Source organism: Tenrec ecaudatus, chromosome 12 (genome assembly GCF_050624435.1).
Source record: "Tenrec ecaudatus isolate mTenEca1 chromosome 12, mTenEca1.hap1, whole genome shotgun sequence".
Taxonomy (NCBI): Eukaryota; Metazoa; Chordata; class Mammalia; order Afrosoricida; family Tenrecidae; genus Tenrec; species Tenrec ecaudatus.
The window spans coordinates 174,911-287,734 of NC_134541.1; the positions used below are offsets into that span (position 1 = coordinate 174,911).

General features: G+C 59.1%; 8 protein-coding genes and 1 long non-coding RNA gene across 10 annotated transcripts; 6 read left to right on the forward strand and 3 right to left on the reverse strand.

The window, feature by feature from the left end:
- The first annotated feature begins 3,223 nt into the window (after positions 1-3,223).
- STMN3 (stathmin 3) lies at positions 3,224-9,520 on the forward strand. The gene is made up of 5 exons (XM_075527697.1): positions 3,224-3,242; positions 7,101-7,196; positions 7,355-7,530; positions 8,307-8,498; positions 9,180-9,520. Exons 1-5 carry the CDS (start codon positions 3,224-3,226, stop codon positions 9,237-9,239), a joined length of 543 nt encoding a protein of 180 aa, XP_075383812.1. The 3' UTR covers positions 9,240-9,520.
- Positions 9,521-13,825: 4,305 nt separating this feature from the next.
- GMEB2 (glucocorticoid modulatory element binding protein 2) lies at positions 13,826-31,909 on the forward strand. The gene is made up of 10 exons (XM_075528308.1): positions 13,826-14,005; positions 22,824-23,022; positions 23,999-24,096; positions 25,284-25,411; positions 27,793-27,896; positions 28,481-28,638; positions 29,111-29,182; positions 29,292-29,429; positions 29,524-29,646; positions 29,859-31,909. Exons 2-10 carry the CDS (start codon positions 22,892-22,894, stop codon positions 30,473-30,475), a joined length of 1,569 nt encoding a protein of 522 aa, XP_075384423.1. The 5' UTR covers positions 13,826-14,005; positions 22,824-22,891; the 3' UTR covers positions 30,476-31,909.
- A 6,760-nt stretch (positions 31,910-38,669) lies between these two features.
- LOC142423123 (uncharacterized) lies at positions 38,670-44,591 on the reverse strand. Its single transcript, XR_012779102.1, has 2 exons — positions 43,931-44,591; positions 38,670-41,720 (listed from the first exon to the last, which is right to left on the reverse strand). It is a non-coding gene; the product is annotated as an uncharacterized LOC142423123 (long non-coding RNA).
- HELZ2 (helicase with zinc finger 2) lies at positions 44,208-58,853 on the forward strand. 2 transcript variants are annotated; one of them, XM_075528310.1, is made up of 20 exons: positions 44,208-44,359; positions 45,298-46,383; positions 46,594-46,777; positions 46,856-46,963; positions 47,204-47,724; positions 47,801-48,439; positions 49,536-50,319; positions 50,531-50,606; positions 51,216-54,873; positions 54,980-55,089; positions 55,311-55,442; positions 55,594-55,728; positions 55,809-55,956; positions 56,032-56,148; positions 56,227-56,419; positions 56,532-56,666; positions 56,767-56,985; positions 57,248-57,404; positions 57,502-57,669; positions 57,743-58,853. In XM_075528310.1, exons 1-20 carry the CDS (start codon positions 44,310-44,312, stop codon positions 57,868-57,870), a joined length of 8,748 nt encoding a protein of 2,915 aa, XP_075384425.1. In that variant the 5' UTR covers positions 44,208-44,309; the 3' UTR covers positions 57,871-58,853. The 2 variants fall into 2 exon arrangements, with proteins under 2 accessions (XP_075384425.1, XP_075384424.1); XM_075528309.1 differs by having other exon boundaries at positions 44,220-44,359; positions 45,268-46,383.
- Positions 58,854-60,342: 1,489 nt separating this feature from the next.
- Positions 60,343-61,530, reverse strand: FNDC11 (fibronectin type III domain containing 11). Its single transcript, XM_075527673.1, has one exon. The coding sequence runs from the start codon at positions 61,372-61,374 to the stop codon at positions 60,343-60,345; it is 1,032 nt and encodes a 343-aa protein (XP_075383788.1). The 5' UTR covers positions 61,375-61,530.
- Positions 61,531-70,275: 8,745 nt separating this feature from the next.
- On the forward strand, positions 70,276-76,663 carry SRMS (src-related kinase lacking C-terminal regulatory tyrosine and N-terminal myristylation sites). Its single transcript, XM_075527737.1, has 8 exons — positions 70,276-71,110; positions 73,189-73,310; positions 74,217-74,383; positions 74,773-74,914; positions 75,002-75,160; positions 75,830-76,011; positions 76,104-76,260; positions 76,468-76,663. The coding sequence occupies exons 1-8, from the start codon at positions 70,755-70,757 to the stop codon at positions 76,659-76,661; spliced, it is 1,479 nt and encodes a 492-aa protein (XP_075383852.1). The 5' UTR covers positions 70,276-70,754; the 3' UTR covers positions 76,662-76,663.
- A 2,026-nt stretch (positions 76,664-78,689) lies between these two features.
- Positions 78,690-83,851, forward strand: PTK6 (protein tyrosine kinase 6). The gene is made up of 8 exons (XM_075527855.1): positions 78,690-78,910; positions 80,243-80,364; positions 80,535-80,698; positions 81,493-81,646; positions 81,969-82,130; positions 82,477-82,658; positions 83,307-83,460; positions 83,664-83,851. Exons 1-8 carry the CDS (start codon positions 78,690-78,692, stop codon positions 83,849-83,851), a joined length of 1,347 nt encoding a protein of 448 aa, XP_075383970.1.
- A 688-nt stretch (positions 83,852-84,539) lies between these two features.
- PPDPF (pancreatic progenitor cell differentiation and proliferation factor) lies at positions 84,540-85,746 on the reverse strand. Its single transcript, XM_075527701.1, has 4 exons — positions 85,596-85,746; positions 85,320-85,392; positions 85,044-85,121; positions 84,540-84,924 (listed from the first exon to the last, which is right to left on the reverse strand). The coding sequence occupies exons 2-4, from the start codon at positions 85,372-85,374 to the stop codon at positions 84,737-84,739; spliced, it is 321 nt and encodes a 106-aa protein (XP_075383816.1). The 5' UTR covers positions 85,375-85,392; positions 85,596-85,746; the 3' UTR covers positions 84,540-84,736.
- A 9,082-nt stretch (positions 85,747-94,828) lies between these two features.
- Positions 94,829-105,830, forward strand: EEF1A2 (eukaryotic translation elongation factor 1 alpha 2). The gene is made up of 8 exons (XM_075527702.1): positions 94,829-94,934; positions 96,162-96,369; positions 97,715-97,894; positions 98,457-98,753; positions 102,502-102,652; positions 103,931-104,187; positions 104,764-104,998; positions 105,703-105,830. The coding sequence occupies exons 2-8, from the start codon at positions 96,226-96,228 to the stop codon at positions 105,828-105,830; spliced, it is 1,392 nt and encodes a 463-aa protein (XP_075383817.1). The 5' UTR covers positions 94,829-94,934; positions 96,162-96,225.
- Positions 105,831-112,824: the final 6,994 nt, after the last annotated feature.

Consider the following 112,824-nt stretch of genomic DNA (forward strand, 5'->3'; position numbering starts at 1 on the left):
TTGCTATCCTCCCCTTCTCCATGCCAGTCATTTTTCTGGTCAGCTTCTCCACTACTCCGGGAGGCTCCTGCTAGGCGACGATCGGTTTTGTAGGCCTGCTTTGTGCTAGGTGCTTGGGGATACTCATCTCTGGCCACTCCAGCTGTCTCAAACGGCACCAAGAGACAGTACTGCTATGAGGTCACCCGCCACCGGCAGAGGTCATGGAGTCGGAGCTCTGGGGGGCCTGTGCTGGGTCCTGGGGTCTTCCTCAGATTCCCGCCTTTGTGCCACCTGTGTCCACTCCATGCCACCCTCCGGGAAGGGATTACAGGTGTGAGTCTCAGCGGGAGGAGGAGAAGATCCTGGCTCTCCAACATGCCTGAGTGCTCACCAGGCTCTGCGTTGGCCACTTCTGAGACAAGGGCCTGTTCTATCTGAGCTTTGCACAGAGCCAGCAGCCAGCGTATGGTGGAGTTCTCCACATCACAGCTGCTGAAAGCATCTCTGTTCTCCCAGAAAGGGGAGGCCAGGACCCCAGAGGCTCAGGACCTCCTGAGTTGGTATCAGAGGCCCTGAAGAGATGCTGAGTGGCTCAGTCACATGAAGAGGCCCTCTGGCCCCCATTGCATCTTGGGATCATAAGCTGATCTGCAGGGCATCTGTGAATTGTAGCACATGGTGACTGTTTTACTGTCCTAAGCCTGAGACGAGGGCCCCAATGGTGTTGAGCTGTTAGCTACAAGGCTAGCCATTCAAAACCACTCGCCGCTCCTCAGAAGAAAGATGAGGCTTTCTACTCCCATCCGAGCCTGTGTGAATGGGGACCAATCCAATGACTGGGTTTTAGGTTTTGAAATCTGAACGGTGAGGGCAGACTGCAGGGTCCCCTAGAACTTCCGGCTGAGCCTCGGGCCTGGTCAGCCTTGTGGGTCTGCATGGTGGACAGAGCCCCAGCAGCATGAAATGGGGTATCTGTGATGATTAGCAAGCTAGAAGGAAAGGATCTCCCTGGTCCAGAGTCTGTAGAAGCCCCACCCTTACTCCCTGGGATACCACGGTGTTGGGTGTTAATGTGCTATGCGGTCCTGGGAAGCCATCCCTGGAGGTGCTGGACCCTCTGGCAGTAGTGTGGAGGGAAGAGGGGAGGAGACTAACACAGGGCCCAGCACTCCCTCAGGGGCAGGCAGTGTAGCGCAGGCTGTATACAGAGGCGAACTGTCCCTTGAATGCACTGATGAGAGCCAGGCAGGATGTCTGCCTGCTCAGGGCTGGCTGCTAGGTCAGCTCTCACTGCAATCGGCCTAGCCCTAGCGAAGCTTCTCCACCTTCAGCCTTCACCCCTGCCAGCCCACAGGCTGCCTCCAGAGGCTGGGTTTTCATGGCACCAGCCCAGGTGAGTGTGGCTGGGCTGAGGGAGGGGTAATTCACTGCTTGGATTCTGGATGTGAAGCACAACTCCTCAGCCAGGAGAGGAGACAGGACCATAAAGGTCAACTTGCTGCTCATTCTCTGACATTGTCACTCTGCTGCTACGGGTATCCATTCATTTACAGGCTCACACCCTGTGGGGGTCCCAGCCCTGCTGGGAGGTTGTGAAAAGGAACACTTGTGGAACTAGAACTACATGGAGCATGGGGACCCCAAGGTGCTAGACGTTCCTGGAGGAAAGAGCTCCCCCCCCCCCCCCAGCGCCAGCCTCTCAGGAGATGGGGCTGAGGTTCAATGGAGCTGAGCCAGGGCTGGGGGGCTGCCAGGCCACTAGGCCCTCATGAGGGCAGGATCACAGGAAGTGCTCACCAGAGGTGTGTGGAGAAATGACTAAGTGGCCCGCAGAGGTGACCTGGGTGGCATCAGAGTTGGTTTCAGAAGGCCTGACTTACAAAGGGCCAGATGGTGGGAAAGACCTTTGACATCATGGCTTTGGTGGGAGACTACAGGATGGCATTCCAAGCCATTCTACCCGCCCCCCCCCCCTCAGTGTCCTTACCTCGGGCTAAGTACCATGCCAGGGCTGCCCAGTACAGCTGCTTTACAAGACTCAGAGATGGCACATGCAAATCACCATGAGTAAGAGACAGACTGTCCCTTCAACTTGCTGATACCTGCCCCCCCGCCCCCCCACACACACAAGAAGATTCTGGAGGGGCAGGGAATCATGCCTCTGGATGTGCATCTGCAGGACGTGGAGTGTGCATGGTCCCCATCCTGCCACCGTGGGAACAGAGCTGCTTCCTGCTTGCCAGGAGTGCTGCTCCTCCTTTTGTCCATGGGCTCAGTTGCTATAGGGACTGGGGTACAGGGTGACCCCCAATGCTTGTGAGTCTCTGGCCTTGAAGCAGCCCCCGTGTGCACTTGCACCGCAGCTCCAGTTCTCACTGGATATCCTGGGAGGAGCCTGCTTCCAAGCTCATTCTTGGCCTTTGTGGAACAGAACCAGTCCCCCCCCACGGGTGGCTGGAGGCTGAGGCCTGGCTGGCTCCTGGGCCCCTCTGTCTCTGTGCCGCCCCTTCCTCTCCTGGAGAGACTGCCCACTTAGAGCCAGGGAGCTACCCAACAGCACCTCTGCTGAGCCCACTCCTGCTCCTCCGTGCCTGCCCCTGCCCCTCTGAGCCCACTTCTCCCTCTGCAAGCCCCCTCACCTCCCTCAGAGGTGTGCTTGTTCGTGTGGCCCCTCTCATTCGCTGTGTCATTTCCCATCTTCATCTCTCAAATGGGACCGAGCTCCATCTGTCTGGGTCCCCGATCTCCAGAATGTGGCATTCACTGCAGGAAAGACGCCCCAGCTCAAGGGTCTCCCCAGGGGACAAGGGGGTCTGCTCCTCAGTGTCAGCACTCAGCTCCACGCCTTGGAGACAGGTACTTCAGTTTCCTTTGCACCTAAGACACCGGCCCTCCTCCCTCTTCCCTCTCAGCCGGGGATCTGCACGTGGTATTGCCCCCCCTTCCCCCAGCTCCCAGGGAATGGGGGCTCATCTCGCCACCCCCTACCCCCCAGGAAATCAAGCTGGGGGTGGGAATCCGTGGTGCTGAAGGGCGTGAGTCCAGTCGGGTTGCAGGGAGCTGCGGCGTGGGTCCTCTGCGCACTGGCCCCGCCCTCCCCTCCCCTCCCCCCTCGGTCCCTCTGACGGCCGCAGCCTTGCCGCGTCGCGTCGCCGCCTCCTCCCTCCCTGGCACTGCAGCATTCGCCACTGCAGCTACAGCCGCGCCCGCTCCCGGCCCTGCAGCCGCCGCCCGCAGCACCATGGCCAGCACCGTGTCCGGTAGGCGCCCAGGGCGGGGGGCCGCGCGGCCGGCGGCTTGGCTCGCGGGGGGCTGGGCCCGGACTGCATCCCTGGGAAGAGAGCCGAGGTCGGGGTGGCGAGGCCGGGTGCCCAGGGCGGGGGGCTGCAGCGGCGGGCGGGGGCCGCGTTCGGGGAGTCAGAGGACGTGGTTGCCTCGCAGGTGCAGGCAGGGTCCCCAGACCGGACTGACCACTGGCAAGGCGACCCTGAGAGGTCGCTCTGTGCGGGGGCGCTGCAGGAGAGCCGGGGATTGCTAGGAAGCGACTCCAGAGAGGCTGCGATCTACGGGGCCATGGGGACCACCCTCTGCTAAGCGGAGGGAAGGCCACCGCCCTCTGCGCCTCCAGGGCTTGAGTGGGGGAAGGGTACTGCTGTTTGTTTCCAGCCCCCCAAATCCGTCCCACTCCCACCCCACCCATCATGCAGGCCCTCCTCACCTCTCCGCTGGGACCCCACCTTGGAGAATAGAAACCCCCATTGCAGACCTCATCCCCCCACCCCACCCCCGCACACGGGTGGAAGGCGGCCCTGAGAACCAGCCAGAGGGCTCTCAGGATGTGGCCTCTCTGGGGACTCGCCGCCCCTCTAACCCCCCACCCTTCCCTCCCAACCTCCTGCAGCACCCCAGACAGGGTCAGGGCCCCTCCTCAGGCAGGTGCACTTCAGCCCATCCCCCACTGCTCTTGAAGGGTCCCAGGACCCCTCACAAAACTCCTTTCCATGCACAGCCCTAGAGCTCTGCACAGCCACTTGACCCTGCCCTGCCAATCAGGCCCTGCCACCTGTCCAGAGGGACCTGCTGAATACAGTGTGTATCCCTGGCCCATCCCACCCCATTTTGTGCCTTTCAGAGGAGCCTGGTGGTCTCCTGATAACCACAAGGCCAGCAGTTCAATTTACCAGCAACTCTTGGGGTGAAAGATGAGGCTGTCTGCTCCAGGAAAAATTTACAGACTCAGAAACCCACTGGGGGGGATAGTATGAGGGGGCCTGAGTCCTGACAGAGGGAAACCAGGGCCCTGTGGCCTAGGGTGCTGCCCTGGAGGCCTGTGTGCCCCAAGCAGCGGCCAGTGGGCAAGGGGGGGGGGAGCTTTCCTCTTCCTCACCACCACCACCTCCTCGCACCCCAACCGCCATCGCACCACACTCATCTGCCAGAGCCCTCTGAGACAGGTGATAACTTCAGGTTCCCCTGGCTGCCCCCAGCCCTGCCCTCTTGGTGTCTCAGGGTACTGCCCATCCCAGGGTTTGATGGTATTCAGGAGTTCACGGGTCAGGGCATCCAAGCCTTTTCAATTATGATGACCCCTGTCAGGCAAAGTCCAAGCCAGCAGTTGCCCCTGGGAACAAGGTGGAGTCCCGAGGCCACCTGTAGTTTAACCAGCACAGCCCTGGAGTCCTCAGGTGGTGGGTATCCCTGAGCTGTTTCTTGGCGATAAGGGTCCTGGTCAGAAAAGGTCCCAGTCTGCAGTGGACTGGCCACTCACCCACTGCCCACTGTGACTTCACATCATTATAAACTCGCCGGCCCTCCTCACCTGTACTGACAGGGCTTCCCACACTGACCAGGAACAGCCATCACAATGGCTTCCTTCTCCTGTCTTCCTCCAGTGACCTGGACTCTCCAGGGCCCTGCTTTCGGGCCTATGAACTTCTCAGTCTGAAGTCTGGCCGACTGTATGGCCCCTTGAGGGTGGTTCTCAGGGCAAGGGCCTGGCCCCAGTCCACAGCAGTAGTGGCACCCAGTGCATGCCTGGGTCTGCCCTTCACACGTTCCCCAGAGTTTCCTGCCCAGAGGAAGGTGGCTTCTTCTGTTGGTTTTGCCACTCCTGGCTCCTAGAATCCCCTGAGATAACTGGTGAGGGAGTGACTGCCTAGTGGGGGTGGTCAGCCTGCTGGCTCCAGGCCCTCCTAAATCTGGACAGACTCCACCCCGTGACCCGGCTCCTTTCTGGCCTTCTGTGTGATGCCGAGTGGGCCCTTGCCCTCTCTGAGCTTCATTTTCCTTCAGTCAAAACAAGGCGATCCATGTGTCCACCTTTGCTGGCTGCTTCTGAGGGTTGGGGGACGATGGATGTGAAGTGACGCAGGCCTGCTTCTCCAGCTTGTGCATCACAGAAGTGAATGTGCCACTGGTCCCATAGGGCAGCCTGGGGTTCCGTGTCCTTAATGTCTCACACAGGAAAGAGGCAGAGACAGAAGCCCTTGGCGACATTGTAATGGGCTCCCGGAGTCACTGTATGCCAGTCAGGGGCCTGAGTGGGTCCCTCAGGACAGTGGGGAGGGGCAAGGGGCAGGGAGGGGCTGCTGGAGGGTCTGGGGAGAGCTAGGCCAAGAAGATTTGGGCTTGGTCTCAATGATGAGCACAATGTGACTAACCGAGGTCCCGCCCCCTCCAAGGATGCAGGTCCCTGCAGCCTCCTGCCTGCTCTTCGAGTACCCAGGTCCCTCAGCCAGCCTGTTTGAGGCCTTCTGGGGCTCACCGTCTCCCAGGATCTTGCTAGCTCCCCACCTGCTGACCTGTCACATCCCCGCCTCCACCTGCAGCTGGGCACCAGAGCAGCACCTCATCCCCACATCCGGGGCTCCAGGTGCCTCCGCCCACTGCCCCATGGTTCCCTGCTCAGTGTTCTTCTGAGGGTGCGCCTCCCAGGCAGGGTCTCTGTGCACACACATGCTCGATCTTACCTTCACAGCTGCAGGATACGGCCTACCCGCCAGGGATCTTGTCCCCAGGGCAGAGCCTGTCACCAGCAGCCCCACTCTCTCTTACTTCTACCCTGACCATGCAGGGGCTCCCCCTACTCCCACGCTGAGGTGGGGCTACTTGAAGGGGCTCTCCAGGCCTGCAAACCGTGTCTTTTCTGTGAAAAGCTCAGAATCTTGACGTGTGATGTGGAGAGATCAGGGGCGGGGTAGTGCCGGGAGAGGAGAGGTAGTATACAGTGTTAGGGCAGGAGGATCCATCCTCTCCCACGCTTTCCCCGGGACCCAGGTCTGCCATGTTCCAGCCCAGAATGTGCTGCGGGTGTGCTGGCCCCGGGGGTGATGAGCATCATGGCAGAGTTGGGTGGTCGCACAGGTGTCTGCTGCGGGGCCTGGCTTACCACGAGTGGAATTCTGAACGTGTGGGCCGCTCCCCTGGTATAGCTCAGGTGCTCACTCCGGAGCCAGGGGGCTCCTTTTCTACGAGAGGGTGACCGAGGTGCTGAACGGACAGCTCCCCTCTGGCCTTGGTGGTGTCTGTGGAGACACCTGCAAGTGCCTGGGAATACAAGTACTGCCTGGTCTTCGGGTGGATGGAGGAGTGGACAGTGGGACATGGGGCCTGAGGTTTGGGTTCCCAGAACTAATATCCACAGAAGATTGATGTCCGCATAGCACTAGTCCTGGCCACCACAGGTTACTCTTCCCTGCCCTTGCTGGCCCTGACAAGTGTTTTCGGCTCAGAGGGACAGGGACATGTCCCTGGAGAGACACAGGAGGTGAGGGACTCAGAGAGAAAGAGCACACACAGTGACACACCCAAGCCATGGGGAGGGACAATGAAGCAGATGGCACCTAGAAGATACAGAGAGACAGACAGAAGGACACAGAGCAGCACTGACGGGCAGAGACATGAAGAGAAACAGCACAGGGCAGAGCCAGGGAAAGACAACCAACGTCTGGGGGCTGGCGGTGAGAGCACAGAGAGGAAGACCAGAGTCAGGGAACAGAAGATGAAGGCTCAGAGCACCCCCATCAGTCTAGAGATGGGGACTGCCTGGGCCAGCCAGGGGGCAGGGGCCCCTGGGCCATGTTGCTGGGCTGTCCTCACTCCCACCCGCCTCTCCCCAGCCTACAAGGAGAAGATGAAGGAGCTGTCTGTGCTGTCACTGATCTGCTCCTGCTTCTACTCACAGCCGCACCCCAACACCATCTACCAGTATGGGGGTGAGTGCTTGCCCCACCCTCTATGCCCCCCTACTGCTGGGCCTCCAGAAGCTCCCTAACCTGGCAGCCAGCTGGGGCCAAGCCCTTGGGTCCAGGCCTGGGGAGCCTTGCAGACCTGGGCTGGGGCACTTGGGAAGAGCCATCTGGTGTCCCTGCAGATATGGAAGTGAAGCAACTGGACAAGCGAGCCTCTGGCCAGAGTTTTGAAGTCATCCTCAAGTCCCCGTCCGACCTGTCCCCAGAGAGCCCCGTGCTCTCCTCCCCTCCCAAGAAGAAGGGGGTCTCTCTGGAGGAGCTGCAGAAGAGGCTGGAAGCAGCTGAGGAGCGGAGGAAGGTGGGCAACCCTTCCCAGGGGCAAGTTGGAGTGGCTGGTTCCCAGGCACAGGTGCTGGGGGTGAACTCCAGTCCAAGTGGTAGCAGTGGAGGTTGATGGGGTTGGACACTGCCTGGGCCCACTCTTGGCTATGGACAGAGGGCTCTCACACACACACACACACACACACACACACACACACACACACACACACACACACACACACGGCACTGGGGAGGAGAGGGGCTTTGTGTGTGGCTCACAGAAATACTCAGGTTCTCTGGCCTCCTGGGGTTAACGGAGGCCTGTATCCCTGCTCTCCTCCTGGGATTGCCAAGGCTGGACAGCGCGGCGCCTGCTCCCCATACTCCTCCCACACAGCTCGCATGTTCCTCAGGGAGCATGCACACCGCGCTGGCCTAATTGGAAGTTCGGGTTGGTGCCTGGAGCAGGCACTCGGTGCTCAGCAGACGTTAGGAGGCAGACAGAGGTACAGTGAGGCCCGGGAGGCTTTGGAGGCAGGAGGCTCAGGCAACCCTACTAACGTCTGGGAAGTCTGGGAGGCGGTGGTCCCCATCCGTCTCCCAGAGGGCGCTGGGCAAGGAGGCCAGGCAGAGGAGAGAGTGCAAGCTGGGAGCAGGGGCGGGAGCCGCAGAGGCGGGGCTCCCCTCCTCCGAGCTGGCGGGGGCGGGGGCGGCGCGCGGGGGGGGGGGGGGGGGAGGGGCGCGAGCTTTCGCAGGCAGGGGCGCCGTGCCCCCCCCGCCCCCCGCACGCTCATGCAGCGGTCCCCCGCGCAGACGCAAGAGGCGCAGGTGCTGAAGCAGCTGGCGGAGCGTCGCGAGCACGAGCGCGAGGTGCTGCACAAGGCGCTGGAGGAGAACAACAACTTCAGCCGCCTGGCGGAGGAGAAGCTCAACTACAAGATGGAGCTCAGCAAGGAAATCCGCGAGGCGCATCTGGCGGCGCTGCGGGAGCGGCTGCGCGAGAAGGTGCGCGGGGCGGAGCCCGGGGCGCACGAGGAGCCGAGGGCGGGGACGGGGCGGTGGGGTGGAGCTCCGGCGGGGCCCAGGGCTCACGGGCACGGTGGGCAGGCGGTGACCCAGACCTACAAGCAGCTCAGGGATAGGCCAGCTAACAATGAAGGGAGCGCATCCAAGAGCGAACAAGAGGGCCAGAAGCTGCTTTAGGAGAGCAGGGGCAGGAAGGCCCTTGGAGCCCCACCCTTCACAGATCTCTACCACCCCACCCCCGCGACTCACTGCCCTGCTTCAGGGTCAGCTCAGGGTGAGGCAGGCCAATGCCGGTTGGGAGAGACAAGAACAGAAACTTATGCCAGCTGTCTGGCCAGGGTACAGATTCGACCCCCCATCCCATCCAGCAGAACCCACGTCCCTCAGGCTAGCACAGGTGGGGCCTGGTTGTTCTAGGGGGACCCCAGCCAGCACCTAAGGTCATTCATGTGGCACCTAGTGATATCTAGGGTCACCCCCACCTTCTGACTGCCACTTCCTCCTCTCCCTAAGGGACATGTCCCTGTCCCTCTAAGCCAGCAGCTGGCAGTCCTTATGGCGCCAGAACCTGGGCCGCCCCTGGTGTTGGGAGGGCTCGGGCCCGCTGTTGGGTTCCATCTGGAAAGGCAGGCCCACCCAACGCCATGGCTTGGTCCACAGGAGCTGCACGCGGCGGAGGTGCGCAGGAACAAGGAGCAGCGAGAGGAGCTATCCGGCTAGCTGCCTGTCTGCCCCGCACCTGGGCCTGAGCCGAGCCAAGAACACAGTTCGGTCCGGTTTTGTTTTGTCCCACTATCTAGATGCGGCACCTCTGCCCTTTCCCCTCCCTGCTTCTCCCCGCAGCCTTAGCTGTCCAGTCCTTGTTCGCTGCCTGCACGCTCTCCCTGGAGGTGCCCCAGGGTGGAGCTCTCGGCCCCTCAGTCCCGGGCCAGGCCAGGTGGCCATTGGGTCCCTTCTTGGCGGGCTCCTGGCATACGTGGATTGACCTTAATAAATCCCATCAGCAGTGGCATGGGCATGTGCGTATGTCTGGGTGTCTGTTGGGATCAACACCTTGGTCACAGAGTATCCTCCAAGCTCAGGGGGGTGGGGGAGGGCAGGCAAGGCAACTGTGTCTCCCTCGGGGGGTGGAGTACAGCCTCTGACCTGTGGCAAAGCCTTTTGGAACTGGGGCCAGGGAGGGGTACAGTGACCCTGGAGTCCTCAGGCCAGGTGCACCTGTGGGGGCACTAGGGAGCTGCAATCACTGGGCAAGGGCTGGAGCAGGGAGCCTGGGGGATTCTCGGCCATGGGTCGGGCAGTGGGCATTCCCCACTTGGGCCTGGAGGTTTGTGGGCAACTGGACCCAATCAATCAAAAATGCCCTTGGCTCCAGGAAGCCAACTGCCCCCCAGGGCAGGGCACTGGGTGTGGGCCTCTTTCCTGTGCCTGCTGCTCTGGCCTGCCCCCTTTTGGACAGCTGTGGGTGAGTGGCAGCGGGCAGGCCTCTGGGATCAGCAGCCTAAAGGCCATGTGTTATGAGGGCACACTGACCTGTCCTCCGAAGAAATCCCCTCTGGCAGTGCCAAGCAGTCTTCATGGTCTTCCTCTCTCGGTTCCCTTGTGCAGGCATGAGGAGCACCACCCACCTAGATGTGGGGTGGAGGCCCCTCCCCCAGCTGGGCCCCTACTGACCATCTGTTGGGTGGAACTGGTGGGTTAGCCAGGAGCCCTGCTGGCTGGAGCCCCACCCACCAGGATCCCACAGACAACCCCACCCCCCTCTGCAGCCTCCAGCAGCACCTTCATGTGGCTTCTGTGGGAGATGGAGGAGGAAGTGGGGAGCTGGGCATGTCCTGTCCCCAAGTGTGTGGAACTTGAAAACAAAATCAGCAGCCTCAGTGGTGGGTCTACCTCCATTGCCGAGGACAGCACTTCCAAGCAGCAGCTTCTGATAAATGGTTTTCGCTACTGTGCTTTAGGGTGGTTCTAGTGACAGCAGCTGTGAAAACCTGGCCGGCCCACTGATGACGCTGGTCAGTCACCGTTGAGGACACGAGGCGGAGACAGGGGCCCTACATTGCAACCTTGGCTTTGTCACGTTGTGGCCTCCTCCCACCCCCAGTCCTGGAGCCACTGCCAGAGCAGTGGGGAGGCCTGTCCTATGGGTATCCAAACAGTGGGGCCCACCCATCACTTCCCTTCCAGGTCCTTTGATGGAGGGGGTGCCACTCAGCCCTTCCAGGGGCAGGCCTGTGACATCCTGTGGGAACCAGACCCAGGACTTGCAGCCAGAGTGAGGTGAAGATACCAAGGCTGCACGTGTGGCAGGGCCAGAACTGCCATGTCCAGAATAGTTTCAACAGGTGGGGAGCAGGGGGCTGTTCCGAGGACACACATGTGCAGACCAGCCTCCATGGGGCCTGCATCCCCTGGAGGCCAGGCCGACCATAAGCTCAAGTTCTCTTTAAGTCTCAGGAGGGCCCTGGCAGGCACTCAATGGCAGCCACCACTGGGACCCTGGGACTGGGCTGGGAGCCACTGCAGCACCCCAAAACAGAAAGGTTGAAGAGCACAGTTTCTCTAGGTCAGAGACTTGGGCAGCTAGCTTCAGGAGCAGGGACTCTCCAAGATGCTTGCTCAAGTGGCGGCTCCTGCTAGGACCATTAAGATGGCCATCACCCCTCCCTAGGGCAATTTGGGAGCAAGAAGGAAGCCACAGAGGTCAATCTCACAATACCGGCACCTCTGCCACTTTGGGTCAGAGCAAACTGCCAGAGAGAGCTATTGGCTCCAACCACGGAGAACAGCATAAAGAATTCGTACGCAAAACTCACCGTCAAGAAGCCAATGTTGACTCATAGTGACCCTGTGGGACGCGGAGGCTAAAACCATTCCTAGTAGAAAACCCAGTCTTTCTGAGGAATTGCTAGTGTTCTGACAGTTACGAACTGTTGACCACACAGATCACAGCCCAACACCTAACCTCGGCATCACCAGGTCTTGTAAAGAATGTGGAGGCATCTTAGAACAGGGCCCTCTGTGCCCTAGGCAGGGCTGGTGCTCAAGTGGAGCTAGGAGGCCATCCTGAGCAGACTGTCCAGCTGAGCTGGGTGAAGCTCCACATAACCCCCCGCCCCAAAACTTGTCCACATCCCCACACCAGGCAGTCCAAAGTTGTGACTAAGAAGCAGTGACGGTGGACAAAAATGGCATGAAACCACGGTGGTTCTTTTTGAAAAGATTTTAGCTTTTTAGCAGTTGTAGCAATGTAGCACGTCATTCTAAACATTCATTTGTCTCATCGCAGGACACAGGTGGATTTCAGGAATCAGCCCTGCCCTTTAGGAATGCGTCATTAACACCTAGTAGAGAAGTACATGTCAGTTTATGATTTTTCTGACCCTGAAGGGCAGAGTCCAATGCTCCTTAGGGTTTCTGCGGCTCTCTTTATGGAAGCAGATTGCTATATCCTCTTCCTGAGGAGCAGCTAGTGGATTTGAACCGCTGACCTTAAGGTTAGCAATCCAATGGGTGCTCTCCTCCCACCCCCCTCCCATCATCACAGGAGTCCTTAAGAGTAGAAGGAAGGGGGTGGGCAGAAGCAGATGTGGCAATGGAAGAAGCTGTGTTGCAAGCTTTGAAGATGGAGGGAGCCGCCAGCCAAGGGATGCTAATGGCCACTAGAAGTGGTGATGCTTCCTTGGAGCCTGCAGACAGCTCAGACCTATGCCATCTTCACTTCCCTGGTGAGACCCAGGCCAAGTTCTCCACAGCAGCAACCAGCACAAGTTTCTTGGAGGAGGTGCCTGACAGCAGGCTAATGCCTTTCTCCTCAAACTTTTGCCCAGTGATTTTAGCCTTCTCACTCATTTCTCTATTTCCTTCTACTTCCATTAAGTGGGACTGGCCTATTCCCCATTGTCCATGGAGGATCATTCCTGTCCTTGCACAGTTCCTTCTGCACTTTCTAGGTGCTCTCCACAACCAGTTGATGTCCAAGACCTCCGTGCAGTGGCCCTGAGCTGGGGGCTTCAGAGCCAAGGCCTCACCCAACGCGGCCTCTCTGACTCCCTTCCCTCAGCCAGTCTTGGAGTAAAGAGATGTAACTACTGAGTAACTGGCAAGTTTTGATCTTTTGATTCAAAGCTGAAGCTTCACACAAGGTCCTTGTGGCTGGGTGCGTCACGGGATTTACAGGGCCATCTTCACCCTGAGGGGTTCCATTTCCTGTTCCCACTCAGGCCTTCTACCTCCCCGTTGGTAAGGGCCGAGAAGTCTCTGGGCCCAGGTCACCAACACAGCTGGGAGGGGACAGTGGTATGCCCGCTTGGCTGTGCCATCCCACTGGCACAAGGCCACACCTTCCCCACCCAGCATGCAATTCAGAAGCCCCGCTAAGGACAGCAACGGGGGTCTGTCTTTGTTCTGATCTCAAACACCTGAGATGCAGGAGCTGGGGAGATTGCTGGGGGAACACAAACTCCCATTGGGCAGGGCTGCCAGAGCACAGGCGGAAGCAGACTGGCAGCTGGGACAGCGCTTCTGTGTGACCATGGGGCTGGCAGCTGGGACAGTGCAGGCAGGAAGAGGGAACAAAGCTGTCTTCTTGGTCTGGGGGACAAACGAGGGCACTATGGTTCCAGGAGGCAGGGGCGCTGCTGAGCACAGCGCAAACCCACAAACGACGTGTTCAAAACCATTTTTGAATTCAGCTCTGGAAACCAGTAAGCCTCCTATCCCCGAACCCACAGTCACCGAGTGGATCCCGACAGCGATGTTCTTGTTTCCGAGACCGCTAAATCTTTACAGGGCGGACCACCGCATCTTGCTCTTTCAGAGCAGCTGGTCGGTTTAACCACGTTCGGTTAACAGCCGAAGAGTTAAAAAGTTAATAAAAGCAACGGCTGCAGAGGACCCTCTTCCAGGCGTTTCCCGGCAACTCTCTTGTAATTTAATACTGTTCTGGGCGCCCGTTGTCCTTCCCCGCAGGGTGGGGTGGGGTCGGCTACTGGCTGCTATAAACTATTTAGGCAAACCTTCTGCAACTCCGGGTCCCCTCACTTTGGCGGCAAGCGACGCTCGGGCTCAGTAGGCCGAGCCGGAGCGCGGGAGACGACTAGGAGCTCCTAGAGGACACGAGGTCCGGGAAGGGCCGAGGACGCACAGCTGGGACGCCGCTACCGGATGCGCTGGCGTCGCCGCTCTGCTCCCGGGCCCGCCTCCGCAACCGCGCACGCGCGCCGCGCCCCTCCGGCCTTCTTTTCTCAAGGCCCGCTTCCCCATCCAGCGTCAAATAAGTCACTGGACCCGCCCCACCCTGGCGTGCGCGACCCCGCCGTCTGCGTCACGAGGAGGCGCGCGCCCGGGCCGCCGCCGCCGCCGCCGAATCGCCCACAAGGAGTGAAGCCAGCGGTCGCCGCCTTCGCCAGCCGCGCTGCCGCCGCCGCCGCCAGCGCATTGCTGTTGGTGCCGGGCGCGCGAGTAGGCCCGGCTGGGGTCCCCAGGTAGGTGGCGCCCGCGGCGGGCCGGCCCCCGCTCCCCCTCCCCCCGCGGCGAGGCCTCTGCTCCGCTCGCGCGCCGTCGTCCAGTCAGGGGTCCCTGCGGAGCGTCAGGACGTTACGGCGGGGGGAGGGGAGGCGGGGGGAGGGGCGGCGGCGTCAGGCGCGACGGCTCGCGTCAGGCGGCGAGGGCGGCGAGGGCGGCGGCGCTTCCTGCCGCCATCTTGGGCGCCGCGGGGGCGGCGACGGGCGGAAGGCTGGCGGGCGGCGGCCGTCCGTCCTTCTCGCCACCGTTGCTCCCCCGGCACGGGCTCGCAGCTGGGGGCCGCCTGCGGGTAGGGCCCCTCGGGGCGCCCGGCGTGTCAGCCTGGTTCCTGGTAGGTCTGGTGTTACGGTGGGCCGATAGTGGCAGCCCGGCGTCCCCGAGCCCGGAGGAGGGAGCGCCGTGGAAGCCGTCCTGACTGACGGGGAGCCCCTGGCAGGAACCGTGCTCTCGCAGATTCGTCGGTGGGAACCTATCCGCGGAAACGATACTGTGAGGGCTCACTGGCAGGAAGCGGTCGCTGGCACTTGCAGAACCCGCGTCGCACGTGCCAGACACGCTAGACAGACTAGGAAGAAAGCGCAGGTGATCTTCGACCGGAAACTGGCTTGGGAAACCCTTGGATCACAACCGAAAAGCAGTGCCCAGAGGCCTCTCATGTGGAAAGCGCAGAACACAGTGCGGGCGACAGTATTTCCGTCTGTTGTAGCCAGTGGGCCGCACTTAAGGAGGACAACACCGCACTGCCAGGAGCGAGACTGCTGTGGGCCCGCGGCCAGTATGACCACGTGTGACCTTTGTCATCTCAGAACTGAGGACCCGGAGTTGTCTGTTGCCACGTCAAACAGCGGAGTTCCAAGTGAATCGTTCCTGCAAGGGTGAAGCTAAAGAGATGAGATAAAACCCGAATATGATTAGGACTGCTTGGGGACATGTATTTCTTCTAAGCACCATCCTGAGACTTTCTGGGAAGGGGAAGACAGGCTGGACGGAGGAGGACGTTGTGTACGTAGGGGTTCAAAAAGGGAGACGTCTTTTATGCATTGAAGACACTTGGACACAGCTCTGTAGGCCAGAGTGGGGTGGCCCCAGAAGGCTCCTTGGTTGTACCTCCCCTGCCAGCAGATTCCGCCCTCAGTCATTGCACCCTGGAGCATGGAAGGAGCAGCTCAAAGGTCTTTGTGGAACCAGATTAGCCAGGCGAATTGGAGTGGCCTGGGTGAAGCCAGCGTGGATACTCAGAGGGCCTTTCTAGCCTGCCAGGTGGTGCCTCCATGCTCACCCAAGGGCCTGCCTCTCATATGCTTCCTGAGGAAAGTTGGAAGTTGGGATTGTGCTGTAAACTCATTAAACTTACAGAAAGTTGCTACAAGTTAAAAAAATATTTTCAACACTGTGAAGGCCAAAGAAATCTCACCCTGTTGGCACTGATTTGATCTCATACGTGTTCAGAGTTTTCATTAAAGGAAATATTTTTTAATTAGCTTGAAAGACCTGCAAAGGCCTGAATCTCATACTGGTTGCACACTAGCTAAGGTTTTGGTCTTGTCTTAATGTGTTCATGCTCGAGTACTGTGAGTACGTGTGCTCTTGTGTGTGTCCTCGTTTTAACCAGGCAAACCACTTGATTAACTTAGTGCTCAGTTTGTATGGTGAGTTGCCTGTAAAGAATGAATTAAGCTGAAGCAAAACCCGAGCAGAGATCTTGCCTTACAAATGAGGTCAAATGGCAGCCACAGTTGGTGCCTATCCTCAGGCTCCTCTTCACCAAGGTCTGCGCCTAGGTCCTTGGCCCACAGCCTGTCCCCAAGGTCTAGGCCCATGTCCTCGGCCCACAGCCTATCCCCCAAGGTGCACTTGTGTACTGTTGATGTGCAGGGCTGCTGCACACTTCCTCTTCAAAATCAGAGATGGTGCTAACCCCTGGTTTCCTCAGGGAGAAGGGGTGTTTGCTCATGGCTGCCTCCCCATGGCTGCACCTTTTCCACTAGTGGCCCTGACTCTGCATGTGGCCAGTTTCTCCGGATGGACAGCAGTGCCTCAGCTTGTCAAAGTGGACACAGCAGGGGTGGGGACTTGAGGTGGTGCTTGGGGGTCTGGTAGATTAAGATGAGATGACCCTCAGGGATGCGAAATGGCAGCCTCAACTGCTCTTTCAGAGATCTCCTTTATTGTTCATTGGCCTCAAAATTAACTTGGGGTTCAATTTGAGCTAGCAAGGAAGCCAAACGGTGGGCAGGGATTTGGGTCTGCACGTCTACTTATTAGCTGGGTGTACTCGCAGCCTTTCGTGTCTTTGGTCCCTGCACATACATGTTCTGGGAGACAGGACCAAAGCAACTGTGTGTGTAATTGAGGTGTCCTTGGAGAGGTGGGAGCTCTTTTCTGCGAAGCAGGGCTCCAGGTGGCCTGCTGGGGATCACTGCCTGCTGGGGCAGCTGACCTACACGACTGCCACAGGATACCCCGAGCCCCTGTTGTAGCATTTGATTGACTTGTGACTCTACAGGCTCACTCGGGTGGAGGCAACGGTTCCGTAAGTCGCTACGCCTGAATCAAGTGGGTCTAGGCTCTATGGGCTTTCAGTGGCTGGTGTTGAGATTGCCAGGCCTTTTCCTAGTCACCCCTGGGTGGACAAGAGCTGCCAGACTGATTCACAACCATTTACACAGAGATTCAGAAACAGTAGTGACTTAGTGTTTTAGTGCATATGGAAATTTGGGTTGGTGGGTATGGTTTTTATTCATGTGCTTTTGGGTTGGTTTTTTTTTTAACTTTTGATTCTGAGAAAACCAGGTGAGGGGACACCTCTGACCTCCTCTGGCTATATCTCCACACCAGCCCAGTCCAATAGCCCTGAGGCAGAAGTCAGACCTGTCCCTGCCGCCCATCCTTCTGTGCCTGTTCCAATACCACCATTCCTCCCATGAAACTCTACTTCTCCATTGGATTCAAACTCATTAACATGGCTTCCAGAACTCAAACTACTCACAATTATGGGGGTTTATGAGGGAAGTCAACAGGTCACCACAAGTGCGGGTCAGTCAGCAGTCAGGATACAGGCACTGACTGATGAATGGCAACACAAGTGGTCCGCAGCCTCTTAGCTATATGGCCCCTTGACCTCTGCCTCTGTGTGTCAGGAAGCCCACCTGCTGCCACCAACTCACAGTGACCTCTGAGGCAGAGCAGAACTGCTGCCTGGGTTTCCAAAGCTAAATCTTGAAGGCAGCTGACAGCCTCATCTTTTCTCCTGCAGAGCAACTGACTGCTGGGTTTGAACTTAAGGATTCTCAAGTGAGCAGCTCAGCTTGTAGCCCACTACATCACCAGGGCTCTTCTAGGGGGAAACGAGAACACAAACTCAAAGGTGTTTTATAGATGCCCCTTGATTACATCTTGGGAGGGACAGAGAAGGTAAAGCAATCTTGGGGCGTGGGTGACCTCCGAGGCATCATGGTGTCGAAGATGTAGATGCCAGAACATAGTGGCACATCAGTTTCCCATAGTCATGTGGTTACCAGATGGGCCCTCTGACCAGTGGTCTGGCTACGATTCGGAGACCTCCTCTGGGCTCATTGGGGAACCACAGGGGGTCCATAGCAAACACTGACTCGAGGACAGAGCCTTCCTGAAGCCAGTCAGTAATCAGTGAAGACTCAGGAGAGATCTTGGCTCCCTCCCACTGTGAGCCCCCAGCTAACCCTGTGGGTGACACAGCTGCTTGGACCTTCCCTGGGGACCTACCCCTAGGCAGAGACTGGTGGGGAGACAGCTCCTGCCCCCTGCCTCCTTCCCTGGAAGTACACCAGTTGCCCCTCTTTCAGCACCACCTGTGTCGGAGTCCTTGGGGCCCCAACTCCTCAGCACAAGAGGCCTCACTAACGGACACCCCGAAACTGGACACCCCACATCTGGGGGAAATAATAGGCCTCCTGGAGTAGGGGAAGTGACAGTGAAGTAGGTTTTGTGAAAGGTAATATGGACTGAGAAGGTTTAAATATTTTCAGACATGCAAGAGTCTTTGCTGTTGTGGTCGTTAGGTAGTGTCCAATGGACTCCAGCTCAGAAGGAAGCACTGCCTGACCCTGCACCGCCCTCCCTGTTGTCTGGGAACGCATTGTGGCAGCCATGGTGTCAGTTTGAGTCTGTCTAGTTGAAGGTCTGCCTCTTTGTCACTGTCCCTCCATGTTACCAAGCTTGCTGTCTGTCCTCCAGGGACTGATGATCCCTGACAACATGAGACAAGGTCTGCTGAATTGGTCCTAGTAAAAACTACAGTATTAGGGGTGCTCAATACATCAATTGTGATCTACTAGTTGATCTCAAATATAGTGTGGGTAGATCGCATGGCATTATGGCCTTTAAAAAAAAAGTTGACATAAGCCTATCATCAATCCCGTCACTTAATTGATACACAGTACAGCCAATCAGATGCAATCTTAGGTGTCAAACGCATGTTCAAACAACTGCGCTAAGTGCAGCAACACTGACAGGCTAAGTTATCGCCAATTTTTAGACCTTGTTTTTTTCCTCTTAAACATAAGAAGGAACATTGGAATGAATGGGAGCTGGACCAAGTAAGAGGACAAAAACGTATCACAAACACACAGAATGGGAGATTTTGATGCTACAAGCCGACATGCAGCTGAAGTCCAGAGTGCATGAACAGTTCTGGATCTTACTCACAGAGAGAAAGTAGCCAAACATGAGAAAATGTGCGACCTCCTTGACTGCATTATTCGGCTCTACTTATTTACGTGAGTCAGCCTTTTCCCACATAAAGGTCATTAAGTCCAAGTACTGTTCCACCATGACGGATGATCATTTGGAAGTGTGCTTGAGACTGGCTGTCAGCAGCTCCTGTCCGGACTATGCATCCCTGGCTCATTCCGTTCAGAGCAAGTCTTCAGAGTAAACTCAGGTAATGGCGAAAACGTACGGAGTTAATTGCGTTGTGCAATATGGACTCATGCAGTTAATGCAATGTACATAAACATACATTGTACATTTAAAGAATTCTCAATGCATTTATGAATAAATGTAATACATTAAAAATAAATATATGTTTTGCATTTTTGTAGTTGGTAGATAATTTTGACTTGATCATTTTGTAAGTAGCTCACATGCTGACCAAGTGTGAGCACCCTGGTGGTAGTGGTAGTAATCACACACTAGGAGCACCGTGGCCTAGTGCATTACATAGTGGGCTGCTAACTGCAAGGTCAGCAGTTATAGACCACCAGCCTGAGGCTCTGCAGGATGAAGATGAGCTTTCTGCTCCCATAGAGTTTTGTGACCTTAGAAAACCACAGAGGCAGCTCTGCCCTGTCCTGTGAGGGCTCTGAGTCAGCATGGACTCAGTGGTGGCAGTGACTGGAGTTTGATGATTGTGTCCAGCATCATGAAGATACTTAGCGCCACTGAAGTCTGCCTTTAAGAGTAGTTAAGTGTCAATTTCACGTACAGGCGTACATTGGAGCTCTTGCGGGTTGGTTCCAGCCCACTGTAGGAAAGCCAGTCAGTGGGTTTTCTGGTTTTCGGTGTGGTTAAAAATTACACTCACCCTAACTAAGTGTGCAGTGGTGTGGTGAAGGGTCGAGAGATGGTGAGAATTACACAAATGTGACCTGAGCAGTAGTGTTGCACCAATGATGCCGACCAGCACACTTGTTTGATGCAGTTTGCTACCAACTCCCAGTTTACAAGAAACACAGAGCCTCGGCAGTCTGCCTGCAGACTGCCCCCCAGAGTGTTCTCGTCTCTCCCCTGTCCATCGCCAATGAGAGCATTTGTTCTGTCTTTAGCAACTTTCCATCTTTACCCTTCCTAGCCTGTATGTTTGTCTAAGCTGCCCATGGAGTCTCTGTGAGTTGGAATAGGCTGGCTGTATCCAGTCTGAGTGATTCTGTTGTCATAGCTTTGTTGTTGCTAATTTTTTAAAAACCAAAAACCCCAAAACCAACAGTTAGTGCTTATGGTTTGGGGTACATGATTCTATACATTTTAGATTAGCACATGTGTAGATTTGTATAACCCCACTATATTCAGAATACAGAGCAGGGCTGCTGCCCCAAAAACTCAGTTGTGGGATCCTGGTATAACCCAACTCCCCCCTCCCCAGCCCCTGGCTTCAGTGGTCCCTTCCTGTCACTGCAGTCATGTGGGAATGTCCCTGAGTAGGGTCAAAGCATGGGACCTCGGGGCTGTAGGGCTTGGGAGTCTTCCGATGGTGGGTGCTTCAGTGCCCCTCTGACTGAAAGAGGGGAATCCTGCCAGTGTAGTGTCTGAAGGCATTTGAGCTCTTTCTAGTTTTCCCATTTCTGAATCAGGCTGCCATCCACATTTGCATGTAGGTCTTCAAGTAACCCTACCAGGGTAAACATTTAGGAGTAGGCCTGCTAGGTTATATGGTAAGGGCACACATACCTTTCTAAGCATCTGCCTACCAAGCTGATGCCCACAGCAGCCCCAGTGCTGCCCGGGTGCCCCTCACCATACCCACACTTGGTGCTCTGCATGGGCAGCAGGCCTGGGGTGGGTGGCGGAATGCCTTCCCCTGTTGCTGCCTTGTGGCGGGGAGCGTCTCTTCCTGCCACGCTAGGCTTTCCCTGCGCTTACTTGCTGTCCCTGTGTCCCTGGAGAAGAATCTGTTCAGGTTCAGTTTGTGTTTACGTCTGAACTGCCAGGCTGTGCTTTTCTTCTTGCCTCGTTTTGAGAGTTCTTTGTACATTCTCAGTACGCATTCTCAGTACGGTTTGCCAGTGTTGTCTTCTGATGTGTAGCTTGTGTTTATGTTGTCGGTTTAATCGGTTACAATGTATATCCTTAGTGTTTCACAGTCTACTCAGAATCTGTGTTTTGTCCCTTCCAAGCAGAATGTGGAAACAGTACTAGCATTCAGACCCTTTACTCTTAGATGGTAGTTGTCACATACCTGCATTCCACTGACTGTCATTTTGCTTCCAGCTTGTCAGAGGTCTTTTAAAGAACTGCAGAGAAACACAACCTATTGTATTTACTCAGATGGAAAATGGGACTAAAAGTTCTGGGATTTTTCTACCAGCCTTTGGTGATGCCTTGTCCTTCGTGTCCCTCTCCCCTCTGCACGTGGAAGGTCTGCGCTTCCCCTGCTCCAACTCCTCTCCTCTTCCAAGGCCTCACGCCCGCCTTTCTTCTAGAGCAGGCCACCTGCACCCCATTCTCTGAATTTCCCTTCATCTGAAAATGCCCCTTCTTATTAGGAATTGGAAAATGCCTTGATTTTTCCCTTGTTCTTCGGAAGCTGGCCAGCAGCGTGCGGCACGCTGGCTTTCTCCTCTGTCTGCTTTGTGGCGGTGTATTTCTCTGCCCCTGTTGGGTTGGCCTTTTCTTAGATGTGAGTTTGCCTCTCCCCGAGTTTGAGCAGTGTTCAGCCATCCAGTGAACATGTTTGTAGCTCCTCTTGCATCGTGTCCTTCCTCCTGGACCTCGGAGCCGGGAGTGCTCACCCTCCAGGTTGCCCTCCCCTTTAAACTCTGGCTGTCACTGACTTCCTCTTGGGGTCCCTCGGGGAAGCTTGTGGCTGGTGACTCAGTGCTGTGTTCGTGATCCTTCCCGCCCTCTCCACCTCCATGCACCCTGTACCCAGAGAGCTGTTTGGTTTTTTATTGTAGTTTTTTATTCTGAAATTCCCATTGGTCGTGACTTATTTTCCTCCCGAGACACCCTAGCTTCCCATTTGTCTCACAGTGTCTGGCTTGACTCTCAGAGGAAGGCAAAATAGTTACATTAACATCTTGGTTCATGTCAGTGGTCTTCCCAGTGCAGGCTTTATCCTTGAATCCGTTGGCCAGCCCTGATCTTTGTACGTCGTGTCATCTTAGATGGTGTTCTGCATGCTCTGAACATTGGACTCAGAGATTGTGGGTCTTGTCTTGATCTCAAAGAGTGCAGGAGTTTTGTTGTAGCAGGAGACGGACCTGGTTAGAGTCAGGCTGCAGGTCGAGGCCTGGCCTCCTGGTCAGGGCTGTCATCTTGCTTGCTTGTCATCTTGCTTGTCGTCTAGCAGTTGATCTGTGTTGTGTTCGCTGCACCCTGAGGCCCCTGGAGACCGGCTGGGCCCTTGCCTGTGTCCCATCTGAGTGGAGCCTTGGTTTATGCCTTGGGCGCAGGCCCACTATCACACAGATGTGGGGACACTCAGGGACCCGTGCACAGCTCTCTGCTCCCCTCTGCATCTCCGAGTGAGGTCTGACCTCTGGCTCAGCATCTGGGGCCTCCATCCCATCCGTGCTGGGTCTGGCCCTGCTGCCAGGCCCCCTGGGGTGGGGAGAAAGAGCAGCAGGTGCCCAGCCCAGTCTGTCCTCTGGACCATGTCTCCTTTTGAATAATTTTAGATGCCTGCCAGCTACTGCCACTACTCTGCCACCCCAGAAGCCTTTGGGGGACAGAAAGTCATAGAGTGCAGGATGATGCCTGCTATTCTGTCCCATGGGGACCTCTCTGATTGCACCTGCTGAGCGGTCTGGGAGACACAAAGGGCCAGGGAGAAGTGGGAGCCTCCTTTGGGCCCCTCCTGCAACCCTGCTGTTTCCACCCACCCAGACTCAGGGCCCCCGGGCTGTGGGAAGAAGGGGTGGAAGGGTGTACATGTGCCCCCCACTGGCACTGTGCTTGCTCTACCTGAGCCAGAAGCTCTGGGACAGTCCTCTTCCCTGGTAATTGTCAGATGCCTTGGGCTGGGACTGAGGTGGTTCCTGGAGGGGCTTGAGGTGACACTCGCCCGTGTTTCATGTACAGGCACGGAGGCCATTCTGTAACAGTCTGGAGGAGAGGCTCTGAGGCCTGGCCAGCCTGCCCACTGAGCCATGGCTGCCCCAGATGTGAGCGTGCACATGGAGGAGGTGGTGGTGGTCACAACGCCCGACACCGCCGTCGATGGCAGTGGTGTGGAGGAGGTGAAGACCGTGCTCGTCACAACCAACCTAGCCCCCCACGGGTACGTGCTTCCATGTGTGTGGCATGGCGGGCGGGGCGAGCCCAGGGGAAATCTCCGGAAGCAGCTTTCAGCCAGCCACATCTGCTGAGACCCTGCCCTTGCCTCAGCTGCCTGCACCCTCTGTGCTGCGCCCGCCCTGTGAGTGCTCTGAGGAGGCAGGCAGGAGGGTAACTTTGGGGAGGCACTGGCTAGCAGGGGCCTGGATGCCTAAGTCTCATTCCAGCTGGTGCAGCACTTCTTTAGTGTTTGCTCTCTGACGTCCCCTCCCTGGGACCTGGCTCTTCTTGTGGAACCTGTTTTCTGGTGGACAGAGTCCTGCCGCAGCCACACCCCAGGACCTGCCCCCTCACCACTCCCCTGGCACATCGCTTCCCAAGAAACTAACTTATCTGTTTAAAGAAATGGTCCCTGGGTTGTTGTTTTTTTTACCACAGAGAGGTGTTTTTTGTTTTTTTTTTAAATCCTTTTATTGGGGGCTCATACAACTCTTACCACCATCCATCCATCCATTATGGCAAGCACATTTGTACACTTCTTGCCATCATCATTCTCAGAACATTTACTTTCTACTTGAGCTCCTCATTTCCCCCCCCCCATGAACCCTTGATAATTTATACATCATTATTATTTCGTCATGTCTTACATACACTGTCTGATGTCTCCCTCCCTTCACTCACTTTTCTACTATCCGTCCCCCCACAGAAGGTTTTTAAGGTACCTGTATCTGTATTTCTGGTTCTGGGTCACGGACGGAGCTTGGAGGTGAACGTGGGGCGCACAATTCGCCTTTACTTCTCAGACTGGCTGGAGACAAGGGTTTTCTCCTCGTTTATGCCTCCCTGTGTCAGGACCGCGATGGGAACTAGCCTCACTGAGGGCAGAGCCCCCCTGCCCCCACGCCAGGTGCTCTGGGCTGATGGACGCAGGCTCGTCGCATCAGTGTTGGGCTGACTTGCGTCTCTCCTCGGTGTTTCAGGGCCGACCTGACGGAAGACAGCATGGAGACGGAGAACGCGGCGGCTGCCGCAGCCGCAGCCTTCACAGCCTCGTCCCAGCTCAAGGAGGCCGTTTTGGGTAGGAGGCCGGGGTCCTCACAGGGCGGCCCAGAGCTCATGCAGCCTGAGCAGGAAACCAGGGGCCTCCCCTCCTCACTGCTGAGGGAGACCCAGCATACAAGACCCCCAATTGTAAGCCCAAGTCCTTGCCCCCGTACTCTGCCCTGCCCGGGACACCGAGTGTGGGCAGGCCTCCCAGCACTGTGGCGACACACCCCTCTGGCCTGGCCTTCCTCACTGTCCCACCATGGGCAGAAGCAGCTCTCCTCTGGCCGCCTTTGGTACTCTGCGCCCTCAGATGAAGGCCCCTGCCGTGGAAGGCCAGCCCTGTGCCGACAGGTGGGCTCCACCCACAGCATCCTCACAGGGGCCCAGTCCAGGCTCACAGCCCTCACTGTGGGGCACTGTGCCCCCTCCCCCAGAGCTCCAGTGATGAACTGCTCACCTTTCTGTTCGCAGCTGAGTGCTTAACCCTTGTGCCACCAGGGCTCCTCTGAGGAACTCTGATGTCCTTGTTAGATGCTGTCGAGCCAGTCACCACATACAAGAAAATGTAGCACTGGACGGTCCTGCCCATCCTGACAGCTGTACTCACAGCTGAACCTGTGGTTGGAGCCACTGTGTCATTTCTGTCTGGGTTGAGGGTCTTCCTGTGTGCTGCCCCTCTACCAAGACTGTCTTCTCGCGAGACAGAGCTCACCATCCTTTCTTCCAAGGGCAGCCAGCGCTCTGTCCTCCACTGCAGAGCTGTGTGCTCCTGGCCACCTCTGTTTAGTTAGTGCTCCTCCCAACACCACAGCCACGACATCGCTGAACTCATGGTCCAGCCCTCATGTGCATGTGAGGCGATTGGAAACACCATGGGCGCCTGGGGCCCACGGGACTCCAGATGCTGTGAAACCTTCATCTCCAGTTTGCTCTCGTTGTTTCAAGTAAATAGCAGGTCTTCTCTCCCCTGCTGGCTCCGCAACGGGACACACTGCAGTAGGTCAGCAGTCTTAGGGTCTGTGTCTGTTAAGTGGGTCATGTACATGTACCTAAGGCATTTCCAGGACTTGAGTCTGCCCAGTGAGGGGGCAGGTGCGGAGACAGCCTCATCCGTCTCTGGGCCTGTCTGTGCCGCAGTTTCCGTTGCTGTTTCTCTGTCTCTGCAGGAAGTGTTGGCAGGGTGCTAACTGCTTGTCCTTGTCCCCTCCCTGTGAGCAGTGAAGGTTGCTGAAGAGGAGGGGAGCCTGGAGGCTGAGGTGGTATACCCTATCACTTGTGGGGACAGCAGAGCCAACTTGATCTGGAGGAAGTTTGTGTGCCCGGGAATCAACGTCAAGTGCGTCCAGGTGAGGCAGTGGGGCGGGGCCGGCCTGCACACAAGGAAGGAGCCCTCAGGACAGCTCAAGACCCCACCCTCTGGGGAGGGCAGTGAGGGTAGTGATGGGGGTGGTCTCCTGCTGGCTCACTTTGTGCTGAAAATGAGTTAATGGTTTGCGGTCTGCCATCACTTGGCTAAGGAAGGCCTCAGGTCCCTGGCCCAGCGGTAGCGTGCAGGCAGGCAGCCTGCAAGGCAACCTGCGTCCTGAGGGCCTTTGCCTGTTTCCTCAGTCGCACAAGCTCAGCAGACCAGCTTGGGGCTTCCCGAAGAGCTGTGGGCTTAGGGACAGTCATCTTCCACAAAGCTGAAAGACAAACCCTCAGTGTAAGGGTCGGCTACCGACCTGGGCCCTGGGGCCACCAGGAAAATTCCTCCTCTACTCCTAGTACTGCTTTCTTGAGAAGCCACACATAGCCTGTGGGCCTGCAGAGCACTCCCCTAGAAAGGAGTTCATTGACCCAGGCCACAGAGGTTTCTACGCCGCCCTTGAGAGCGGTGCAGCCCCCATGCAGACGGCACCCCAGGCACACAACAGGCCACCTGAGTGAGCGGAATCAACCCCGCAGACACCTGTGTGTGGGATTCTAAGACAGATGTACGATAATTTTGTGTAGTTTATTTCAAGAAATACAAAAGGCTTGGATGTGAATGGAAAGAACAGCTCCTCCAAGAGAGGGTGGGGGTGAAGCAGCAGATGAGGCACAGCTGAAGAGACCGTCTGTGGCCTGGACGGCAGAATGGAAGGACTGCTTGAGACCCCATGAGAAGGAAAAGGTGAACCGCAGAAGCTAAGGTCACCCAGGGTCCAAGGGAGAGTAGCGCCAGTGCACAGGCTCAAAGAGAGCTGACAAACCCACGCTGGGTCAATAAAAGGGAATCTGCCCACGTCCCAGAGGAGAGAGATGTGGCTCAAAGGGACTCCCCAGATGACATCTGGGACAGCTGGGGGAGGGGGGGAGCCCTTGCATACCTCCAGTGAGCATCTCCACATATGTGCTGCCCCTGGCACCTTTCATGTCGTATGTGCGCCTGTGCATGTGCATAGGGCGTGGGAGGACTGCCTTATACAGAGTGCCACTACTCTGCAGTTGGCACCAGCCCACAGGTCAGAGTTGTGCGGGACGCACGCCTTTTACTGGCAGCCAGCTTCCTCCACCTACAGCAGGGAAGCCTGGCATGTCCCCTTGCCAAGTGGCCAGCGGCACTGGACCAAACTACCAGCAGCACCTCCCTCTGACCACCTGCATCCTGGCCAGAGAAGAACCTTCAGACACAGAGGAAGCCGTTCTCCATGCGGCTGGCCTGCTGCTGCGGGAGAAAGGGACCCAAGCGTTCCCCCTGCTCTCAGCAGGTCAGAAAGAGTAGGGCGTGTTATACGCACACTCACAGCATGGCCCTGTGGGAAGCAAAGAGCGGGATCCATTAGGCTAGCCAGCTCCTTCCTGCTGTTCTAGCTTTGGTCTGTATGGCTTCAAACAGATGCTGCATGTGCTGGGGCGGGATCATACTGTCCCTGTGCAGAGATGTCCTGTGGCAGCCACCAGCAGCCACCCCCACTTGGGTACCTCGAGGGATGTTTATGCTGCAGGAGGCTGAGGGAGAACAGGGTCCCAGGCCAGGTATCTGAAGCATTAGCAGAGGCTGTGTGAGGTGTAGCCAGGGTGTGTGGCCCCGCAGTGAGCTGAGAGCTCTGTAGATTTGGATGACTGCCCTCAGGATGGCACAGGGCAGTCACTTCAGGGTCCACGACTGCCCCCACTTGGGGAACATGACAAGTGACTGGTCCATCAGATACCAGGAGAAGGGCAACCCAGTTGCTGAGGAGCAGAGAGCTCATAGTTCAGGGTGGGGACAGTTTTCAGGCTCAGTTGGGAAGTGACAGGGAGGGGCATGTAGACGCCAAGAGGTAGGTCCTAACTATCAGGAGAAGCACGTTGGCCTGAGGTGCCCAATTGCTGGGGTGAGATTTAATAGCTGGGATTCTGTCCTGCAGCTGGCAGGTGGTCCGAGGTCAGACCTAGCTACAGTGGGAGGATGCCTCAGGAGGGAGCCAAAACAAAGCAGGAGCCCCAAGCAGCAGCCCCCTCCAGGCCGAGGGAGCTCTGCCTCTTGCCCACCCCAGAGACTCACGTTCCAGCCAGCTTGTTTCCACGTCAGTACAGTCTTTGGTGAACCAGGCCATTGTTGATCTGTGACTGCGTGTGCTCAGAGTGGAGTGCAGCCTGCAGCCCCACACCAGCCAGCCAGCTAGGGCAGACTGGACAGGCCGGGACCAGGAATTGCAGAGGGGAGGTGCCCTAATCTGTCCCACCTGCCCCCCACCCCAGCACTGTGCTGCTTCCCCTGCAGTATGACGAGCATGTCATCAGCCCAAAGGAGTTCGTCCACCTGGCCGGCAAGTCCACCCTGAAGGATTGGAAGCGGGCCATCCGCATGAACGGCATCATGCTCCGGTGGGTCTGTGAGGCTGCCTGGGCTCTGAGCTTCCCTCATCCCCTGCACTCCTTCCACCACTTCCACCCCGAGTTTCCCAGCTGTTGGTCAGTCTTTAATATCCACGTCTTACCTGATGGTGCTTACGGCGCTTTTCAGAGTGAGTTGCCCCACAGGCCGCTTCTAGTCGTGCAGTGAGCCATACCCCCTGTGAACCCCATGGGGTGCACTGTACCGTGCTCCTATTGAGCCCACATGAGAAGCTTGGTGGATCTCCCCTAGTGAACCAGACTCAGAAGGGACTGGTGCCCCCAGACTCCAATTGCTTGGCATCCCTCCCCTGCCCCCATCCTTGGGGCATCCTCTAGTGGGACATCCTGGGGACCAGTGCAGACCTGGCAGAGAGGGACGTAGAGGCATGTTGGACTGAGGTGTACAGTGGTTCCTGTGGGGCCAAGCCCTGACCCCGTGGCCTCTGAGATGACCTTCTCTAGACCCCATCCCATCAGAGCCCCGCCCCACTGCCACCTGACGGAGGTGGGGAGAGTCCCAGGGAGAGGCTGGGCTCAGACTGAGGATGCGAATGACAGTCCCCACCCTGCAGGAAGATCATGGACTCTGGGGAGCTGGACTTCTACCAGCATGACAAGGTCTGCTCTAACACCTGCCGCAGCACCAAGATCGACTTGTCGGGTGCCCGAGTGTCTCTGAGCAGCCCCACGGCAGCCGAGTACCTCCCCCTCACGCCGGCCACAGCGGACGGTACCACTGCTCCCTGTCCCCAGCCCCATCCCACCCCTGCACGTGCCCACTTGGGTGTGCTTCTGGGTGTGGCTTTCACTGCCCTGCTACAGTTGTGAGCCGGCATGTGCCCGAGTGCGCGCGCTCGTGTGTGTGTGTGTGTGTTCTGTGTGCTCGTGTGTGTGTGTGTTCTGTGTGTTGTCCTGGGCGTGTGAGCACATGGGTGGGCTGTGTATGTATATGTGTGTTTAGTCCCAAGTGTGTCCTTCAGTGCAGGCCGGTGTGTGGTTGCCCTGCTCCCAGTGGGGCACAGCGCTGACTCAGGAGGCTGTGGGACAGAGCGTCGCATTTCTCGCTAAAGTGAGGGTGTGGTAGCGATGGGACTTTGGCGTCTGGGTGCTCTCTGGTGGTGCTGTGGCCAGCATATGTCGCAGCCCTTTTGTCTGTCAGATGAAGGCTGGGAGGCTCATGTGCTGTGCCCGTCTGTTTGCAGTTAACGGCGCTCCTGCAACCATCACCATTGAGGCCTGTGAGGACCCTGGGGACTGGACCACGGCCATCGGGGGTATGCTGCCCACCCGTGTCCTCGGCTGGGAGGGTGCGGCTTCATGGGGCGGGGTACGGGGAGCCATGCCTGCTTCCTGGCCCTGCTCTCGAGCTCTCCTCCTCCACAGAGGACACGTTTGCCTTCTGGCGGGGCCTGAAGGACGCCGGGCTCCTGGACGAGGTCATCCAGGAGTTCCACCAGGATCTGGCGGGGACCATGAAAGGCCTGCAGCAGCGTGGCCAGGAACCCCCGCTGCAGCTGCGAGGTGAGACCCGCAGCTGGGGGCACTTGGAGTGCCTGTGCTAGGCGTGGGTCTCCAGCCCCCTCCAGGGGTGACTGAGCAACTTGTCCACCCTCAGATGCGATTCTACTCAACAACGTGGTGCAGAACTTCGGCATGCTGGACCTGGTCAAGAAGGTGCTGGCCAGCCACAAGTGCCAGATGGACCGCTCCCGGGAGCAGTATGCACGTGACCTGGCAGGTAGGGGCCGCTGGGCTCCCCTCCCTGTGGGAGCTGGAGGGGACCCCAGCCAAGGAGAGAGCCTGCTAGATGGCACTGCCAAGTGTGATCAGGAGCCATGTGTATGTGTGTGGTGAGCAGAGTGGATGTGTGTATGCATGTGTGAGTGTGGTCAGGGGTGTCGGCATGCGTGCCGCCCTGATGGCTGCCCGCCCCCCCACCCCACCCCGCAGCCCTGGAGCAGCAGTGTGATGAGCACCGGAAGCGAGCCAAGGAGCTGAAGCACAAATCCCAGCACCTGAGCAATGTGCTCATGACGCTGACGCCCGTGTCTCTGCCACCGCCTGTGAAGCGCCCTCGGCTGGCACGCGCCACGTCAGGGCCAGCCGCCATGGCCTCCCAGGTGCTGTCGCCGTCCACACAGATTGCCCTCGCCCAGGGCGTGCCCGTTTCCCAGCTGGCCAGCGTGCCCCTCAGCAAAGTGGTGTCAGCTTTGCCGGCCCCTGCCCTGAACAAGGGGCCCCCTCAGGCCCCACCTGCCAGTGCCCCTGCCTCCCCGCTGCTGGGGGGCTACACGGTCCTGGCTTCCTCAGGCACTGCCTTCCCTGGCGCTGTGGAGGTGCACCCGGACGCACCAAGCCTGACAGTGCTGAGCACAGCTGCCCTGCAGGACGGCAGCACTCTGGTCAAGGTGGTGAGCCCACTGCAGCTGCTGACACTGCCCAGCCTGGGCCCTGCTGTGCAGAACATGGCCCAACTGTCCCCTGGGGCTGTGGCCACCCCGGGGACTGAGGAGCACACAACCACCATCGAAGTGGCTGCAGTGGCAGAAGACCATGAGCAGAAGTAGCAGGGACGGCGAGGCCTCTGGTGGTGGTCCTGGGCCCAGTCTGGGGGCTCGGCAGAGGGCCCCGGGGGGTGCTGAACCAAAGAGGAGAATCTCAGGCAGAGAAGGGCACACAGCTGCCTGTTCTCTTGGCCTGCAGGCTGGGTAAACAGGTGTTTCCACCTGTGACTTGTTGATGCTGTTTACATGTGGATCTGAGCAGGAGGGTGGGCCGGGGTGTGGGGCCCCCTGCTTCCCGGTCAGCAGTGTGCCCCTCGGGCCCCGTGGGATCCGAGTCGGCTCAGGGAGGAATTGATGATGTATCTTGGGGACGAGCCCAAGTGTCTGCATTGGATCCTGTGGATTCGGTCTTCCCATTTGTCGGCAGCAGGGGGCAGCCTGGCTGTGCCTTCCACCTGCACACCCGCTCCTCACATTTTCCCATGAATCACTTAGGCTGGTATATCTAGTCAAATGTATGCATTTTCGACTGAAACAAGGCTGAATACCCGCCCAGCCCTCATTCTAGTTTCAGGTGCCCCAAGCAGAGCAGCCCTGGAACCTGGACCCTCAGGTGCTGGCATGGCTCCAACCACCCACAGCCCTGGCCTGGGCCTCCTAGCCTGAGGTCATGAGCAGAGATGACATGGTGGAGGGTTCCGAGAGGTACAGTGCCTTGGAGCCCCAGGACGGCTATGGGTCTACCCTTGCCACTGCTTAGGGTCCCTGTCTTCAGGACTTACTGCCATGAAGTCCAGCCCCTGGGCTTGGGGGATACAGGCTGGTTGGTGGCAGGATTTGTGTGTGGGGCTCCTGAGAGGTCAAGGCGGGTACTGAGTCGCCCACATGGAGCCTCACCCCAGTTCTGCAGGGTCTTGTTAACAGACAGTGGCTACCGGCGTTTCCTACTGCCCACATGGTCTGGGGCCATCTTCCCACCTGCCGAGAACCCTGTGCCCCTGCAGCCTGCCCTGTGACCTGATGACCCCATCCCACAGCGAGCTACTGAAGGTGCATCATCTTTCACTGTGTCAGGCGGTGTGGATTTGACCATGTACATACTCATTCCTGAGACTTAGCTTGACTTGACTCCATAGTCCCGCTCCTCAGACAGCCCCCAGCCTCGGGCACCTGCCCCAACATCCTAGTCACACCCTTGGGTCTTGGTCAAGAGCCAGAGGGCATCCTGTGACCTCTCCTGCCCAGCTCCAACCCCAAGTCTGCTGAGGCATACAGCCCAGCATGCAGCTTGTCCATCATGGAGGTGTGGGCCTGGTGACCCTCATAGGAAGCTGCCTGCACTCCTTCCCGCCTCCATCCTCACTCAGGCTCCAGGCTGCCCTGGGTGGGCAGGGGCCCTTCAGTGCAGTGGGCAGAAGGCACTCGGGGCTACTTTGTATTTGGTTTTGCTGGGATCTGTTTGGCATTTTGCTTTCAAATAAATACATCTTTCCTAAATTCTGTGCCTCTTGCAGTGGGAGGGTGTGCCCACAGGGCAGGGACCTCAGTGTCTGCCGAGGGCACACTGACCTTCCCCCCTTGTTCTGGAGCGCTCCCAGCCAACCTGGTGCCTGTGCCTCTGGGGTAGCTGTGAAGGTGTGGTCCCCTGACTGGGTCCTTGCAGCCTGCCGTCCTAAGGAGCTGAGCTGGATCTCTGGTCCCAATCTGGGCTCCACCCATGAGGCGCAGGGACTCAGTTGACCAGGACACCCTATGTGCCCATTGCACATCTGTCCTCGTGCCTCCGCAGGACCTGCGCCCCCTCCCTTCCCCCAGCTCACCCTGCTGTGGCTTTTGTCTGGAGGAAGGGTATGGGGGAGCCCCATGTGCAGGCCACAGGGACTGGTTCATGGGGGGCTTGGAGAGTGGAGGGCTGGTGGAATGGAAGGCATGTGTGGAGGGCTGGTTTGGAGGGGCAGGCCCAGGGGAGGTGGTCCTGGTGGCCATTGCACTTGGAGACAAGCTGGACTTGCAGAAAGAAGAAGTCACAAGCAGCTCCAAGGAAGTGGCCCCAGGGGAGGGGGCTGATGATGGGGAGGGAAGGAGCCCCTTTAGTGTACTTTCCCCCTTTGAGGGGGCAGTGGGACTGGACTGCAGGTCTGGAAAGAGCAAGGGCCTGGGTGGAGAGGGTATGCTGAGGGATACAGCCTGCCTCCCCCTCTCTGGGTGGGCCCCTATCTGGGCTCCGGGCCAGGATGGAGTCTGCCTCCCCCACTGCTGATCAAGCAAGGACTCAGGCCACACCCTGATCTGCCACTTGGGTCATTGAAGCAATCTGCAGGTCAAAGGGCACTCCACTGGCTTGGGTGACATGACAGCAGAGTCCAGAGGCCAGTACCTCAGCGGGTGGCTGGTAACGTCCCATTGGCATGCTAGGAGGTAATGCACTAGACCTGTGGTCCTTGGAGAAAGCACCAGGAAGAACACCGGAATATCTGGGCCACTGGTCACCCTGGTGCAGCCCTCTCTGGCTGGAGAAGTCCCAGGGCAGCAGGGAATGGCCTCTGCACTGAGGATCAAAAGCTGGTGCTCAGCCTGTGAGTGTGGACCCAGGTGCCGAGTCTGATCTGGGCAGTGTGGACTCCCATCCACACCTTGGATCACCTTTAGCCCTGACCTTGGGTCCATCCCCTGCAAAACTTCCTCCCGAGCCACCCCCCCCACCCCTGAGACCCCAGCTCATCCTGTGTCTACCCCTCTCTCCCATCTCAGGAGCCTGTCAGAGCCCAGGAGTGCTCTCTCTCTCCAAGTCCCTACCCAGCAGGTCTCTCATCACATCCCTCACCTCGGTCCCCAATAGGACTTCCTGCTTCAACTACTCCTAAGCTGGACCCTGCCCCTCCTATAGGAAAAGCTCCCAGGGCTTGGGGAGATCTCCGTCTGCCGCTGGAAGCAATGCCCTTCTCAAGCATGGCTCTGAGCTTGGTGTCCTGAACCTGGCCCATTTGTGTGTACAGCCCATGGGACAACACGGGTTTCCTCCAGCTGTGTGCAGCTATGGCAGTGGCCAGCTGACACCACACAGGAGTCGGGGCCAGTTACCATGGCCCTCCTAGCCTCGCTCCCCGTGTGACGCATTATGCTTCTGGCTCTCACTGGCCTGTGGCTATGGTCCTGTTTGAGGGTGTTATCCTCCATGCTGACAGCCAGGGGTAGGTGGGACTGAGACCCGACCTTGGTGGAGGGTATGACAGAGACACCATCTTTTGTGGGGTCTAACTGCTGCTTCAGGCACACACTGCCACCCCGCCCTCCCCATTTCCTGGCTGTACTTTGGTACAAGCAGGAAGACCTGCTGTGGTTTTGGGCATTGGAGACTTCAGACTTGAGACTGGACAGCACCTCCCATCGTGTAAAACGTTTGCTTAAAGCCCTCTGGGTTTCCATGGCATGTCCGCCAAGAAGGGTGAGGACCCGGAGCAGACTTGCATCTTGGAAGAGTTGGGCATTAGGACATCTTTGATCTTCTCCAACTCCTTGGGCCTACTTTGGTATCAATTCTTAAAAAAGAAATCAGCACCACGCCTCACCATAGGGAAGTGGTTCAAGCCAACACATGAGGGGTGAGTTATTGGAATGTCTTCCCAGTGCAGCCCATGAAGGATGTCGTAAATAGCCAAAGGGTCCTTGGCAGAAAATAGGCCCCTCACCCTGCTCCACAGGAGGCAAACAGATCAGCCTCAAACCGTGCCGGCTTTCTACACGCACCCGTTCTCGGAGCAGCCTGACTCGGCAGCTTCTGAGGAAATCACAGCCTCCTCCTTGGGATGCCTGGGCTGCGTTGTCATCCCCATCGGCCTCTGTTGGTGTATTCTGAGGGTCGGGAATTAGGTAAGTACAAGTTCATGATTGATGGAGCATCTTGTTTCCACTCAAATGCAGTTCTGCCTCACAGCGACCCTATAGGCCAGAGTAGAGCCATCTGTCCCCCTCGGGTTCCCCAGTCGTGAAACTCTTGATGGGAACAGACAGGCTCGACTTCCTCCCTCTGAGTGGCTGGGGGCTTGGAGCTGCTGACCTTGTGTTTAGCAGCCGGCACCACGTGTGTGGGCTGTGCCGCTGATCTGGGGGTTTCGGTGGAGGAGTGCAGTCTGGGGAGGGGTTTGTTTCCATCTCAGTCCAAAGGGCTGGAATGTACAGGGTGGGGGTTGTCCTCACCCTCATGCATGCGTGCTTTTTTCTCGTTGCCCTAAATGCCAGCCTTTGGCTAGCATTGCGGCACATCACACGTGTGCCTTGGGTGGGAACGCGCCTGGCATCTTCCTTTACCTTGTCAGTCTTTGGGCCTCGTTATTGTGGCCTTGTGTTTTGGTGTTTCTTTCTTAAAGAGCAAGCAGGTGTGTCCGGTGCCTCCTTTTCAAGCCCACTCGAGTGTGACCCTGTCACTGAGCAGCTGTGTAACCCTTCACCAAAAACACCACAGAACTTTTTAAAAAATAATTTTATTAGGGGCTCGTACAACTCATCGCAATCCATCCATCCATCCATTGTGTAGAGCACATTTGTTGCCATCATTCTCAAAACATTTGTTCTACTTGAGCCCTTGGCATCAGTTCCTCATTTTCCTCCTCCCTCATAAACCCTTGATAATTTACAAGTATTTATTATTTTGTCATGTCTTACACTGTCTGATGTCTCCCATCACCCACTTTTCTGTTGTCTGTCCCCAGGGAGGAGGTTATAAGTAGATCCTTGTGATTGGTTCCTCCTTTCTACCCCACCCTTCCTCCACCTTCCCAGTATCACCACTCTCACCACTGGTCCTGAAAGGATCATCTGTCCCGGATTCCCTGTGTTTCCAGTTCCCATCAGTACCAGTGTACATCCTCCGGTCCAACCAGATTTGTAAGGTAGAACTGGGATCATGATAGTGGGTGGGGAGGAAGCATTAAAGAATTAGAATAAAGTTGTATGTTTCATCATTGCTACCTGCACCCTGACCGGCTTGTCTCCTCCCCATGACCCTTCTGTAAGGGGATGTCCAGTTGCCCACAAATGGCCTTTGGGTCCTCCACTCCACACTCCCCCTCATTCATAGTGATGTGATTTTTGTTCCTTGATGCTTGATACCTGATCCCTTCGACACCTCGTGATCACACAGGCTGGTGTGCTTCTTCTATGTGGGCTTTGATGCTTCTGAGCTAGATGGCCGCTTATTTACCTTCAAGGCTTTAAGACCGCAGACACTATATCTTTTGATAGCCGGCACCATCAGCTTTCTCCACCACATGTGTTTATACACCCATTTGCCCTCAGCAATGGTATCGGGAAGGTGGACAGAAAACGTTTCATAAGAAAACGAAAAGACCAGTTGTTCAACACTGACCACAAACAAGGATGAGGACGCAGGGGCTGGGCATGCCGGAGGAACAGAAGAGGCAGCGTGTTACTGAAGGACACGCATGTGCAACCGCCCTGAGGAGGGCGCTGGACCGCTGCGAGGGGTAACTGGGCCTGGGGCTGGGCTGGCTTCTCCACACCTTGAGAGCAGAGCCAGCCGTGCAGACTGCCTGCTTCTGCCCCAGCCCAGGCGGAAACCCTGTGTGGTGGGCAGAGTGAGCTCTGCCTCAGGCATTGGTGGGATTGCTCTAGGCCCCGGTCCCCATCCTGGCAGTCCCATCCGGGCTCCTGTCCCTTTCCAGTGAGGGTGGGTGTGGGTGGCACTCTCATGCCCCAGTGCAGCTGGAGAGAATATCTGGTCTCAGAAACCCACGAGGCCAGCTCTGCCCTGCCCTACAGGATCGCTGCTCAGTCGGCATCCACTTGATGGCAGTGGGAAGTCTGCCTTCAGCCCACAGTCCAGAGGACCACTGGAGGCCCTGACTCAGCCTCCCCAGCCTCCCCGACCTCTGCTGACAGGGCTGTTTGAGTCTGATCTCTGCCAGGCCATGAACACACCCTCATAAACAGACCTCCTACGTGTGCACACTTGCTCACACACATGCAGACACAGATGCAGGTCTGCTCAGAAACCACCATTGGGCTCTCAGCATGCCTGTGTTTGCTCACGCAGGATGGGCGTGACGTGACGTTCACTTTGTGGCTTCTTCAGCCTGTGAGTGTGACTGTCTTACCCATGAACCACTGTGCACCAGGGGCCGTTTTCTCCTGAAGAATCCTTTATTACACGGATGTACCACCGATGTACTGCAGTTGGCTTACCTAGGGGTCTGCTGAGGGCATCTGAGTTGTACTGTGAATGAGGGCTGGTGGCATAGTGGTTATACATTGGACTGCTAACCACAAGGTCTTCAGTTCAAATCCACTGACCACTCTGTGGGAGAAAGATGAGGCTTTCTACTCCCAGCAAGATTGACAGTCTTGGACACTCCCAAGGGCAGTGTCACTTGTCCGATGTTGGCACTGACTCAGTGGCAGTGCGTTATGAGTGAAGCCGTGTGGACAAGTCTCTCCTCAGCACGTGTGCTTTCATGTCCTCAGGTCTGGACAGGGCAGCATGCTGTTGCACAGAACAGTCCTAAGAGCTGAAAGCACCCAACAGCTGCAACAAGAGTCAGATGGGGCTGCTGATGGCAAAAGAGTTCAAGAAGGAAGAAAGAAAATGAGGGTGGCAGCATCTAGTTGCACTCTGGGTTGTTATCATATCTGTAAGCGCTCCCAATAAGATGGGGGAAAAGTCAGAATGGACTTGATACCGGTGGCTACTAATGGACGGGAAGTACTGTTTCATTCACAACTTTTACTGTGGTGAAATAAACTCGAAAGTCACCAGTTTAATCGTGCAAACCAGTGGCATTAATGATCCTTACCCTCATGTCTGTTCCCAAAATTTTAAATCACTGAAACCAAAATTTCAAAGCAATCACCCCAGATCTCTACCACCCCCAGCGCCCCTGCTCCCTGCAACCACTAATGAAAGTTCATTCTGTAGAATTTGCGGGTCCTGTCATTTCCTGAGTAGAATCTGACAGCCTTCGCTGAGGCTCACTCACAGCATCAGCCTGTATGACAGTGCCTTCCCCTGTGCCACCTCCCGGGTAGCCAGGCTTCCATTCCCCTGTGCCACCTCCCGAGTAGCCAGGTTTCTGCTGCCAGGCACATTGGGCTGCTCTGAACAGGGCTGCAGTGGACATGGTGCGTGAGTATCTGCTGGACCCCCTACCTCAACTCTTCAGTGTGTTGTACTCAACTCAGAGCTTCAACTCGGCCCAGCACCAGATTTGCTGCAGGCTCCGGTTTACAGTGAGACCCCGGAATTCATTTTGAGTGTCCCCATGGACTCCGCTGACCACTGATCTTCAAGGGGGAAGCCATGTCTTTGGACAGAGTGTTTGCTGGGACTGCCCTGGCCAGCACAGGGAGGGGCAATCTCACCCCAGGAGTTGAGCTGGGCGTGCCTTTGATGAAGATGGGCGTGCCTGGGTAAGGGAGGCCTTGAGCACCACTCCTGTGGCTTTTCCAACCTGTCATTGCATTTATTCCCATCATGCCCCTTTGCTCCTTGTCTGAGCTCAGCTCAAGCATCGCCAGATTGAACCTCAGGGCAGCTTGGTTACAAGGCTTTCAAGCAGAATCTGGTCACTCCACAAGCATCATCGAACAGAGTCCGTCTCATGGAAACCCCTAGCACAGAGTGGCCTCAGGTCTTTCGGGGGTGGGGCCTGAACTGCTGACCCATTATGCCACCAGGGCTCTTTCATCAGACGTATGATTGTTGGGCACTTCTCGCAGTCAGCTGTTTTTCCATTTTCTCACTGGAGACTTAGGCAAAGCAGGCATTTTAAATATTTATGAAATATTTTTTAAAGTTGTTTATTGTTGAGTTAGGTAGGGGAGCCCCATTCCAAACCATCACCCCTGCACCCAACAGTTCAAACCACTGATCACTCCCCACCCCAGTCACTCCCTCCATCTTCCCTACCTCCTGGCTTTTTGTTTTTATTTTATTTTTAAAGTTTTATTAGCATTTCATCCACATGCCATATAATTTAATAATTCAATCCTATCAAGAAGAGTTATGCAGAAGTTTCTTCTTTCTTGTAGTCATTGTTATTTATGTTCTTCCCCCCCCCCCCCAATTGTGGCCAAAATACATACAAGGGCACATTCTCCAATTCCACAGCTTCTAGTTGTGTCAGTCAGTGTCCTTGCTCCCACTCTTGGTGCTCCCTTTTCCAGGCCATCCCAGACCCAATGCCTCTGCCTAGCAATGCCTTCCCTTCTTCCCCAGTGGGAGTCACTGGTCAAGCTTGGTGTCTTCTTTTTCCTTTAAAAAATAACTTTATTGGGACTCATACAACTCACCACGATCCATCCATTGTGTCAAGCACATTTGTTCATTGGTTCCGTCACCATCCTCAAAACATTTTCTTTCTACTTGAGCCCTTGTTATCAGCTCCTCATTTTTTCCCTCTCCCTCCCCCCCCTCTTGTGTCTTCTTTTTCTTGTTTTTGTTTCATGGTTTTCTTGATAGAGTACTCACAGATACACTTCCACAGTTAAATCACTTTTAAAATGAATTGTAAAATCTCAATCAGTTCTAGTGCTCCCTCCCCACTCCTGAATTCCTTATTTGTACCGCAGATCCCATCACCCTCCTTATCCCCCACTCCGTCCCCCACTTTCCCTATAAGCCCTTGCTTCAGTTAATATCTCTTGGCATCCACCCCTTCTGTGCTTCACAAACTTGGAAAACCAACAGAAACAAACAAAAGCAAAATAAGCAAAATAAAATAAGCATGCAAAGAGTTTGTAAAGGATGATGGCAACATATGTACAAATGTGTTTGATACAATTGATGTATGGATTGTTATAAAAGCTGTAAGACCCCCAAATAAAATGATTTTTAAAAAGCATAGGAGGAAGAATGGAAACAGAAAACACAGGGGGACAGGAAATAGGTAAGGAGTTGCAATCCATGAGATGAAACAAAATGTGATTTGCAGAATGGAAAACTGATGGGCTCTGTAAGCCTTCACCTAATTCACAATAAAATGTTCAGAACTAAAAAAAACAAACACAGAAAAGCCCCCCAAAATGATCATGTACAAATACAAATAATGAGTAAAAGAAAAGACCACCATCAATATTTAAGAAGCTAGGGAAGAAATTTTTGTCATGCAACAAACAAGCCTAGAACAAATTCAGGTTGGGTCAAGAGAGAGGTTAACTGACCAAGTATCAAGTTTGCTCTCCGAGAGCAAAGCTGCTCAGGACCCTGACCTGTGGCCAGAGGGGACCTGCCAGCGGCTTCATCTGATGAGATGCTCTGCAGATGGGTTGGGGCTCCCACTGTCCTTCATTGCCTTCTACAAATGGCTGTTCAAAATTTAAGCTCTGACACTTCCCTTCATCATATTCGAGTTTTGCAATCGTCATCTTTGGAGCCCACAGGCTGGTGTGCTTCCTCTGCGTGTACTTAGTTGACTCTTCACTTAGATGGCTGCTTGTTTGTGTACAAGCCTTTAAGATCCCAGCCACTGCTCCCATTGATAGCCAGGCACCATCTGCTTTCTTCACCCCCCTTCCTTAGCACCCTGATCTTCAGTTGTCATTTCATGAAGGTGAGTAGAGCAGGCTTATGTGATCAGAACGAGCTCTTCTTGGATTGGGGCCAGAGTTAAGTGGGAGCCCAGAATCCATGGGTTGTGCATGAGCCGGTTTACTCTGGTGGCCCTCTTATGGCGACAACGAAACAGCATGAGACCAACTCCAACAACAGCAGCAACAAACCAACCAAACACGAACAGGAACAAACAAAAGGCAGGGAAACAGAAACCCATAGAAACGAAAAAGAAAAACATTGTCATCCCCAGGGTATAAGGTGATGATAACATCAACAGTGTTTCTGATGCCATGGCATTCCAGACACGTCTTGGAGTTCTTTCCTCGGAGCATCCACCTGTCCTGAGGTTGTGAGAACAAGCTGTGTGTCCTAGAAGAAGCTCTGCCATTTTGACTTTTACGTTTGGACAGCAGGTCCTGAGAGAGGTGTATGGTGTGAGGTAGGGCTGGAGCCAGTCCCTGACCTCGAAGTTGGTTCAGTTGTCCCAGCACCTTGTACTTCTAACACTGGCCTCTACCTGTCGTGGTGCCTCTGTTGCCTACCAGCTGACCAGTGGTATGGTCTGGACTGATTGCTGTCCTTGCCGTCCACTCGGCCATTTCCTGCTGTTGTTGGCTCCACATGTGTTGTGAGGAAGACAACTTCGGGCATCTCCCCACCAGCTATAGTTCCCCAGAGGGAATGTCAGACACCGTGAGCATTCTTGCCAGCTCAGCCACAGTCCTTTAGAGCAGTGGGTCTGGAATGTTAGCCAGAGTAGGGGGACGGTTAGGAGAGTGGGCTTGAGCCTCTGATAGAAGGAGCGGCAGCTTCCCCTGCAGCCTGAGAGGAGCAGTGGCAGGGTGAGAGACCACAGAAGATGCACTGGGCCTGGTCCACCTGGGTCACCTGTCCCCTAGGTCATCCCCCACCCACCCTGCACAGGGCAGGCAGCTGTGAGTTTAGGATCTGGTCTGAGGGCTCCAATCTGAGGGGAGAGGTGGTTGTGTGGAAGAAGGGCGGGGCTACAGGTGATACCCCAGGTGCAGAGAAGCTGGGTGGACTGGAGATGGGAGGGGGCACAGAGCCTTCAGTAGGAGGTCAGATTTCTCTCCCCAAAGCCCCTCCCCAGGACCTGCTCCCTTGGCCCCCAGGGAAGGCCGATGGTACTGTTTGTCTCGCTAGTGAGGCAGATATCCTTCTGGAATTCGGATACTATCTGGGACCCCAGCCCACCTACAGACTGGACCTCCTCTCTCTGGGGCCAGGGCAGGGGCAGGGTGTGCCCTGGGGCCAGCGGCGGGGGAGCGAGGGTGAGGTATCTGAGGTAATACCAGAAGCTGCTGGGGCCCAGGTAAGTCATAGGTGAACTGAGGTCTGCCCTCCTCTCCCAAGCTCTGAGACCTGTGAGTACAGCAGTGACCTGTAGGCTGTCTGGGGCCTTTCCCAAGGTATGGGTGAGGTGGAGGGCGAGGCCTGAGGGGACAGGGTGGGAGCCGTGCATCTGGAGCGAGGATGGGTCTTCAAGGAGGAGCAGGCCTGGGGGGCAAGGCAGGTGGGGGATTCTGTTGCTCCTTTCAGACAAAACAAGGAAAACAGCCCCTGTCCTCTCACCTAGATTCTGTCCAAGGTTCTGCTGGCAGATCTGGGTGGGCAGCACCTCCTCAACCTTGCGGGCTAGGGAATCTTGAGGTATGCGCTGACTGCATGGTTGTCCCCCAGCTGCTCTTGGTGTCCGACCCTGCTGCTGGTCTGAGTTGGTTCCTGTAGAAGGTGTTTCTTCTGAGCGGTAAGGTGATCACTCGGTTATTCTCCCAGGCAGAGCTATGCTGGTGAAAGTCTAGCAACTGGACTCCCTGTCTCTTACACACACACACACACACACACACACACACACACACACACACACACACCCAAGACGAAAGTCTAGCAACTGGACTCCCTGTCTCTTACACACACACACACACACACACACCACCACCACCACCACCACCACCACCACCACTACCACCACCACCACCACCACCACCACCACCACCACCCCCCCAAGACCAAACTCCCTGCCATCGAGGCGATGCTGGCTGGGCAGAGCTGCCCCTGGGGGTTTCTGAGACTATCACTCTTTACTGGAGCGCAGGCCTACATCTTGCTTGGAGTGACTGGTGGTATCAAATTGCTGACCTTGTGGGTCACAGAGCAACTCTCGATGGTGGTGATTTCCTGTTTAAACCTTGGATCCATATGACCCTATTGTGTTTGAAGGGGTTGGGTAGGGATTACCCTCCCTCTGCCCACCTCCCCGCGCCCCCCCCCCTGCCTCCTGCTTCCCTTGTTGCTCCAATGCCACACCTCTATTTTCAGACACAGCTGGTGGTCTGAAGGTCCCTCTTCCCTTATGTCGCCCACTAAACTGTTTTGAGACCCTGTTCCCCTGGCTGTCTGCTCACACCTCTGACTACACGGTTGGTTTTCATTTGAGTAGCTTTACAGTGTGTTCTAATCTCTGGCAGGATGCATACCCTGTGTTAGGATTTGCTTAACCCCTGCCGCCCATCCTGAACCATTGGCTGTGCTTTTCTCTGTGACCTTCAAGACCAGCTTCTCTGCCCCATCAAGGCATCCTTGATTGAGTTCATGGCACACTCATGAGGAACTGGCACAGTGAGGGCAGAGCGCCCCTGCCAAGAGCATGCCCTACCAGTGGTACCAGCTTTGCCCTCGGCGCTCCGCACAGCTTCCCCTGCAGACGTCTGCAAAACTTGTTCCTGGGGCTTCTGCCTCTGGCAGGGCTTAGGGACCTGCTCTTGCATTTGGTCTTGAACGAGTGGAGGCTGTTGGCCCGGCCTGGGTGTACCCAGGCCACTTCCTCAGTTGTGGTGCACTGGCCGCCCAACAGGATGTTGGCTGTGGGTCGGGAGGGGTGAGCCACACTGTTTGCCAGATGATGTGGGTGTATTATCTGGTTTTTCCCCATTGTGATTGAGGTGAAAGTTTACAGAGCAAAATGGTGTCCACTGAACAGTTCCTACACAGTGAGTGTGGGCCCAGGAGCCATTGACCCCTGGCCTCCGTATTTCCTGTCCACCCGTGTTTCCTTTCCTGCTCCTTCCTGGGCTTTTGACTTTGTCTGGACAACTGCTCCTGGGTGAGGGCTACCTGCCATGTCTTGTCATTTGATGGAAAGTGGAGCGAGCTGACCTGGGTGCAGGCCTAGGATGACAAAGGGCGCTGTCCTCATCTGTAGCTCAACCCCTAACAGCAGACCTTCCGTGACAGTGGACGAGGGTCATTCCTCATGGCACTGGCTTGCTGCGTCACCAGCGGGAGCAGCTGGATTCGTTTAGGACACTGTGGTCTGGCTGGTGGCTGGACCAGCCAGCGCTTCCTGAGGCTTGACCGGGCCCAGGGTCTGCTTGCAAAATGCCAGCACTGTGGCTGGTGGCAGGAGGCCTCATCCCCCCTGACGTGGCCTTCCCAGAGGGAGGCTGCAAACCAGAGGCAGGAGAAAGTAGCCCCTTTGGGCCTGGGCCTGGGCTAGGAGGGCATTTCCAGCTTCCATGATACTGCAGGGACCACACCACACCGGAGGCAAGTTCCCTGCAGGAACAGGTGCCTGTCACTAGCTGTCACCACTGTGCCTCATAGGCCTCTCTGAAGAGGGGGATGACGATGGCACCCCCACAGGCAGTGTGAAGCTCCACCATGCTCCGAGTCCCCAGTTCTTCCTGCTCTGTGCGGAACACCGGGGCCCTTTCTGGGCTCCGGCAGAGCAGACATCTTCTGCTCTGAGTCTGGGGTGCATTTCCCAGGCTCGGATGCAACCACCAGGTGGACCTCCCCTTCCCCCCTGCCTCTGGCCCGGACCCCCTCAACCCCCTCCCGGCTCCTGATCCCGCCCCCAGCTCCTGGCCCCGCCCATGCTCCGGTGACCTCCACTCAGCAGCCTTGCTGGGCGGTTCTTCTGGGGACCTTACCTGCCTGGGGCCTGGTTTTTCCATCCGGCATCGGGCAGGCCCCGGGCGCCCAGCCGCCCAGCAGCACCTGCCCCACGCCCGGACGCCAGGGCGGGGGGCCGGGGCCGGGGCCGGGTGGGAGGGTCCCTCTCCTCGCAGGGCGCGCATCGGGAGTCGCGGGGCGCCCGGCGGAACCGCGCTGGGAGACGAGCTGTCACTTGGGGGCGGGGACGGGGCGGGGACGGGCGGGCCTCGCCGCCGGGGAGCGGGAGTTGGGGTGGGGGCGGGGCGGGGGGCAGTGAGGTAATTTCCGCGATCTGGCGTCAGAGGTTTGAGTCACTCCAGGGGCAGAATCGAAAGTGATCGCTCAGCGCGGGGCGGGGTCCCCGGGTGCGACCGAATGGGGCGCCATTCAGCAGCGGTCGTGGACAGCGGTGGGGGCGCCGCAGGGTAAGCTCTGGGAGATGGAGTCGGGGTCTCCGCTGGCAGGTAGCCACTCCGCCAGCGCCCTCCCGAGGAAGGTGCCTCCCTGGGCCCTGCAGCCGGCGTCGGGTCGGAGGCTGGAGGGTCCTGGCTGGGGGAGAGCAACGGGGGGCAGCACCCAGCTGAGGGGGCTCATGGGCCCGGAGGCCCGGAAACCCATAGTCCGGCGGGGCGTAGACTCACTGAACCCGGGCTGGCTGACGCCCTCTGCAGCCGGATGGCAGGACCCCGGCTCCGCCCCCTGCAGACCCCTCCCCTCAGTCCAGCGCAGCCTCCTGAGTGGGCACTGGGAGCGGCTAGTGTGACCGCAGGACTTCCAGCACCAAGCCCTTTAGTCTGGACCACACTGGCGTCAGAGCCCCGATTGGGGGCATCCTCTGGGTTTGGAGGTCGCACAGCCCCGCCGCAGGGGTGGGCTCCGAAGTTTCTACTGCAGCCGGGCTGTGCTGGCAGTCAGGTCATTTACGAGGACAATCTTTGAGGGGGGTTAGGTTTTCCTAGAAAGTTCCCTGGGACTAAACCAGAATTGTTTGCAGGAAGTTGACTCCGCTCCCCCACAGTGCAGCAGGAAGCCCATGGGTGTGGGGCTCCCCGAGCAAGGCCAGCCCCTGTAGTTCCTGTGCTGTTGTGTGGACCTGCCTGGGTCCCCTCCAGGTGTGGGGTGTACTATCCTCTCTGAGACCCCATGCTCCCCACACTGGCCAGTGGGACCTCTGAGGGCTTGCCGGGCTGCTGCATCCTCCCTTCCCAGCTGGCTGCCTGAGGGAGGCCCCGAGACCCTCAGAGGTGGGGGTGGCTGGGTCATTGTCCATGGATGCCATCTCCTCCAGAGGCCTTGATGTGACTGCCAACCCTCTGGCCTCCTCCCTGCCCAGGTGCCCTGATCCTGCTCCCTTCCCTCCCAGGGGACCAGCTGAACCTGGGAACCTTGCCCCCGCCCGCCGCAGAGCCAGGCCAGGTCCCAAGATGGGGTCCCTGGCACGAGGCCCCGTGCCTGCCAGCCCCGCAGCCAACAAAGTGCCCTCGTTGACTGCCCTGATCAAGAAGGTGGACCTGCACCTGGGCTGTACCCGCTGCACCCAGCGCCTGGATGACAGCACCTACCTGCTGCGGGACGCCAGGGAGCACAGCTGCCCCCGGGAGCTCCTGCTGGCCCGTTGCAGGGCCAATGCCTGGCGTCAGACCTGGCGCCAGGTGGGCCGGCGGCCCAGCTTCCCGCGGCCTGCACGCTATTTCGTGTGCCGCTACTACAGCCCCGGGGCGGGATGCCGGCGCCACCACAACCGCTGCACGTTTGCCCGCAGCCCGGAGGAGGCGCTGGTCTGGACCTTCGAGCGGGAGCACAATGTCCCCCGGCTGTGGCTAAAGGCGGCCGTGCAGGGTGGGGGTGCCAGCGCCCCACTTGGCCCGTACGGGCCCGCTGACACACTCCGGGCAGAATTCGGGGGTCACTTCCAGCTGCTCTGCTCCGGGTGCTTCCGACGCCGCCCGCCCCGCCTCTGCCCCCTGGATTCTGGGGCCCAGTGCCCAGAGCACAGGGCCTGCCGCCCACTCCTGGCCCACGTGAGCCCTGGCGAGAACAAGCAGCAGGTCGTGGAGGTTCGGCTGCAGCCTAGGCTCAGGCAGCCGCTGGCCTACTGCAGGTTTGTGGCACGGGGACAGCCATGCCGGCACGGGGTGTCCCACTGCCAGTACGCCCACAGTGACGTGGAGATGGCTGTGTGGGAGGCAGAGCGGCAGAGCGGACTGCAGCGAGAGGACCTGCTCTTGGTCCCGGACCCTGGGGGTGACCAGCCCACGGCACCCCCTGGGGAGCCCCTCAAGCTCCAACTGTATTGCCATGTCTGCCTGCTCACCTGCGACTCCCTGGAGGCCTTCGAGAACCACTGCGCCTCACCCGAGCATGCCTGCATGGTGGCCTTTGACCCAGCCGTGCCCTGGGAGCACCGAGCACCGCCCCCTGGGCTCTCTGAATTCCAGCTGTGCCCCAGGTAAGCACAGTCTTGGGAGGGTGAAGGCACGTGGGGACCCTGCCCTGGGCTACAGAACCTGGCCCCATTCCTGCCTGTGAAACAGGCTGAGACCCCCGGCCTCTGAGGAGCTTGGCCTTGTTGGGGATACCTGGTGCATGGGACAGGTGAGGCATGGGCTCCCCAACAGTGTGGGGGGCTCTGGGCACCCATGGCCTCTCCCACCCCCAGGCCAGACCTCTGCGAGTACAGGGAGGCCTGCACAAAGGCTCACTCAGCCCAGGAGCTGCAGGAGTGGGTGCAGCGGGTGCAGACGGCCACGCTTCGGGAGCAGGCGGCCTGGCAGGAGGGGCTGGTGTCCTACCAGGCTCGGCTGCTGGCCGACTACCAGCGCAGCAGCAGCGAAGTCCTCGTGGTGAGCCCCAAGGGGCCATGGGATGGCGGGTGGGCTGGAGGCTGCTGGGTGCCCTGCTGACCTCCAAGCCCTTTGCAGCTAGCCGAAACTGTGGATGGCGTGTCGGTCTCATGCGACCAGCCGCTGGTGCACGAGGCCCAGGAGAGGACCACCCAGCACCTCTGGACTTTCCACATCCACTCTGAGGTGAGGCGGCCTCCGGGTGGGTGACAGCCCCTCAGACAGTGCCCCCTGCCTGCCTCATCTGCAAAGGCAGGTTGTTTCCATGCCCTCCTCCTTCCTGCTGTGGGCAGCACCTTGCTTTGTGCCCACAGGGGCCTCTGGCTGATTCTGCAATCCCATTTTGCAGACAGGCAACTTGAGGCTCAGAGTGGGTGAACTGGAGTTGGTTGGGCCCCGGCACTCACTGCCAGCCTCCTTCCCCAGGACCCCCTGCTGCACGTGGCCTTGCTCAGACAGGAGCTAGGGGCAGACTTCTCCCTGGTGACGGGCCAGCCGCAGTGCCTGGGCAAGCTATATGCCCAGGGGGTGCACTTCCGCACACCTGGCTCCTCAGCTGACTCCCAGGTGGGCGTGCGCGTGCGGGGGGCCTCCTTTGGCACCTTTGAACAGTGGGTGGTCTTTGACTTCGGGCGCCGGCCGGCCCTGCTTCGAAAGCTTCGACTTCGGCTGGGTCAGGTGCATGACCTGGGGCTCCAGGGTCCCCTGGCACCCGACCCCCCTCAGGAACTGGAGCGCTGGCACACTGGCAACCGCCAGGTGGTGCCCAGCGTGGAACGGACTTCTGAGCAGCTGGCCTTGATGGCCAAGTACAAAGCGCCGGCCCTGGCCCTGGAGTTCTCCGGCAGTGGGCCCGGCCCAGGGCCCCTCACCTGCGACAATTACCGGCAACGGATGCACCAGTTCTTGTATGAGGAGGAGGCTGTGCAGCAGCGGCTGGTGGCCAAGTGAGTGTGGACCGTGGGCAGTGGGGGGAGGGACGGCACCGAGGCCCTGAGCTGACCAGGCCGGGCCTCCCCCCAGGCTGAACCTGAGGGCCCATGTGTCCCTGAAGGCGGCGCTGCAGACACCAGCTGTGGGACTGCTCTTTGCACCTCCTGGGGCGCTCTATGCCGAGATCACCCTGCCCACCGCCCTGGCGCCAGACACAGACCAGGGCTTCCTGCTGGGGCGGGCGGTCAGCACGGCCCTTGTAGCCCCCGTGCCAGCGCCTGACTGCACTGTGTTTGAGGCCCGCGTGGAGGCGCGTGCCGGCTTCCAGCAGGCCTTGTGGCTGCTGCTGCCCGCCCGCTGTTGCTCGGTCCTGGGGCTGCAGCCAGAGACGTGCCCTATGCTGGAGGTGCAGTTCCAGGTCGACCCAATGACCTTTCGCCTCTGGCACCAGGCGGTTGACGCGCTGCCCAGGGTGCCACTGGTGCTGCCCAACCTGCCGGCTTGTGCCTGCCCCCAGCCCCGCCCTGCCCCGCCCACCCTGCGTGGCAACAGCAAGCAGAAACTAGCCGTGGCTCTCATCTCCGGCAGCGCCTCTGCCCAGAAGCCTGCCCCCCCGCTGCTGATCTACGGCCCCTTTGGTACGGGCAAGACCTACACGCTGGCCATGGCCTCCCTGCAGGTCATCGAGCAGCCCCACACCAAGGTGCTCATCTGCACGCACACCAACAGGTGAGCCACCCCGAGGCCCTCCTCCAGGGCCAGCTGGTCTGTGGGCTCTGTGACCGGGCTGACAGGCTCTGGAGCCTGCGGCCTCTGCTGCCCTAGCTCCCAACCCTTGCAACTGGGCAGAGGCTGGGCAGGAGGCAGGCAGTGTGCCCCAGGCCTGGTGGCCCTGGATAAAGTTGCCCTGAACAAGTTGGCTTTGGACACGGTGTCCCTGAATGAGGTGGCAGTGAGTGCAGTGACCCTGGACTCAGTCAGTGTGGCTGGGCTTGGTGGGCACTTCCTGGGGGGTGTTTATTGTTGAGGGTGTAGTGATTTCCCTCTGAGCCCGTCCTTCCTCTCTGGCTGGCGTCCCAGTTTCAGCCCGACCACAAGCTGGGGCTCCCCCTTCCCTCTCAGTTCCTTAACACTGATGACCGCTGGGGCTCCCCCTTCCTGGGCGAGGGAAGTGGCTTTAGGTGGTGCTGGGGTCAGCTGGGGTGGCGAGGGCTCCTCAGGGGGGCCCAGGGCAACTCCAGTCTTCTGCCCTCCGTCCCCTCCCTCTGGTTGCTGAGGGTCCTGTAACAACGTGATCAAGGTCAGGATGCTGCCTCTCCAGCCCCCAGGCCAGAGGGATCAGTGTGCAGGTGGGCCACTTCCTCTCAAGGCTGCAGGAGAGGGCCTGCCTTTGTGTCTCTCTCAAGCTTTGGGCTCAGGCATCCTGGGCAGGGGCTACACCACCCTGGCCTCCCTCCACAGGCCCTGCTCTTCTCTGTGCTTCCCATGAGGTGCTGGCTGCTGGCATTGGGACCCACCCCCAGGACGGTCTTACCCCAAGGCGCACAAAGACCACTCTCCTGCCGGGCAGCACGTGCAGCTCCCAAGTCGTGATGGGAGCAGGCTAGCTTCTGCAGATACCTGCTGGGAGCCAGAGCTCAGGGTCCCTTCTCTGGACAGCGTCACCTCTCAGGGTCAGGGTCAGCCTTTCTAGACAGCCTCAGGCCAAAGCGGTGTCCTTGCTCCCCACCCGACAGACATCCCAGTGTTGGGACTGTCTGACCTGATGCTGTGCCCCACCCCCACCCCCTTGCCTGAGGCCCTGACAGTGCTGCCTCTCCCACAGTGCGGCTGACATCTACATCCGGGAGTATTTCCACAGCTACGTCAGCCACGGCCATCCCGAGGCCACGCCACTCCGGGTGATGTACCAGGACCGCCCCACGAGTCAGACGGATGCAGCCACGCTGCGGTACTGCTGCCTGACGGAAGACGGCCGGGCCTTCCGCGCACCGAAGCAGGCCGAGTTGCTGCAGCACCGCATTGTGGTCAGCACCACGTCACAGGCGCGTGAGCTGCAGGTGCCCGCCGGCTTCTTCTCACACATCTTCATTGACGAAGCGGCGCAGATGCTGGAGTGTGAGGCCCTGACCCCGCTGCGCCACGCCACGCCGCGCACACGCCTGGTGCTGGCCGGCGACCACCTGCAAGTCACGCCCAGGCTGTTCAGCGTGCCCAGTGGCCAGGCGGCCAGTCACACGTTGTTCAACCGCCTCTTCCTGCACTACCAGCAGGAGGCACACCCGGTCTCCCGGCAGAGCCGCGTGGTCTTCCATGAGAACTACCGTTCCACCCAGGTCATTGTGGCCTTTGTCTCCCGCCATTTCTACCTGGCCCAGGGCAACCCCATCCATGCCAGTGGCAGAGTCCCGCGCCACCCCTGCCACTACCCACTCATGTTCTGCCATGTGGCGGGCAGCCCGGAGCGGGACATGTCACAGACATCCTGGCTCAACCGGGCTGAGCTCCTCCAGGTGGTAGAGAAGGTGCAGGAGGCCTATGACACTTGGCCCCCATGCTGGGGCGGCCGGGAGCAGCGACTCATCTGTGCAGTGTCCCACGGGGCTCAGGTGAGCCTGGTGTGGTCCGAGCATGGCCGGGTGGGGGTCCCACAGCTGCTCTGCACCTGGCCCTGGGCCACGCTTTCCCTGAGCTCAGCAGCCAGTGTCTTGCTCCTTTTCTGCCCCTATGGAAACAGACCCAGAGGCCGGCCCAGTGTGTCCTCGGGGTGGGAGGACTCAGGGCTGGGCCGATGGACCTGCTGACTGGCTGCACCTCCAGGTCAGTGCCCTGAGGCAGGAGCTGCGGAGGAAGCGCCTGGCTGAAGTGTCCGTGGGCAGCTTTGAGATCTTGCCAGGTTAGGGGGGCCCTGGGCCAGGTAGGAGGTGACCACCCTCAGCACCGCTGAGGGTGCCCCTGGGGAGAATGACACATGGGGGCACTTTCTGTACTGGGCTGGTCACCCTGCCCCCATGTGGGGACCTGGGAACCCACAACCCATCCTAGCCCCTCCTTCTCCTGGACTCTCAGTCCCAACTGCTGACTCCCCTGGGCTCCTGCCAACCCCCTGACATGAACTCCCTGACTCCTGACTCCCTGCCATGTCCCCCAGGGCATGAAGAGGTCTCCCAACACACCCCCGACCCCCTAACCCCATCATGTCAAACCTGGGAGGGAAGAAGCTCCCCTGACCTTCTGAGCCACATGCCCCCCTACCCCAGTGTGATGAGGATCCCACCCCTAAGCCTCACTGACCACCCCCATATCCCCCCAGCCTCTCTTGAGCACCACCCCCACCATGTCTCTCCAGAGCAGGGAAAAAACTCCCCAGCCCCCCAACCCTCCTGACCTCCCAATCTCTGCCCCAGAGGTCCCCCAGCCTCCCTGACTCCATGACTCCCCTGATCCTCCAGGGTGGGAAGAGGTCCCCCAGCCCCCTGACCACAGACATCCCAATGTCCCCCAGGCCGAGAGTTCCGGGTAGTGGTGCTGAGCACAGTGCACACGTCCAAGAGCCTGCACAGCCCAGGGGCACCAAGTCTGGAATTCTTCACTGAGGCCCGAGTGCTTAACACGGTCCTGACTCGGGCGCAATCGCAGGTCGTGGCCGTGGGTGATGCCGTGGCCCTCTGCTCCTTTGGGGCCTGCCGCCGGCTGTGGAAGAGCTTCATCCGAGAGTGCGTGGAGCACCAGAGCACCTGTCCCCAGGACCTGTCTCTGGAGCAGATTGAGCAGGGCGTGGCCCAGGTGCAGCGCTGGCCTCGTGAGGGCAGGCTGACCGTGGCCATGGACAGTGGTGCAGCAGGTGGCCTGCCCATGGAGCTCCCTGCAACCCCAAGGGACACAGCCACCCCTGGACCAGGGGCCACGGGGGAGCAGAAGGCAGCAGGAGCGTCGACAGCCACATTGGTAGTGGCTGTAGGGGGCCCAGCTGACCAGGGAGCAGCCACGGTGCCCAGTGGGCCAGCGCTGGAGGACTCTGAGGATGCCGGCGGCTCCGACTTCTGGCCATCGGACTGGGAACTCAATGCAGAAGATTCCATCCTGCAGGAACTCCTGGATGAGAGTCGGAACGTGACGGTGACAGTGCGAGAGGACGGGCTACTGGACACAGTGACCGGGCCTGTGGCGTCAGCCCACCACTACACCAACCTGCCACATGCCGAGCTCCACAGGCTGGCCCGAGCCGAGCCCCAGTCTCACCGCCGCTGCACCTTCCTGCAGGAGACCTTCGGGCGTGCAACAGCCCTGGCGCTGGACGGGGGTGTGCCAAGCACCTTCCAGATCAAGGGCCGCCTCCACTGTGGCATGGCCTTCACGGGGGACGAGGTGCTGGTGCAGGTGCTGGCGGGCACGGATGTCGGTGAGCCCGAGAGCCAGCCGCAGGGCCGAGTGCTGGGCGTGCTGAAGCGCTGCCGGCGTGAGTTGACCTTCGTGTGCAGGATGGACAGGTGGGACCCCCGCATCATGATCCCCATTGATGGCACTGTGACCAAGATCTTTGTGGCTGAGCTGAAGGACCCACTGCGGGTGCCCATCCACCGCCTGCTGCGGGGCCGAGTGCAACGCGTGGGGCATGAGCGGCTGCCGGTGGAGGCCCGGCGCATGCGGCTGTTCTGGGTGCGCATTGTGCTATGGCGGGAGCGCTTCTACTACCCGCTTGGCATCGTCCTGGAGGTTCTGCCCGAGGTCACCAGCTGGGAGAGTGGCCTGCGTGTGCTGGACCTGGAGTATGGCCTGCGAGAGCCCATCCCTGACCCCACTGCTGCCTCCAAGGTTCAGCAGAGGTACCACCGGGAGCTCGGGCGGGCGCCTGGCCTCCGAGAGGACTGCCGCAGCTTCCTGACCTTCACCGTGGACCCCCAGGGCGCTTGCAACCTGGACGATGCCCTCAGCGTCCGGGACCTGGGTCAGCAGTACGAGGTGGCTGTGCACATTACAGATGTGGCCAGCCTCCTACCCCGGGACAGCCTGCTGGACGTGGAAGCCCGAGAGCGGGGCACGGCCTTCTACACCCCTGCCCGGGAGCCAGTGCCCATGCTGCCGGCCGGCCTGTGCCAGGACCTGCTCAGCCTCCAGCCAGGCAAGGACCGCCTTGCCATATCCCTCTTCCTCACCTTTGAGAAGGACGGCGGTCAGCTGAGTGGCCAGCACTTTGCCCCCTCAGTGGTCCGATCTGACCACCAGCTTTCCTACGAGGAGGCTGAGCAGGTGATCCGTGCCCACCCGGGGGCCGAGGGGGAGCCCCTGCCCCAGCTGAACACACTGGACGCGTGCGTGGTGGTCGCCTTTCACTTCTCCCAGGTCCTGCGCCGGCGCCGGTTGGGCAGCGCCTGCCACTATGAGCCCCTGGACGAGGAGAGTGTGCCTGGCTTCCGTGCGGCCCACGCCATGATCCAAGAGTACATGGTTCAGTTCAACAGCAGTGTGGCCGAGTTCCTGGTGGGCTCTGAGCACACGCAGACAGTCACGCCCCTGCGGTGGCAGCTGGCCCCCAGCAGTGCCCGCCTGGATGCCTTGAGTGAGAAGCTCCGTGGACTGGTCCCCTTGTCGCTGCACCTCCGTCAGCATCTGCAAGGCCAGGTCCTCCCCAGCACAAGGCTCTGTCTGCTGGCCTCTCTCTGGCGGCAGCTCCAGCTGGCGGCCCAGACCCAGGACTTCAGGCAGCTGGAGGACCTCATCGCCACCGATGACCTGCACCCCACACTGGCGCCCGCAGGCCTTGAGCTCTGTAAGGCCCAGTGCCGCTCAGCCTTCGGCCGCTCCAGCCTTGGCAAGCAGCAGCCAGCCTCACACCACGCGCTGCAGGTGGCCTGGTACGCCTGGGCGTCCTCCCCCATCCGCCGGTACATGGACGTGGTGCTGCAGAGGCAACTCCTGCTGGTGCTCAGCCTCGAGGGCACCGCCTACTCGGCCAAGGACATTGACGCGCTCTGCCGGGACTTTGGACGCCAGCACGCTCGCGCCCAGAGCTACCAGCGCCGGGCCCATCGCCTGCACCTGGCTGTGGGCCTGCAGGCCTGCCCCCAGGACAAGCTGGGTTTCGCAGTGGACCTGGAGCCGGGCGCCCGCTGTTTCCGCGTGTTCTTCCCCACACAGAGCAAGAGCCTGCCCGAGCCTTGGCCTCTGCACTTCCGCAGCCTACAGCTCGCTGAGCCCCCCCAGCACCGGGACGGCCTTCCCGGCCTGCGGCTGCACTGGCACCGCCGAGTCTACTCGCTGCACACCAGTGAGTGCCGAGTCCCAGCACCCGGCGCCCTCCTGGACCCGCACACCCGGCCCGTGGATCCCGAGCTGTGGCGGCGGCTGCTGGGGCTCGTGGAGCAGCGGCGCTGGCCGGAGGCAGCCGCCCTGGTCCAGGAGCAGGATGCCAAGGGGCCCTCACCTCGAGAGCTGGGCTGCGTGTCTTGGAGCCGTTGCGGGCACTTCGTCGACGTGGTGCGGGACCTGGGCCCTGGGGATGTGCTGCAGGTGCAGCTGGGCGCCTCCCTGCAGCAGGGTCTCCTGACGCCAGCCCTGCAGCTGTGGACTGTGGCTCCGGGTCTCAGCCTTTGTCTGCAGCACGTGGGGCAGCCCCGGGACTGCTTCTCAGGCAGCACCCCCCAGGCTGCACCTGACCGCTGCGCCACTGTGGAGGAGTACACCCGCGTGTGGGGTCCCTTCTGCACCCTCGAGTCGCTCAGCAGTGCGGTGGCTGAGAATGACTCCATCACCCTGCAGCACCTGCCTGTGAGCTGGCTCCTGGAGCGGACGCCGCAGGGCCACCTGCAGGGCTCCTTCCTCCTGGATCTGGCCTTCCTGCGAGAACACAGCCTGGAAAGCAGCTTTGGGCACTCCTACCTCTGTGTCCGACTGGAGGGGCTGCTGGCCACACCCTGCGCCGGGGAGCCCCCCCACAGCCTGGGCCCCCACCTGAACATCCACCCTAGCACCTATACCTGGGTAGCCCATGGGCTGACTGAGGAGGACTGGGGCACCGAGGAGGAGCGGGTGGGCCGGCAAGATGCCTGTCGGTGGGTGAGTTTCTACCTACTCAGCATGGCCACCGAGAAGGTCCCCGAGGAGGTGCTGAGGCCTGACACCCTCTTCACCATCGAAGTGCTGCCCAAGCAACTCCCCGACCTGTGAGTGACTTTCCAGCCTGGGGGGATGGGGGCAGCACCCCCCCTCAGTGGGATTTCAGCACCTTCTCCACTCCCCATTCCCCACCCCACTCCCTGCAACCCTCAGGCGCAAGGAGGAAGCCCTGCACCTGCTGAAGAAACTGGACGCCTCCTCCCTGGCTGTCAGGATTGCCCTCGGCCTGCCCAGTCCCCAGGCCTCCCGCCACCCGCCCAGAGGTGGGTCTGGGGGACGAGGCAGAGAGGCCTCAGAGTGGACTGGTTTCCTGATCCCCAGCCCTGGTGTTGGGCATCTGGGTGTCCTGCATCCCCTGTCTGGTGTTGGGGTGTTTTAACCTCCTGTACCTTGCTGTCTGGTGTTGGGTGGTCTGGCCTCCTGCACCCCCTGTCCTGGTGTTGGGGTGACCTGGGCCTCCCATCCTCCCTTCCTGCCCCACTAGGGGCCCCCAGCATCTACCTGAGGCGGCAGAACTATGACATGCACGGAGGCCGCCACAAGCTGAACCCTAGCCAGAACTGTGCAGTACAGAAGGCTCTGCAGAACAGGTTCACGGTCATCCAGGGGCCCCCAGGTGAGGGCAGTGGGGGGAGGGAAGGGGGTGGTCTGGGGCGGGTGCTGTGCTCACCACCCCTCCCTCACCCCAGGCCTGAGGAAGACAGACTGGCCGTGGGGGTGGGGGTAGGGGATAGGCCTTTCAGCTCATCACCTTGCCTACACCCCAGGCACAGGGAAGACCGTCGTGGGCCTGCACATTGTGTTCTGGTTCCACAAGTCTAACCAGGAGCTGGGGCGCAGCCAGGGATGCCCCTGCATCTTGTACTGTGGCCCCTCCAACAAGTCAGTGGATGTGCTAGCAGGTGTGTGTGTGTGTATGTGTAGACACGGGGGGCCCTGCTGGGGCTGCAGGGGTGAAGCCTCACATCCCCGGTGCCCCCAGGGATGCTGCAGCGCTGGCGGGACGAGCTGAAGCCTCTCCGCGTGTACAGCGAGCAGGCTGAAGCCTCGGAGTTCCCGGCCCCGAGTCTGGACAGCAGGAGCCTGCCCAGGAAGAGCCCTCGGGAGGGGAAGCCCAACTGGAACCTCAGGTGGGACTTGCTGCATAAGGGGGCAGGGCAGGGCAGGGTGTGAGGGCAGATGACCTCACGGAGCCCCTCCCCCAGGAACATCACCCTGCACCACCGGATCCGGCAGGCCCCCAACCCCTACGCGGCTGTCCTTCGGAACTTTGACAGCCGGGTGCAGAAGCAGGACGACTTCTCTGTGGAGGACATTGACCAGTAAGTGGTCGGCTGGCCGAAGCACGAGGCTGTCTCAAGCTTGGCGTCCCAGCCTGACTGGGCCACGCTCCCGGACAGGTACAAGAAGACCCTTCGGAAGGCCCGGCGGTATGAGCTGGAACGGCACTCGGTCATCCTGTGCACCTGCTGCTGCGTGGCCTCGGCCAGCCTGAAGCACCTGGATGTCCGGCAGATCCTGATCGACGAGGCGGGCATGGCCACGGAGCCCGAGACCCTCATCCCCCTGGTGCACTTCCCACAGGCCCAGAAGGTGCCCCAAGGGAGACTACCCTCACCCATGTGGCTGCCAGCAGGGGCACGGGATGCGGTGGTGAGGGCCAGCAGGGTGTGCTGGGTGCATGGGCTCATGGGCCTCCCTGCAGGTGGTGCTGCTGGGAGACCATAAGCAGCTGCGGCCTGTGGTCAAGAGCGAGCACCTGCAGAACCTGGGGCTGGACCGCTCCCTCTTTGAGAGGTACCAGAGCGACGCCCACATGCTGGACACACAATACCGCATGGTGAGTCTCCCCGCCTTCCCTGCTGTGGCTTTGGCCAGGGGCCCAGGGCTACACAGGTGGGTGTGGGGTCCACCACCACACTCACCAACATCCCCTGCAGCACCAGGACATCTGCGCCTTCCCCTCGGCTGAGTTCTACAAGGGCAAGCTGAAGACCTTCCAGGGCCTGTGCCGGCCGCCCAGCATCCTGGGCCATGCGGCCAGGGCGAGCTGTGCTGTCATCTTTGGACATCTGCAGGGTCACGAGCAGAGCCTGCTGGTGTCCACGGATGAGGGGAATGAGAACTCCAAGGCTAATCAGGAGGAGGTGATGCAGGTGGTAAGTGAGGGCAACATCCTACCTGGGCCTTTGTACTGGGGCTGGGAGTGGCGATTTTGGAAGGGGCTTCGGACTTCCTGGAGGAGCAGGAGGGCGGGGAGTCAGGGGCTTCCTGGAGGAGGAAAGAGTTGGGAGTGTCTTGGAGGCTGGGGGGAGGGGGCGGGGCTGTGGCGGCATCCTGGGTGTTGGCGGGTAGCCAGGAGAGAGCACTGCCAGGGGGCCCAGCTGGGGGATCTTCATGGGCACCTCTGCTGTCCCTCAGGTCCGCATTGCCAAGCAGCTGACCTTGGACCGGAAAGTGGAGCCCAAGGACATCGCCATCCTCACTCCCTACAACGCACAGGTGGCCGAGATCAACAAGCGGCTCTCACGGGAGGGCGTCACTGGAGTGACTGTGTCCTCCATCACCAAGAGCCAGGGTGAGGCCCGCAGGGGGAGGGGAGGCCCCCTATGGCAGGTGGGTGGACGTGCTGAGGGCCTGGGCCTCACTGCCCGCCCACCCCCTTGGCCTTCCAGGGAGTGAGTGGCGCTACGTGTTGGTGAGCACTGTCCGCACGTGCCCCAAGAGTGACATCGACCAGAGGCCCACCAAGAGCTGGCTCAAGAAATACCTGGGCTTTGTCGTGGACCCCAACCAAGTGAACGTGGCCCTCACGCGTGCTCAGGAGGGACTCTGTCTGATTGGTGAGGACTGCGGGGTGGGCGGGGCTGACTGAGGTTGGTGGGGGCGGGGCCACACTGACTCCTCCCCTTCCAGGAGACCACCTCCTCCTGCGCTGCTGCCCTCTCTGGCGCCGCCTGGTGGACTTCTGTGAGGAGCATCAGAGCCTCGTGTCTGCCCACCTGGTGCAGGTCAGGAGGCGGCCAGCACACCTACTGCCCTGAGCAGCCAGCATCTCCTTCCCTGGCCCGCTGCCCCAGCGCAGAGGACGCGCTTCCCCTCCTGTGCCCCCTGGGGCACCTCACTCAGAGGATCCCATGTGCCTTCTTCACTGCCACCTGGCGTGGCCTGGCCAGGCTGCGGTCCAGGGCGTTGCCAGGCGCCATCTGGCAGGGTCGCCTCATTGCCTTGCTCCCAGGTCCAGATGCCAGGACGTGCTGGGAAGCCGGGCCAGTGCCTGTGAGGCAGCTGCTGCACCTGTGTGTGGTGCCGTCTACAGCCACACTGGGCATTGTCCACAGAGACCAGCTTTGACTTTGCTTTTTAAGTCGACCAAAAGCCAGTACTTTTCCTCTTTTTACTGGAATAGGGACTGTAGCTCCTGCTCAGGGTGAGGTGACCACCCTGGACCAGCAGGCCCTTTTCTGGCCACTGCTGCCGAATCTGACTCTGGGACCCACAGCCCCGTCCTTTGGGGGCTGCGGGGCAGGGCACAGTGGAGCAAAGCCGGCCCCACACCAGCTGCTGTCCTCTGGGCCCGGGGAGCAGGGGTGTGCAATACTGCATCTGACCAGGGCAGGCCCAGGGTTGCCGCCCCACCTCTAGCCTCAGCCTACTCTCTGGGTTGGGCCTTTGAGACAATCAGATGGGCTGCCTTTGTGGGTTGGGCAGGAAGCTGCCCCTTTGGATCCAGCCCATGCCCTGTGTTTGGGCCCTGCCCAGCCCTCCCTGTAGGTAGCTCTGCTCCTATCTGGGCACATGTGTCCAGGCACATGCCAGCCGACCTGTAACCCCCTTCTGGGCTGGATGTTGCACTTTATGAGCGAACTGAGATGGCTGGGAGCTCCTTGAGGCGGGGCAGGGGGCGGGGGAAGCAGTGTGTGCAGCCTGATTCTGATCTTTTTACCAATCAAATTCTACATTCCAGCCTCTTTCCTTCTCAGCCTGCAGTCTCTGACCAAGAACTGCTTAATAAAGGCACCGCTGAACCTCCTCCTGTCTGGGTGGTCTGAGGGATGGGGGCAGCCAGAGGGCCTCCTCTTGCTCTGCATCTGGGCAGTGGCCATCAGAGTCTTCAAAATGCTGGACAGTCAGGACACAGGGGATGTGGCACCATGCCACAGCTGAGGACTGGGTGCCCGAAGTTGTCCGTGCCATTATGGCAGGAGGCTGGTGCCAAGGGTGCCTGTGGGGTCAAGTCCAAGGGGCGCTGGTCTAGCACTGGGTCTGAAGTGACTCCCTGGTGCTTTAGCGATGCCCATTCTCACCAAACTAGTCCTTTGCCACCTGGCCTAGACCGGGGCAGACCGGCAGGTGGTGCTCAGCCTGTGAGGGGAAGGGGAGGGGGTGGTCAGAGGGCTGGGTTCTGGCCCTCAGGCCTCCAGCCCCAGGATCAGGTGGGTAAGAGTCAACAGCACAGGAACCAGGGTGGGTGGCGGGCAGGGTCTGCCCGTCGAGTGCCCACGGCAGGGCTCCAGGAAGGGGTTGCCCCGAGGGCTTGGGGCCTTCTTTTCAAGGGGGCTTTGAGCCCTCACTGAGCCTCAGACAGGATCCCTGGGGATGGGGCATCTACCAGGCACTGTGGGTGGGTGGGCTATGGAAGAGGACCCCGACCCTGAAAGAGGACCCCTACCCTGACCTGTGTGCCCACCTTCCTGAACTTCAGGGTCACCAATCTCTTTGTTCCTTGAGTCCCATTTCCTTTCCACTGTGCCTGGCCCTTGATATCACCCACAAGCCCAGGGTATCCTCCCTCCCAGCCCCTGCTGTGAGCCCTCAGGCCTGCCACTTCAATTGCCTGGTCCGGGGATGGTGGGATCGTGTGGGACAGTAGGGAGCGAATCCCCAGAAGCACCCTGCCAGGCAGTTAGGTTTGAGTCTCTGAGTGCCAAGCAGGCCTTCTGTGGGTGAGCTTGAAGCTGCAGAAATGGGGCAGCGGCAGGGAATCCCTCACTGGGGGGTGAGGCCTTTCGGAGGCTGTTGGGGCTGTGATGCCCCTCCTCCTCCTGGAGTCTCTGTGAGTGAGTGGGGAATGGCTCAAGCACACAGGCACTGGTCACTAGCTGGTGGGTAGACAGCAGCCTGAGAGGCGGCCATCATGTAGTAGCGTGGGCACTTGCCACTGTCTGCCCAGCTCACCCACTTGGGGACAGAGTACCCTTTAGCTTCTCCGGCCAAGGGATGGGACTAAGGTTGCCATTTTGCAAGTAAATGTTGGTGGGGCACCCTAGCTCCAAGGCGTCTGAGACCGGCCCCGAGTGTCTGGCCACGGCCAAGCAGGCACCTCATAGGCTGCCTGCGTTCAGGGGTGACACTTGGGACTGGTCGGGTTCTCGAGATGGGGTCCCAGGCCAAGGTACTGGGCTGGTGCTCCCTGGAGAGGGGCTGGGGCCCCTCAGAAGGCAGCCAAGTGGCTGTAGGTGGCCTGTGTGTGTATACTGCTCTTTATTCGTGGATAAATACGAGGAAATCATCTGTCAGAGGGGGCAGTTGGGGGCAGGGCGGGCAGGTCCCAGTGGCAGGGGACGGGCCCCCTCGGTGGGGGCCGGCTTGGTGTGCAGGGTCAGGCTGTCCCGCCAGGGCTCATACACCAGCATGTAGCTCTCCGCCCTCTTGATGGTGAACTTGTAGGCACGGTTGGGCAGCAGGTTGTGGACATCAAAGGCACAGGCAGCCACGGGGATGAGGCCACACTGAGTGCACTCCTGCTGGGTCCTCGGCTCCAGGAGCTTGAAGCGCAGCTCGAACTGCTCGGGTGCGGCTGGCTGGACGGTGACAAACCAGCGCAGGCTGACCCAGTCCTGGTGGGCTACGGATTCCTTGCGGTCAAACATGACGGGCATCTTGGTGCTCAGCATGAGCCGGATGTGAGGGACCTTGGTGGCACCGATGTCCGTCACCAGCCGGTGCTTAATGTGCAGCCGGCCCGGCACCATCATGGCCAGGAAGTTGTCCATGACGGCAGCCAGCTCTGACAGCCGTCGCTCCACGTGTCCCCAGCCGGCCAGGAAGGGCCTCGGGTCGGGCGACTCGAGCAGGGTGTCCAGCTGGGCGCGGCCACGGTCCAGCTGCTCCAGCAGGTCTCCGAGCAGCAGGAGCTGGATCTTGGTCTGCGCGGTGCCCACCCTCTTCATGCGCTGGAACTTCCAGGGGTCGACAAACTGCAGCATGGTGTTGGGCAGCGCCAGCGGGTTCTGGTCGCCCAGAGCCAGGTGCTTGGGCAGGACCTCCAGGTAGTAGGAGCACTTCTGCAGCAGCTCCACGCGAGCGTGGTGGCGCTTGAGCAGGTGCGGGCTGAGGTCGGAGGTCAGGAACTCGCGCAGTGCTGTCCGGCGTTCCACGTAGGTCCTCCAGGCCTGGGGCTCCAGCAGCTGGCCCTCCTCCCCCTCCTCTGCCTCCTCAGGGTCTAGGAAGGCGCGCACACTGTCCAGCTTCCTCTGGTCCAGGCCCAGGCCTGGTGCCGGGAAGTTCATGGTCTGGGAGCTGGGGATGGGGCCAGGAGGGGGCATGAGATGAGGAGCCCCCTCCCCCAGCCTCCCTGCCCTGGGGGTCCTTTCTGTCCTCTGTCATTGCCTGGGGGCTCTCTGGAGAGCAGCTCCAGAGTCCCATGCTCTGTGCAGACCAAGGACTAGGCCAATATGGGCAGCCCGCGCTGCGGGGTCTGGGCTCTGAGGACCAGTAAGAAGGGGCTTCATGACCCGAAGAATCACTGCCCCCTGAGACGTGTGGCCAGAGCGGTGAGACCCTCCCTCAGTGCATGGACAGCTGAGGCAGGAAGCCTGGCAGCCTGCTTACAGGGATCCGGTGCCCAGTGGAAACGGCCCCGGGCCGCTGGGCGGGGTTGGCTCCTGTGGCTGGGATCCGAGCAGGGGCGGGGAGACAGCCTGGGACTGAGCAGGATCCAGGAAGAGGCTGCCTCGCGAACCCCCCGCCCCGGGCGTCGCCCCTCGGCCCCCGTCCGTGGCGCTTCCCCGGTGCCCACCTGCCCTGGCCTTGGCGAGCGGAGCCGTGCGGCTCGGAGGAAGTCCACAGCTGTCCGGCGGCGCCGCGCCTCCAGCAGCGAGTGTCCCCAGGTTGCCTAGGGGACGCAGGGCCCTTGTGACGCCCGCCCAGCCCGGCTCCGCGTTGGGGGTGGGGCGGAGACCCCGCTGTCGGGGGGGGGGGGGGCAGGGGGGAGGGGGAGGGGGAGGGGGCGGCCCCCAGAGCAGCTCCTGGAAGCCCGGCCCACGGTCGGAGCGCGTTGTGCGCACAGGGCGCCCGGGACCCCTCTCGGATCCCTGCGCCCCTAGTACTGGGTGACAAGCCTGCAGGCTCTGCGGAGTCCGATCAGTCGGCTGTCCGCCTTGTGAGAGTCTGAAGTGTGTCCCACGTTTTCTATCGCTCTGTTGGACCCCCTTTAGGTGGGGTCCGCGGGGGTGGGGGGGCACCATCTGACTGTGGGGACTACAGGGCCTGGGAGGAGGCGGTCTCAGCGAGCCGTTAATCCAGGGGACTGGCCGTTTCCAGGGGTCTTCTGGTGGGAAGAGACCCGTCCTCGCGCTTCAGGTGTTGCTGATAAGCCCTTAGGACCCAGTGGCTGCTCAGCAAAGTAGCATGCTTCCCAGGCCTTAAAGGTGCTGGGTGGGACCCACACCTTTTCCTAACTTTGCTCCCTGGTGCTCTACTAGATGTTTGCCAAACCAAAAGCAGACAACTCCCTGTCAGGGAGTCAAGGCTGACTCACAGTGCCCCTGTCACTGTTCACGGGAGTAGAAAGCCCGGTCTTTCTCCCAAGGAGCTCATAGTGGTTTTGAACTGCTGACCATGCCGTTCACAGCCCAACATGCAGCCACTACACCACCAGTGCTCCTTTTTCATTTGCAAAGCCTGTAAATGCACATGTACAAACAGTCTCTCTCCAACCTGCCCACACACCCCTGCCTTCCCAATCCTCTGTACTCAGACACGGATGATGGGCCTGCCCGGAGCAGACTGTGTGTGGGAAAGCACTGACCTTGGGGTCCCTCCCTGTGTCTCCCTTTGTTGTGTCCCCTTCACCTTCACCTCAGGTCATGCATGTCTGCCTCCCGGCTAGTGACTGCCCTCCCACCCCGATAGCTATGCAAGAATGACTCTTTCTGAATACAGACCTTTTCTGGACTTTCTACCTCATCCCATATAGCGTTGTCCCTTGCCACATCGTCTTCCAGGTTCAGCCAGGTTCGAGACGGTGTCCACACACCTGTGGGTCGTCTCTGACTGCGGGCCCCATGTTCCACCCGTTGCTGGGCCACAGGTGTCTGTCTTTGTCCTTTTATTGATTTTGTTGAGAACTTTTGCTTCTATGTTGAGGCGGGATCTTGGTCCATAGATTGCTTGCTTTCTTAGGACTTTGCTGGTTTGGGCGTTGGGGTGATTCTTGCTTTCGAGAATTCCCTCAGGAGTATTTGCCCATTCTATGACGTGGGATTTGTTTTAATGGAATTACTTTTAGTCTGTCTCTGACTGTGTGGGAGTCTCATCAGGGGAGCCTGCTGGGCCTGGACTTAATTTGTTGAGAAACTTGTTTCTTTTTTAATGATGGTCCTTTTCTTCTGGGCTATAGGGCTGTGAAAATTTTCTTCTCAGACAGTGTTAGTTTGGGTAGGTAGTGTGTTTCTAGAAATTTTTTTCTTGTAGGCTTTCAACTTTCTTGGAATGCAGTTCCTGATCTCAAAAAGATCAGCTCACTGCCGTCAGGGTGGCTCTGACTCGCAGTGGCCCTTCAGGACAGATTGTAAGTGCCCTGTGGGTTTCAAGAACTGCAGAGCTTTAAGGAAGTAGAAAGCCTCATTGTCGCTGGAAGAGTGGCTGGTAGTTTCAAACTACTGACCTTATGGATCGCCGTCCAAATGCATAACCTACTATCCCACCAGGGATCACTCTCAGTTCCTGGTAGTGTTCTGTCTTTGTAGTGTGTTGTTTTTCTTTTTCTTTGATTTTTTCATATGTTTGGAATTGACTTGCACGGTCACTAAAGAATCCAAGTCCATTTACTTCCCCTCCTTTTTCAGCCACTGATATCATTATTGAAAGATAAGAGGCGAGGAATCTGCAGAGTTTTTAAGGCTGTGAGCTTTCTCTCTCCCTTTTTTTAGTGATTTCAAGTTATTTGTTTATTGTGGTTTTTTAAAGAGAGACTCGCTCTGTGTGGTGGCACAGCCCGTGCCAGCAATTAAATCAGCAGCAAGGCCCTGTTAAACACCCTCATCTCACCCCTCTCCCTCCCTCTACCGGTTCCTGCAGCGCCCCTCGCCTTGCCCCACCCCATCTCTGGCCTCCTCCTGGTCGTCAATTTCTCACCCTTTTCCTTAGAATGATGGTATCACTAAGTATGTGTCTTTATAAGGTTGACTACCTTTGGTAAGCATAAGGTTCTTCAGTTTTGTCCATGTCTTTCAGTGTTTAAAAGAGTTACCATTGTTTGTAATTGATGCATAATATTACGTTCTACAAACATTCCAGAGGTTTTTATATCCATTCCTCTATAATAGGAATTTTTGGCTATTTCCATGTTTTTGCTATTATGGAAATCGTGCAATAAACACAAGTGTGGAAATGTCTGTCTGTGTTGTGTTCTTTTATGCAGGATATATACCTGGTAGAGGGATTTCAGGATCAACAGGTAACTGGATTTGGATCTGTTTAAGTAAACGTCACTCTGATCTCCGCAGGGGCTGGACAATTCTGCAGTCCCTCCAAGGACGGATGAGCACTCCAACCTCTCCACATCCTCTCCAGCACTTCTTTCCTTCTGGGTTTTTTGTTTTTAATTTTGCTTAGAGGGTCAGTGTGAGATGGTATCTCCTCGCATTTTAATTTGTATTTATTTTCTTGCTAATGAATTTGAGCATTTCTTCACATAGTTGTGGGTCACAAAGATGTCCTCATCTTTAGGAAATAGTCTTGTCATATCTTGTACACATGTTTTTTAAAAATCATTTTTTTAATTAGTTTGAAAATTTATTTATCAATATTTGAGTATAGATAATCAGATTGCAAAATAGGTAGAAGAATTTCTTCTTATAATTTTATCACTGTTGAAAATTCTTCTTTACTATATATTACTTTGGAGACTTCATAGATCAACTTCCCTAAGACTATAGTTATCTACATTAAAATTGAAATAGAAATTTTGATGATAACATTTCTCAGGGAAGAATTAAAAATCATTTTATTGGTGGCTCATACAACGCTTATCACAATCCATTCATACATACATAGTGTCAAGCACATTTGTACATTTGTTGCCATCATCATTCTCAAAACGTTTGCTCTCCACTTAAGTCCCTGGTATCAGCTCCTCATTTTCCCCCTCCCTCCCCGCTCCCCCCTCCCTCATGAACCCTTGATAATTTATATATATATATAAATTATTCTTTTGTCATATCTTGCCTGTTCGATGTCTCCCTTCACCCACTTCTGTTGTTCGTCCCCCAGAGAGGAGGTCACATGTAGATCCTTGTGATTGGTTCCCCTGGTACCCATGTTTTGATTGGTTATTTGTAATGTTCTCTTGAAGGTGTTGTAGTTGCCTATAGATTTTTGAAATTAACCCTTTATGTGTAGTATCATTACTTGATATGTTTTCCAATATGTAGGTTCTCTCAGCTCTTTGGATGCCTTTTTTTTTTATGTGTACGAGGGTTATCCTTTCAGAGGTTCCAGTCTTGATTTGTCTTCAATATGTGGCTATGTTCATTGTGTCTGTTTATGTCTTGTATTAGGGTCCTTAAGGCTGTCCCTAGCGTTTTTGTGAATGGTCTTTATGGCTCTGGGGTTTACTTAGATGGTTACTCCATCTTGAGTTTGTTTTTGTACGTGGTGTGAGGCATGGGTCCTGTTTCACTCTTTTGCAGGTGAAGATCTATTTTTTCTAGCATAATTTATTGAAAGGTGATGTTTTCCACACTCTGTGTGCTTTGGTCCTTTATCCTGGTTTCTGAGTTCTCAATTCTAATCAATCAGTCTTCCTGTCTATTGTTGAGCCCATAACGTCCTGTTTTAGTCACCCTGACGAATAATATAATAGGTTTTAAAGGCTGGGAATGAAAGGCTCCTTACTTTTTTTTAATTAATAAATATTTTTATTGGGCTCATACAACTCTTATCACAATCCATACATACATCAATTGAGCAAAGCTCCCTTATACATTTGTTGCCCTCGTCATTTTTTTTTCTCTTTTTACATTTTATTAGGGACTTTTTTTTAATAGTGTTTTATTTATCCTGGATTTCTTTCCTTACCGTATGAAGTTGGTGATTAATTTTTTGTTATTGTTTCTTTGGAGAATTATGCTGGGATTTGGATCAGAACTGAGTTGAATTTGTAGTTTTGATCATATTGACATTTTCACCATCTCTAGTCTTATCTGCCCAGGAGCAGGAGCATGGAGGCTGTCCCATCTGTGCAAGTCTCTCTGGTTTCTTGTTGGGACGTTGGGTAGTTTTCCTTTTGTAAGTCTTATGTCTCTCTGGTAAGGTTTATTCTACGTATTTTCTCTTTTGTGTAGTTATTGTAAATGGCATTGTCCTTTTCATATATTTTCACTGTCATCTTTAATATGCGAGAATCCAACTGATTTCTGTGTGTTGGTCTTATAGCCAACTATGCTACCAAGTTTTTCCATTCGTTCCAGAGACTTTTCAAAGCGAGAGAGTGTCTTGTTTCTTTTCTGCCTACACTGATGCCTCTAATATCTTTTTGATGTCTTCTGGCTCTCGCTAAGCATCCCAGGACTATTTTAAATAGGAATGGCGATAGGGAGCAAATTCATTCCCACCCTCCTGCTCTAATCTTTATTATTTCGTTTCTTCTGGTAATGGCAGCTTTGTTTCTTTGTATTTTCCTCTCTTTTGCGATGATGGATTATGATGTTGATTTTGGTTCTTTCTTAGTTTTGGGGGTATGTGTGCCCTCATTAGAAGCTCTGGTGGCCTGTGGGCTGCTAACTGCAAAGTGAGCAATTTGAAGCCACCAGCTCTCCTGAGGGAGACAAGTAAGGCTTCCTACTCCCGTAAAGAGCCCCGGCTCCAGAAACCCGCCAGGACAGTCATTCCCGGTCCTACAGGCTCTGTGAGTCAGAACGAACTCCATGGCCATGAGTCTGTTTTTGCTTTTAACGCCCTTCCTGCTATTTGTTGTCCCCCGAAAACAACTTCTGATGTGCTTCCAAGACTTTGGTATGTTGTGTTCTCACAGTTCTTCGATTCAAGAAAACGTTGGGAAACTGTCTTCTCTTACCCAGTGGTTTCAAAACTCAGCCAGACGGCCTCACAGCAGGGGGTTAGGGTATTACTCTGTCTCCATGCATTTTAACTTTCCCCTTGATCTTCCCATTGCTGATCTCCAGTCTGAGTGTTGTAATCTGAGAAGATGCTTTACAGTGGCATATCCATGTCTCAAAATTTACCCAGTCTTTTTTTGTGCCCGTTTTTGATCCTGGTTTTATGTCACCTTGGCTGGGCCAGAGCTCTCTCATGACGTGAGGCGGCATGGTGTGGTCAGCTCCGTGGGGGCATCTTCTGAGAGGCGGCCACACAGTTGTGGGGAGAACAGACTGAGTGCTGCCTCCTGAACCTGGTCACCGTCTTAATACAGTGGGCACAGTGGAGGGAGGCTCTGTAGGGGCGTGGCTGAGTCTTGCTATAGACAGACAGTGTGGAAGGCAGCTCACTTCCACTGCTGGATCTGCACCCTGCATCTGTCACAGTGCCTGCCAATGCCATCAGCAGACTGAGGGTGAGAGCTAGGGTGGATCCATTCGGTGTGGCATCCACCAACCTGTGGTCCCTGCCTCATCTTCCTGCTTCCTGTTCAATCAGCCCCCACAGTGACACGTGTCACGGGAAGCCTGCAGCCTCCTGACCCACAGGCTTGAGCTGGGCTGTATTTGCCTGCCTCGGTGACTGGGCACCTCTCTGTGTCAGCACACACCCCGGTGTCACCGGTTTTGCTTCCCTAGCACACTCAGCCTAACAATGCCAGTGATGGTTAATAATTACTTTCCAGGTAATTGTAGTTTCACTCACAGTTGTACACAACATAGACGCCATGGACCTGCTGGCCAGTGTCTCCTGGTGCAGGGACTGGGCGCTGTCATCAGGTGGGCCCCGGGCAGTCTCCTGGCATCCGTGTGTTGTAGAGTAGAACTGAGCCACAGAGTTGTATAGACTGTAAGCTTTACAGGGTCAGGGGCCCTGGTGGCAGGGTGGTTGCACATTGGGTTGCTAACCACAAGGTCAGTAGTTCAAACCCACCAACTTCTCTGTGGGAGAAAGAGGAGGCTTTCTGCTTCTGTAAAGACTATCTTGCAAACCCACAGGGGCAGTTCTGCCCTGTCCTGCAGGGTCACTGTGAGTCGGCACTGCCTCCCTGGCAGTGGGGTGGGTTGCTTTTGGGAAGCTTAATAGGAGGGGGTGCCAGTTCTTCCCTGACCACTGAGCCACTGGGTGGGCGATCCAAACCCCACATTAGCCTCGATTTTAGAGCCAGCCCTCATGGCAAGCTGTGCCATGCCTGTGTGCCCACACCTCTGTCCACCCTCCTCCCACAGCCACCCAGTGCCGCTAACAGCCCTCCCCTCCCCTGAGGGGAGGCCAGACGGGGGAAGAATGGCAGTCGCAGGTGGAGCCCAGGGGAGGGGGCCCAGCGGGGTGTGAGTCTGAACCCAGCTGAAGACAGGCAGACATGAAGAAGTGAGAAGCTGGTACCCGACCTCGGGGTGGGGGGGGGGCGGGAACCTGTGAAGGGTAAGGGACATGAGCTCAGGGCCAAGGTCACTGGGCAGGAGACAAGGACGCTCACGGTGGCCACTGCCTGGTCAGTGCCCAGCAGGCACAGCCCGTGGAAGTGCTTGGAGGGCAAGGGTACGTGGAAGGTGAGCAGGCTCTGGGTGGGGTGTGCCCAGGCAGTGATGTAGAGAGCAGAGGTCTAGGGCTGAGGTGGCCTGAGAGGGGCCTGCATAGCAGGGGCCCTTTAGAGAGGGGCTGGGAAGGCTTGGGGGGGTGATATGGGGGGATCCTCTGTGATGATCCCTCTGGGAGCTGGGGTGGGGCAGGCAGCCCCCCTCCCATCCTCTGATTGGTCACCAGGAGGTTAGGTGCTTTCTTGAGGGCACATTCTCACTAGATTATCAGCAGTTCTCAACCTGGGGGTTGAAACCCCTTTGGGGGTTGAATGACCCTTTCACAGGGGTCGCCTGATTCATAACAGTAACAAAATTACAGTTATGAAGTAGCAACAAAAATGATTTTATGGTTGGGGGTCACTACAACATGACGAACTGTATGAAAGGGTTGAGGCATTAGGAAGGTTGAGAGCCACTGTGTTAGAAAGGGCCTGCCCTGTCCCATTTTCAGGGGTCTCCTTGTGCTGACTAAGGCCTAGGGCACATGAAGTGGGTGGGGCCGGCCCAGGTCCTTCCAGGCTCTGAGGCCATGACACCATGGCTCTGTGGGATGGAGGGGTGTGGTCCATTGGGGAATCCCAGCCCTGCAGGACTGCACAGGTGGAGGCCACCTGGCCAAGGGCATCTCCCCAAAGCCCCAGAGAGAGGGCGAGGGAGTAACTCCTGGGAGACAGGTGTGGAACCTGGGAGGGGTGGGGTGGGCATGTAGAAACAACAGGCATATTGTGGAGGAGTGGGGCTTACCCCCAGCCTGGCGGGCAGGGCGGGCATGGGGCCCTCTGTCTTGGGGACAGAATGCACCCTCCATGTGCTGGGGCAGGTGTGAGGTCTGCACACTCAGGTGCTACAGTCGCACCTGCTGAGGAAGGCTGTGGGCAACCTCATACTGGCTGGTACAGTGTTACCACCCGGAGCTGTGGGCTGAGTCCTGCCCTGTGGACTGAGTCCTGCTAATGGACTCGCCCGAGCCAGACTTATGCTCTCTGGCCATGCTGCACAGGGTCCCTGTGTGCAGCAGGCCTGTGGGTTCTGACGAACGGGAAGGAGAGCATCCCTGTCCTGAAGACGCTCCATCCTCTACCTACCCACCTGTCCTCCTGTGCCCCTAGCAAGAACCTCCTCACTTCCAGAATAATCTACAGAATGTCGCCAGAGTTTCAGAAAAGCGGCTCATGGCAGCTTGTGGTAGGAGGCAGAGGGCGAGCGGCCTCACCCGGGGTGGAAGGTCTACCTGCTTGACCAGGAGGCAGAGGAGAGCCAGTGTCGGAGCCTTCGTCTGGTGGGGGTGCATCGTAGGCACAGGCTTCTGCAGACCCACAGGCCGGGCTCCGGGAGGCCATGGGGGTGAGCGGGGTGGGGACAGGGCAGGCCTCCTCCAATCCCTTCCTCTGGGTGTGCCGCCCTGCTGGGGAAGGGCCCCTAGGTCTCCTGCAACGCCCTGCCAGGCGTAACAGAGCCACTTCCTGGGTGGCCTTGGCACCCAGCCCCGCCTGTCAGGGCCTGGCTCGAGGCCCCTCCCTTCCTGGGTTCCAGCTGGGCCCCAGGCTTCTGTCAGCTGAGGGCAAGACCCTGCCTGTAGAGGTGATGCGAGATTGAGTGGAGAGAGCTGCTGGGCTGGGGGCCATGGGAGCCCTCTGCCCCCCTCAGCCGGAACACCAGCCTTGAGGTGTCCAGGGCCATGGGCCTCAGCCAGTGGGGAGCCCATGAAGTGACAGGAACAGACTCACCAGCCCAAGCCCTGTGTCAGCCACCACGGGGCAGGGGGTGCTGGCCCAGGAGGGCTTGTGCTGAGCAGCGTGGCCACACCGGCCCTTCTGGTTTCTCCTGGCACTGTGTGGGAAGTCCCTGGAGGCTCAGGGCTGGGCTGATGGAATCTGTGGGGAGCCTGCTCCAGTGCCGGGACCTCACAGGGGGCTGGTGACCGGCGGTGGCTGACTTTGGTGGCCACTGCCAGCAGCAGCATGGAGCCCTTCCTTAGGAAGAGGCTGACCTTCTTGTCCTTCCTATGGGACAAGATCTGGCCAGCGGAGATGCCAGACGATTGTGTGGCCCAGGCCTGGGACACAGAGCCCGGCCACCTGGAGGAAGCTGAGCCTGTGGGTGCCGAGCCCCAGGGGCAGCTCTTCAGGGCGCTGTGTGACTTCACTGCCCGCTGTGTGGATGAGCTGAGTGTCAGCCGTGGGGAGCTGCTCTTTGTCCTCCATGAGGACGGAGACTACTTGCTGGCCCGCCGGCTGTCGGGGCCACCCAGCACAGGGCTGGTACCTCTCACCTATGTCACCAAGGTCACGCCAGACGACGTGCTGTCAGGCCAGCCGTGAGTACCCGTGGGGACGGGCTGGGTGGTGGAGTAGGGATGGGTACCAGCCAACAAGGCTGTGCCCATTTGTCCAACTACTCAGGGCTGCTTGGGGGCAGCTGTTCCTAGGCCTGGTACCCAGAGTGAGCCCACAGAAAAGTGTGGGTGCCCAGCCTCCATGTCCTCATGGAGCAGGCCTGCAACAAGGCCACAGCCACCAGGGGAGCCACAGGACTGGCACTGGCAGGGCCTGGTGGGGTCAGTGCGATTGGGGCTTATCTCTGCAGTGGGCCCTGCTGACTGGCCAGCCCTTGTGTCGAATCCAGCTCTGCCGTCAGGCCTTGGGCCTAGACAGATGGAGTCTTGAGTTTGACTGTCGGCGTGCCAGGCCTGTAGGATGGAGCTGGGCTAGGTGCTGAGATGACCTTGTCTAACCTCATGGGCCCAGGTGGGACACGATAAGCAAGGCCCTACTTTATGCTGGGGGAGGTGGGGGTGGGGACAGATGGACAGGAGGGTTGTAGATGGGCATAGACCCCACTGACAGGAGGTCACAGGTGTGGGTCCGATGTCACCCGGGCTTGAGGGATTGCTCCTAGGCGCTGGCTTGGGGGTGAGTACCAGATATGGAGCCTACCTATTCTCCCAGAGTCTCCGGGCCCCAAGGGGGTGATGACAGGTGGGTGGGGAGGCAAATCAGGGGCACCTGCGATCATGAAGGGAGGGGACAGAGGGGCTGCTCCCAGGCAATTTCTGAGCCACCTGCCCACTCAGCCACACCTCACTCAATCCCAGGAGCCAAAACCCCTCAGGCCCCTCTGCCTGGCCTTGGGGCTCTCAGGGCTGGGGTATGTCCTTCCAGCCTGGCACATGGTGGCTGTCAGGTGACAATGACAGAAGTTGGCTGACCCTCCCCCCACCCCAGCTCTTCCTGCACACACTGGACCGAGCTCCGGCCAGGCCCAGTGAAGACCAGCACCTCTTAGGCTGATTCCAGCTTGCCTGGGGCCCTGGGCCCTCATACTGCCGGGCTTCATGGGAGAGGCCCTCAGAGCTGGGGGCTGGGGGTGGGCAGAGCCTGTGGCTGAGTACCTCCTGGAGGCAGTGGGGGGAGGTGGGTGCTGGGCTGCTCAGAGGAAGCTGTGGGAGCTAATAACCGTTTGTCCAGCTGGGACACGAAAGGCTGGCCACGCCCATGGTGCCATTACCCCAGACATACGGCTGACCCTGGGGCTAGGCTGGCGTGAGAGGTGCCTGCCCTCACACCCCAGGACGGCCCTGCCTGGTGGCTGGGAAACTCTTCACCAAGGACTGGTCAGGGCTGCAGACACCAGGTTGATCTCCTAGGTGTCTGCTGCCCTGCCCTGGCCCCCCGATCTGTCAGGTCGACAGGCTCTGTCCTCACAGAGTGCTTTGGCGTACACACACACACACACACCCCACCTTGTGCACTGTGTCCGTGTCTCTCTGCAGCAACACCACCCCCTCCATCTTAGTACTGGATGTACCCTTGGTTCCTCTCCTCCAGGTTGCCTTAGCATCTCAGTCCACTGACTGCCCCCACCACCATGGATGGGGGCACCCACACCCAGGAACCACTTGGTGCTCCTCTGGGGGAGGGACCTGGAAGATTCAGGAGGAGGCAGGCTTGGGTGGGAAAGTTGAGTCAGTCTGAGCTGAAATTCGATGGGCAGAGCCGGGCCATTACTGTTTCCCCATCCAGGCCTACGTGGGGGGCAGGCAACTAGCAAGGCCCCACGAGTCTGTGTTGCCCTCCCAGCTGAGGTTGTCTCATGGGCAGCCCCCCCAGGCTCCTGCTCCCTGAGCAACCCCACAGGGGACCAGCAAAGTCTGCAGGCCAGGGAGTGGCCACTCTGAGCTAACTGTCCCTGCCAGTGGCCAGTCCATGGCAGGGTCCTGAAGAACCTGTAGCTGAGATGAGTGGACCATTTGGTCAGGGTTGGGGCTGCTGGGGCCAGCCTGGGAGGCCCCAGACTCCGCATGACCTTGAGGCCAAGCAGGTGGCTTTCTGGGGCTGTGGCCTGGGACAGGCCACGTGGGCTGCTGGCATACTGACTGCTGCCTGCTGCCTGCAGCTGGTTCTTCAGCGGCATCAACAGGATGGAGGCCCAGCAGCTGCTCCTATTGCCGGGCAACGCACCAGGGGCATTCCTGGTCCGGCCCAGTGAGAGCAGTGTCGGGGACTATTCTCTGTCAGGTATGACAGTCACCCCCTGGGCACCTGGGTGGTCACTGATCCCGCCACTCCCTCACTCATCTGTGCCTTGCTTGTGCCTTAACTCCTTCGTGCTCTTAGTCCCATCATCACCCATTTGTTCCCAACTCCCCCTGCACTCGCTCATTCACCCACCACCCAGCCGCTTAGTTACTCAAGCACTTAGGCACCAGCCACTGGTTCCCTTCGTCACCTGATGAACTGTCCATGCTCCTTTGACCTCTTCTGCCCTTCCCGCTCACGCCCACCAGCCAGCTCTTCCTGCGGTCACTGTTACCCCCCCACTCACTCAGTCACTCACTGTCAATCACACTCTCTCACTCTTTCTCACTCAGTCACTCTCATTCACACTCACTCACTCACTCCTTTTCTCTCACACTCTCAGTCACTCACTGTCATTCACACTCACACTCACTCTTTCTCACACTCAGTCACTCTCATTCACTCACTCATTCACACTCACTCCTTTTCTCTCACACTCTCAGTCACTCTCATTCACACTCACTCATTCACACTCACTCCTTTTCTCTCACACTCTCTCACTCAGCCACTCACTGTCATTCACACTCTCTCTCACTCACACTCTCAATCACTCATTCACACTCACACTCAATCACTCTCCTTCATACTCACTCACAATCACTCCTTCACACTCTCACTCCCTCTTACTCTCTCACTGAAGCATCTCTCCAATACCCTCTCCATGCCAGCTCTGTGCCTGCTGTGCCAGGCCCCCAGGCCCCTCTGACTGTCCCTGGTTGGTAGCTGCCCACACCCCCTCTGGGAGCCAGGCTCCTTGGGGGGGGGGGGAACTCATGGACTGGAGGGGTGGGAGTCTGGGGCAGGCTGGACACCGTCAGACATGGTCCCCGTTTCACACGACCCCAGTCAGGACCCAGACCAGGGTCTGCCATTACCGCATTTCCACGGCGGCCCTGGGCGGCCTGTACCTGCAGAAAGGCCGGCTTTTCCCCAGCCTGGAGGAGCTGCTTGGCTTCTACAGAACCAACTGCAAGCTGATCGAGCACCCGCTGCTGCAGCCCTGTGTGCCCCAGGTACAGCTGGTGGTGGCCTCCTGGCCCCTGGGCGGTTCCACAGCGTTCTTCCAGGGGTGGGGGCTGCTTTCTCCCGGGAGGGCGATCGTGGCCAGGACAGAAGCCGTGGGAGGAGTCGCGGGCGCCTCAGGCCCCTGTCTCCTGGCCCGCAGACCTTTCATTAACAGCCCAGCCGCAGAGTAATGAGGGTTTGTGGACCGGATGTCAGGCTGGGGCAAAGGGGCCACTTAGCTCCCCTACGTCCACTGGAGCTCAGAGCATCTGTGAGCCGGGGCTGGTCGGGCGGCCTGGCCCTGGCTGCACCCCACCCCACCCCAGACCCCTCCTCAGCTGGTGGTGCCCCTCTACTGGGGAGCCCCGGCAGAAGCCTTGAGCGCCCCAACCCGCAGCAGCCCCCGGAACAGGACGAGTGGGAGCGGCCGCGCTCGGAGTTCTCCCTGCGGAGGAAGCTGGGCCAGGGCTACTTCGGGGAGGTGTGGGAAGGCCTGTGGCTGGGCTCGGCGCCCGTGGCCATCAAGATCATCACGTCAGGTGGGTGGCCCCGCAGGGTCCCGGCGGCTGCGCGAGTCAGGGCGCAGGCGCGCGTCCTCAGCCGCCTCTGCCCCGCGACCCCCGCAGCCCACATGAAGCTCGCAGACCTGGCCAAGGAGATCCATACGCTCAAGAGCCTGCGGCACGAGCGGCTCATCCGGCTGCACGCCGTGTGCTCCGCGGGCGAGCCCGTGTACATCGTCACCGAGCTCATGCGCAAGGGCAACTTGCAGGCCTACCTGGGCGGTGAGTGGTGCCAGGAGCCTCGAGCCCTCCCCTGCTGTCCCCATCCTATGGGGCCTCCCCAGCCTCACCCCATGCCTGTCCGGAGCCGCCCCGCACTCCAGTCCCATCCCCTGTCCTGGTGGCCTCCTGCCTCATCCCTGCGGTTCCCCGGCCCCTGTGCCCTTCAGACCCAGCTCACCCCACCACGCCCACCTGGGTATCCACGCCACCCCATCCTGGCCCCGCCCCTCGGTTCATGGCCCCTCCCTGACCCAAACCCTGCACCAAATTGAGCCCTGATTTCCCTTCCTGGCCCCGCCCTACTAGGACCTAATGGAGGTCTGGGGAGCCTGGGCCCTGGGGGAATCCCCCTCACTGTGGCTGACCTCATTCCAGGCTGGCCCACCCCAGCCCCAGCCTGCCCTCACCTGGAGCCCAGCCCAGGCAAACCTCCGTCAAGTGGCCCTGCCCAAACATAGCCTGTGGCTGGCAGGGGGCCACATTTTGGAGTCTGGACATCGGCCCCTGTGTGGCTGGCTGTGGGCTCTTCTGGTCTTTGGACTCTTGGAAGTCAGACTGGTGTCTGAGTAGCAGGGCGGCCCTCATGCAGGCCTGACCTGGCCCGTCAGGACACTAGGGGTCTCAGTGAGGCAGAAGGCCCAGGGTCAAGTGACACCCCCTGCTCTGCAGGTCCCGAGGGCAAGGCCCTGAGCCTGGCCCACCTGCTAAGCTTTGCCCGCCAGGTGGCTGAGGGCATGGGCTACCTGGAGGAGCAGCGCGTGGTGCACAGGGACCTGGCTGCCAGGAACGTACTCGTGGGCGAAGACCGGGCCTGCAAGGTGGCCGACTTTGGCCTGGCCCGGTTGCTCAAGGTCAGCTTGTCCTTCTGCTAGGGCAGCCAGCAGGAGGGGCTGCGGGAGGGACCCCCACCCCACCTCATGCCCACCAGCCCTCCTTCCCACAGGACGACATCTACTCCCCCAGCAGCAGCACCAAGATCCCTGTCAAGTGGACGGCGCCTGAGGCGGCCAACTACCGCATCTACTCCCAGAAGTCGGACGTCTGGTCCTTCGGAGTCCTGCTCTTTGAGGTCTTCACCTACGGCCAGTGTCCCTATGAAGGTTGGCGGCACCCTGCTGAGATCCGGCCTGAGGGGCAAGGCACAGCCTGACCCAGGGTCGCCTGCGGCAGGAGAGGGGTCTGGCCCAAGGGAGGAGTGGGGCCTGCCCTGGGGGTTCACCTGAGGGAGGAGGCCAGTGGCAAGTTGGGAGGCTTGTGAGCAGGTGTCCATTGCTGACCGTGGGCCTGCCCGTTGGCCCCCTTCCCAGGAATGACCAACCATGAGACACTGCAGCAGATCTCGAGGGGGTACCGGCTGCCTCGGCCCGCAGCCTGTCCTGCGGAGGTGTACTCACTCATGTTGGAGTGCTGGAGGGGCATACCCGAAGAGAGGCCCACCTTTGCCACGCTGCAGGAGAAGTTGGGCGCCAGCTACAGACGCCTCCACCCGGCACTCACATGACCAGCTGCCCGCCCTCCCCTAGAGCAGGCCCAGGACAGTGTTTGCTGCAAATGTGTACAGAGTGGCCACCTGCCGAGTCTCTGGTGTAGCCTTGTGTGCAGACATGCACACGTGTGCACATGATAGGCAAATGGAGATGGCTTTGCCCACAGATGCCACCCAGATGGCTGGACGCACATCCCTGTGACTCAGGGGGATGGGCTCAGCTCAGAAGGATTGGCAGTTTGAATCTGCCCAGGCCCAGGGGGGCTGGGGGTGAGCCCTTGGGCACAGGCTCTGCAGAAGTCGTGCACATGTGAGCTGGCACCCAATAAATATTTATTTTCTACTCAGACCCATGCAGATTACATAGCAACCCTCACCCCCAGGAGCCCCCGGCTCTTGAGTGGGGTGGACAGAGGTGGGGTGAGCAGGCCCCATGTAGCCTCTCCATGCCCAGGGCATCTTGGGTCTCAGCACAGGCAAGTTTGCGTCTCAGTGGCACCTGCCTTTCAAAAGTGCCAATCTTTTCGTATCCCTGAGCTGCAGCAGAAGGGACCCCTTGCTTAGGCTCTGGGATCAAGGAGGAGGGAGCAAAGGCCCACTAGCCAAGGCTGCTTCATCCTGCAGCCCTGGGCCAGGTGGGTGGGGGCATGGGCTTCTTGACTGGGTGGCAGTGCAAGGGAGGGGACCCTGGGGACCAGGGCCTGGGTCATGGAGGTCTCACCTCAGAGGCTGAGTGAGTCAGCAGAGTGGGGAAGGGAGGGATGGAGCTGGGACTTGGGTCACCTGTGTTCCAGTTCCAGGAGTGAGGGAGCATCTCAACTGGCACAAGCTGAACAGGTTTGGCGCTCCCTTAGGGAGCGGCCCGGACTTTGACACTCAGAAATCCAGCCTGGAGGAGTCCCTAGCTCCACATTTGGGCTCCTGGGGTAGGTTCACTGGGAACTTGCATACTGGAAGCCTCCCTTCTGCCTCTTCCTGCCCTTCCCTGCCCCTAGGGCAGGAGGGGATGGGAGTGGGTCGAGGGGCAGGCAGGTGTGTGAGACATTGAAGGGGAGCTGGGACCAGGTGGAGGGGCTGCATTCAGCTGCTGGGAGTGGGGGCCACCCAGGTGGAAGAAGAGGAAGGATGGTCTCACCCTGAGGACACTTCCAGACATGCTCCCTGCTGGCCTGTCCCTCCTGTCTCTGGTCAAGGGTCTGTACCCCAGGACACACCCTCCCAGAGGTCTCTTCCAGGAAACCTGGACTGGCCCCCACACACCTGTGCAGCCAGCTGTGTGTCTGCTAGCTGCCAGCCTCTGGCATCCAGCCAGCTCGGGCAGGCAGGTGCAGAAGGCCCGGGCCCAGGCCCCCTGCACTCAGGCTCCCTTGCACTTCCTCTGCTTGGGCCCCCTCACCCAACCATGTCCTTCCTGTTATCCCCCCAGGGTCTCACCTGCTTCCCCATTGGCTCTGTTCCTGGCTGACTCAGGCTCAGGCCAGTCCAGGCAATCTAGTGGTAATCCTGGTGGGGAGCTGCCTAGGCAGCTGGCTCTCAGGGAGCCCCCAATGTCCCGCAGTGGGTAGGGCCACCAGGAGAGTAGTACTCCTGCTGGGCCTCCTGTGAGGTGGGCGACTGCTGTGGCCCCTTACCTGCTCTGTCTGTTGCCACCCCCACCCTCTCCCCCATCCCCCAAACTCAGCTGCCCACTCTGGAGGCCCTGAGGCAGGTCCCTCAGCAGTGGCCGATCAGGTCCAGCTGAGGGGTGGACACTCAGTGACCACCCTGCGAGTACTGTTTCCATGAAGAGAGGCCCAGGCAGTGGCAGGCTATGTGGGCCTGGCTGGGCTCTTGGGAACAGGCATGTGGAGGCGGGCACAGACAGGTGTTGGCCCATGTGACCTCAGGAGGCCTGGAGTGGGTGGGGCTGGCCTGGCAGCCTCTCTGAAGGAAGTGGAGGCTGCCCAAGCTATGCAAAGAGGGCCTGTCAGGGAGCACCCGCCCAGCACTCACGGCACAGCGATGCCTCTGCCCAGCCAGGCAGCCGGTCCTGCGCTGCCCACCATGGTGTCCTGGGGCCCGGTGCGCCTGTATGTAGGCCTCTGGGACTTTGAGGCCCGCACCGCTGAGGAGCTGAGCTTCCGGGCTGGGGACCTGTTCCATGTGGGTAGGCAGGATGAGGACTGGTGGTGGGCTACACGGCTGGATGCTGCCGGCAGGGACCTGGCCCAGGGCTACGTGCCCCAGAACTACCTGGCTGAGAAGGAGACAGTGGAGTCGGAGCCGTGAGTGTCCCTGGCCTTGTGTGGGGGTGACGTTGCTCTAGGGCCCCCTCAGGGTGGGGCAAGGCTGAGCCTGGACAGCCCACCGCTGGGCTGAACTGGGAGGTGTGAGCTGCGCAAGGCAGGGGGTATCCAGCTTGCCCTTGCCTGGGGTGGACCTGCAGTCCCTCCTCAGCCAAAGGGTCAAGCCTGGCCTGAGGGCTTGGCCCTGGATTTGCTGTTCACATGTGGAGGGTGGCAGAGGCCTCGGAGGTGGGGGGGCCCTTCTGGGGTTCATCCAGGTTGCTTGGTGGTCTGAGCTGAGGGGCCCCAGGGCCTCTGGGACCAGTGAAGCTGACGGTCTTGGTGGAAGTCCCCAGCGGGGGCTGAACCATTCCCAACCACCAAAACCAGCCTTGCGACCTAGTTAGAGGGGCGGGACCCGGGACTTACCTTTCTGGTGCAGGGGTGGAGAGGCAGCAGGCTCCAGGTCACTACAGGCATTTGTCCTCAGCCCAACTCTCCCTCCTTTCATGGGCCAGCTGCCCCCTTGATGCCGGCATGGTGGTCAGCTGGGGGCCGTCTGAGTGTTCACAGGCCCCTCTGGGTGGGGTGCCCACAGGCCTGGGGAGGGCTGTGTCCTCCTTTGCAGCGCCACCCTCGAGGTTCCCACATTGTCTGCAGGTGTGCAGGACAGACAGACACACCAGCCTCGGGAACGAGGGGGCCCATGGCATCAGTGGCTTCAGGAGGGGCAGGTGGGGACGAGGGCCTACCCTGCAGCCCACACCCTGGACTTCAGTGCCCATGGGGGTGCAGGAGTCAGGGGAGGCGTGTCTTGGAAGGCTGCACAGGGATGCTCACCCTGTCCAAGCTGTGGGGGCTCTCCGGTGAAGGATAGGGAAGGGGCTTCAGGTCAGGAGGAAGGGTGAGGGTCAGGGGAGGCACCAAAGGGCATTCAGGGCAGGCAGGTGAGCAGATGTGGAGGGAACATGGGTCGGGATGGGTGAGCAGATATGGGGTTGGGATGTGTGAATAAGGTTGGGGGACCGTGATGTTGGGGTGGACAGGCGAGCAGGCATGGGGGGCTGTGGGGTTGAGGTGGGTGAGCAGTGTGTGTGTGTGTGTGTGTGTGTGTGTGTGGTTGAGATAGGCAAGTGAGCAGGCATGGTGGGGCATGGAGGTCTTGATGGGGGAGGAGGTGTGGGGTCTGGATGAATGAGCAGTATGGGGGGCAGTGGGGTTGAGGGTGGGCAAGTGAACAGGCCTTCGGGCCATGGGGCCAGTATGGGGGAGCAGGTGTGGGCAGCTGGGGGGTCGGAACTCTGAGCTCAGACTCTGGGCCCCGTCCATCAGGTGGTTCTTTGGCTCCATCTCCCGCTCGGAGGCCCTTCACCGGCTCCAGGCAGATAGCAACGGGCAGGGGGCCTTCCTGGTGCGAGTCAGTGAGAAGTCAGGAGCAGACTACGTCCTTTCAGGTACAGACCAGCCCTGTGCCTTCTGGGCCTTCCCTCGGGGTGCACCCGACTCCCAGGGCAGCTTGGGGAGGGAGCCCAGGAGGTGTGGACCACCAGTCCATCAACAGCAGCGTACCTGGGCTGGGGAGGGCACTGCCCCACATGGCTCAGCAGCAGTATTCCCGCCCCAGTCCGGGACAAGCAGACCGTGAGGCACTACAAGATCTGGCGCTGCGCCGACGGGCGCTTCCACCTGAATGAGATGGTGTCATTCCCCAGCCTGGCTGAGCTAGTGGACTACCACCGCAGCCAGGGCCTCTCCCACGGCCTGTGCCTCACCATGCCCTGCTGGAAGGTAGGCTCCTCCCCTGGTGGCCCCTTGTGGGACATGGTCCCTGCAGGGGTCACTCCGGAGTTCACAGAGGGAGTTCATGGTAGGGGGGAGGGGATCCTGCTGGAGGATGGTGGTGGGCAGGGTGGGTGCATCCTGAAGGTTTTGAAGGGCTTCAGGGTGCGGGGTGCGCTGTGGCTTTTGCAGAGGGACCATAGCACTAGAGGGTGGGGCTGAGGGTGCTGAAAGGGCCTGGGAGGCAAGGCCTGGGACAGACTACAGAGAAGTGTGGCTGAGTGGCAAGGGCGGTGGGGCAGAAGTGGGAACCTCTACAGCAGGCCCCCTTGCCTGGGGTTTGGCGGCTCTCAGGACTGGGACCACGGTATCCCAGTTAACCAAATGCCAAACTCCATGCACTCAAGTGACCCTATAAGGCAGGGTAGAACTGTCCTGTGGGTCTCCAAGACTGTACCTCTTTATGGGAGTAGAAAGCTGTTTCCTCTCCCTCAGAGAGGCTGGTGGTTTCAAACTGCTAACCTTATGGTCAGCAGCCCAACATGTACCCACTACGCCACCACGCCTCCTCTCCTGAGGAGCTGGATGTGGGTAGACAAGGTTCACAGCAGGGGCCTTCGGGACGGGCAGTGCCTAGGAGCTGGCTGCTCAAACCTTCTGCTGGGAAGCCACCGGCCCTGGGGGCTTCTGAGCAGGCCCTTTGCAAGCCTGTGTGGGGTCCCACTCCCTGCCGTGTGCCTGCTGTCCCTGGGTGGGCCAGCCCCGACACCCCTCATCCCTGCCTGCCCCCCTCCCCTGCACAGCATGAGCCCAAGCCACTGCCGCACTGTGATGACTGGGAGCAGCCCAGGGAAGAGTTCACACTCTGCCGGAAGCTGGGCTCTGGCTACTTCGGGGATGTCTTTGAAGGGCTCTGGAAAGAGCAGGTCCGAGTGGCCATCAAGGTGATCGCCCGAGGTGAGTGGGCTGAGGAGGGCCACCCAAGCCCACCTCGAGACCTCCCCGTCACACTGAAGTATGCCCTAAACACAGGGATCTTAAAGGGACGCTGAACCTTTGAGGCACAGGAGAGCTGGGAGTATATGGAGGGCCTGCCCTGGCTGGAGGGGTATGGTGGTGGGGACCCCAGGGCATGATGAGTGGCCTAGGCACCTGCCAGCACCAGGTAGGGCTGGGCTTGCCACAGCGGCTAGTGTGTAGTGGGCTGCTGACTGGGCCTGTGCCCCTTGGGGCCAAGGGTCAGGGTCCCGCTTGCACCCACCAAGGCCTCCGTCCACAGATGACCTCCTGCACCAGCATGCGTTCCAGGCGGAGATACAGGCCATGAAGAAGCTGCGGCACAAGCACATCCTGGCCCTGTACGCAGTGGCATCTGTGGGGGACCCGGTGTACATTATCACAGAGCTCATGCCCAAGGGGAACCTGCTGGAGCTGCTGCGGGGTGAGGGAAAGCCCTGTGGGGCAGGGGGTGCTGCAGCCAGAGCCTCCACCCGTGAGGCCCATGTGTGTGAACAAGTCACGTGCCAATGACATGGGAAGAATGTGTATTGTAGGGTGGTGACATGGAGGTGTGTACCTGGGGATGTATGCACCTGTGTACCATACACGTAACCACCTCTGGGAACTGTGCAGCTTCTCACCTGACACACGTGGGCACCCTGAGCCTGTCCCCCGGTTGTTGCATGGCCTTGGAAAGGAGGCTGGGATGGTTTTCAGTAATGCCAGCGGTACTGAGGATGCCCAAGTGCCAAAGCCCAGCTGAGTCCCCCTCCCCTCTTGTCCTGCAGACTCTGACCCGAAGGCTCTCCCTGTCTCGGAGCTGGTGGACATCGCGTCTCAGGTGGCAGAAGGCATGTGCTACCTGGAGTCACAGAATTACATCCACCGGGACCTGGCTGCCAGAAACATCCTTGTGGGGGACCACAACATCTGCAAAGTGGGGGACTTTGGACTGGCCAGGCTCATGAAGGTGGGGCCTGGGGGGGTACTTGGTATGTGCAGCGCTGAGCTACTAAGGGTGGTGGGGCCCCCAGGGGTTCTGGGAAAGGGCAGGGGCTCAGTTGGGAGGTGAGATCACTGGGTGTGCAGGGTGGGAGGCCCAGGTAAAGGAGTGATTCAGCTGGGGGCTCAGTGGGGCCAGGATGCAGTGGGCCCTAGCCCTTGGTGATGGGCTTACCACATGTAACCCCTCCTTCCTTCAGCCCTTCACGCCCCCCGGCTCCGGTGCTGGCTGCTCCTGGCAAAGGCAGGGCACAGCAGGCGAAGTCTGCACCCAGAAGCAGGGGTCTCCAGGCCCGCTGCCTCCATTCAGCCAGAAGTGGCTTCATTGGGGTGGATTTTGAGGCCTGCCCAGGCATGGACGATTTCCTCTTGAGCAGGCCAGGCTTGCCATGCACAGCCACGCAGTGTGGCCATACTGGGCAGCATGTGACAGTGGACCAGGGTCAGAGCTTCTGACCACTTGTCTGAAGGGGTTGTGGTTGGTGAGCTGCTGTAGGCTCATCTCTGGCCCGGGAGTCACCTTCCCTACCCCCACTGCAGAATACCCCAGGCCTCAGTAGGCAGCGCTTGAGGTGCACAGGGCCATTGGGGTGACCTGGGCATATGCTGCCTGCAGGAGGACATCTACCTGTCCCGTAACCACACCATCCCCTATAAGTGGACGGCTCCCGAAGCGCTCTCCCTGGGGCACTACTCCTCCAAGTCAGACGTCTGGTCCTTCGGAGTTCTCCTCCATGAGATTTTCAGCAGGGGCCAGATCCCCTATGCAGGTACTGGCCATGGTGCCCTGATGGTGGGCAGGGAGGGTGGCCAGACGTGATGACCGAGGTGGTCTGGCTGAGCATCCAGGAGCACCCACGCCTGTCCCCAGGCTTCAGGGCCCACAGAAGACACAAACCCTCTCCAGGGGTGCCAATCGGCAGCAGATAGAGCAGGGGTGCAGGTGAGTCAACCCAGTCCCTCCCGTCCACAGGCATGTCCAACCACGAGGCATTCCAGAAGGTGGACGCAGGCTACCGCATGCCCTGCCCCCAGGAGTGCCCGCCCTCTGTGCACAAGCTGATGCTGGCGTGCTGGCAGCGAGAGCCTGAGTACAGACCCTGCTTCAAGGCCCTGACTGAGAAGCTCTTCAGCTTCACCAGCTACGAGAACCTGCTCTGAGCATGTGGCACTCTGGCCCTGTGCCCTGGCTGGGGCCGGCAGCCAGGACCAGGACCAGAGGGCATGGCCACTTGGTCAGAGGTGGCAGGAGCCATAGACCTGCCAGTTCTGGGGTGCTCAGGCCATGAGTGAATCAGTGCTGTGCTTTGCTCCGGACAGCCAGTTCCTGGACATGCCTGCCCTCCCCAGCAACTCTGACACTGCAGGCACAGGACAGCTGGACCCTCGGAGAGCAGCAGACCCATGCTTGGCCACAGTGGCAGCTCACCCTGCCCGTCACCAGAGGCCAGCCTGCCTTCTTGGCCTGGACGGTGTGGGGCATGAACACTATACCAGGCCCCTCTTATGGGATCCTGAGGATCACATGGTGGGGCCTGCTGCCTTCAGTCACCAGGGTTGCTTTGAGTCTTGCCCGGACACTTGTAGGCAGACTGGGGCTGGGGTCACCCTTAGGAGCACTCCCAGCCCATTTGAGGAACAGCCTGGGAGTGGGAGTGAAGCCCTGATGCACCCCACTCTGCACCTGGACAGGCCCCATGGTGATGGTTCTACAAACACCCCATCACCTACCTGTGTAAATATACCCACCCCTCCACAGCGCCAAGTGCGAGTGCATGCACACCTACAAACACACTCACAAGTATAAACACACGTGTGCACATACACACAGGAACAGGTCTCAGGCAGCTAGTGGTTTTGTGTTTACTCCCACACGGTGCTTGGCGCGGGCTGCGGGTGTTGTGATCGATAGTACAGAGGGGGTTCTCTCAGCTTCTTTTGGGTGTTTTCTTTTTTCTATAAAAAGAACCTGGCACTTCTCCGACTGTAGCCTGCCTAGTCTATGGGGTGGGCAGGAGGGGCCCTGCTGGTGGTGCTGCTGGCTGATCAAGAGGGGCCTGGTGCTGGGGAGGCTGGGCTGCTAGGGGGCTTCCCCATGGCATCCTTTGCCAGGTCACAGGCCTGCGGGGGCCCTGGGTGCTCTGGAGACTCCAACACCGGGGCCATGAATGGAGCAGCAGCCTTCCCGAAGAAGAAGCTGGCCCACCAATGGCCAGGGTCAGCCTTGGGAAGTCCTGGAGACACAAGTGGAATCAGACGGTGGCTGCAGGGCCCTGCCCCAGTGTCCCCCCTCCACAGCCCACCCCTCTCACTGCGCCCCTCCCACCACTCCCCCAGGAGTGACTGTACTCACCCGGGGGGTGGGGGATGGCTTCCCCAGGGAACTCAGCACTTCCACTGGAGCTGTTACTGGAAGTGGACCCCAGGCGACCTGGGGAGGAGAGGCTGGTCAGCAGAGCAGGGGCCTCTGCCAGCAGCCCCACCCACCGTGGTTTTAGTAACAGGAAGGGGGCGGTGCTGGGAGGGGGTGTCCTTAGCCAGACGCCCAGTCCGGCAGGGGTCACTGGGAGACCGTAGGCTGTAGGGCCAGTGGGACGGGTCGCGCAAGCAGACACGGGGTCCTACTCACGCCGGTAGTAGTCGTGGGTGGCCACGAGCGAGCCGCTGGAGGGGATGGCCGCCATGCTCCCGCGGAAGGAGACCTGCACACGGGGCTCGGTCACAGGCGCGCCCGGAGACGGCAGAGTCGGACGGGGCCCCGGGCGGAACAAAGGCGCTCTGTGCACCCGCCGCCCCGTCTCAACCCCAGTCGGCCCGAGCCCGCCGCCCGCCGCCCGCCGGCCCCGATCCACCCACGCCACGGCCGGCCCGGTCCTGGAGGACGCCCCGCCCCGCCCGGCCTCACCTCGGCGGCGACCCTCGGGGCCTCGGCGCGCGATCTCGAGTGGCGAGGCGCGGGGACGAGGGACTAAGCCACGGAACCCATTGGCGCGGAGGCCGCTCCACGCCCGCGACGCGCGCGGCAGGCTGTGCGCACGCGCAAATGCGCCTGTTTATGTGCCGGGCGCCTGGAACACGCCGCGGTGGGCGGGGCTTGGAGGTCACGCCCGTAGGCTAGACCCGCCCCTCGCCTGGCTGGCTCCGCCCCTCGCCTGGCGCGGCCTCTTTTCCGGACCGCCCCTCGCCCGGCAGCCCTGGTTCAGCTTGGCTGGAGGTGCAGCCGAGGGCCGCGGAGCGACGAGGGCCGACCCGCTAAGCTGCTCTGGGCTTGGCCGGGGTCCGCGTTGCTAGGAGCTCTTCCGGTCTTAAGGCCGCGGGACCAGCTGCTCGGGTCCTCCAGACCCGCCGCATTCGGCGCCTGCGCGTCCCCTCAGTTATTAGCATGGCCGCGCGGGCACCCCAGGGCGCCCCCTCGCCTTGCACCAGCCCCAGCATGCACTCCTCTCCTGGGGTGACGGCGAGCGGCGGGAAACGTAACTGTAGGAGCGTTGTTGCACCGCTCCCTGCTTCCCTACGTGGAGACGCCCTGTTTGGGGCGAGGCCCCAGAACCTGGCGCCCGCCCAAGCTCTTGTCTGTTTGCAAGGTCTGACTTCCTTCCCTGTTGTTAAGTGGCGTCCAGTGGGCCATGACAGAACGAACTACTTCCCTGTCCTGCGCCATGCTGCAGCCACTGTGTCAGTCCATCTCCTTGGGGGGCTTCCTCCTTTTTGCCGGCCCTCTACGTTACCAAACATGATGTCCTTGTCCAGGGACTGGTCTCTCCTGACATGTCCAAAGTCTGTAAGATGAAGTTTTGCCATCCTTGCCTCTAAGGTGTCTTCTGCTTGACCTTCTCCAGGGCAGATTGGTGTCCTTTTGGCGGTCCATGTCACTTTCAATATTCTTCACCAGCACCACAAACCAAATGCATCTATTAATCTTTGGCCTTTCTAATTCAGTGTCCAACTTTCACATGCATATCAGGCAGTTGAAAAATGCCACGGCTTGGGTAAAGTATACCTTAGTCCCAAGAGCGACATCTTTGCTTTTCAATAATATAAAGAGGTCTTGTGCAGCAGATTTACCTAACACAACCCATTTTTTTATCTCTTGACTGCTGCTTCCATGAGCATTGACTGCGGATCCAAGCAAGACAAAATGCTGGACAACTTCAACCTCTTCTCCACTGACCATGACATCGTTACCTGTCGGTTCAGTTGTGAGGATTTTGGTCTTCCTTACATTGAGTCGCAGTCCATGCCGAAGGCTGCCGCCCTAGATTTTCATCAGCAAATCTTCACTCTCAGCAAACAAGGTTGTGTCATCTGCATACGACAGGTTGTTAATAAGCCTTCCTCCAATCCTGATGCCACAGTCTTCTTGATACAAGCCAGCCTCTCTGATGATTTGCTCGGCATCCAGATGGAATACGTCTGGTGAGAGGATGCAACCCTGATGCCCACATGTCCTGATTCTAAACCATGCAGTGTGCCCTTGTTCTGTCTGTACTCACAACTGTCTCTTGGTTCATTTAAAGCTTCCACATGAGCACAGCGAAGTGTCCTGGAATTCCCATTCTTTTCAAGGTTATCCACAGTTTGTTGTGATCCACACAGTCGAATGCCTTGGCAAAATCAATAAAACACAAATAGACATCTTTCTGGTATTTTCTGCCTTCAGCCAAGAATCCATCTCATATCAGCAATGATATCATAGCCCTTGTTCCACGTCCTCTTCTGATCCTGGCCTGAACCTCTGGCAGCTGCCTGTCAAAGTACTGCTGCAATCGTCATTGGATGATCCTCAGCAAAAGTTTACTTGCGGCGCCCGAGCAAAGGTTGCAGTGTCTCCGCAGTGCTCACTTTGCTGGACAGTCGCTGGGGTCATGGCCGTGGGAGCCCGGCTCCGAAGTACCTGGAGTGCGGGGACGAGGACGAGGCGGCAGCGGCCAGCTGGACGAGCGTCCCCGGGGCGCCTTCCTCCAGGAGCGCTAGGAGCCGCTGGAGGAGCCGGCGCCCCAGGAGAAGCCCCAGAAAAAGTTCCGGCAGAAGCTGAAGAAGTACGGCAAGAATGTTGGAAAGGTTGTCACCAAAGGATGCCACTATATGTTCCTTGGCCTGCAGGGATTCGCTGCAGCTTACTCCGCTCCCTTTGAAGTAGCCACCAGCATGATGTCCTCTGTCCACTAGTGGAAGTTGCTGGGCAGGAGCCACAAGAATGAATGGAAGCGCTTGTTCTGGAAACCCAGCAAAGCCAAGAATATTGGAGACTTACACAAGAAAATACTTAGAAGAAAAAAAGAACTCTTTCTTAGTAGAACTGTATAAGTGTGAGAATTAAGTCATCCCTTCCCTTACTAGTGAGTCAGCTTTTCACATCTCTTTATGCAGGCGGACCAGAAGGCCAGTGCCCAGAGGATTAGGTCGAGGGCAGAGAGGGGTGAGATGGAAGTTTGTTGGCTAAAGCCCGATCCTTCCCATGAAGAAGGTGAGGGGGAGGAAAATGACCAATGAGAGCACATGAGTGGGTGTGCAGTGTGGTGGTTACAGAGGGGGAAGGGAGGAGGACTTTGGGTGGAACCTGGCACGTTGGTCTGTTTTCAATAAGTGGCAAGTCAGCCTGTGAGTGCCATCAGCTGAAGGCAGCACGGGAGCTGCTTGTTTCTGAAGTCTCCTCCGCTCCCCTCACACCAGTCCTTTGCTGCCAGGAGTTTGGTGACAGGCTTGGAAAGAAGAAAAAGAATCCTACTGAAGGCGATGATTCTTTGAAGGCCTCTGACGGGCTTGTCATGGCTGAGTGCTACAAGTGGATAAGAGCTCCTCATTCTCGCCCATTGTGGACCTGAGGGGCCGCCGACCATGAGGGCGGGAGTCACAGCACAGTCAGATGCTCTTGGGTGGCTGCTCTTGAGGGCTCTTATGCCCAGTGCACATGAACCAATGCCAGCGCCTACTCTGGTGCCAGCCGAGGCCTTGGTTTTTGACTTTGCCCATGTAGCCATGTTAAACCACTCTGATGGATGCTAGGTGCTTCCCACAGGCCAATCCGATTTGATGTGATTTGGTTTGGAATGGAGGGGACAAGATAGAGCAAGACTCAATGCCCACAGATGAACACGTGTGATTCAGAGAAGGAAGCAGGAAGTAGAAGACAGGTGAGAAGGAAGCAGACAGAAGTTAAGGAGGATGTTGCAAAGAGAAGTGGAAGTACAGGAAGTGGATCTCGAATAGCAGCCTTAGAAAATATCAGGTGAGCCCGGTCTTGAACTCCCAAGAATGGCAAGAGAGAAATGCTGACTGGGGCTCAGGCTCACTCTGTGGCCCCTGGGCTCCCATTGGCTGCCCTTGTAGCTCTCTTTCTGCCTCTCCTCTGCCCAGGTTGAGCTGCTCTTGAAGATAGAATGGGGGGCCCGACATCCATGGAGCATCAGGCACGGAGGAGGAGAGAGGAGGTCTTTCCATGACTACTGCAAATTCCCAGTGAAAGGCCACCTATGGTGAACTTGTTCCCATCATATCCAAATTCCAAATTGGTGGTTGTTGATCTCCCTGCAGGCTAGGCGGCAACATCTGCCTGTTGCCTCACAAGGTTTCCCAGAAGATGCAAAGGAAGCCTCAAGGCTCATGCGTTACAGATCAGACGTCCTGGGAAGCCAAGAAGGGGAGATGACAGACAAAGACAACAGGAAAGGACTCAGTGTGTGTGGGAGAGCTTGGTTGTCATGAAGCAAGACCCATCTTGACTTTCTGGAGGCTTGTGTTAAAGGTAAACTTGGACCCAATTCCTACAGAGTCCATATTCGTGAGGGGAAGAGAGTACAAAGAATCTTGTTTCGCCCAGCATGCAAGCTGGGAGCGGCACATTTTCACACTTGGAAGCCAATTGTAGCTTGCCTGACAGCAGTAGGCGTTGGGGAGAAGAGGAGATGCACATGGGAGGAAAAGCTAAGCATAGTGAGTAAGGAGAGTCAAGCCTGGACGCCTGTTGGTCACCGGAAACGAACCAGCTAAGCCAGTTGGCACGGAGTTGACTCCGTCATCGCCACCCCGGGTACAGAATCGTGCTATGTTCCACAGGGCTACATTGCCCGGTCAGTCTCCCTGCCCCTGGCCATGTGGGGAGGGGTCCCCATGGGGAGGACGATGATCTGCCTGCATGCCCAGGAGGGCCCTGCTGAGGCAGGCAGAGGCAGCCTGCTGAAAGAAGCTGGGCCAGATAGCTCTTTAAAAAGGCGAGTTTGGCGAGATCTCTTCTGCACTCGGGCACGCTCATGTTTGGTAAGGCCCGGGGGCAGGCAAAAGGAGGAGGGCTCCAGCAGGACAGATGGACACAGTGGCTGCAGGATGGGCTCAGCTATAGGGAAGATCCTGAGAAGCACTGTGTTTCCTCCGACTAGAGTCTCCGAGAGAACCAACAGATTGAAGGCCACTAGCAAGGAGAGCAGGGCTGAAGGCCCGAGGGCCGAGTTGCTAAGGAGTTGTCAGCCCCAGGGCAATTTCTCAACCTGGAGATCCTGCCCCTGGAGCCTCAGGGAACTTGAGGTGGGGTGGGGTGGGCGGGGCCAAGGAAGACCTGAGCCCCGCCTCTGGGACACCCCGCTTCTGGGACGCCCCGCCCTTTCAGCTTGGGGCCGGGGTAGCTCTGCCATTGGCCAGGTGGGCAGACCCTTGGGCTAGGCCTACCAAGCTGGTTCCTGAGACTCATCCCTAGGGCTCCGCGGATGCCCCAGGGAGCGGTCTGTCTCCATAGCAACGGCTCCCTTCCGCCCTGCTACTGCAGGTGCAGGAACTCTCTGAGCAACCTGCGCCCAGCCATGTGCCAGGGACCGTGAGGGCGACACACCACCTTAAGTATGGACCCCAGGGCCCTGGTCCGCCCTCCACCCTGCTCCTCACCTCTGGTTTGGGGCACTTAATCTTGCTTTTCTAGGGCAACGCCCTTCCTCCCCCCCCACTGAGCTTGCCTGTTGCCACGGAGACCATTTAATTGACCCCCTCCAGGGGTGTTCCCTTTGCACGGGGTACCCCAGACCTGGTCTGCCAGAAAAGGCTCCCAGGGCGACTCTCACGAACCTGGGCCCATGCAAGCAAGCGCGCCCCACCCGGCCCCCCCCCCCCCCCCCCGCTGGCACCCGAGGACCTCACTGGTCGCTCGTCATGACCGTGACATCACAGACAGCCAATGAGAAGCAGTTTATTTCTAGTCTGTCGGCTTGATCACGTTAATTTTAGCTGGGTCCTCTTTCCTAAGGCTGTGAAACCCCAGACAGCCAGAGAGTGGGTGCAGTGTCTCTCCAAACAGCTTGGTGGAAGAGGGCTGTGTGGGCAGGCCTTGCTTCCCACCCTGCCCCTAAGGTACCCACTCTTGAAGCTGAGCGCCAAGGGGGCAGGGAGATAGGGGACTGGTCTTAGTCTGACAAACTTTTATGCTCAGACTCCAGCCCTCTGACTGAGAGCAAGATGGGACCCTTTTGTGGCTCCCCCTGACCCTGGATCCCCTAGGCCTACCACTAGCCTAGCTGTCTCAGGAACTGACTCAGCGGGCCAGGAGTGTCACCTGGGGCCTGCTGAGGAGCCCAGCCTGATAGCCACACTGGGAGCCCTGCTTGTGTCCAGAAGTGTCACTCAGGTCCCCTAATTGTCCACTCCAAGCTCTGCCCTACTGTGTAGCCTTGGGCTAGACATTCATCTTCGGGGCCTTGGGTACTGGTCCCACCTGTGGCCCCGGGTCTCTGGGACTGCCACTTAGTGTCATGACTGTGTATGTCTGGTGGTCTCCAGATGACCCTACTGGCCTGCAGGAGCAGCCATGGGAAGCCTCCCAGATGTGGTCACTGCCTGTCTTGCCCTTCCCCACTGTCAGTGGCCACTCCACTGGCCAAACGGATCTTGCCAGCAGCCTGCCCAGGACATGCCTGACTCAGGAGCTGGCCAGCTGGATCAGGCAGTGGCTTGGCCCAGGCAGGAGAGACTCAGACACAAGGTCCAGGAGTTCCAGGAGTGGGGGCAGGGCCTGGATCCTTGTGTGAGTCAGGGAGGGCTCCCCAGGCTGCCTGCATCCACCCTCTGCTGCCAGCCCACCTCGTCCTTGGTCATCCCACCCTCCACAGTAACAGCGGTCATGACCCTCGCCTAGCCTCAGCAAGCAGGTACCATGCAGAGCCCTTGGGCAGGGGCTATTTTTAATTCCTGGCTCCTGGGTAGTGGCATCAGCAGTGCGCAGAGTGCTGGTCATTTGAACTCTCACCCAGCCCCCGCCCCTCCGACTGCAGCTGCCACCCTGCCTCACAGGCCGCCCCCTCTCCAAATCGCACTGGAGCCTGGGCCCTTCCTTAGCCTTTCAGAGCTGCCACTGCGGGGTGAAGGGAAGCAGGGATTGGGGCTCACCCTCAGTCACCCCTTGCCTCAGCCACCACATTGTTCTAGGGTGCTGGGGGGCCTCCTGCAGTGCTCCTTGAGCAAGTGGCTGTGGGCGGGGCCTCCGTTTCCCCACAGGGACCCTGCTAAGTCATGTTTCTTCTTGTTTTGTGGTGATGGATTTTGGCACTGAGAACACACACAGGGGCACACATGCCAATGTGTCACTTTCTCCTCCACCTCGTTTGTAGTGGCTTTGGGGACAGGCTCCCTGCGGTGCACCTATCTGACCTGAACGCCTGCCCTACCTGGTTCCTGCCTCACCAGGGAGGTGCTGTGGTGTCTAACCCTGTGGAACTGAGACTGTCTCTAACTCAGTGGAATGTGACTGTATTGGTCTGGGTACTTTAGAGAAATAAATCCACAGAAACTCGTGTATAAGAGAGAGTTTCTATAAAGCCTAAGTGCACACCAAGAAAACATCCCAACCCCGTGCTGCCCAAGCCCACAAATCCAACATTAGCCCATATGTCCGACACCAATCCACAAAGTTCTCCTCCATCTCACAAAAGCACACTATGATGTTGACTGCAGAAGGAAAGCCAAGTCAGTGAATGTGTAAGCATTTCAGCGCTGACAGGGATCTCCACATGGCTGCTCCAGCATTCAGGGATGCATCGGGGTAGGTCCATGAGGCTTCTCCTTGGGGATGTCTTGTAGGAAGTCTGCCTTGCCAGCTGAAGCAGGGCACTGCTAAGGCAGCTGCACGCTGGTCCGACCACCAGAAAGCAAGAGACCTGAGAACTCAAAAGGCGAGGCTCCCCGAGCCATTTATCCCTGCATTTCTGCCACTTCCACTCAACAAGTAGATGCAGGTGGTCACCTAGCAAGCATCTCAGCCTGCTCACAGGCTCCCTTTAACATTCAGTTCCAGAGAGGAGTTTTCTTCATGGTTCCAGATTTTTTTCCAGCTTCTGAGGAAGACTCCTCTGGTTCCTGAGTACTCCAAAGCACTGGGCGGGGCATGTATTCTTTTAAGGTGCTCTCCGGGGGTCCTTACAGCCCTGGGGTGGGTAGAGCAGAGCCAAGGAGAGTCGAGGGGTGTCGTGAGGAGGGTCGGGCTCCACTGGGCTGTACAGGACAAGGCATCCAGGACCCTGGCATATGATCCATGCCACAGGCTAAAGGTCACATTCGGTGGGTGGACACCAGGGGGCAGCAGCAGCAGTCCCACGCTCCACAGGGCCCACATATCGGCCACCATCTTTCCCAAGTGCCAGAAAACAAGGACCCAACCCTTGGATCCCTCCAACCCTAGATGGTCCCTGACCAAGGGCCAGTCTGCTTCAGGTTGGGCAGGATGGGCTCCCTGGCCCCTCCACCACAGGGGGGTACCCTGTTCTCTGTAGGTGAGTCTCAGGGAGCAGGGGGCCCTGGGACCAGGGTTGATTCTGACGGAAGGGTGGTGGTAGCCGGGGAGAGAGGATGGATCTCACAGAACCTCACCAGGTGCAGACATGTCATAGCCACCACCTGGCCAAGGGGACCCAGGGGCAGAGGAGATTGCATCCACAGAGAGGGTGCTGGCCCCACGGGGAGGGTCTAGGACCACAGGAAGAGTGCTGGGTCCATCGGGGAGGATGCTGGGTTGGTGGGATGGCTGGTCCATGGGCTGGGAGTGGGGTGTCTGTGTCCAGGACTGGCTGTGAGAGTCTGACTCCCCAGTCTGCACCTTCACTGGGTGATCTGTTTGGCGGTCACGGGAGCCTGTGGGAGCAGGCTGTGCCCTCAGCTGGGCAAATCCCCACCCCCCATGGCCCGCCATCGAATTCTCCAAGCCATCAGTCTCAACCCTCTCTGGTCCTTTGGTGGGGTGGGGGGCTTTGAGCAGCTGGGTCATGGGTGGAGCCCCTTGCTTATACCAACATCTCTGTGACTAGGGGTGGGTGCTGTACTATGGACTCCCCTAGGTTCTCCTGTTTCCTATTCCAGGTCAGCAGGCCCAGCTTTGAGGTGGGGGCAGCTCTTGCTGGGGCCACCACTCCCCAGACCTGCCTCCAGTCTGGGCAGCTGGGGGTACCCCGAAGGGGGCTATCTTTGTTGAGTCAGGGTGGGCGGAGGCCTCCAGGAGCTATAGAAAGGCTGGGGTCACAACCCTGGGCAGGTTTGGGATTCCTTCCCTGGAATCCCCTGTCAGGCAGACACACTGGGGTGGCCTGGGGTGCCAGCGAGCTACTGGGAGGAACTCTGAGCGCAGGCTGTGACCTGGCACCAAGGGGTGCAGGGACCAACAGATCTGCTGATCCTGTCTTGGTCCCCTTGGCCTAATGAAGGGGTCCAGAGACCCTTCCTGGGTCACACACCGGGGGTGCGAGGAGGGCTAGATGTGAGCAGGCAGGTCCCACTAAAGAGGGCCTGAAGAGAACTTCGCTTGCGGGGAGCGGGGAGGGGGGGGGGCAGGACAGCGGATCCCCAGCCTCAGCCCTTGGCCCTGCAGGTAGTGCCTGCAGTCTGGCGACCTGTTTTCACTCTCCGCACGCACGCTCTGTGATCTGGGCCCGTATCCCCCTCTCGGAGCAGTGTTTCTGCCCATCCCCACCTCCGGCGGCTTCGGTCCCCCTCGGGCCCCAGCGCCCCTGGCCGCTGCGCTCGCTCGCGCCGCTCCCTCTGTGCGCCCGCCCGCCCGGCTCGCCACTGTGGCTCGCTCCCGCCGCAGCCTCCCTCCCGCGCCCGTGGGCCCGCCGCCCCGCCTGCGCCCCGCGCCTGCGCCCCGCCCAGCGTACCGCAGTGCCGTACTGCAGGGGCGCCGTGCATTGCGCTGCACCGTCAATAGGTGGACCCCCTCCCGGAGAGATAAAACCGCCGGCGCTCGCGTCGCCAGTCCCTCTGGCTCACACCGCGGCTCCTGGTAAGGACGCTCGGCCTCACGGCCCCCGCCCTCTCCCTGGTCTCGCGCAGAGGGTCCCCTCTCTGGAGACTGGTCTCGGCAGACAGGAGCGGGGCCCGGGCGCCGCGCGGGGCTGCGATGCTTGCTGCGCGGTCAGCAGCCCCCCACCCAGCGCGAGCTACCTGGCACCTCGCTCAGGCCCCCGCGTGGCCCTGCCGGTGGCGGGGGAGGCACGGGCGCTTGACTAGGTGGCTGGCGAGGATGAGGGCTGGTCTCTTGGGCGGCGGCTGTGTCCCCCTGCGTGACCTTGGGAATGATCAGGCCCTGTGGGGTTGGGGTCAAGGTCTCCAGTGGTGGGAGCCATAGGGGTGGGTTCTGGGGTGTCATGGAAACGTAGTGGGGGAGGGGAGAGCGGTGAGCCAGGAACCTGGCCACCCTGCCCCCACCCCTGCAGCCTCTGGACTCGTCCATGGTGCCCGCCATGCGCGCCTGTCCCCCTCCCCCAGCCCTCTTCCTTCGGGGGGTGGCTGCTGCTTCCCTCAGATCTCAGCACAGCCTGCAAGGACAGGGCTGTGATCAGGTCCCCACCAGGGTTGAGGGGCAGGCCAGACCCCCAGATTTCCTTGCTCCAAGCTCTGCATGCCCCTCCCCCACCCCAGCACCGGGAGTGGAGTTAGCACCTGCTGTCTGTTCTATACCCACCTAGGTATAGAGGGACCCCACCCCACTGTTTGTCCCTGTGGAATCCAGAGGAGGGGGCTGCTTGGGGGCTTCTGATACCAGCACTGAGGGTCCTATTAGCCCTCAGGCCTAGCCAGCCTGCCCTCCCCCTGCCCCTGCCAGCCACAGACCAGGATGGAGAGAAAGATGGCGCCATCACTATCACTGCCTCAGGAGGGGAGGGGGAGCGCTGACCATCTTCTTTGTTGGGGGGGGCGGGCGGGGGCAGGCATGGGGGACAGGGCCTCTGAGATCGTAGGGTGACTCATCACCCAGGCTCCTGGGTGACGCTGGGTCGGGCATGGGCTCACCCAGCCTGGCCTTCCGTCTCTACAGATGGGAGTGAACCCTGGTCACGAGGCTGCTGTCCGCAGGCACCTATGCCCAGACTTAGCAGGCTGGGCCACCCCGAGAGGCCAGGCACAGGCCCCTCAGGGCACAGGGTATGGGCAGGGCCTGTGCCCCTGTGAGCTGGGCCAGCCTCTTGACTGGGATCTCACCTGAGGCCCCATGTCCCCTGCACTCCAGCCTCATAGAAGCACCGGACCACAACCCCCACCCCAACTCTGAGCGCCCCCCACCTCTGGGCAGAATGGGCAAGGAGAAGACCCACATCAACATCGTGGTCATTGGTCATGTGGACTCGGGCAAGTCCACCACCACTGGCCACCTCATCTATAAGTGTGGAGGCATCGACAAGAGGACCATTGAAAAGTTTGAGAAGGAGGCTGCCGAGGTGAGCTGGGGGCCCCTCTGCCACCTTCATCCCCACTTCCTCCAGGCTTGGTCTGTGAGACTCCAGGGAGTCTGCTCCCAGAGACTTGAGGCGGGAATCTAGGGAGGTACCCCATGGTGTGAGACTGGCCTGGTGCCAGGGTTTGCCCTCCACAGGGTGGGCAGAGGACTACAGGCTGCATGCCCTGGGACTGGGCTTCTGCCCCAGGGACAAGCAGGGCTGGAGGTGGGGCTGTCGCCCCCCCCTCCCCCTCTGCCCATTCTGACTGCCAAGCTGCTATTAATAGCTGATTGATGGGCAGGAAGCCACCAGCTCCATTTCCTCCAGCAGGATTCAATTGGGGGGGCGGGAGCCCTCGGTGGGGTCCTAGTTGCCCTGAGGAGAATGAGGGGCTGTCAGGTGGTGGGTCAGAGAGGCGTGGGTGGGAAGTGGCAGTGTGGTGGGATGTCTCCACCCCCTGCGGCTGACCTCAGCCCGGAGCCTGGGAGAAGTGCAGGCGGGGAGAATGCGGAGCCAGCCAAGGCGTCCATCCTTGTGGGACTGAGCCCCTGCCCCACATGGGACACTCTGACAGCTCAAAGAGCTGCACCACTCTGTCTAGTGGTCTCCCAGGGAGCAACAGGGGGTGTTTGGGGAGTCTGTTTGGGCCTGCTGGCCCCTGGGCTCCACTGGGCCACCCCTCTGGGCTGGGCAGCCTCCCTGCTGGCCGAGGTCTGTTCACACAAGGCAAGGAGTTGGCCTCAGCCTGGCCGTGGCGAAGCCCTGGGCTTGGGCGATAGGAAGATCCAAGGCCCAGGTGTCTGCTGAGGGGAGGCCCAGTCTTGTGTCTGGAGAGACCCTTGGGAAATCCCTGATGAGGGTAGGGTAGGGTGGGGAGAGGAGCTCCTGCTTTCAGAGAACCATCTGCCTTATAAACAACGGAAAATAAAGAAATGGGAGGGGCCAGCTGACTAGAAAGAGATGGACGCCTGGCCCTTCCCATTGATTTCTTCCCTGCTGTGTATAAGGCAGATGGCTCTCTGACAGCAGGAGATACCCTGTGGCTGGGGGTCCAAGCACCAGGAGAAGGGGTTCATCCCAGTGGTGGGCTCCGGCCCTCACGCCATCTACTGGTGGATGTAGGAAACCAAGAGGCTGACGAACCTGTGGGCGCAGGGATGGTGGTCCTGGGCCAGTCAGGCGGGGACGCCCCTCATCCAGAATGGACCTTCAGCCTGTGCTACACAAGCTGCCCCAGAGATGGGGTCCGTGGGTTGGGGAGCCCCATATTTTGGCTGGGGGGAGGGGCTTTCATGCTAAGTAGGCACTAACCCCAGGTCGGGGCTGTTGGGCTGCACCCCTGCAGATGGGGAAGGGCTCCTTCAAGTACGCCTGGGTGCTGGACAAGCTGAAGGCGGAGCGTGAGCGCGGCATCACCATCGACATTTCCCTGTGGAAGTTCGAGACCACCAAGTACTACATCACCATCATCGATGCCCCGGGCCATCGGGACTTCATCAAGAACATGATCACCGGCACCTCCCAGGTGCGTGCACATGGGACAGGCGTCAGGGCAGGACAGGCAGACCTGATGATGGCAGAGCTGAGTCAGAGAGGCCATGGTGGGCGTCCTCACAGACAGATGGACACAGGCACCTTCACAGATGCAGGGACATAGTCACCTTCATGGACAGATGGACACATGCCAGGACATGCAGACAAACCCAGTCAACTCACAGACACCCAGGCATAGGACCTCACAGACAGATGCAGTCACCCTGACAGACACGTGGCCAAAATTAACCTCAGAGGCACGGATACAGCAATCCTCAAAGACAGACAAGACAGACCCACCTTCACAGACAGATGGACACAGTCACCCCACAGACACACGCACGTGGTCACTCCACAGACAGACAGCACACAGGGCCCAGCAGCAGGCGCCTGTTTCTCAGGGGTGCCAGGCTCCCTGAGTGTTGGGCTCCTGCAGCTGGCCGGCGGCTGTGGGACCAGGGCCCTGCCCAGGCCGTACAGCCCCCAGGATTGGAGTGGGGGTGGGGCTGGGGCTGGGGCGCGGCCTGGGCGCTAGTTGACTGCCCGCCCTGCAGGCCGACTGTGCCGTGCTGATCGTGGCTGCTGGCGTTGGGGAGTTCGAGGCGGGCATCTCCAAGAACGGGCAGACCCGGGAGCACGCGCTGCTGGCCTACACGCTGGGCGTGAAGCAGCTCATCGTGGGCGTCAACAAGATGGACTCCACGGAGCCGCCCTACAGCGAGAAGCGCTATGATGAGATCGTCAAGGAGGTCAGCGCCTACATCAAGAAGATCGGCTACAACCCGGCCACCGTGCCCTTCGTGCCCATCTCCGGCTGGCACGGGGACAACATGCTGGAGCCCTCTCCCAATGTGAGTGCCCGGGGCGGCTGCTTGGCCCGCTGAGCGTGGGGCCCCAAACCAGCAGGCTTTTCTTTCACACTAAACCCTGACCCTCACCCACTGCCATGGGTCCCGGCTCACAGGGAGCCTGTACAGGTTTCTGAGGCAGACAGCCTCTCCGGTGGGTGAGCCACCAACCCTGGGGTTGGCACCCAGCGTGTAGCCAAGCACACCAGGAGGATGGAAACCAGTTCCATGGGCTCGGAGCCTCCTCGGGATCGAGCAGGGGGTTTCTGCTGGGTTTCTGAGGCCCCTGCTCCTGCTCAGGCCACTGCCCACTCTGGTGCTCCAGGCAGGCTGCAGGTGGGTGGTGGAGTCTGCTCCCTGGAGGTGGGAGTGGATCTCGGGCCAGGCTCCCGATGCCCTCCTTGGCGGGGGGTGGAGGGTGGGTGAGCCTGGTGTGCTCTGCACTGGGTGCACCTGCGGCACCTTAGTGCCCGCCAGGTTTAGGGCACCTTGTCCCCAGAGGGCAGCCACTGGGCCTGGCAGGGCTGCAGGCATCATGGCTGAGGGAGGCATGTGTCTGAGACCCTGGAGGGAGTCAGGCAGCAGGTGAGGGTGCAGTGACTCTGCTGACAGGCCAAGTGTTGTTTACTGGTGGCTCCTGGCCCTCCTGGGAGCCACCAGGTGCTGACTCCACCCTCTGCTGGCCTCCCAGAGGCTTTCAGGCCCAAAGGCCCCCCCCCCCCGCTGTGGGTTCCTCCCCCTGCTGGCACTCCTGGTAGCCACCTGCTTGACCCGTGCTGTCCCAGTGTCCACGGGCTAAACCGCTAAGACCAGCTGAAGGACCTCTGTCCATGGCCGAGCTCTGGTAGCCCTTTCTCCCAGTCTGGGGCGGGTGGGCCGCTGGGAGGGGGTGTGCCTGGGTCCCCTGGGAGGGGTCAGCTGGGCCATGTCTGTCTGTAGTCCCTGGGGTCTCAGTGCTCTGTGGCTTGCCTGCCCAGGGATGGGCAGGGGCGGCTGAGGAGCTGGGTGGGTTTGTTTCCTCAGGGCCACCCTCTCCAGCACAAGGTGGCCTAGGCTTCTCTGAGCTCCTCATTCCCCGGCGTGTCAGGGCCACCCTGGGGCTTGAACAGGGGTGGAGTGGGGGTGGCGGTAGGGGGTGAGCTGGGGAATTAGGGCAGGCCCCAGGAAAGGTTTACATGAGAAGGGCTGCTAGGGGGCAGAGGAAGGCTGTGGTCCCTTCCCCCAGATCAGAAACCGGCTCCAATTCCTGGCTGAGGGATGGGGGTGTGTGGGGTTGGGGCCAGAGCCTGCTGGGCCTGTGTGTGTGCATCTGTGGGGGAGATGCTGTAACAGAATTCACAACCATACATCATTCTCTCTGAATCCAGGGTGCCCACTCTAGGGGACCAGGAACCCGAGTGACATAGTGGTTGCATGCTGGGCTGCTAACCCCAAGGTTGCCAGTTCAAGCCCACCACCTCCCCTTGGGAGACGGATAAAGATAAGGCTTTCTACTCCTGTACAGAGCTGTCTTGTCGGAAACCCACAGGGGCAGCTCCACTCTGCCCCCTAGGGTGGGTGTGAGTCAACATTGCCTCGATGGCCATGAGCTGTGTTTTGAGTTTCGGCCCCAGGTGAGAGCCTGGCTCTCTGGACCACTCCTGAGAGGCTGCTCCTGGGTGGTCTGCATGTGGTTTGGCATCTCTTACCTCCTCACCCCAATCTCTGCTACTTTTGCTTGCTTGAGTAATCTTTTTCATATCTGAAAAGAGATCGACTTAAAACACATCCTACACGAATCCTGTCTCATTAACAAAAGACGACACAATGGGATTATAACCACTGCCATAGAAGTGAGGATTGACCGCCTATTTCTAGGGGACACAGTTCATTCTAGAACTTTCTGCCCTTTCGCTCTCAAAGATGCATGCCCTTGCCACATGTGAAACACATTCACAGCATCTGATCACCCCAACGTCTTAAATCAAGCCAAATCTAACCATTGAAATCAAATATGGGTGAGATTTTTGATGAACTCTTCATCTGAGAACCTGGTAGAGCACACGAGTTGGTGCTTTCTAAAATGCAGTGTTGGAACAGACACAGCAGACATCTTGATTAACTGGGAGACACTGGGGGGACAGCAGGATCATGGGCCTCGGGCAAACCCCAGGCCCAGCAGACCAAACTGGACCAGTTCTCAGGCTCGACAGCAGCCATGAGGTCGTCTGGACAAGGCCCTGCCCTCCAGGCTGTGGGTACCAGCCATGCCCTCTGCTTTCTGGGTGGACGCCCCAGGGCCCTGACTTCTTTTGGACATTCCCATTTTCCACCTGAGGGGTGACTGCCCCTCCTCCACCCCGGCCCCAGCAAGACTATTCTTTTGTCTTTTGGGTATGACAGACAGCCCCCCCCACCTCCAGCTTCAGGTGGCAGCCCCACTTCCCTGACACAACTTAATGGCAGTCCTGGCAGCCCCATCCGCGGAAAACAAGTTGGCAAAGCCCCTGATACTTTGAAACCTGGGTGACCGTGGCTCTTTGGAACAAGGAATGCCCTGCTTTCTGGACTTACCCTGGCAGTCCTGCTCATATCCATGCTGCCTGCGCCAGGGCAGATGGTTCCCTTTTCTGGGGGACAGCAGGTGCCCCTCGTTTGGCCTGTTATCTGCCTATAGGACTTTGGAAGGCAGATAGCAATCTTTCCTTTGGGTCCGTCTCTGTCCTCTTTGGTCTAGGCTGATGGGGTCTCGTGGTAATTGATGAGACACATCAGCCACAGGCTCAATGTGTTCAACAAAAGCTCTTGTAGACCTGCCCTTGGTGAACATTCCAGGTCATGTGTCCTCAGTTTGCACAAGAGTTTTCTAAATCTTTGACGTTTGGTTTCCAAATGTTCACAGTTCATTTGTAAGGGCATCTCTCCACTCACATTTTATGGTCAGTGGTGAACCATGCAGGTGGGCACCTTCTGGCCTTGCTTAGACCTCTCACCATGCAATATCCAAAATTTCCACCAAAGACATGAATACAGTTCAGAAGACAGGTTCTCACACGTGATCGTCATCATTTTCTTTGGAGGCTTACCAGACGAGCAGTCGCCCGGCAGCGTGTGTATTTCTGACAGTGGTAGAGACTTTCTGTCGCTCTCTCCACTTCCTTCCGACCTGAGCAGCATGCCCTTTGTCCTTCTTCACCCCACGGGCAGGCCAGGCCTTCACCTTAGGGTCAAGCCCTCCCATCCCACCCCACCCCCCAACCCAACCCAGCTCCTAAACGAAACCTACATTTTGAGAAGCTCCCACTCCTGGTACCGGCTTCTGTCCTGGTCTGTTAGTGATACGGCGCAGAAATACCCCGGGTGGTGCCTTCACAGACAGGGACTGCTCAGGAATCGGGATGCCAGCAGCCCCAACCCAGGACACCAGCTCCTCAGGAAGTTCTCTGTCGCAGTCAGCTCTGGAGGAGGGTCCTTGTATCCTCTGAGCTTTCCATTCCTGGGGCTCTTCACGTGGCTTGGCAGCTCTCCATCCTCCTCTTAGCTACTTTTGCTTGCTGTGTAATCCCTTTCATATTCCAAGAGAGATGAACTGAGACCCTGCCTAAACCAGGCCTCATGAACATACCCAAACCAGTGCATTTCCAAATGGGAGTATAACCACCGGTATAGAGGTCAGGATTGGTCACATAGATTCAGGGGGGTGGGGGGCGGGGAACGACCCAAGTCAGCCCATGGCAGAGCTGACTCCGTCACTGGCTCCTCCTCCCATCAGATGCCCTGGTTCAAAGGCTGGAAAGTGGAGCGCAAGGAGGGCAATGCCAGCGGGGTGTCCCTGCTCGAAGCCCTGGACACCATCCTGCCGCCCACTCGCCCCACTGACAAGCCCCTGCGCCTCCCACTGCAGGACGTATACAAGATTGGCGGTGAGTGAGATCTGTGACTGGGGACCCCTGCCACCCCACCCCCTGGCCAGTGTGCCCTTGCCCCCCCTGTCCCCCCCGCAGTGCGTGGCCAAGCTGGCTGTGCCCTCTCTTGGCCTCCTTCTGAAACCAGGGAGCTGGCTAAGAGGTGCTAAGACTGGGTTGTCTCCATTTCCCACCCACTTTCTGGGGACCCACTTCCACCTACTCCATCCACACCCCCCAAAGCCCCACATCCCTCTCAGCTCACCCATTCACCAAGGTCTCTTGCTCTCCAAGTGAGATCTGGGGACATGGGGTGACCCCCACACACCTCTCTCCTGGGGGCTCCCAGTCTGTGGGGAGATGGACACAGTCCAGGGACGACAAAGGCTCCTCACCAGAGCAGCCCCCTTGGACCCTTGATGGTGACAGGTGCCCTTGAAGACCCTTGAAGGGTTGTCTCAGGCCAGACAGGGAGAGAGGACAACCGCCCAGACCCCTGACAGAGACAGGGAAACCCTTAGACTCCTCATGTGGAGGCAAGAACCCCCTCCGGCCCTTGAAAGGGAGACAGGACAACCCCCTCCGACTTCTGAACCAGAAACAAGCCCCCCTGCAGCTCCTGATGGGGCAGCAAGAACCTCACTAAAACCAGCCCGACGGGATGAGACCCGCCTCAAACATCTGGCAGGGAGACAGGCTAACTCCCCCAGATCCAGGACGGGAAGAGAAGATCCCCTTCAGACCCCTGATGGAGAGACAAGACCCCCTCAGCCCCAAGGGAGATAAGACCCTCTATCCCAGACCTCTGAGAGGTAGACAAAGCCCCCTCAGATCCTTGACAGGGGACAAGACCTCTCTCTGTCCCCAGTAAGACAAAACTTCCCTCACACTTCCGATCAGGAGGCAAGACCCCCACTGAGGCCCCCGGGAAATCGGCGGCACTGGCACTGTCTCATCACAGCTCCAGAAATGGGCCCCTTTGGGCTGCAGGTGCCGGCAGGTGCTGGCAGGTGTACTAGGCCGCTGGCTCACTCTGCTGCCACTGCACTGTGAGGCAGGTTCTCACAGCAGCGCTCCCCACCCCCACGCTGGGTGCTGGTCCAGCCCCCTCTTCTCCTTGCTCTTCTCTTGTCCTGCAGTTGGGGACAGGGCTCCACTTCCATCTGAGCCTCCTCAAGGTTGTTGGGAGTCTCTCTGCCCCCTCCATGCGACCATGTCCCTCAGCCCTGCCAGGGAGGTAAGCCCCAGCTGTGGGTCCCCCTGGGAAGTCCCAGCCTCACAGCCCACCTTGCGCAGGCATCGGCACGGTGCCCGTGGGCCGCGTGGAGACAGGCATCCTGCGTCCCGGCATGGTGGTCACCTTTGCGCCGGTGAACATCACCACGGAGGTCAAGTCGGTGGAGATGCACCACGAGGCACTGAGCGAGGCCCTGCCCGGCGACAACGTCGGTTTCAATGTGAAGAATGTGTCTGTCAAGGACATCCGCCGTGGCAACGTCTGTGGGGACAGCAAGTCTGACCCCCCGCAGGAGGCTGCCCAGTTCACCTCCCAGGTGGGTGACTGCAGGGGGAGGGGCTGCCTGGGGCCACAGAGGAGCTCCAGCCAGGGCAGGAAACAGGAAGCAGGGTGGGCTCTGGGCTCTGCTAATTTGACCCTTGGGTGTAGTCCTGGGTGCGTCATGACAGCAGGTGGGACCCCAGCCTTTGAGGGCCAACCTTTTCCCTGGAAAATGCTTGTATTGGCTCCTTCCGGAGACACCTGCGACCGTGTTATTTCTGACACCCTCACTTCATGCCCTCTGGCCACCTCTGTGCAGGACCACTTGAAACACAGAGCCAGGTTGCAAGCACAGGGACTTCAAAATGTTCATGGAACAATTTCTTTGTCTTTTAATCTCATTTTCCCACCAACTCTGGTGCCCTCTCACACAGTGGCTGGGAGCCACTGTTGCCTTCATCCTGGCTTTCTAGGTGGTCAGTGTGGGGGTCTCAGTGTAGGAGGTGGGTCCTCCCTTGGCCAGGGCTGGACTGGGAGTGGAGCCACAGCCTGCAGTGGTGTCCATCTCCAGTGCCACCAAGGGTGGGCTGGGTTTGGGCCAACCTGACTCCAGCTGTACTCCTGCCCTCAGGTCATCATCCTAAACCATCCCGGGCAGATCAGTGCTGGCTACTCGCCGGTCATCGACTGCCACACAGCCCACATTGCCTGCAAGTTTGCTGAGCTGAAGGAGAAGATTGACCGGCGCTCTGGCAAGAAGCTGGAAGACAACCCCAAGTCTCTGAAGTCAGGCGATGCGGCCATCGTGGAGATGGTCCCAGGAAAGCCTATGTGTGTGGAGAGCTTCTCCCAGTACCCGCCTCTCGGTGAGCTGGGGCCAGGGTTGGGCAGGTGCCCTGGGGAGGCAGGGAGCTGTTAGTCTGACCAACTCTCCTGTTAGGCTTACAGCACAGTGAGATTCAGACTCCATCCCTTTGATTGTGAGTGGGATAGCACCCTTCTGTGGCTCATCCTCAATTAGGATCTCCCTACGGCCTACCACTAGTCTAGTGGCAGAATTAAGACTGTCCGCCTGACTCCAGTTGGCCCCCCCAGAGTGGCAGCCCACAGACCTATACTGGAGCGCCACCATCTTAGGCAGGGCGGGCTGCCTGGCTGAGAAGGTCCCTCCCACTCACAGCAGCTCACAGGATGGATTCCCGTTAGGAGTTACCTAAGGGCCTTAAGATGTATTATCTAATCAATCAGATTGGATGTATTATCCAATCAGGCCTGGGTCGAGGTCGAGGTGCTGATGATCCCTAACATGTAAGGAGCCCAGAGCGCTATAAACATTAGGTGCCTTGGGGCCCCACCTGGAAACGCAGGCACAGATGGGAGCCGCCCAGGATTCCAGGTTGGAGCGTAGAGGGGTGCTGCGTGCTCCAAGTGCGCCTGCGCGATGCATCCCTGCAGGGCAGGCCTGGACTGCGCCTGAGCGCGGCCAGGAGGTTGGGAGATGCTGCGTGTGCCGAGTGCGCCTGCGCGATGCATCCCTGAGGGGCGGGGCCTCACGTCACCCTCCTCGCAGGCCGTTTCGCTGTGCGCGACATGCGGCAGACCGTGGCCGTAGGCGTCATCAAGAACGTGGAGAAGAAGAGCGGCGGGGCCGGCAAGGTAACCAAGTCGGCGCAGAAGGCGCAGAAAGCGGGCAAGTGAAGTGCGGGCGCCCGCGGCGCGGCCCTCCCCGGCGGCGCCGCGCCCCGCCCCCGCCCCCGGCGCGGCCCCGGCGCCCCGCCCCCCCGCCAGGCGCATGTCTGCACCTCCGCTTGTAAGAGGCTCTACGTCAGCGACTGGATGCTCGCCATCAAGGTCCAGTGGAAGTTCTTCAAGAGGAAAAGCGCCCCCCGCCGCCCCGAGGCTTCCGCGTCCAGCGCCCGCCGCGCTCAGTGTCCGTTTTACCAATAAACTGAGCGACCCCAGAGCCACATGCGCTTGCGTGTCGGGGTGGGGGTGCAGGGGGCCCTACTTCCTGCCCCGCGACGCCCTTTCGCCCAGAAGTTCCGCCGCATTCCTTGACCTCTCCCAGGTGGGCCGGGCAGATGTTCTCCCATGGTCCCCAAGAGGGCGGGTGCTCCAGGCTCCAAGAGAACTCCAGCCAGAGATGGGTGCTGCACCGATCTAAGTCTGCCCTTCGGACGAGGGTGATGAGGGGGTTGAGGTCCCAGCTCTCTTCCCCGATGATGGGAGGAGGTCTGCATACACACACCCTTCCCAGGTTTGAGGCTATCCACCCCCAAGTCCAGTCTTGCCCCCACCCCAAGCACATGTAGGTGTGGCCAGAGACAAAACCAGGGTCCCCAGTGACTCGGAAAACCTGACAGGTGCAGCCAGAAACTCCAGCCAGCACCCCTCATCAGAGGGGCTGGGGACCTCAGGGCATCGCTGGGGACCCCAGCCGGTCCATCAGCCCTGTTCTCAGAATGCAGCATGGCGCCTGTGGGGTGGAAGTTCACAGCAGAGCTCCTGCTACCCTGGGGCCCACGCCTGCAGGGACCTGGATCTGGTCCCCGCGCTCCTGGGGGGCTAGCCATGGAGCTCATGTCTCCTGTTGTCACCTGCGTACCACTGTCCTGTGCCTCCAGAACAAACCACTACCATGACTAACTTCGTTCACTCACAGTCCTGGGGAACAGAGCCCCAAGTCCTTGGTGCATGGCACAGAAATCAGGATGTGGCAGGACCTCCCCTCACCCGAAGGCTCTAGGGGAGGGGTCTGCCTGTGTTCCCTAGCTTCTAGTGACTGCTGTGTCACATTTGCCAGTCAATCACCCCGTCTGCCATCTCTCATCCTAACACTGTGATGGTATTCTGAGTCCCCCCATAACCCAGGACAAACTCTTACATCAGGGCTCAGAGCCTGACCTGTGGTGGCCCAGAGTCCACCTCCTGTCCCCTCGGAAAGCACACAGGAGTTGGCAGTGCTGCCAGCTGGAGCCACAGTGGGCGCCCCCATACCCCACCCCTGAGTGTGGGTGGGCCCTGAGACCTGCTGGGGAAGTGTGGGGCACCAGGAGCCAGGCAGCACAGGGGGAGGTAACCCCTTCCCCGAGGAGTGGAGCACTGACTGACGCTTTGCCTGCAGAGCGGGCAGGGCTGGCCAACACAGCTCGGCTACTGTGGATAAGCTCAGCTTCTCAGGGCCCGTGTCCACGCAGTGAGTCGTCGTGGTGTGTGGCTGTGCATCCTGCTGGTATCTGGGTCGTCTTCATACTACCAAAGCGGTGTGCACCTTCTGAAGCTCACATCTACCCGGGACCCAGGCCTCTCCAGCCAGACCCAGCTCTCTGACCAAGCCTGCTTGTCCTGGGCTTCTCATGTCTCACAGCACCTTGAGGACCTGAGAGATCTGGGGAGGAGCTGGAGCTCCATCTGTGCCTGCCCTCCTTACCCAGGGGTGGACAGAAGACTGGCAGGCCCAGGAGGGATCTCATGGAATACTTGGGAGCCTGTTGGCCCCTGGGAATTGTCCTTTTGTTCTTTGCCCAGTAGAATCAGTGTCAGACAAAGATATTTGTCAGCCAGACATGGGAGGAAGGAAAAACAGCCTGTAGCTGACAGGCAGTCCTCCTGGGCAGCTCAGGAAGCGGCCCCACAGAGGCCACTTGGAGGACCCTGGCTGTCCACATGCTAACCAGGGCACTAGATCCGCCCAGTCGGGGCCAGCGGGTGGCTTGACCATGCTGCCTGCCCTCCAGGTGGACATGTCTCTGGGATAAGGGCACAGCCCCCACTCCCCACCCTCCAGAGGGCATGAGGATGGGTGGGTGAGCCACCCTGTTTCCGGAGGCAGGCCATATTAGAGTCTGCTTTGGGGGTTGGTGACAGGACAGGTCCAGGAAGACGTAAGCTCCTGATCTGATGGCTACTTGGGTCTGGGCTCCTCCCAGCCACCAGTTCAGGGTTCCAGAAGTTTCCACCTTTGAGGCCTGGTATGACTCAGTAGTGCCCCACCTGCCCACCAGAGGGCAGCACACTCAGACACAGCTCAGGGCCCCAGGGTACCATTGCTGCCCCAGTCAGGCTTGCTTCCCGCCTGGTTCTGTGGCCCCCGGACCACATCCTTCCCAGGTTTGAGGCTATCCACCCCCAAGTCCAGTCTTGCCCCCACCCCAAGCACATGTAGGTGTGGCCAGAGACAAAGCCAGGGTCCCCAGTGATTCGGAAAACCTGACAGGTGCATCCAGAAACTCCAGCCAGCACCCCTCATCAGAGGGGCTGGGGACCTCAGGAGCAGCGCTGGCCATTGCTGAAGCTCTTGGTGTCCCTATTCAGCGTGCTGGAAGCTAGAACTGAAATGTTGAAAGCAGTAATCAGGACATCACTCCAGGTCTCAAAGTGTTACCTCGAGACCCTCTGGAGGCCGTCGGCCCCAGGCCCCTGACCCGCACCCTGGATCCACCCTGGGCCCTTGCAGCAGAGGCTGGGCTGTGGACACCCCGGCGGTTGCATGAGGTTGCTGCTTCTCCCTCGGCAGGACAGGGTCTTCCTGACCACCTTGAAGCCACCATGCTGGCCTGCGAAGGAAGCCTGCCAAGTGCTAGGGCAAACCACATCGCTGCTGTGGTGGCATGGATATGCAGAAACCTGGGGGCCAAAGCAAGTGGCCATCACGGTGGGTGGCTTTTCCCACGGAGGGCGAGTTGGGACTGGGTATTGGGGGCCCAGCAGGACTGGAGAATCAGCTAGCCTGGCGATAGTGTCAGCTTGAATAGGGCCAGGGTGTCAGAGAGGAGTGCCGTGGCCATGGGCCAAGCCCTGACCCCCTTAGTCGGGAGGGGTGTGCAGCCTCAGGACCACAGTGCAAGTTAGGGACATGAACTGATGCCCTGGACTCTTGAAGACACCAAAGCCCAGGGAGGAGCTGCTGGTCAACCTGAGGCTGCTGCCTGAGTGCTGGGCCCTGGAGCAGCCCCTGGCGACATAGCTTCCTTCACAGCTGGGATGGGAAGCAGTCCCCGCAGGGGCCACCAGGTGGGGCTGTGGCCACGGTCAGCACTGGGTGCCACCTAAGGCCTGTGAGCAGCTCTGTCCCTGGCCTGGGCCCTGTCTTCCTGGGAGGGCTGGTGCCACAGCTGTGATGGTCCTGGTCCTGACTCTCACAGTGGCTCTGTGCTGCAGCATCTCAGGCAGGCCCCAGGGATGTGGCCTGGGGACTTCCCCAAGCTGTGTCCTTTCAGACAACTGTTCTTGTGGGCAAGTGTGGGTACCTCAGCTCCTGGGCATACTTCAGAATGAGACTAGGGACCATAGGATTGTGTGTGTGCCCCTGTGCCCACGTGTGAGCATACATGTACACACACGTGTGTGAACATGTGCTTCGGCATGTGCTCGTGTGGGTATGGGTGCAGTATGTGCACATACATCTACATGTGCACGTGGAACATACATGTACCCATGTACACACACTGGGTATGCACATGCGCACATGCATGCACCGTGTGCAGACATGTACATGCGAACTCATGTGTGAGTGCCTATGCGCATGTGTGTGTGTCTGTGTGTGTATGCAGTCGCTGCGGGTTGGACTTAGTGTCTCTGAAGGTGGTGTTGGTGGCTGGAGCCCCTTGGTTCTGGGAGCCAGTGGGAGGGGCTGCCCTGACCCCCAGCAGGCGGAGCTAGAGGGTGAGGAGCCTTGGTGGATGGTCTTGGGGTAGGTCGGCAGGCAGGGATGCCCTTCAGGGTTCCTGGGGTCCTTCTAGGGCAGTGGTTCTCAACCTTCCTAATGCCTCAAACCCTTTCATACAGTTCCTCATGTGGAGGTGGCCCCCCAACCATAAAATTATTTTTGCTGCTACTACATAACTAATTTTGCTACTGTTATGAATCAGGTGGCCCTTGTGAAAGGGTCATTCGACCCCCAAAGGGGTTGCGACCTACAGGCAGAGAACCGCTGTTCTAGGGTGACTGTGGGGGAGGTGGCTGGGGCAGTGATGGCAGAGGCTGCAGGAGGCAGGGACCAGCTCAGGGGGGCCACTCACAGAGCAGGGCTAGGAAGCCGGCCGGGCCTGGGGAGGGTACTGAGTCAGAAGGCACAGAGAGAATGAGTACCAGGGGCCCGGCCTTCACTGGGCGAATAAGGCCAGAACAGAGGTGCCCAGCTCTTGCCCAGGCCCCATCTCAGTCTGATGGCAGGGATCCGCCGACTGCCCTCTGAGACTGGGTCTCCTCCAAGTCAGCTGGGGCTGAATGGGCCCATCCTGGGGCTTGGTCCCTGAGGGTGGGGAGACTGAAGATGTGGGGCAAGGGGCTGGTGGGGTGTGCTCTGGTTAGCAGGAGTAGACAGGGTGGGGGCCCAGTCCCAGGTATCCCTCTATCCCCTTGTCAAAGCCCAGTAGCCACACACGTGGGGAGGATGGTGGGTGCTGGAAAGGACAGAAGTCTGGGGTGAGTAACCCCCTCCGTCTCCCATCTCCTGGCCCCTCAGGGTTGGGCAGGGAGCCAAATGGTTGGTCACTGATCTTTGCCACACAGCACTCCTGGGAGTGCCCCCAAGTCAGCCCCCTGGATGGAGGTCTTGGCTCTGAGTGTGAGGAGGGCAAGTGAGTCTCCCACCTGCCCTGGGCACTGGTGGGGACCACTCAGTGGTAGAGCCGTGGCCAGGCCCTCAGGGTGTGTTGTCCTTCCTGCCCTGCCCCCGATGTGGTTGGCAACCCTGTCCTGCTCCAGCATCCACAGCCCTGACCCAGTCTGGGGCCTGTTTGTCCTAGCCACTTGCTCGGCTGGCCACCAATGCTCCAGCAAGACCGAGCCTCCAGCTGGATGCCACAGCCTGGGTGTGGGTGTCAGCTGCCCACCTGCTGCCACAGACATCTCCCTGGTGCTCAGCTGCAGTGACACCCAGCCTCCCAAGGTCCTCTCCTTCCCCTGGGCCATTGTGCAGGCTGGTCACCACATTCCCTGTGGAGGTTCCTTCAAGGTACAGACTTGGAGCAAGTGTGTGCAAGGCCTCCAACCACTGTGAGAGCTCAGTACTGGGGCAGCTGCAGGATGGCCCGTGCCCGGGGAGGGCTCTGACAAGCCTGGGACAGGAACATATACTCTAGGCCCTGACAAGGGGCCAGGCCCACTGAGATGGCCAGGCAGGGCCCTGGAGAGGCTCAGAGAACAGCAGTCTGGCAGAGGGAACAGAGTATGCAAAGCCTCCTTTGTCTGTGTCAGGGGCACCAAGGTGGGTGACGGTGGGCCTGGGGCAGAAAGGCAGGGTGGTTGGAGGCTGCCAGGGCCTGGCCAGGCTGATGTGTGACCATGAGGGATCAGGACCTAAGCTTCCCAGTGGTCTCTATTCCTCAAGCCCACATGGCCTTTGGAAGCCCTGCTGGCCTCTTCCCCACAGAGGTGCTCACAACTTGAGACAGGACGGGCTGGGCACTCCCTTATTGTCTCACTGTCAGAATTACCTGGCGTTGGTGGGGGCGGGAGCTGGTTTAGAGCTCTGGTCCCTTTAGAGCAACATGATCGATTACATTTTTTTTTACTTTAGTGCACACTGTTAAAACAAACAAACAAACCCACACCAATCCTTCCACATCTTGACTCTTCTCTGTCCCCTGCTCTGGTGGGACCCCCTGAACATGGTGGCACTCTGTCCTGTCCTGCGACCATGGAAATGCCCTCTGCCTGGGCAGGCACTTCTTGTTGCTGGGGGAGGGACTGAGAGCTAGCTGTCTCCTCACATTTCCTCAAATTGTCTTACTTGGGCGAGGTTGGCCCTGCTGCGCAGCTGTGCCCTGTGGGGAGTGGGCAGTGGACGTGACTCTTCACTTGATCTCCCTGCCCTCTGTGATTCCACACTACCTCCTGGCCTGCACCCTGGGAGGACTGTTGGCATCACTGAGGGAGAGTGGGGACAAGGATCCCTGGGAGTCCCTCTCTGACCTACAGCACGTTGGGAAGGTCTTGAAGACAAGGAGGGGCTCGAGGGGCTTTGTCACCAGTGGCACCCGCCCACCCCCCATGAGGTAGCTGTGTGCTGCCTTTAGGGAAAAGACGTTTCATTGTTGGGTCAGGGGAGCCGCACTGGGAAGCTGGTGGTTAGCTCTGGGACTCCAGAGGCCTTTGTGTCAGCTCCGTGGACATTCAGGGAGGGCGCCGGGCGGTGGTCTCTGCACTGCAAGAAAGGGTTGGAGTGTAGTGTCCCTGGTGCTGAAGGGACAGCGCCCGCCTAGAGAATGGCCTGCTCCAGGTGGGTGGGGGCTCCCCTGCTGGCCTGGGACAGCCGTGCCTTGTGGACTCATTCCTGGCAAAGAGGACTTGCTCCAGAAAACTTTCCATCTACCTTCTAAAGAGCTGGGGTCCCTGTGGCCGATGTGAAATGCCCCTAACGGGGCATCCTCACGGTGGGCAGGCGAGGGCCTGGGCTTGGCTGGGCTGGGCGGGAGCCTGGAAGCAACTCAGGCAAAGAGGGTGTGGGCCCAGGGCTAGAGCTGGAGAGGCGAAGGGACCAGCTGGGTCAAGGACAGCCTGCCAAGAGGCATGGGTCCCGAGGCCTCAGGGTGGGCTGCTGCTTCCCTAGACCTTCAGAAAATGCAGATGGGGTCACAGATGAGGGGCAGAGGCCCAGGGCTTAAGGGCACCTATACCTGGCACTCTGCAGCTTGCCCACTAGTGTCCCCTGGGCTCTCACCATGAACCAGGCAGGAGTCCCTGAGGT

Bases quoted from the DNA above. Each gene is read 5' to 3' on its own strand.
- STMN3 (XM_075527697.1), top strand. The intron at 7,531-8,306 runs GTGGGCAACCCT...TCCCCCGCGCAG, and splicing joins CAGCTGAGGAGCGGAGGAAG to ACGCAAGAGGCGCAGGTGCT. The intron at 8,499-9,179 runs GTGCGCGGGGCG...CTTGGTCCACAG, and splicing joins GGGAGCGGCTGCGCGAGAAG to GAGCTGCACGCGGCGGAGGT.
- GMEB2 (XM_075528308.1), top strand. From the start codon at position 22,892: ATGGCTGCCCCAGATGTGAGCGTGCACATGGAGGAGGTGGTGGTGGTC. The intron at 25,412-27,792 runs GTGAGGCAGTGG...CTTCCCCTGCAG, and splicing joins TCAACGTCAAGTGCGTCCAG to TATGACGAGCATGTCATCAG. The intron at 29,647-29,858 runs GTAGGGGCCGCT...CCCACCCCGCAG, and splicing joins GTATGCACGTGACCTGGCAG to CCCTGGAGCAGCAGTGTGAT.
- HELZ2 (XM_075528309.1), top strand. From the start codon at position 44,310: ATGGGGCGCCATTCAGCAGCGGTCGTGGACAGCGGTGGGGGCGCCGCA. The intron at 50,320-50,530 runs GTGAGCCTGGTG...CTGCACCTCCAG, and splicing joins CAGTGTCCCACGGGGCTCAG to GTCAGTGCCCTGAGGCAGGA. The intron at 50,607-51,215 runs GTTAGGGGGGCC...AATGTCCCCCAG, and splicing joins CAGCTTTGAGATCTTGCCAG to GCCGAGAGTTCCGGGTAGTG.
- FNDC11 (XM_075527673.1), bottom strand. From the start codon at position 61,374: ATGCCCCCTCCTGGCCCCATCCCCAGCTCCCAGACCATGAACTTCCCG.
- SRMS (XM_075527737.1), top strand. From the start codon at position 70,755: ATGGAGCCCTTCCTTAGGAAGAGGCTGACCTTCTTGTCCTTCCTATGG. The intron at 71,111-73,188 runs GTGAGTACCCGT...TGCTGCCTGCAG, and splicing joins GACGTGCTGTCAGGCCAGCC to CTGGTTCTTCAGCGGCATCA. The intron at 74,384-74,772 runs GTACAGCTGGTG...CCCAACCCGCAG, and splicing joins TGCAGCCCTGTGTGCCCCAG to CAGCCCCCGGAACAGGACGA.
- PTK6 (XM_075527855.1), top strand. From the start codon at position 78,690: ATGGTGTCCTGGGGCCCGGTGCGCCTGTATGTAGGCCTCTGGGACTTT. The intron at 81,647-81,968 runs GTGAGTGGGCTG...CTCCGTCCACAG, and splicing joins CATCAAGGTGATCGCCCGAG to ATGACCTCCTGCACCAGCAT. The intron at 82,659-83,306 runs GTGGGGCCTGGG...TGCTGCCTGCAG, and splicing joins GACTGGCCAGGCTCATGAAG to GAGGACATCTACCTGTCCCG.
- PPDPF (XM_075527701.1), bottom strand. From the start codon at position 85,374: ATGGCGGCCATCCCCTCCAGCGGCTCGCTCGTGGCCACCCACGACTAC. The intron at 85,122-85,319 runs GTGAGTAGGACC...TCTCCTCCCCAG, and splicing joins CACCCACGACTACTACCGGC to GTCGCCTGGGGTCCACTTCC. The intron at 84,925-85,043 runs GTGAGTACAGTC...TTGTGTCTCCAG, and splicing joins AGCCATCCCCCACCCCCCGG to GACTTCCCAAGGCTGACCCT.
- EEF1A2 (XM_075527702.1), top strand. From the start codon at position 96,226: ATGGGCAAGGAGAAGACCCACATCAACATCGTGGTCATTGGTCATGTG. The intron at 96,370-97,714 runs GTGAGCTGGGGG...GCACCCCTGCAG, and splicing joins TTGAGAAGGAGGCTGCCGAG to ATGGGGAAGGGCTCCTTCAA. The intron at 104,999-105,702 runs GTGAGCTGGGGC...CCCTCCTCGCAG, and splicing joins CTCCCAGTACCCGCCTCTCG to GCCGTTTCGCTGTGCGCGAC.